The following is a 144,179-nucleotide window of genomic DNA, read 5'->3' as shown; positions in this document are numbered from 1 at the left end:
GGCATTGGAGGGGGCAGCTTAATCCAATATACCACCACACCCACTCCACAATAGCTTTTTTAATTTTCTGAGCTCAGTAACTTACCAGGAAGAAGTACTTCTATAATTTAGCTTATTCGATAGGAAGTCAGGTATAAAAGCAACAGGGCTCCTGTCATTTTCTCACCTTTATCTCTCTTCTCATCTTTTAAAATGACCACTTTCTTTTCCCTCTCCTCCCTCTATATCTCTTATTTTTTTTATTTAATGAGCATAAATTTCCAAAGTACAGTTTATGGATTACAATAGCTTCCTCCCCCTGTAACTTCCCTCCCACCCACAACGCTCCCCTCTCCCACTCCCTCTCCCCTTCCCCTTCACATCACGATTAATTTTCAATTATCTTTATATACAGAAGATCGATTAAGCGTATGTTAAGTAAAAGATTTCCACATTTTGCTCCCACACACTAAGAGTAATTGTGTATTAATTACAGAGTTCAACCAATAGTTTTAAGTAGAATATAAAATGCATCTTTTGTATTGTTGTGGCTTCCCCTCCAACCTCCCTTCCTCCCGTGGCCCTCCCCTCACCCACTCCCTCTCCCATCCTGCCCTTCATCACGTTTAATTTTCAATTACCTTCATATACTGAAGATCAACTTAGTATATACTAAGCAGGGATTTCAACAGGTTGCACTCACACAACCGAACCAGGTATAGGGTATTGTTCGACTAGTAGTGTTGTTTTTGAGTTTCATAGTTAAACATATTAAGGACAGAGATCCTGCGTGGGGAGCATGAACCCAGTGACTCCCGTTGTTGATTTAACAATTGGCACTCTTATTTATGACATCAGCAATCACCGGAGACACTTGCTATGAGCTGTCTAGGCTATGGGAGCCCCTTGAGGTCACCGAATCTGAACTTGTTTAGTCAAGGCCGTATCACAGTGGAGGTTCCTTCCTCCCTTCAGAGAAAGGCGCCTCTCTCCTTGATGGCCTGATCCTTCTGCTGGGGTGAACAACTATATTTCAGTTCATGAGACTTACATTTTAATCCAGCACAAATGTCCAGCCTCTGTCAGTTATATTGTCCCCCCAAAATTATCAATTTACTTACTACTTACTATGCCCTGAGTGCCACATTGTGTGCCTTTTATCCACATTTCTAAAGCTCGGTCCTCTGAAGTCTAGGCTTTCCCAAACCACAAAGTCAATTTCTGAAATCCATGCACTGGAAATGACTAGATCCTAGAGAAAGGCTTTCTTCCTCAGCCTGCAAGGAGCATCAAGGTCTCCAAGAGAAGGACGTAAAATCGAGTGTTGCAGGATGAGAAGAGTTTTACAGGTAACCAAAATGAAGAAGAGAGTGACAGGCAGAGTGTGCAGACCCAACGCAGCTTATCTTGGAAAGATAAGCCATTTACTGAGGGGGAAGACCAGATGTGCGGTAAACACTGTTGCAGAATAGGCTAGAGGACTGAAAAGGAGAACATCAATGGTGTCGGTGTAGCTGCAGCTAAGACTGAAGCAGCTGGCAGAGTGGCTGAGGCTGGGGCCACTAAGTGTCCAGTGACTCCCAGTCTGTGGTAATGCTCTGTCCCGCAGAGCTCCCTGGCAACCCAGGTCTGGGAACACTGTGGGGACATGGTATAACTGCCAGATGTTTGCAGAAGAGGGGCTGAAGAAGAACAGAGGAAGGGGGAGAGTATTCCTTAGCATGCTGTGAAAAAAAGAGATCAAATCGTGTAGTTGAAGAAAGAAGCAACAGAGAGACAACAGAAACTCTGAGTTTGAATACCATTATTACAAAATAAAAAAAGGAGATGGAGAGATGGTTGGATGTGATAGTTGCAGATACTGACTTTCCTTAGTTCAAAAATGGAGAATTTCCAGGTGTTACCGAAGCCCAGTAGTGACTGCAGAGTGCCAGAAATTGAAGGTTATTGAGACAGAAGAGCTCAGAGGGCAGCCCAGGTTGGGACAGAAGAATCCGCTGGAGTGAAAATCCCTAGGTTCCTGCATATTGCTGGATGTCAGAGGAACACTGACCATGCTGAGGTTAAGTAATTACTTATTAAATGAAGGAACCGTGGAGAAAGTGTTATTTGGATGATGCATTGAAGTATTAAGGAGCAGGGAAGACAAGAAATGGATTTTTAAAGGTGGGGGAGCTTAATGAGGTATTCTGCAAAAAATGTGCATTTGACAACAAAATGGAAAACAGTGACACAGAAGAAAGAACCAACAAATATTGTCTCAAAATTTTCATGGCAGCCTGAAAGAATTGTGGAACCACTGCAAGAAATTAGGAGAAAAGGCAATCTGGAATTAAGAGAACACTTCTAACTCAATCCATACCAGTTGTGTTTGTGGTTACACACAAATGGAGAGCACAGACCTAACTTGAGTTAGACAAGCTAAGCAAGAGCAGCACGCATGTGCTTTTCATCTTTTGCTTTGTAGTGTTTTTTGTAGAAGATAACTAGTAGGCAGTCTTTATCTTTCCCTCTAAGTATAAACACAAGGGAAAACTGGAAAGCACAGTTTGCCAGCTGGTGGTCCAGGCAGGCACTGGGTTAAAAGCACCAGTGTACTGAGGCATTTGGTTTTGCCAGTATGGCTACACAGTGGGGTTGTTCACCTACCATTCACAGTGAAGTCTATGGCGTTGTGGTGCTCAGGTTCATAGCTGTACGTAGCACAGCTAGGAACGCAATGCAAATATGCTTGCCTTAAAATGCCACGAGTTTACATCTGTGGCACACAGAAGCACACATAATCCCAGAAACCCATATTGTGAATGCTTCACATTGATTTAGCAAACAACTCTTTGTGGGATTTTCAGAGCGCAAGTTGGTTAATAAGTGCTGGAAGGCAGAAGCTAAGAACATGGTTTTAAAATTCAAAGATCTGGGTTTAAACCTAAACCCTGACATTTCCTTGCTTTGTAACCCTGGGCAAATCACCAGACTTCTTCTAGACTTGGTTTATTTGTTTCTCAATTAAAAATAATATAAGTTCTACCTTTGTATGACAGTGTGACAACTGAGATAATGCCTGCTAATTTTTTTTAGCACAGAGCTTAATCAATATTAGGTGTTAGTATCTACTAATATACTAAGCATATCCTTTTTATCTCTACAGTCCATAATTTACATATGCTTAAATGAAGACTTTCTACATGATTATATCAGACTAAGCTCTTCTATGATCCCATTGTTATTATGACAGCTTGATGTGTCCAAATTGGGCACCAAATATTGTGAACTCATCCATTGTGATTTCATATTGCAATGTGAACATCACAATACTTTTGGGGTGTACCTGGAATTAAATATACATCTGTTAGGATGCAAAATAATCTGTAGACAAAGTAAAATATGATCAAAGGATTTTAAAATTTCTTCTAGATTACTCCTAATGATCAATAGAATTACTTGGTCACTGAGAAGAGAAGAAACACTGGATTCCCAAGCATCAAAATTAAAAATTACAAAATTTTGTGGTGAAACTATGCTAATCCACTAATTGGCAATAATCATGTCAACTCAAAGCTGTTAACAAAAATCAACACCACACGAGGCTCAAATAAACAACATAAATGTTTGCACACATAAGAAAATAATAACATTTAACCAGAAAAAAATCTTAAAATAAAGCATCTAAATTCTCTGATTTGCAATGCTAGAGGACAGATGTAATTAGTGGAATCTAAGTTGGATATTGAGGGAAGGGAGCTGCTGGTGATGGTGATAGTACCCATTCCTGAAAATCAAGTAGGATTACTGTCCTTCTATTTTGCCCAGAAACCTTAGCTTAAAGTAAGATGAAGAGCACTGTGGCCAAACATGGCAGTTCTTCACAAGAACTCAGTAATTCAGCTGGAACAGATGGAACACAAAGGCACTGATATAAATGGATCATATTATTATTATTCAATGTACAGGACCTGGTTTTCCTGTATATTGTCTCTGCTCCTCCTTATTATTATCTTCAACAGTGTCTCTCCTTCTGTTCAACTGTACTTAGAGAGTTTCCTAATGATGTGAGAGAAGCAGTCAGGAGTGGATTTCCTAGCAATAAAGAGTGCCCCAGGTGCTACATTTTACCTCTCTGACTCCATCACTTCAGGCTGTTACAACAAAATTAGCATAAGCTGAATGAGTTAATCAACTGAAGTTTATTTCCAATAGTTCTGGAGGTCTGAAAAATCCAAGGTCTAAGTGTCAGCAGGTAGGGTTTTTGGTGAGGGCTAACCTCTTCCTTGCACACGATGCCTTCATCTTGCATCATCACATGGTGGAGAGAGAGAGAACATCTCCCTCTCTCTCCTCTCTTCTTACAAGGGTACAAATCCCATTCAAAAGAGCTCCACTACCATGGGCGCTGCGGCTAATCCTCCGCCTTATAGCGCCAGCACACCAGATTCTAGTCCCGGTCGGGGCGCCGGATTCTGTCCCAGTTGCCCCTCTTCCAGTCCAGCTCTCTGCTGTGGCCAGGGAGTGCAGTGGAGGATGGCCCAAGTGCTTGGGCCCTGCACCCCATGGGAGACCAGGAGAAGCACCTGGCTCCTGCCATCGGATCAGGGCGGTGTGCGGCGGCCATTGGAGGGTGAACCAACGGCAAAAGGAAGACCTTTCTCTCTGTCTCTCTCTCTCACTGTCCACTCTGCCTGTCTACTTTTTTTATCACCCAAAGTTCATTGTTTATATCAGGTGCCCTCTTAATGTTGTGTGTTCTGTAGGTTTGTACAATAGTATGTATAAACATATGTGTTTGCCATTATAATATCATACAGAGAAGCTTCACTACCTTAAAAATTCATCATGCTCTCCCTAAAATCCTTGGCAAACACTGGTCTTTTTTTTTCTTTTTAGATTTTATTTAAGGTACACAAATTTCATGTACTTCATATACACAGATTTAGGAACATAGTGATTCTTCCCACCCTACCCTCCGTCTCACTCACATTCTCACCCTTTTTCTTCCTCCCTCTCCTATTCCCACTTATAATTTTCACAAAGATCTATTTTCAGCTTATTTTATACTCACAAGATTAATCCCACACTAAGTAGAGTTCAATAAATAATATGAAAAAAAAACTGTTCCTCAATAGTCAAGTTAAGGGCTGTAAATGATCATCGAATCTCAAAATCAATTTCATTCCTATACATTACATTTTAGTAACGTGTTAGTTCAACCTGTGCATTCGAAGTAGAAAAAACAAAAGGATTTCTCAGCTGCTGCGCCAACATTGTGCTATATATTTGAGAGTGTATGGTGACGGTGGCGGTACTCACTCACCATCTGTTTTCCTCACTCAGACCTTTTGTGTTGTCTTCCATTGTCAACTTGGCCTCATGAGCATTTTGAACACCCACCTACAAATGTAACCACACAGCATGGGTTCTTATCAAACCTAGTATTTTACATGAAAAGCAAATAATATTAAACTTATTATCATATTTAAATGCAGATGCATGGATTGTATTAATTGTTTTCATTGATAATTCCAGTTTCTACAAGAACCGTTCTCACCTTCGATGGTCCCCTACTTTCGGGAATGACAACTTTGTATCTCATGCTTTCTCCTGAGAACTGCTTATCACAAGCTAATCCACATTTAGATATCTAAATTCATTGGAAGTTTTATCTCTTCCCTGATTTGTTTGCTAAATCATGTGTTTGTTAAATCATTTTCTGTTTCTCATTTGTGGCACTAATTGCATCTACTTTGAATTCTGGATGAAATCATCTTCACAGACGGTAATTTCCTGCCTCATATTCACGAGTGCTTCCTATTACCTTTCCTTTTCTGTCACATATTTTTAAAATGTGGAAATAAGTTAGGAAAATGTGTTCATTTCTATCAAGAACAATATTTATCAGACTACATCATTAAAATTTGTTATTCAAAACATTAAGGTATTTAATTAATGTGGGTTTTTTAAGATTGATTTATTTGAAAGAGTTACACAGAGGAGAGGCAGAGAAACAGAGAGGTCTTCCATCCACTGGTTCTCTTCCCAGATGACCACAATGGATGGAGCTACGCCAATCCAAAGCCAGGAGCCAGGAGCTTCCTCCGGGTGTTCCCATATGAGTACGGGACCCAAGGACTTGGGCCATCTTTGACTGCTTTCCCAGGCCATAGCAGAGAACTGGATTGGAAGTGGAGCAGCCAGGACTTGAACCAGTGCCCATATGGAATGCCGGTACTGAAGACATAGGCTTCACCCACTACGCCACAACACCGCCCCTAATTAATGTTTTTGACAGTGATAATTCCTCTTATATTATCAAAGAGGACTTACATATTTTTACAACCTACATAGTGCTTGCTATGAGTCTAGCACTTTTTCTATGAATTCTACATAAACCTAAGAACATCTCTACATTGCAGGTATACAAAAATGTGCTATTTTAGATGCTACAGGTCAAAGCATCACACCTTAGGAACCACAGAAATTTCTATACTGACATTCTCATGAGAGTAATCAATGACCATATCATACAGCTCATACAGCTGAATAATATTCACCACAGTCACCCTGAGAACACTGAAATTTTGTTTCGGAAGAGATGAACCCATATGTTATACCTAACACTAATATTTGGCCTTAAATACCATATATAAACCATCATTTGGTACAGATTTAAAATCATGTGACTTTATGTTTTGATTTTCCCTTTGGAAGTTAGCTAGTTGGATATTTACCATGTTGTATAACTCCTCTAAACTCCAATTGGCATCATTGTAAAATGAACCTAATAATTGTATTTGCCATTGCCATACTGAATTTTTGATTGGATTCATTGAGATGATGCAGGCATGATCTTGTGTCACAAAATCAATGATTCAGTCAATGCTGGAGGTATATAGACAGTGGTCCTTGAGCCTATGTCCCTTCGTAGGCCGTGTAGGCCCCCAATGTAGGCCGTGTAGGCGTACTATGATATTGGCACAACATGACCAAATGGCCTCACCAAGCATGTCTCAGCCACATCCCTTGGTTAAGTGACTCACAACCATCTAGCATCTAGCATAGGAACTCAGGAGTGGTCAGTTAGAAATTATTTTCCTTCCCTTTTCAGGCTATTTTACCTAGATAAAGAATCCAAAATTATTGAAATGAAGCAGTAGGACAGGGCAGGAAGAGAAGCAAACAACATAAAGCACAGGGATCAAGTCTTTGGTGGTTACATATTGATAAGCTGCTTCTCTTTCAATGGAAAATTCAATTAATTTTGTAACAAAAGTAAAAAAATTTCCTGACAACCTTTTTACTAATAGCTTGAGTGGAGTGATTAAAGGCCATTATACTCTCCCGAAATAGTCACTTTCCAGTAAGAACTCATTAAGCACTTTAAACTGTGGGACATGATTATGGAGAATAGAATATTAATTGTTAAAAATAAATGCCATTCCTGAACTAACTGAATTAATCTCGTTCAATATGTTGTTACATAAAGCTCTCTAACCACATGTATTTTTAATTATCAAGATTCCTCTCCCCCGATCTTTAAAACTTGTTTGCTGTCTCTATATTCCATTTTCTTTGTTGGTTGTTAGTGGAACATGATGTAATTTAAGCTTTTATCTGCTAGATCTAATATTAAACCAAAATAGTGCAGAGAAATTGTAAAGTTAACAATCCAGCTGCCATCAAAGCAGAGTCCTCACACAACTGGACTCCCTTCGTCAGTTTCCTGGATACTTTCCACAAAGGTGGGAGACGTCTCTTGTTTAAACTGGCTTGAAATATTTAATCCAATTCCACATTGATACCTTTTGATGATCGATAAGTGGGAGAATGCAAATTCTACTTGCAAGTTTTTCTAAAATGGAATCCAAAAAGTGTCTCAAGAGCACATGGAGAATTAATCAATAGTTGCTGAAATATAGGGCAGTGATCACTTCCGGGATGGGGTGTGAGGCGGTCCTTTGGGATCAGGCACTGCTGGAGTAATGTGTTATTTTTTATCTATATGCAGGTAGCAGGGCTATGCCTACTTAAAATCCATTGATCTACAAGCTAATGGTTTGTGTACATTTTTGTACATATCTTATCCTTCAGTACATTTTTACTTAACAGTACATATGTGAAAACTTAGGCTATTCCTCTGTGCACCAACATTCACTATATATAGGATCAGCAAGGAACGGAACTAATTCACAAAAACTACCAATTTGACCCTAAACATTTTTTATTTTTTATCTGCTGTTCAGAACAGCATTAAAAATATAACTTTCTCTTGGACAGAATATTTTTACTTCATGGTCTGTGTAAACACACATATCAAAGGATAGGAAACGAATTCGTGTTTTATGGGGGCTCTTGGCTTCCATCTCTACAGTAGTCAAAAATCACCTCTGGGTAAAAATCAGTGACCTAAATTCAGAGGCATGATCCAGGACAAACCCATCTAGTTCTGGAGAGATAAAAATCACCGTCTTCTAGATTTATTTATCTTGTTACTGTGTTCCAACAGCATCATTTCAGTTTCTCAAGACTTTTGAATAATTTGTTTTCTCTAAACCAATTTGTATCATGTCAAAGCGAAATTGCAGTTTTACAACCACCTGGGGGAACCAGCAATCCCCTTCCATAAATATAAAAGTAATCTGCATAAATATGTACTAAGATATCCCTATAGACTTTAAAAATTTTTATATAATAGGAAGAAGGATGAGTTCAAACAATTAAAAATTATCTTAAACAAGTGACAGCCTTCACTTCATTTGCCATATTCTAATTGTCTAATAAACTGATATAAATGCTAAGGACAGATTTGTACAGATATTCCTTTGTTATTGTAGTGACTGATTCAGATAAACATATCTCACCTCAATGAGCTGTATGCTTCAAAATAGAAACTTAGAAAAGTGACCTTCAGCCAAAAGGAATAACATGAGATTTGGAAAAAATCAATCTATTAAACTGAATATTCTGAGCTCTCTTACACTATTTTGTTCATCAAAGAGTATCATTAGTCTAATCAGCTGTAAATCCATTCCCTTCTTCTCTGTACTACATTCATATTGATAAATACACAATAAATAATATAAGTAATTATATATATATATAATTATGAATAAATACACAAGAGATACAGAAGAATGAACGCCTTCCCGTTGACAAGCTGTCAGGAGCGCGTGGAAAGTATCCCAGATGTGGGAGAACAGCACCGCCTCCATTCTCCCCTTCCCCAAAATGTGTGGTGTTTTTAAAATTCACACTAGTGCTGGAAGTCTGAATTCCACTACGTTCTGTATAATGTCGTGCTGTAAATTTGTTTCCTTTACCTCTCTGTGTTGTCAGCAAGAACGTGATAAATAAATGAAATCAGGGCCTTGAATATGGGTGTCATTATGCAATCACATTGAACAACTGTAGCCTTAATTTGTAGTAGTGAGCACAGCAACCTCTTGCCAGAGTAGTAAGTACTTCACTAACTGGCCTCTGTATAGCAGCTGAAGCATTGCTGTGGGTCCCACACAATCCATGAGTCCTTGTATCTACCTTATCACCCTTTTGTTTCTTGTCCTGGGTGTCACTTCTATGTTTGCTACTAAGGCATTTTCCCTTCTTCCAAACACTGGCCATCTTCTTTCCTCTGGGAAATAGTCAGTTTGTCTTCACTGTAATAAACACAAGTGGGAAACCTTTCTTAGCATGACTTCCATGAGTACATCTGAAAGTGCTCACTATTCTAGGAAATGCACAAGAAGGTTGATGCCTTGTTTACAACTCTTTAAAAGGAGATTTCTTGATTTTTGAGCAATTTTCCTTCATTAACAGTTGAGTCCTTCATTAAGTTCTTGGAAAAGTAGAAAGAAAAGACATTTGTTTTGGTGCAAAAATATTTGAAACCCATACACTTTTTCCATAAAATATATTTTCTGCAAACTTATAGAATTGCCTTCATACTAGTCATTCATTCACTTAACTTAATGAGCTGCAATAATATCACAAGTTCAGGTTGTGCAAAGAAAATAGAATATGTTTCTTGCCTTCCAATTCATTACAGACCAAAGCAGAAACTGCACTAGTGAATGAGTCATTGTAATAAAATAATTTACAACAATAAGACTCAATGGGCAATCAATTGGATTAATCTTAATCCAATTAATTAATCAATTAATTCTTCAGAGAAAGTGGGAATTCACCAAAGAAGAAATGTTTGAACTAGCTATTAGGTGACTAATCAGAGTTCACAAGAAAAAGAGGTTAGAATAGATTGTTCTAAGCAGAATAAAGAAAGCAAAGAATTTGGGGGGCACATTTGATTTATAGAACTACAGCAGCCCCAAATCACATGGTGAAAACTGACAGACAAGGAACCAGAAGGTGATGATCTTGCATGCCCCTGAGATTCTTGGACTTCATTCAGTAAGTAAAGGGCCAGAAGAAGTTATGGGAAGGAATAAAGGGTGGGAGAGAAATTTCAGCAGAAGAAGAGGAAACACTGCTGTCACTCTTCTCTTGCTTTCACCCTTGTAGGCTTGGCTACCCTGAGGTGAGCAGCCTCAGTGCCAGTGGAGGCCAACTCATGCCTCCTTGAGGGAGTACATGAGTCATGTCAAGGGGTTCATATTAGTTTGCTCTTCCACCAAGGTTCTGGTCCTGGGGTTTTGCTTTAATGCTCCTTGTGATTAAACGTTATCATTAATTAGGTTAAGATAAATAAATTCATTTTGATATGTCATGATTACATTTTTTTGTTTTGAATCATAAATTTTTGCTTAAACCAATTGTTCTTCTTTCTTGAAAATCTTCTCAGAGATTGGAGTATAATAAATATAGTATTATCTCCATTAATCCAAGCTTCTACTATTCTAGACTCTGTGAGAATAGACTAGGGAACAAAATAAGGAGACATCCATATTCTCCATATTCTCAGGGCTTCTCTGTTCTACTAGGGAAATAGCCAATGAATGAAATGATTGGCAAAACATGCATGTCAGATTGAGATAACTGGGCCATGGAGAAAAAATAATCAGGATGTGTCTGTGTGGGATTGATTTAGTTTGGATACTAGTTCTAGTGACCCTTAGGAGGCCATGTGCTAAAGGCTTGGTTCCCAGGGTGGTGCCATGGGAGTTGGTGGAACCAGGAGATAGCACCTCATGAGAGGTCCTTGGGTCTTGATTCCCAGAAAGGATACTTCGGAAGGTGGAATGCAGGCTCTCTCACTCTCCCAGCTCCCTGGCTCACCATGTCCCTCCTTCCACACATGCCATGCTGTCTACCACAGAGCTTTTGCCACAACTTGCATCAGGTCATTTGAACTTTCAACCTCCAAAAGTGTGAACTAAATAAACCTCTCCTTTATAAGTAGCTTAACTCACCTCTTTTGTTGTGGTAACAAGAAGCGATGTACTTTATAGTGGGGTGACCAGCCAGTTCTACTGAAAAAGCGACATTGAATAAAGACTTGAAGAAGATGAGAAAGAATTGATAAGGGCATTGGGGGTACCTGCATTTCTGGTGGAGGAAATGGCACAATGCCAAGGCCCTGGGGTGAAGGACAGTGAGAGGGCTATGGACAAGATGCAGGCGAGAATGGTGGGAAAGGCAGCTGCAGAGAAGTTGGGTCCAAAGGCAAGTCCATCTTTCTCATTCCTCAGTCTTTATGGCATAAATCCCCTCGATTCTCCCCCTCTCACATGCCACAAGCACTTCTCAACAACTGCCATTGTCTCTCTCCTCAATATAAACCATGTTTAACCCTTCCGGTTAATTTACTGGCTATGGTGCGATGCCGTGGCTCACTTGGTTAATCCTCCGCCTGCAGCTCTGGCATTCCATATGGGCACCAGGTTCTAGTCCCTATTGCTCCTCTTCCAGTCCAGCTCTCTGCTGTGGCCTGGGAGGGCAGTTGAGGATGGTCCAGGTGCTTGGGCCCTGCACCCACATGGGACACCAGGAAGAAGTACGTGGCTCCTGGCTTCGGATGGGGGCAGCGCCAGCCGTAGTGGCCATTTGGGGAGTGAGCCAGCAGAAGGAAGACCTTTCTCTCTGTCTCTCCTTCTTTCACTGTCTGTAACTCTACCTGCAAATACATAAATAAAAATCTTTAAAAAAATCATAAAATAAATTTACTGACTACTACCATGCCCCTGAACAGTTCCATCCTTTGTCTGTTCTACCAAACCTACCAGTCAAGGTTTGCGCCGCTTCTGCTGCTACCAGCTTCAATATATTTTTACAGCAGCACTGGATTCACAGAACTACAAGTGACTTTGCACTTCTCTCAGACTAAACCTCACAAACCCTGTGATGGCCCACAAGGCCTCAGTGCCCCCAATTTCACCTAGAAGCAGCACTCAGGGCACACTGCCTGTTTCCTTTGGTCAAGCCAAGTGTAATCTCCTTTCTGAGAAATTGTAGTTTTAGTGTCTTCTTCCCAGAAAATAGGAAAAATATGTGAGAAGCACTAAAATTTTCAGGTGCACAATGTTTTTTAGGGGCTGACACTGGCGTAGCTGGTTAAGCCACGGTCGGCAGCACTGGAATCCCATATGGGCCTCAGTTTGTCTCTGCTACTCCGCTTCCAATCCAGCTCCCTGCTGATGGCCTGGTAAAAGCAGCAGAGGATGACCCAAGTGCTCGGGCCCCTGACACACGTGGGAGGCCTGGATGAAGCTCCTGGCTCTTGGCTTTGGCTTGGCCTGACCCTGGCCATTGTGGCCACTTGGAGAGTGAACCAGCAGAAAGAAGATCTCTCTCTCTCTCTCTCTCTCTCTCTCTCTCTCTCTCTCTCCCTCCCCCTCTCTGTAATTGTGAATTTTAAATAAATATATAAATCTTTTTTAAAGTTTTTTAACTATTGATTCTAAAGAAATAGAGTGAGGAATAAAGGTAAATAAAATCCACAGTTGTAGGAAGTCTTCTTATACACCTTTTATTCAATAATATCTATGCTTTTATTTCTTATAAGCCTTTTTAAATGTATTTATTTATTTGTATGTAACTGTATTTTTATTTGTTTGAAAGGCAGAACAAGGGCGGGGGGAGAGGAGAGGGAGGGGGGAAAGAGAAAGAAATCTTCCATCCACTGGTCTACTCCCTAAATACCCTCAACAGGTGGCACTGGACCAGGCTGAAGTCAGAAGCCAGGAATTCTACACAGGTTTCTTCCATGACTAGCAGGGACCCAAGTACCGCTGCCTCCCAGGGTGTGCATTAGCAAGAAGCTTGACCAGAAGCAGAGGGGAGACTTGAAGCAGCTACTTCAGTACAGTATGTGGGGTTAATAAGCTTGACACACACCTGCCCCTCTGTTGGACTTTCAATGCACCTGAGAAATGCTTTCCAGCCAATATCAACTTAAGTTGACTTAGGATTGATGGGAAAGCGGAAGGAAGAGGATACAAAGGTTTGGAAATGGGGAAAACACAGTCTTTGCAGGTAGCAAACAAGCTTAGCTTTCTTCACAATGGCTTTCTTAGTGTTATTCAACCTCATGATAATTTTCATGTCAGAACTACGAATAAAATTCTATTCATCAACACTGTGCTTCACTGGCTCATCAAATGGCTCAGAAAGGCTTTGGAATTGCCGATTTTTTTTGAGTTTCTCTGACCTTTTCTAAACCCTTGGGTCTTGAATTCTTTACTTAAGATTACAGATTTACAAAACTGTTTTTACTAAATGACTTAATAGTTAAGACAGCTCCTGAGTACTAGGAAGCTTGTATTCATTGTAGGGTACAGCAAACTCAAGACTTTTTGATATTGACCTGATTATATTACATTTGTCAACTCACAGTCTATTGCCACAAATTTGGTTGTTTTTTTCTTCATTATATCACTTACATTTAAGCAGTGACAATTGGAATTCATTGTCACTATTATGATGGCTTGGTAAAATAAAGTATGGATACTTCTAATATAGAGAAAAAAATCTAGGAGCCAATAAATTAAGTGCCACTTGCGTTGCCAGCACCTCATATCAGAGTGCTGGTTCCACTTCTGATCCAGCTTCCTACTGATGTGCCTGGGAAGGCAGCAGATGATACCCCAAGTTCTTGGGCCCCTGCCATCTATGTCGGAGACTTTATGCAGTTCCAGGCTCCTGTCTTCTGCCTCGCTTTTGTTGCCATTTTGGGAACAAACCAGTAGATACAAGATTTCTCTCTCTCTCTCTCACGCATGCTATCTCTCTCCCCCTCTCTCCCTCCCCTTTTCTTTCTCTCCCTCCCTCTCAATTTGTCATTCAGCATTTTAAATAAATACATAAATAATATCAACAAAAATAAAATGGTCTACTGAAAGTTTAAGTCAATATCAAATTATAACATGCACAGCTCAGGTTTATGGAGAAAATTTAAGAAAATGCTAGAAACCTTGTATTGGACCTTGGCTAGCCAATAATCTTTTTAAAAAACAAGACTAAATCAATTATTAGAAAGAAATCTCAATTTTTAAAAAACATTTAGTCTTCTTTAACAAATTATATTTTCTAAAATTTACCTAAACTTTTCCCAAAGGTCTCCTAAAATTATTTCCTTGTATAATGAAAAGGAAAAAAGACATGAATTCAGGTTCAACAAAAAGTTCAATTTGTCATTAATTTTCCTTACATTTGTACTCAACACACCCACCGTGAGATAAAAGATAACAGTGTATGCCTAATTTAAGCACTAGCTCTGCTACAGCCATTGGCTCTGGTCACCACAGAAAGCACCTTTGTCACTTTGTTCTAGCGTGATTGTGTATATGTGACTGAAATATATAATGCATTCTTTTCCAAGCAATTAATTCTTTTTTTCTGTTAGTATAGGCATAGTCTATTAGGCAATTAACTGTGGCTAGCTCAATTATAGAAAACATAATTCATCTGGTTCAGAAACTTTACTGACAAGGCAGGTGAACTTTGGCTAACCTCAGTGGGATGGAAATGAGGAAGAACAGGCTAGAAGTACCCCATCCTACTAGAAGAGGAATCCGTGCAGTAACAACTGTAGGAGTGCACAAATGTATGTAAAATGTTTATGATTCTATAATTTCCACAACTAAATACATATTGATAGAAATGACTGAACGTGAACTAAAATCTCTAACCATTGGTTGTTTTGCATGTATGACTTCTATACTAACACATGTATTGTGAAATGTTTGTAATAACAACTTGCTCTTCAATTTTTATTTAGCGAATTCACTCTCTCACAACATGGAAGGCAAAAGCAAAATTTTATACCCTAAAATATATGATTAATTTTGTGACTTAAAACTAATACATCAATGATCCTTTCTCTTTTTTTTTTTCCCCAAAGAAACCTTTTATTTAAGAAATACAAATTTCATGCATTTCATAAATACAACTTCAGGAACATAGTGATTCTTCCCACCTACCCACCTTTACACCTACACTTTCACCACTCTTCCTCGTCCCTCTCCTATTCCCAGTCTTATTTTTTACTCAGATCTACTTTCAAATAAATTTACATACAGAAAATTGACTCTATACTAAGTAAAGAAAGAGTTCAATAAATTTCAGTGATTCTTTCTTAAAGAAAGATCTCTGTCCTTAATGTGTTGTCATATGAGAATTAACAGTAAAAATAGTCTTCAAACAGTACTTCATACTTTGTGTGTCTGTGTAGGTGCAAACTGTTGAAATCTTAGTATATTCTAAGTTGATCTTCTATATATAAAGATAATTAAAAATGAATCTTAGTGAAGAATGGGATGGGAGAGGAAGTAGGAGTTGTGATGGTTTGTGGGTGGGAGGGTGGTTATGGGGGGGAAAACACTATAATCCAAAAGTTGTACTTTCAAAATTTATATTTATTAAATAAAAGTTTTCTAAAAAATCCAAATCTAAATTGAAGTATGGTAAATTTTTTCTTATTGTATTCATTCAGTTCAAAATAAAAAAGTTGCCATCCTACTTGTGACATTTGCAGTAAATTCACAGACTCAGAGGAAAGACTGCCACAAAAATAACAAATATCGAGGTAGACTTCAGCAATTTATAGTGCAATTTTCACCAGTTGTGTCATATAATTTTACAGTACTCAATGTCTCAAAGAAGTTCAATAAGTAATACAAACTGATACTGAATTGAGAAAATTGTATAGTGTTGGCATTTCAAACAATGCTTTCTTAAATTCTAGAGCATCCTTACTACTCAAATTATATATGGCAAATATGTGAAAAAATTGTATAGTACCCAAAAACTTGCACAAAAATGGAGGTTGGTGTGGATGAGAAAGAGGGCAGTGGATGTCTGAGAGGAAGGATAATGGGAGAATTAGATGTTGCTATGATTCCAATAATTTCAAGACAAGGATTGAAATCTTTTCATCTCCATCTCCAATCTTCATCACAGAGCATAACACATAACAAACAGAGTGGGAGACAAAAATAGGTGGCTTGTTGAATTTAAAAATAGTATTACTATATCTTTTTAATATTGGAAAAATATTTAGCTCACGTTTTTAAAAGGTTTATTTTATTCAGGTTTTGGCAGTCATTAGAATTCCATAAAAATGCCTTATTTCCTTTTGTTTCTGCTTTACATCTTCACTATTAACTAGCTGTCTTATGTTTGCTCCATATTATATTTACCATTCACACTTTTTGCAACAAGAGGTTTGATACATAGCTGCTCAGCCTGCTTATTCTGTAGCCAGCGAGTTTTCACGGTAAAGATTTTCTGTGTATGGTAGAGTTCCAATTGATTCAGGGTTAGCTTCTTATCTTTTGCAACTATTACATGCCTCAGAAAAATTACTTTTTAAAGAATTATTTATTTATTTGAAAGTCAGGGTTAGATAGAGAGAGAAGGAAAGGCAGAGGGAGAGAGAGAAGTCTTCCATCTCTGGTTCACTCCCCAACTGGCCGCAATGTCCAGAGCTGCGCCAATCCAGAGCCAGGAGCCAGGAGCTTCCTTCAGGTCTCACACACAGGGCCAGGGGCCCAAGCACTTGGGCCAATCTCTATTGCTTTCCCAGGCCATAGCAGAGAGCTGGATCGGAAGTGGAGCTGCCAGGACTAGAACCAGCATCAGTGTGGGATGCCAGAATTGAATGCAGCAGCTTTACCCATTACAACACAGCGCCAGCCCCATCTCTGAAAAATTATAAGGCAAACGCAAAATAAGTTGACACTGGTCTTCAAAAGGCATACTCAGGCTAATCAAATTACTCAGCTCAGCAGTTCATGGATTCAGGACTCACACATTCAAGCTGCCAACTGATCAACACGGAAATCAAAGACAAGTTAATAGGGAGGGCTCAATAACACATTAGGAAAAGGACTGAGAATAGATTGTAGACTTTGAAACAGAAAGTCAAACTAGGCAGATCCCATACTGCAGAAAGAGGAATGGAGGCAGGAAATCTGGATTCCACTGCGGACTACCTTTGAGGCTTTGGTTTAGTCATTATCCTGTGTTTAATTGCCCAAATGACAGGAGGAACAATGAATTAGGATATAGGAAATGCCAATTCCTCCCAGATATAAAGTTGTATAATACAGTATGTTCACATTTTATAGTACACCCAGAGGGTCTGACTATGACATTTTTTTTTTTTTGATTGGCAGAGTGGACAGTGAAAGAGAGAGAGAGACAGAGAGAAAGGTCTTCCTTTTCCATTGGTTCACCCCCCAATGGTCACTGTGGCCGGCGCACCGCGCTGATCCGAAGCCAGGAGCCAGCTGCTTCTCCTGGTCTCCCATGCCAGTGCAGGGCCCAAGCACTTGGGCCATCCTCCACTGCACTCCCTGGCCACAGCAGAGAGCTGGCCTGGAAGAGGGGCAACCGGGACAGAATCCGGCGCCCTGACCGGGACTAGAACCCAGTGTGCTGGTACAGCAGGCAGAAGATTAGACTATTGAGCCATGGAACTGGCCTTGATTATATATACATACATATATATACATATATATGTAATATATATAAAGATTTTCTGTGTATGATATATATATACACATATGGCACATGTGTGTATGGTGTATATATATCTATATTGCACATGTGTTTGTATTTTCTCTTATGAAACAGTCAATATAAAAAAATGTCTAAAGACATTATATCCCTCAAAGACAACAAATGCTAGTTCTTCTCCCCCAAAATTGAGACATTCCAGTGAAAAAGTTCCTCATTGTTAAAAGCTTAAAGTTTGGGCCGGCGCCGCAGCTCAATAGGCTAATCCTCTGCCTGCGGCGCCAGCACACCAGGTTCTAGTCGTGGTTGGGGCACCGGATTCTGTCCCGGTTGCTCCTCTTCCAGGCCAGCTCTCTGCTGTGGCCTGGGAAGGCAGTGGAGGATGGCCCAAGTGCTTGGGCCCTGCACCCCATGGGAGACCAGGAGAAGCACCTGGCTCCTGGCTTCGGATCAGCGCGGTGTGCCGGCCACAGCAGCCATTGGGTGGTGAACCCACGGAAAAGGAAGACCTTTCTCTCTGTCTCTCTCTTTCTCACTCTCCACTCCGCCTGTCAAAAAATAATAATAAAAAAAAACAGCTTCAAGTTTGGAGATATAAAACATAATTAGTGTCATGTGGAAGAAGTAGCAATATTCGTAATAGTGTCTTAACATTTACATCCAAATATTTTTACACCTTCAAATATACTCTGTGATATTTAACTTGCTTTGGTTATATGTAAATTAGTTAAGAAGAAAAAAATAGTTATTTATGTTTTAGGATATGTTATGAGTAAGACGTAAATTAAAATTTGTCAAATGTCTCCTATGTACATAGATTGTATCAATAGTAACAAAGTTATTTCAGCTAGATATCATAAAAATCAGTAGAATGAAACAGCAATTGTACTTTTAAATAATCCCTGCAACTGTGACAGGAACCCGTAGTAGGTAGTGTGTGTGCATATCTTGTTAATCACTTCTCTAAATTTTCAGTGTGAGAAGGAATAGTCGTTTTCAAGCTATGTATTGCTTAATAGCTAATCAACACCAAAGCATAATTTAAAAAAATAATGGTTTTAGCATCTCTCAGGGTTCATAGTAAGTAGTTAAAATCAGTCTGTATTTGAATATATGAATGAATAAGTGAATTAGTGAAGTAATTCATGCCTAAATATAAGTGATTTTACAAAGTAATGCTTTAATTCTCTATCACTGTTTTAATAAACCATAACAAACTTAGCAGATTTAAATAAATCATGTTTTTTCAATCTATGTCTCCATGAGACATGAGTATAGGTACACATGAGCTGGATCTTTGCACATGTCCCATGGACCAAAACAACTGTGTTGACAGGGGCTGAAATAACGATTGTTCCACTAGGTTGTTGGCCCAACTCATAGACTGCAGCTTCGTATTGCCTGTATCTGACGGCCAGTGGAAGACAGAGGCTCTGCTGCTTCCAACCTCTCATTCAAAAAGACGCTGATGCTTTAAAGGGTTCACACGAGTCAGCCAGGTCCACCCAGGAGTATCTCCTTTCGTCCAACTTAAAGTCACCTGATTAGAAAGTGTAATGACTCCAGCAAAATGTGTTTACCGTTGCTACACAATGTATCCTGTTATCTCTGCCATACCCCAGTATCTGGAAGAAATCTATAGGTCACACTCACAATTAAGAGGGAGAAATTGACAAGGCTATTATTAAAATGTCATTGGTGTACTTCAGGTTTCTTCTGACTGCAAGTAACAACACTTGAAATTAAAGTTTAAAATATCACCAGGACTACACAACAACAGGATAAGCATGACTGCCTGATATTTTCTAGCATTGCTTCCCTTATTTCAGTACATTTTTATCAACCAAATATCTGTCTATAGAATCGGTGGTGCCTAACTGAAGTTTTTCTAATATGTTATATAAACTCCCTAACTTATGCAGTTGCATTTTTTTTCTGAATACACTAGCAAATAACTTTAAGAATTAAAAATAGATACGTGGGATTGCTTTCTCCTTTTTACAGGACAGAGAAGAAAAATCTAACATAGTATTAAAGGAAATAGAGCTCTCTGTGAAAGGAGAACCTTAAGAGTAAACAGCTCGTGTATCAGACATTATGTCAGAACAAACATCTAAGACCATTCTGACTGGTTTCCTTGTCACCCCTCTGTGCACCCTCAGCGCAGCCACATGCAGGCTCTTCTCCACTGCTCCTACTGGCTGTGCCTCCAAACAACCAGGAACACAAATCAGAGAAAGGATATGACTCAGCGTGCATTTAAAGTTCCCTATTTTTGCAGGACCCTGTGCTCCACCATTCTGTTGACTATTTCTATGACAACTGCACTACAGGGCAGCCATCTGTGAGGTGCACGTTAACCTCTCTGTCATTGATAGGAAGCAATTTGGAGGTAGCCTATGATTAGAGAATGCTCCAATTTATTCTTGAGTATCAATGAAGACAACTAGCAAAATCTGCATCTGTATTTAAATATTTTAATAATTTGATAGTAGCCTCTGTATGGATCTACTTTAGTTTTCATTTGATGCTGTAAACATTTTAAAGTTGTGAGAGAGAGGGGCCAGTGCCATGGCGCAGCAGGTTGAAGCCCTGGCCTGAAGCGCCAGCATCCTATATGGCTGTTCCACTTCTGATCCAGCTCTCTGCTGTGGCCTGGAAAATCAGTAGAGCATGGCCCAACTCCTCGGAACCTGCACCTGTGTGGGAGACCCAGAAGAAGCTCCTGGCTCCTGGCTTCAGATCGGCGCAGCACCAGCCGTTACAGCCAGTTGGAGAGTGAGTCAACGGATAGAAGACCTCTCTCTCTCTCGCTCTCTCTCTGTATGTGTAACTCTTACTTTCAAATAAATAAATAAAAATTTAAAAAGAAAGTTGTGAGAGAGATATATTATGGATAAAATAAAAACTTGTTCCAATTAATTACTATATGAAATTATTTCCCTATTTGGGTAATTACTCAAATATTTTATTTGTGGAAAAAATATATGCTTTCATATACTTCAAGCAATGTCAGTTTCTGAATTAGGACCTGAAGTAGTGCTTTCTAAGTGTCTTTCCCTTATGTAAGATAATGAAATCATTGGTCCTAAGGCTGTGTTTATCGTGCAGTAGATGGATTCTGTAGGATATCTGGGAGATTTTATGCCAGACAACTTGCTAATTCCAAACTGAAACCGACTTGATATTTGTGAAATCCCCTCCCATCAATGCAAAGTACAGAACAGAGGCTTCATTACTCTGGACTGTCCATTCTTTTTAAAAATAAACTGGAGTTTTCATATTTTTCTTACAAAAACAGAATTGCCTTTTAAAATAATTTATACACCTTTTATAATAATAATCAGACATTATTTTTTTAAAAAATATTTATTTATCTATTTAAAATTCAGAATTAAAGATAGAGAGGGAGGGACAGAGAGAGAAACTTCCCATTCAGTGTTTCACTCCCCAGATGGCTGCAACAGCCATAGCTGGGCCAGGACGAAGGTAGGAGCTAGGAGCTTCATCTAGGTCTCCCGTGTTGGGAACAGAGGCCCAAACACTTTGGCCATCCTCCATTGCTTAACAGGAAGGTGAATCGGAAGTAGAGTAGCCAGGGCATGAATCTGCCAGCATCACAGATGGGAAGCTTTACCCAGTATGCCACAATGCTGGCCTTATTTATTGTCATGTTTAACTCCTAGCTACATTGTAGGACCATGTCTTAGACAATTCAAGCTACTCTAAGAAAATACAGAATGTTGTTCTGAAGGCTAGGAGGCCAGGGGGCCAAAGATGAAGTCACCAGTAAATTCAGTCCAGTGAGTTCAGTCCAGCGGTCTGTAGAAGGCTGTTTTCCCCTTTGTTTTCACATGTGGAAGGGGAGAGGGGCTGCTCTGGGCCTCTTTAAAGTGCACTAATCTCATTCAGAAGGCTCCACCCTAACCACCTTGCAAAGATTCCACTTACTAATCCCATCAGCTAGGGGATTAGGGTGTCACTTTAAGCATTGTGTGGGGACACAAATATTCAGAACATAGCATTTTACCTTTAGTTCTCAAAATCCGTAGTCTTTCTTAATAGGCAAAACACATCCATTCCATACCAATGCCTCCAAAAACTTCCTACATATTCTAGCATCATCAACTCAAAATTCTAATATCCACACTGTCACCTAAATACTTCAATCAAATATGGGTGAGACTCAAGGTACCATTCATCAAGGGGCACTGCTCCCCAGCTGGGCAACTGTGAAACCCAGAAAGCTACGTGCTTCACAATACAGGGGTGGGACAGGAATAGGTCATTTATTCCCATTCCAACAGAGAGAAAGAGGAAGTAGGGGAGGGCAATAAGTCCTAAGTAAATCCATAACCCATCCGGGAAGAAATTAAATCTTAAGGCTAAAGAATAATTCTTGGCTGACACTGCGGCGCACTAGGTTAATCCTCTGCCTGCGGCACCCATACTCAGGGACCTAGTTCCATTTGGGGCACCGGTTCTGTCCCGGTTGCTCCTCTTCCAGTCCAGATCTCTGCTGTGGCCCAGGAAGGCAGTGGAGGACGACCCAAGTGCTTGGGCCCTGCACCCGCATGGGAGACCAGGAGGAAGCACCTGGCTCCTGGCTTCGGATCGGCACAATTCCAGCTCTAGCTGTGGTGGCCATTTGGGGGTGAACCAATGGAAGGAAGACCTTTCTCTCTGTCTCTCTCTCTCTCATGTCTAACTCTGCCTGTCCCAAACAACAACAACAAAAAAGAATAATTCTCTTTGGCTTGATGCAGCTTTGTCTTTGCCACACAAGGGTTGGTTCCCAAAGCTGCAGGCAGTCCTGCCCCCATGCCTTGCTGAGTGCAACTTACAGTGTAGCTTCCAAGGGTTCCCATTAATGGCTCTGGTCCTTTCTGCTTGGAATTGCATCCCAAGAACTGCATAAGCTTGGAGTCTAAGGTGCAGCCCCTCCACCAGGCTCTGCTGGGCATTGTCCTGGTGTAGATTCTGTGTGGTACCTCCACCCCAGTGGTGGCTCTCTACAGGAACCACTAGAACCACCAGAATTGGGGTAGCCAAGGAGCACAGTGATGGAGCCCAGAGACTGGCCCCACAATGTAAGGCAGAAGTAGACACACCTTTAAATACGAAAACATTCTGTCCCTCCAGGTTCTTGTACTCTGGGCCTCTGATAGAAATGACAACCCTGGTCATTTCTGAATTGTCTTCTGTTATCTTGACTAGGTCCAGGTCACTGTTTAGATGACTCAATAATATCCTTATCAGATGGTTGCTAGAGCAAATCTTGATCTTTACCATAAAAGAGGCTACTCCTTTTAATTTACAATTTAATGTAAATGTTTTCATATTTTACAATATGAATAGGTTGAGAATTTTCCAAATTTTAAGCTATGCTTTCCTTGTTATTAAGAATTAACATTCCAGGCCGGTGCCGCAGTTCACTAGGCTAATCCTCCGCCTGCGGCGCTGGTACACCGGGTTCTAGTCCCAGTCAGGGCACCGGATTCTGTCCCGGTTGCCTCTCTTCCAGTCCAGCTCTCTGCTATGGCCCGGGAGTGCAGTGGAGGATGAGCCAAGTGCCTGGCCCTGCACTGGCATGGGAGACCAGGAGAAGCACCTGGCTCCTGGCTTCAGATCAGCGTGGTGCGCTGGCCGGGCCGCAGTGACCATTGGGAGAGGGAGGGGACCAACAGAAAAGGAAGTCTTTTCTCTTTGTCTCTCTCTCTCTCACTGTCCACTCTGCCTGTAAATAAAAAAAAAATTTTTTTTAATTTAAAAAAAGAAAAAAACCATAAATAACTAGGCTTATGAACAGCTAAAAATTCACCTCTCTCAATTCCAGAGACTGGGAGGCCTGAGATGGAGGAGCTGGCAAGTGCAGCGTTTGGTGAGATTCCATCTCTCCGCTCGGCAACAACACTGGTTCATGGTCTCCTCACATCTCTCTGACTTCTCTTTTAAGGGCTTTGATCTCATTATGAGGGTTGCACGCTTACCATCTAATCATTTCAAAGGCTCTATTTCCTAACAAATAACCTTGCTTGTTAGGATTTCAACACTTGGGTATTTTGGGAATACAAAAACCTTCAGACCATAGCAAACTTCAATCAAAAACAAATTGTAATTTAAAAAAATTGTAATTAAAAAAAATTTAAAGCACATAGTTATACAATTCACTTGCACATGCCTTAATATACTATGTTGGACATGGAAATAAAATGTCATAATCAGTATTGCTTGACAAGGAAGTGGATAAATGGAAGACATGTGATAGTGGAGTAATAGAACAGGCTATGAAAATGAGCTAAGGAATCTCTTATAGACATCCAGGCCCAACCACTGCCACCCCAGCCCAGCTGTGTCAGAATGTGCAGAAACTCACACCCAACCTGCTTTTTTAACAACAACCATGATATTACAGTGCATGTGTGTTTAAGACAGCAACCATCATTCCAAACATAAGATATAGCATGAGTGAAGTTAAAATGCGATACATCTATCCCAGAAAGAGAATGTGGGAAAAGAATAAGTAGGATTAGGGGTTTATATTGGCTAAATTTTGAGCAAATTGAATTGGAAACACCAGTCTGATGACAGCTAGGCAAAATGTCACCACAATGAGTTTTACTGAAGATTCTGTCGGGACAGAATAGATGTCTGCCTGGACACAGACCCATTGTAATTTACATTATGCAAATAATTTGTTAAAATATTAGAGCAAGTCTCCGAAGGACAGCAAAGGCTAGAAGGCCATGATGAAATTTTGGGAAAATATAACATTTATGAAATGCTTAGAGAATGAATACACTGATTTTCTTAAGTTTGAAAGAAATAGTCAGAAGCTCAAATAGAACAGGGGTTTTAAAAGAGCAAGCAGAGGTGGACAGTTTAAGATGAGTGATTGAAAGAATTGACCAATAAAATAATCAACACAATGTGTCAATAGATATAATGATAGGAAAGCACTAATAACATTTTCTAGTGCATTTTAATAGAGCTATTGGAACATAAGTGATTTATTTGGGGGACAAGAATGAAATAAGTGATAAAGAAATACAAAAGCAAGTCTAGAGAATTCATTTGTCGATCCGACTAAAGAGAAAAAGTATAGGGCAGCAGGTACAGGGAGACAGAAGGCCCAGGCAGTGTCATACTGGCTTACTGGAGCTGGTACTTCTGTAGCAAATACACTGGGAGGAAAGAAACAAGAGCTGCAAGGAGCTGAATACCGTGGAGGAGGTGCTGAGGCTCGATGCAGGCAGGCTCTGGAGGCAGTGGAAATTTACAGCCATCTCTCACTGCTCACAGCCAGGCTTCTTCCTCTGGTTATTGTTGTTTCTGGCGTTAAATGGTGTAAGAACTCCTTAAATTGCTGCAGTCATCTTTCGACTAGCCTGGCAATGCTGTCGACCAAGCTGAAACAATTCCCCCTATTGACAGGTTTAGGTACGCTTGGTGTTGCTCCCTCCAGACTCAGTTGATTCAGTCCCCCACCTTCACTGTTTTTCCCCAGGAGTAGGAGAGAGGATACAGAGGATGGAAAACCTTACTGCTGTGGCTGGGGCAGAGGCACAGCAGGGAATGATTGGGTGACAGGAGAAAAGTCTCTCTCTCTCTCTCTCTCCCTCTCTCTCTCTCTCTCTCTCTTTTGCAGGAAAACTCTAGATCAAGTAATGAAAGAAAATTTTTCCAGTTTGGAAATTCATGGCCATATTTTCCTTTCCATGATTCACTGGTACAACTTACTTGAAGTTTGCATTTCTGGTTTCTATCAAAAGTCTTCTGAAAGGTTTGAATTGCCAGGGAAGGCATGTCACGGAATGGTAAATTTACCATTCAGGAAGCCCACGTCCCATACCAGAATGTCTCATGTGAGCCCCTGCTGCTCCTCTTCTGATCCAACTTCCTGTTATAGCACACACTGGGAGGCAGCAGATAATGGCTCAGATACTTGGGTCGCTGCCACCCACAGGAGACACATGAATGGAGTTCTGGCTCCTGGCTTCAGCCTAGCCCAGTCCTGGATGTTGAAACTTCTGGGGAGTGAATCAGCAGATGAAACAGTTCTTTTCCATTTCTCTCTGTCTCTCTGCCTTCAAAATGAATAAATTAAAAAAAAAAAAGAATTTAAAGATTTGGATTGACTTTGTTTTTATTTTAATTCAAGAGATATTTTCTTTGATTCTAACTGTAGAATGGATCCCACTCTGTAAAATACACAGATCAGTAAACAGAAAAGTCTCTTGTATTGCTGCAGGGGAACTGAGTCACACCTAGCATGCCATCCACACCAGACAAGACAACAGCTTGACGGACCCCAGTCCTTTGTCAAACATTTCATAAATCTAACCTGGAATGGGGCCAGGTCCTACAGTTCCCACTTAAGCCAGAGACCACCAGGCAGTGAGTGCAGTGAGAGGAGCCGCACGTTTGCCTGGGAACACTGCGCCGGCAGGATGCTCAGGAAAAGTGGCAGAAGCTTCATTACCATAAACTGACAATGCCAAATTAATTCTAATTATCCTGATCATTGAACATTTAAATGAAAATGAAGACATTAAAGGTAACTAATTGCTAGGAAGGCCATTTCTGAGGATGAATTATGAAAGATTTTAAACAAAGGGGTTGTAAAACAATGGGTCTCCACTGCCCAAATCTTGTCAGTTTGTTTATTTGTACTGATCACACTGAATTTACACACCAGAAAATTGGGAATGATTTGGTTGTTAAAAGAACGTGGAAATGCTCTGCAGAGAAGACCATGCGCATTTGTGTTTCCTGAAATAAAAATCAAAGTTAATGATTTCTAAACTAGGAACTTCGTCAATTTTCAGACCCAATTATACATTAAAAACAAAGGCCATGAAAAATGCAAGCTACACAGAAACCTTTTCCAAAATTATTGTCGGTTTCGTGGATGTCTTTCATGAATGATAAAGTGGCAGCAGTTCTGGAATTATCCTCATTGAGGAGATGGCAAGGAAAGAGGAAGGAGGGGTACCCTTGCCAGATGACGCTTTACAGTCAGTAAAGGAGATGCGAAGCACATTTTCACTTACCCAAACCTGGATTTATTCGTGTCTTCTCTTCCTTTCAGGCTAGATGGGCAAGTTTTCATCCACATGCCCCCAGCATGATCCTATGACGTAATCCAAGGTTATCCTCACCTTCTAGAAAATATTAAGGCCTGACTCAGCAAAGCTGTCATATTTTAAAAACTGGGTAGTAATGTAAAAGTGTACTTTGGAAAACTTAGTTTGCTTAAGTTCAACTCTATTTCTAAACTAAGACCAAAAATCTTTTCCATTATAAAAATTTTGGCACATACAGAAACAAACAAGCAGAGAAAAAAGTACTCTGCTTTATTTTTGAGACATCTCAGCTTTACATTGCAAAATTTAAATTAAACGAAAAGGAAGTTACTAGCACTACTTAGAGATGCTATGTTCATCTCAAATTACTTTTGTGCTGTTGCTTAAGGATCTCAGAGTCAACTTTAATAAATTACTTGCTTGCTTACAACCGACAAAAAGGTTGCTGCATTTTCTCTAAGTTCCCTGTAAACTTCTTGAGTTTAGCAATATACTTACAAATGCTTTTTGCAGTTAGACTTCATTCATAGTTTTGACACAACCCCCTGCTGTGATTCTTGCCTTGGTTCCTGGGTCCTGTGAAACTGAGCCACATCTACATTCTATTATTAGAAATCCAGAAGCCACTGAGGAACATCAAATATCATTCATGATTCCTTAAATGCGATTTTCCCTACTGAGTCACTATATTTTGCACTAGCTTATTTAGATATCAGCATCTCTTACTATTAGTTGAGAGATATTTACATGATATTTATGTAGGCTAAAAGTTCTGGAATTTCAACAATATAATATGGATAAGAACATGAAGGAAGGCGTTATTTCTAATTTGTTCTCATGTTTTGAAGATCTACAAGCAATCTAATATCACATGCATAACATTCAAAATGCAAACAAAACACTTGCTTAATGAATGGAGTCTCAATTAATTGTCCTGGTACTGTTTCTTTCTTGTGTGACTTGTATTTATTTATCCAAGTCTTTACTTAGTCTTTCAATCAGTCAACAAACATACTCAATCAGTCAGCATTCTGTTGAGTGAGGTGTATCGACCAGAAAAGACATTTATATATTGAAAGAGTGTGTATTGCCAAGGATTGTTAGCGTAAATGGATCACTTTAGCCCAGAGGGAAGTCTTATATTTTGAACTGGTTGTGCAGAGTGTACAGAAGAAGCTAAGTTGGGACTCTTTCACCATCCTAGTGATATCATAACTATCTACAATTGAGGTAAATAAAAATTTGAGACAGAGCTACCAAAGATTTCATTAACTCCACCATCAGAAGGGTCAGAAAAGCAGGTTAAAAGTTGGTGCTACTGGGCCGGCGCCGCGGCTCACTAGGCTAATCCTCCATCTTGTGGGCCGGCACACTGGGTTCTAGTCCTGGTCGGGTGCCGGATTCTGTCCCGGTTGCTCCTCTTCCAGGCCAGCTCTCTACTGTGGCCAGGGAGTGCAGTGGAGGATGGCACATGTGCTTGGGCCCTGCACCCCATGGGAGACCAGGAGAAGTACCTGGCTCCTGCCATCGGATCAGCCGCGGCGGCCATTGGAGGGTGAACCAACGACAAAGGAAGACCTTTCTCTCTGTCTCTCACTGTCCACTCTGCCTGTCAAAAAATAAATAAATAAATAAAAAAGTTGGTGCTACAGACAAATGGATGAACACGCGCCTGGGCTTGCACATGCTGCAGTTTTGCTAGGTCTACCTGAATCTAAGCCATTATTGGCAGTTTCTTAAAGCATTTATTCATTTTAGATGTGAGAGACAAACAGACATTGGTTCATTTCCCCAATGCCAACAACAGCCAGGGGTAGGCCAGGCCAAAGCCAGGAACCAGAACGCAATCCAGATCTTCCCTGTGGGTCGCAGGAACCCAATTACTGGAGCCGTCACTTCTGATTCCAGGGTCTGCATTACTAGAAATCTAGAGTTAGGAGCCACAGGTTGGCACCATATCCAGGAATTTCAGAATGGAACACAGGCATCCTAAGCAGTGTCCTAATTGGGGGCTAAATGCCTACCCCAATTATTGATCATTTTTAATCTTCTGGTTGCAATTCTTGTCACAGTTCCTGTTCTACTCATTATCATTACTGAGAAAGGTAGGAAAAAAATAGAATCTCACTCTCCCACTGCCTTGAAGAGGCCTGAATTCAGAGAAACTGGAACTTCTGAGCTCTCTCCTTGACCCTTCTACTCCACTCGCAAGAGCAGGCCTGACCCAGGCGTGAGGGACACAGGAGGCAGCATAAGCTTCTCCTGAATATCATGCAGTACATCAAGCACTGAAGGCCAATGTTGGAGATCCTCTCATCAGAAAATCCAGACTAGGCTAGAAATAGAATAGAATAGAATACAATAGAATAGAATAGAATAATTAAATGAATAGAATAGAAATAGAGTAAGTAGAAAAGGAGGTTGGTTGACTTCAGTTCCCTAGAGTAATGAACCTGTCCATTTACCTTGCAAAAAGAGACAGAAATTAGAGGGCTACTGTTGGAGTTTGTTCGGAAGATTTCTGTTGTGTTATAGGAATAGTAGCTTTTAGGCTAGAGGCATTAGCTATACAATCAGATATCCACAATTTAAGTAGATGATTCAAAGAATGACATTTACTAAGATGTACATATATCAACCTATCATTTCAAACAAGTCTCTCTTTTGTCTTTTTAAGAACATTTGTAGGCTCTGAAGTCAGACAAGCTTACATTTAAGCTGCTCTTTCCCCCTCACTAGCAATATGACTTTGTGCATGTTACTTAAAACCTTTTTTTTTTTGTATTTCTTATTCCTTAACTAGGAAAAGAAATAATAATTATAATTACCTCATAACAGTGCTATGAGAAATAAAATAGAAAATCACCCTAAGTGATTTTTTTTTTTTTTTTTTTTTTTTTTTTTTTTTTTTTGACAGGCAGAGTGGACAGTGAGAGAGAGAGACAGAGAGAAAGGTCTTCCTTTGCCGCTGGTTCACCCTCCAATGGCCGCCGCTGCAGCCGGCGCACCGCGCTGATCCTGGCAGGAGCCAGGAGCCAGGTGCTTTTCCTGGTCTCCCATGGGGTGCAGGGCCCAAGCACCTGGGCCATCCTCCACTGCACTCCCTGGCCATAGCAGAGAGCTGGCCTGGAAGAGGGGCAACCGGGACAGAATCCGGCGCCCCAACCGGGACTAGAACCCGGTGTGCCGGCGCCGCAAGGTGGAGGATTAGCCTATTGAGCCACGGCGCCGGCTACCCTAAGTGATTTAACATAAGATCCAGTTTATGGTAAGTGCTCAAAAATGTGCTATTGTATTAATTTTTATGAAGTGGCAATGGCCACAAGCTGGGACCCAAAAGAGCTAAAAGTGCCAATAGGTTTAATTGATAATTATCTATAATAAATGTCTATGCTTTATTAACCACAACAGTAACCGCCCTGTAGTAACAGAAAACCCGCATACCACTTGGGAGTTCTGCCACCTTCCCTGCTTAGGTTGGACTCACTCTGTCTCTGGCCCCAGGAGATGGACACAGGTGGTGAACTTAGGGGCTCCACAGGGAGAACTTGGAGACATGACGCAATTTGAGGAGCTGAATTTTCCACATCTCTGGTAGTCACGATTGGTTCGGAGGTGAGCACTTCCACAGATCAAGCTCACTGGGGCCTTCTAAGGCGTATTTCTGAGGCTCCAGGTCGGTCTACCTTGAAAGTTTCACTCCCTTTCCACAGGTAGGTGTTGAAGTCTAAAAATGGATCTTACAGAGGGGATACTTGATGTAATAGGAGATACCGCATATCCGGTTATGATCTTCGAGCGCTTAAGGAGGCCATGCTTAAGGATCTCCCTAGGAAAGACTACCCATTCCAGTCCAAAAAAGTGTAAGTTTTTTTTATCTTTTTTTTTTTTTTCTTAAAGAAGGTCAAGTTGAGTTTTCTCTCACTTGTAAAAGAAAGCATCCTGACTGACTCATGGTCTGACACACTCCATAATTGCTATTGATCAGTGTTTTCTGCTTAAAATGTTGGGAGATCAGATCTCTTGGCCTCATCTAATTCATCATGAGAATGCAGTCCCCTGGTGGACTGAGCGCATTTGCTATTGCCCACTTGCTGATTTCTCCTGATTTATTTTCTCTTTCAGGTAGAATAATACTGGATTAAGTAATGGAATAATAGATGTAGAAGGATTATGGTGAGATTTTAAATGGAACTACCATTGCAATTATCTTTTCTAAAAGAATTCTAGGCTTTGGGTTATATCCCTTTTCTATTTTAGAAACCAAAGTGGCCATTTATACATATGTATTTTTTTCTTGTTACCTGAAAATGTGTCCAAAGGCTAGAAAGCAAGGGGAGCTACATTAACTTTAGTAAGTAAATATCTGCTTCTTGTCAGTGAGGACCTCAGGGCTTTGGTGATAGGTACTATGTAAATGTAAATGTGGCCCGAAATGAAAATAGCTTAGAGCACTCTCAAAGAGCAAAGCTATTAACCCTAGGGCTCTGGTCAAATTCTAGCTCCTGTGAGTTGCCATGCAGATTCCAATCAGGGCCATTTCTAGGGAAAGCAGCAGGACTCCCACAGAGAAGATCCTCTCCAGCAGTGTCCCTGTGCCTTGCTGCTGCTGGCTGACATTTGGGGAACCCCAACCTTCCAAAGGCAGAGGAATCACGCGTATTCCTCAACACAGTGCACAACACGGAGATACGGGCCCTGCTCAGGAGGCTTGTTAAATGGGTGCCTCTGAACTTGAATGCCACAGGCAAGAAAATTGATGCCTGAAGTCCACAGGCCATCAATCTTGGAGTAAGGGTTTCCAATGCTGTGGTTTTGGAGAGAATCCATTTGTCTCATGTCCTTCAACATCAAATAAAATATATAGGAAATGAGTTGAATTTAATAACAAGTATACTATGTAGTGGTAGATTAAATTACTGGCTGATAGTTTGACATTAAAACCAATTCACTCTTCATCTTCTCCATGTGTTTAAAAAACAGGTCTCAAGCTATTGATACTAAAAGAAACACTGATGAAAGTCGTGGGGGCCAGAATAAAAGAAAGAATGGATAGCAAAGAACATAGGTAGGAATGCAGGAAAACCCAAGATACCTTCAGAGAAGAAAAAACCAGATCCTTTAGAGATGGCATGAATTACAACAGGAGAAATGAGCCTTGAGTCAAAGGCCTGAAGCTGTGGAAGAAGGGCGAGGCACAGGCTGGATCTCAATGGTCCCTTACAGATTGAGAGATCATGAACTATGAAAATAGTGAATACACTTCTGTGATTTCAGGAATCTCCTGGGAAGTTTGGAAATGCAAGGGTAACAGAAATGGCCTCATAAGTGTGAACAGCCATCAGTCTGAAGTAGCAGTAGACCATGCGCAGACAGGCAGGATCCAGTCTCAAAACTAGGGTCGTAGGTGGCCTGAAAGACACCTTAATCCTAAGGGCAACATGGAGAATCCTCTGTTACTCAGCAGTCCTCCATCTTCCTAATCGTTTCCAAGGCAGCAGCTGAGAGGTCCTTCATCACTGTCAATATGGTGCAAGTATTGATAGCACTGGTGCCAGGCCATTCTCTTATCTACTTAATAACAAGACTGTTGATCCGGTTTTAAATGATTACGTAACAACTGTCTATTTACAGTGAGCAGTTTTATTGAAACATTTTATTAGGTTTGGAATATGCAGAATTTTGTTTCCTGAATAAACATCTTGGGGAGACAATTATTTAATTATAACCATAATGAGAGTTCAGTGAACTTGGAAAAAAGTTCTTGTTAGTAATTTGGATTATACATTTGGAATTTTATAATATACTCAACAAAGAGTAACAGTATTTACAATAATATCAGTAGTATTCCTTAAAGTGAGAAACAGAACATTTCCTTCATTTTCTAAGGCAAGATTTCTACAATAAAGAAAATATGTTATTTTGTGCCTATTTTAAAAATTTATTCATTGATTTATGTGTTTATTTATTTGATAGGCAGAAAGACAACGAAGCAGAGAGCAAGACACAAGGAGAGAGAGAGAAGGGGAGACAGAAGAAGAGCATTCCCATTTGCGGCTTTACTTCCCAAGTGCGCACAGTGGTCCCCAGCTGGGGCCAAAGCCTGGGGCCAGGAACTCAATGCACATCTGGTACAGAGCGATATATATAACCCAATCAGCTGAGACAGCATGGCTGCCTCCCAAGGCATGCATTAGCAGGAAGTTAGAGCCAGGGGCTGGAGCAGGGTCTGAAAACCAAGTACTCTGATATGGGGTACAGGTGTTTAAATTGCTAGGCCAAGCACTAGCCATGTGTCTATTTCTAAAATAGGTGTTCTAAAATAATCCTACAGCAAGAATTTCTTTTTTCCAAATACTGTCACTTTGAAGAGGGTGTATTGTAAACTTTTCTAGGTGAGTTTTCTATATTTCACTGAGGAATTTCATGTGAGTGTGCAACATGAAAGAGTGCATGTATAACACAAGATGGATTTCTTCATCATGGGTTAGGTCAATCAGCTTCACTCTGCTCTGTTCTCACTACCCATAGCTCTCATCTCTGCTGCTCATCCTCAACACCTGTGTCTTTGATCCCAAGGAGAGCTGTGTTGGCTGGGTGGAGGTGAGGGTGGAAGTGGGCATCCAGGCCATGCTGATCATCAGCGATGCCATCTCAGCCCTACTGGAGCTGCGCCCTAAATCACCCTAAGACTCAATCATATCACAAAATATAACTCTACAAATAAGATACAAACTATTTCCCCCACTGTTGTGTTGGATTAACAGTATTGGCAGGAAAATGATCTATTAACTCATCCACTCATTCTTTCTCTCAAAAATCAACTTATTAAACCATAACATTGTCCCTAGAGAAGAACGCCAGGTTTTGCATATTGTGTTTTTCCATACCCTGAGAGCTCTTATAGGTCATGAGGAACCTTTTTTTTTTTTTTCCAAATTTATTGGAAATCCCTTTGTTCATGTTATATAGATTCAAAAGCTTGAGATTTAAAATTAATGAGCAGGTCTACAATCTTTCAGGGAGATCTTAAAGGTCCTCTTATACACAGTCACAAAGAGACCAGAGAAGGCCAGACTGCCAGTTCATTACTCTTCCTGAACCATGCTTGATGATTTATACTCACTACAAAATAAATTCTTGTTAAAGAACACATAAAAGCCTTGTGCTCACTTTTGTTGCACATTTGAATATGACTCTTCTATGCTTATCTTGAATAAAATCTGTCATGAGACCTTAAACAGATGGATTTTGAGTTTTTGTTGTGCGAAAGCATTTGTGTGGTGCTAGCTCAGGCCAGGCGGGCATGCAGGAGCCAAAGGTTCCAGCCCTTGGGAGCCGTCAGACATGGCTGTCCCATGTCTCCCTCACAGGGAAAGAGGAGGACTTGTCCCTAACTGGCACAATCCCTTGCAGAAACCATGACCTCTGTCTCTGTCCTGGAGCACAGATACTCCTTGATACTTGCTTGATCCACACCCACATCACATTTCAGAAAGGAAGGCTTGGAGCTCCTCCAAACAGCACTTTAGAGACATTTGTCACAGTGTGGACCTGGTGGTGTAACCAGACATTCCCACTTATACCCCTGGAAGCTGAGGCAGGAGCATGGCCATGCTCCGACAGGATCTGCGAGACAGGAAGCATCAGCTGGGGCTCAGGGTGCACTTGCTGGCCAAAGACCATTTTGAGTTTTTTCCAAAGGAGATGCAGATTAGGCAAAAAAACAATGTTGTTTTTCTAGGCTCTGGAGTGGTTTTTGGCGAACGTCATCTGTTTTTACCTTCCTTATTAAAAAACTTAATTTAAAAAAACCCCTTAATAAAAAAAAAAGAACACATGAAAAAGGGAACCAGAGCCAAAAGCATTCAATTAATCATTAAAAATCTGTGGCTATTAAATATTACCATCTTAATTTTGAGAAAAATAATCAAAGTTTTTGTAATAGTTTCAATGCTTCAGTTCTAAGATCAGATAAGAGATAGAGATGAAGCAAGAATGTGAGTTAGGAAAGTGAAATTCCGCAGTCAGTGACCTGCATAAGCCAGGAGTAAGCGCCTAGAGCAAGCAGTGTCACTCATGGGAGGAAAATGCCCGGAGAGCTAAACATTTTGATAATTATTTGTAACCCTATGACTAATAAAGTAACAGTTACCGATCACAACGTACATATTCTATGATCATAATTTTTATTTCTTTCCTTTTCAAAAGTGATGCTTTATTTTTACCTTTTACTTCTTTTATATTCTTGAAATTAGCTCATCTACCTTCTTTAAAGAGTATGCGTATTTTCATTCTTTCATGAGAATGTGTAATTAGTAATGCAAATTGTGAGCTTGCAACCTGAGAGATGTGTTGCCTTTTTCAAGCATTTATCCTTTGAAATGTTCAAAATAACATATTGACAAAGGTGTGTGCTTTGGAGAAGCTTCCACAAAACATCTGGGATGTCACTGTTGCTATGGCAACTGGGTTATTAAACATTAAAATTAATAACTCCAAAAAGCATTTAGCTGGCATGAAAGAAAGAACTTTATAAATGTAATTGAGGTATAATAGGAACATAACAATCTCAGAGCAGAGGGACCTCCTTGTGTTGCCTTCTGAAGGCTGAAAGCTATAGAAAAATGTCGCAGCTGAGGTTCCAGGGGAGGGAGCAGCAGAAAGTAAGCATGGAGGACACCAGGGGCATGTTTACACACTTGTGTAGGTGTGCATTTCCTTCCCAACATTTCAAGGATTACCCCTATAGCCCCTAACTTTTCTAGGTGTGAAGAACTTTTGCCGTCTTTGGCTATCATACCAATATTGGTATTAAATATTATTTCAAAAAAAAATACTTAAACATTTTACATTTATCTATTGTAGGCAAAATTTATTGGGTTTTGTTTTATTCTGACTTGGAAATAAAGTGAAAACTTTTTCTTTGGCCCTGAAATTTCATCCTTTTTGTTTGGATTTTGAAATAAAATGAAGTGCTTCTAAGTATGGTGTGCCCAGCTCACAGGGGTGAATCGAGCACCCCTCTCCTCACATGTGTTCTCTGCTCCAGCAGTGCCATCGGAATGCGTGGTTTCTGTATCAGCCACACGTAGATGGTGTGCAGAGGTCTGTGTGTCTCCTGATCTCCCTGCCCTCCGAGGGTCTTAATGGTAGCCTAGACCCAACACACCCAAAACCAAAGTCTTGCATTGTCCCAACATTCATTCAAGGTCCTCACCTCAGTCAACAGACCAGAGTCCTGATTTTCCATGAAGGATAAAATTACAATAACCCTAAATAACTTCTGCTGCTGGGAGCAGGACAGAATTTCATTCTCATGCATGTTTTATCTATGTATCTATGTTTTCCAAATTGTCTAGACTGATTATTATCAGATAATTATAAAAATAACTTATTAAAAATCACATTACTGAGAAATTAACTAAAAATATTAGTTACTTTCCAGAAAAATTATCACAGGATATCAAACTCCATCTTACACAAACAGGTTACCAGTTCAAAAGGAAAGATGTGGAAAGCTGTGCATTGGGGCCAGCACTGTGGCGTAACTGGTAAAGCACCTGTCTGCAGTGCCGACATCCCATATGGGCCCTGGGTCAAGTCTTGCTGCTCCACTTCTGATCCAGCTCTCTGCTATGACCTTGGAAAGCAGGAGAAGATGGCCCAAGCCCTTGGGCTCTTACACCCACGTGGGAGACCTGAAAGAAGCTCCTGGCTCTTGGCTTCAGATCAGCACAGCTCTGGCCTTTGCAGCTATCTGGGGAGTGAACCAGTGGATGGAAGACCTCTCTCTCTTTCTCTCTGCCTCTGCTCTCTGTAACTCTGCCTTTCAAATAAATAAATACAAATCTTAAAAAAAAAAAAAAAGAAAGAAAGCCATGCATTGGTCATCTTTTATTCTGGTTTCCATTGAAATGAGGAAGATAAGCATCCCTCCACAAGCATGAAAACCAAATGAAGAAAAGGCGGAGCTATCAGTACATGTTGTGCTTGCAGAGACATCACCATTTGGACTGAAGTGTGCCTCCAGACATCCCCATGCTGAACCTCTGGTCCTCAGCGTGATTGTGTTGGGAAATAGGGCCTTTAAGGAGATAATTAAGGTTAAATGAGGTCGCAAGGGTGGGACCCTAGTGTGATAAGGGGATGCCCTTCCAAAAAGAGGAAAAGAAACCAGGAAGATCGGAGAAAGAACACGTGAGGTTGTCCTTCCTCTGCAAGCCAAGAGAAACCCAAACCAGACAGGAGCCCCAAGGGCACCTTGGCCCTGGACTTGAGATCTCCAGATCTGTGGGAGAAAAAGTTTCCTTTTATGCCACGCAGTCTGTTATCAGAGTACTGCAGTCAGGAGCAAAGTATTTTTTCTCTTATCTAAGGTTGACTAATCATGGCAATATGCCTGTGGTCTTCACAGGGTGCTCCCCTGTCAACAGTCCAGATTCATTTCAGTTTCTGATCTTCTCAAGAAAAGAAAAATGACTAATACTTACTGAATCTTTCTTCTGTATTTTAACTGAATCCTTATCATCCTAGGAGGTACACACCATTATTAACCCATTTTACAGGTGACAAAACTGTCACACACAAGTTACTAACTTGCACGAAGCTGTCAAAGAACTAAAGTAAAATTACAGTAACTAATTCCAGAGGATTGCATGAATTTTTAGTTTTGGGAGGGCCTTTCTGGCAGTTCTGAATCACTCTCTCAATTTGTTCCTGAAACTTTGGGTCCCTCAAGATAGAGAATGGCAGGCCCAGGACCACCCACTTGCAAACAGTGCTGACTTCCAGAAATGAATTGTTCTTCAGCGTTTCTCAAGCTTTCTTCTGAACTCATCTCTGAGCCCTACCGAGTGGAGAACTGGATCTAATCACAGGAAGAGAGGAATGGCAGCTTGTTCTGGGGAGTGGGGCAAAGACCTTGCTCTCCAGAGGGCGTTATGGAGGAGACAGAATTGCCATCCCGGCCCCTGCCTCGGTTGAGCTCCCACTCTTGGGTGCATGGATGTGTCCTCGGGTGCTTTGTGACTACACCACACCTACCTTAGGCATCATATGTCAAATCCTGGTAAGATCAAACATAACACTTTTGAACAATGAACATGACAGTTGGAAATTATGCTCACACCTAAGATCATTCATTATAGAATACTGTAGACCCTTCAGTATAAGATTTCTTTAGGTTAGAAAAATCTGGTAAGATTGTTCCTTAAAATCTCATTACTGTGCAGTGATTTTTAATAAGAAGAGCATCTCCTCTGAGTGTCAAAACAAAGCAGCATCTTCCATATGTGTCAAAATAAAAGAAATGGGATGGGAGCGATAAATTCATATTATCACACTGGATATTTTCGAACATAAACGTGTTTATTCCATTATCAATGCAGATCACTAAGCTATGATAACAGACCTCAGTTTCTATAATGCTATTTTTACTCACAGCCCTGAAGGAGTCCTCCTGCACATTTTAATGAAGTATTTAAGGAGTTGTGGGCATCTAAGAAGAAATCCCACATTCTGCTCCCTACCACGCATTGTTTACTTTTAATAAAACTCCCTGTGTGACAACAGGCAAGGTTAACTGGGAAGTTTCCTATTTATAGGACGAGCCACCCCAGGGTGCATGCACAGACGGTTCCCTTTCATCCTTAGATGCAACAAGTCAGCAAAAATCTTCCACCCAGCCCTGTTAGGTGTCCCCAGATCAAAAGTGCTAGGAAAACAAATCTCAGATATTTGCACAGAGCATGCAATTTGCCACTTCACTGAGACTGGCAGTCATTCGCATTTCACGCTTCTGCTTTAAAATCCTGCCGCTCATTTTCTCTTAAAAAAATCTGGGATCCTGTAGTTCCTTTTCCTACATGTGGCTGAATTGTCTAATGGTTATATGGGAAGACTTTCAAAGCCCTCACCATAACGAAGAACACGTGGCTAATTATCCTTCCTTTTAATGTATGGCTATGAGTCTCTGTCTACAAAATAACCAAAAGCTAATTTGAAAATGAAAAAGGAGGATTGTTGATGTGGGTACTATTAAAGACAACCAACTATTAACATGTCTTGATTAAATGTTCTGTTTCTTTTTTCGTTGTTTCTATTTTGTTTACTTTGTGTCCAACTAGAAGACTCAAACCCACACCGAGGTGGTAAAACTGGTCAGACACATGTTTCCACACCCAGGTTCCCAGAAGCGCCTGCTCAGCAGCTCTTGGCTGGAGCACTTTGACAGGTCTCCTTTGCAAGCTGTCTGGCCCACCCAGCTGGGGTCGTTCTAGAACTAGGGCCTGCCAGACTTCTCTGATGGATGTAGCTTCCTGCAGAATCAATTGCTGAAAACAAAAATGCCCCACACCAGTCAGCGGCCCAAGGACATCAAGGTCCAGGTGGACAACCAAGAAACAACCAACCACCCAACCAAGCATTCTGAGGGTATGGCTGGGATCATGTCCCAGATTCAGCACTGAGCCACTGAGGTGGCCAGGAATGGACACCATGATGAGGAATCAAAAAGAGAGAAGTGGAAAGAGAGAACACACAGGGTGCACTCTGCAGCTCAATTTTATTCACAGACAAATCTACTTTTATGATAGAAATATAGCACATACAGGGGCAAGTGTTGCAGCGAGTGGATGAAGGCAGCACTTGTGGTACCAGTCCAAGCCCTGGCTACTCCACTTCTGCCCCAGCTCCCTGCTAATGCATCCTTGAAAGCAGCCAATGATTGCTCAACTGCTTGGACCCCTGCCATGCATGTGGGAAACTGGAATGGAATTCTGGGTGCCCGGCTTTGTCTGGCCCAGCCCTAGTTCTTGGCCAGCATTTGGGGAGTAAAACACAACAGATGAAAGATTTCTCTTACTCTCTCTGTCTCTTCTATCTCTCTCTCTCTCACTCTCGCTCTCTGTCATTCTGCCTCTCAAATAAATAAAAATGAATAAAGGACATTAAAAATAAACTCAGTAAAGCTAAATTTTACAAGCAGTAATTGAATACAATCGGCCTGCCTAAAATAACTTCTTCACAGTTTAATCAGCTTTCTAAGTTTGATCTGGATCCCTGAAATTTTTTTCAATCATCTATTTATTTTTATTATTGAATACCTACTCTACAAAGAGGATTCAGAGATGAGGAAACACATCCCTTTTGTCATGGATTTTCTATTTCACTGGGGAAGAGTACACTAAAAAATAAATCCATCTTACATCAGGTGGAGGTAAGTGCTTTGAAGAAAAAAATAAAGATAAAAGGGTAGAATGCTCTCCAGGCCATCATGGGCCAGTACTAAAGCACTACTTAGAATAGGGTAGAAAGGGCTTTTTGATAATACATTTTTATTGTTGTTGGAAACATGAATGAGAGAGAGAGAGAGAGAGAGAGAGAGAGAGAGAGAAACTGTAAAATGTGAAAGATGAAAGTTTCTCTCGGAGGAAATTGTTGATTCAAAGACCATCAGCAACCCCCTATATAGTAGAAACACCATATTTTTAAAATGAGCTTGAAAGAGATGTCAGATTTGTGGAAAAATATAGTGAGAACCATAGGATAGAGCCCCCCCCCAAGTATAAATATACAATGCTAAGTGAAGAAAGAATCAGTGTTTTATTGAATTTGAAATATAACACAAGTATTCATAGAGAGTCAAGTGTTGCAAACATGAGAATTAAGAATTAAGAATAAGGGGCTGGAGCATGGTGCAATAGGTTAATCCTCCTCCTGCAGCACCAGCATCCCATAAGGGAGCCGGTTCTAGTCCCGGCTGCTCCTCTTCCAATCCAGCTCTCTGCTGTGACCTGGGAAAGCAGTGGAAGAAGGCCCAAGTGCTTGGGTCTTTGCACCCATGTGGAAGACCTGGAAGAAGCTCCTAGCTCCTGGTTTCAGATCAGCGCAGCTCTGGCCTTTGCAGCCATTTGGGCAGTGAATCAATGGAAGGAAGACCTTTCTTTCTGTCTCTTCCTCTTACTGTCTGTAAATCTACTCTCAAATAAATAAAAATTAAAAAAAAATAAGAATATGAAACAATTAAAAATGAGATCAGAAATAAACTAATTTCAATAGGAATATATCAATAAGGAATGTACATAACAGTAAAAGAAGCGATTTCATCAAGTTTATTAAATTTGAGACAACTCTGTGAGGTTGGCCTTTATGATTCTATTCTCATTTAAGAAAACATGAAAATAAGACTGAGAGTGGGGATACCAGTCCAAAATTAACAGAACTTTGTTAGGTTAGATGTGGTGCAGAATCTTTGCTAGCCATTGAGAAGTGAAGTGACCTGCCTTAGTGATGTTCCTACCCAGTGGAACCCACAGAGGGAACTTCCTGGGACTCCTGGGTCTGGTCTTGCAGAGGCTGTCTGGGATTCCCCTCCACCACCGACACTAGGGGCCCTGAGTCAGCAGATAAGGAATGCCCTTCAACCGAGCTTGCCGTACAGGAAGTGTCACACTCCACTGTCATGTTCCCAACCCCTCGGAGCCCAGATTTCAGCTTTGCGCTAAGGCACCAGACACAGGAGGGATTGTCTCCTGGCATCTCCACATGAACCTTTCCACCACACATCTCTGAGTGACCTCCCTGAACACACATGCATTTGAAGTGTCACCGGTTGTCTTATCAATTCCTGATCCCAACTGAGAAACCTGATCAAAGGGTTACTGCTTAAAACCACGATGTGTCAACTGTAGCTTGTCAAATAGCAGTGGAGAAGCGGTCTAACCATTGACAAGGAGATTCACACTCTGCTTTTCAAACTGAACATTGGGTCCTTTTCCTGCTTCCAACACAGAAACAGTAAGTTCAAATAAAAGAGTAAACACGTGACAACATGGTTAATGGGGCTCTATGAATCACTGTAGTTGAGTTGAATGCAGGTCAAGAAAATAATCCTAGAAGAAAGAAATCCTGGAAGTGGAATGTCTGAATGGCACTACAGTATATCTGTACCACGGGGAAATGTGCTGGGACAGCGAATGGAGACCTGGAGAGAAAGGAAAAACATCAGTGCTTCCTAGGCACTAACTGTGGGCAACAGAGGTGCAGATCCTACCGAGCGCAGCTAAGGACAATTTCTCAGGTGAGTCAGAAACTGAAATTTATGTAACTTCCTGTAAAATCTTTACGGGGGATGATTTCTCCAGCAGTTATGAATGGCTTTGGTTGGTTTTTAAAGGCAACTGCTATAAAGTTAAATTTTACTACAGAGCCCATCAGAATGCCTCACATACAATTTTTTGTGGATCAGCCTGGTTGGACTAAAGCAAAGTGGGAGATAGGGGGAAAGAAGTGAATAAGTATCTTCAAGTTCACAAAAGCAAAGGACAGAACTCCAGAGAAACACAGCGTTGATCACACAGCCTTATAACCACCCTGCCCTACAGAGACAAATTATTGGGCAAATAATCTATTAAGCAGAAAATAAATCATGTTTAATTTAAACAATTTATATTCACTAAAGGTCAAAGAAGAGATCTGGTGTTTTGGCGTTTGGAAAGTCTGGTCAATGATTTGGTTTGTGTTAGGCCGTCACAAAACACACCAAACACCAGAGTAAGGGAAACGGTTTATTGGGAAAACCCAGCAGACTGGAGGGAAGGGGCGAAGAAGCAGAAAGAGGGAGAAGGGGAGTGTAAGAGAGAGAGAGAGAGAGAGAGAAGAGAGGAGTTAGCGAGGAGAGAAGAGAGAGACGAGAGGGGGAGAGGAGAGGAGAGCAGAGAGCGCAAAGAGAGCGAGAGAGCCACGTGTTCAGGAACAGGTCCCTTTAAATCTTTGCCGGAGGGCGGGCAGGGAAGCAGGAGCAGTGAATCCTGTTAGGATGAGGGTGGAGCTTGACGCCGGTGGTTGGGCCTTGTGGCATCCAGCAATGGCAGCCAGCAATGGCAGCCGGGGCTACAGCCTAGGGTGGTGTCAGGGTGTAGATAGCACCACAAATAAAACTGTGCCATTTTCCCAACAGTTTTTTCTTGTGTTTTTGAACTGGGCCAGGATCACTGACAAAATGGCTGTGGGAAGCAACTCAGAGCTACACAGAGACAGGAAGAACGGGGGAAACTCCGGGAGAAACACGCAGGTTTAACACACTTAAGAACCGTAAAGGAAGAGCTCTCCTGTAGGAGATGTAGCTCCCACTTCTGATAAACAAGAAAAGCACGAGAAGTCCAGCGAGGCTGAGAGAAAAAGTGATCCGTGATGCGGCAAAGCTGCACTTTCTGCTCTACCAGGTGGAAGCCCAGAACTTGAGTCCCTGAGGCCCTGGGGAGGGTCAGCCTCAGCCTCTGGCTCTAATTCCCTTGGATGAATGGCTCCTTCACATTCCAGTGTCCAAATGCCTCTGGAGATTTTAGGAAGTGAACTGAAGATCCCGCCCTGTTTTGGATGACGCCCTGGAGGAGGCAAGACAAGGCAAGGCTGACTTACCAGCACCATGCAGGCTCGGGCGTGATGCCTTGCAGAAAGATAATTGGGTGGAGTGCATTTCCCAGGAAGACAGCAGCTCCCTGCCACTCTCAGTTCAAGAGTTGTTTTTATGATAAAACTGCAGAGTTACAGCAATGCACTTGTCACTTCCCTCCTTGTCTTCTGTGACCTCCCTTGGGGCAGAGGGCAGCCCCAGCTCTGCAGCCAATGTTTTTCTAGTGCCATTCCAGTGGTCGTTCTCTGGACCATGGCTCGGAGTGCCTCCCCCTCACAGCTCCCTGTCTCCCAAAAGCCTGGGAACAGCCTTCGCTGCACTTGCATGGCCCTGCCCCTCTGGTCTCCGGACACTTTCTCTGTCCACTCAGGGGTTTCTGTTTCCAGCCTTTCTGGGGTCCTGTCTTCATCTCTGCCCAATGCTTTGTCCCTTCAGGAAAGAAAAGTCCTTGCAGTGCTGCCGAAAAATGAACAAAAAATAACTCATGCACATGTACTGGAGTCTATAGGAATATCTGTGGGATAAATCATGCAAAGTAAGCCAAACAATCTCTTGGATAGTTTCATAAATGTAGTGGGGCCTATTCTGTTTTGTTTTTATTACTTAAACCAGTTTCTGTAGGGAGAAGCCAAAGTAAAAGCTTTCAGCTTTTATCTTTGGTCTTTAAATATCTTAGTTTCTACAAATGCAATTGTTTAATTGAACTTTCATATGAGCAATTTTCAGGTGGATTTAATTTTTTTAAGATTTATTTATTTATTTGAAAGTCAGAGTTATACAGAGGAGAGACAGAGAGAGGTCTTCCATCCTCTAGTTCATTCCCCAGATCTGCAGCCAGGAGCCAGGAGCTTCTTCCGGGTCTTCCATGAGGATGCAGGGGCCCAAGGACTTGGAGCATACTCTATCGCTTTCCCAGGCCATAGCAGAAAATTGGATCAGAAGTGGAGCAGCCAGGACTCAAACCTGCACCCATATGGGATACCTGCACTGCATATGGCAAAGAGAGAGAGAGAGATCTTCCATCCACTGGGTCACTCTCCAGATTGCCACAATGGCCAGGGTTGAGCTAGGCCAAAGCCAGGATCCAGGAGCTTCTTCCATGTCTCTCACGTGGGTATACATCCACTGTATAGCGGCTTTACCCACTACACAATATGGAATTAATTGGATCCATTCTATCCAAATGGTCTTCCAAATTGTCCTTGCCAAGATGACACCCACTACCTTTTACTTGTATAGCATCCCAGAGATCCAGTTGGCCCACATATCCTGCGCTCTCTCTCCCTCTCTCTCTCTCTCTCTCTCTTCCTCCTTTCCCTTCTGCTTAATCTCAGGTCATTTTCCACAATGACCAGAAGTGCTGTCTTTTGACCTCTCCTAACTGTGCTCTGCTCTTTCACCATCAGGAGACAGCTTTCTAAGCCAAAGTGGGATCACTCATTTCAACTAACATTGGTTGACCCTGCCTGCCCTCTGGATTAGAAAGTAAAACTTGAGCTCCAGCTGTAGGCAGCTGCCTAGGTTGCCTTGTACCTAGGTAAGTGCTACACTGCTGGGAGAAAAAAAGCCAAAAGCTGGCTGGATTCTGGGCCTGGTTCATGCCAACTTTGTGTTAACTATACTATCAGTGTGCCACCATAATCGAAAAAAAAAAAAAAAAAAAAGAAAGTAAAGCTTGACAAACCTTCAGCTTGTGTTTCTAACCACTTCATGGGGTCCATTCATAGAACACACCGAATTTCTACCCCTCCTTCAGTGTCAAGATCAATCAAACCCAAAGAAACTTCTATGCCTCTTCTCAAGCCATCTCTTTGTGAAGAAAGAATTTCCAGACCCAGATTCAAAAATCCTATCTTCCCTGAAGCTTTTTCTAGCCTTCCTTGGTGGGTATCTCTGGAGTTCCTCCAGCCTTTTGTCCACACACCCCAAAGCATACGTCACATGGTGCTGGAAGCACTTCATTCTATGTCTCTTGCCATCACATGACCAATCATCTTAACAATGACCAGGCTTCTTCACAGTGTGCCAACCAGAAGCGTCATATTGTCTGGGTTCTGTGAATAGACAATGGTGTTTTTTAAAATTAATTAATTACTTTGAAAGTAATAGTTACAGAATATGGGAAAGAGAGAGAGATCTTCTATCCACTGGGTCACTCTCCAGATTGCCACAATGGCCAAGGCTGAGCTAGGCCAAAGCCAGGATCCAGGAGCTTCTTCCATGTCTCCCACGTGGGTGTCAGGGGCCCAAACACTTGGGCCATCTTCTGTTGCTTTTCCCAGGTCATTAGCAGGGAGCTGAATCAGAAGTGTATCTGCCGGGACACCAACTGGCCCCCATAAGGGATGCCTGCCTTGAAGGAGCTGACTTTACCTGCCAGGCCACAATGCAGCCCTGATGCTGATATTTTGAGTTGGATGTATATATGGGCCTTATTTGCTTCAAGCACCATAAAAAGCATCTTGGAATAGGCTCTCGATGCTATCTGTATTAATCCAGTCTGATCCTTGCCATCCTAAATTTAATTCCTTATGCACAAAGAAATTATTATATTTTGGGAGTCACTTTTTTCTAACAAAGTGAGCAATTTTTCATTTTTCTTAAAATTAAAAATGACTAAACTATATGAAAAACTGGTAGGTCTATTAAGTATATGTTTCCAAAATAGCATTCAGAACATATTTATCCTCCTAAAAAATTCTAGGTAAGTTAATTAATGTTTTTACGAATAAGAGTATTAAAACTAGCATTATATTTTTCTCTACTCAGAGTACATGTTAATGAAAATTATTTTCAAGTGGTTTTTTAAAAAATGTCCATGCTAGAATCTTTCTTATTTTTAAAAATTTAATGTAGGATCAAGCATTGTTGCATCATGGATGCCCACATCCCATATTCGAGAGTCTGGGTTCCAGTCTCACCTCCACCTCTCCACCACCTCCCTGCTAACACGCACTCTGAAAGGCAGCAAATGATGGCTCAAGTACTTGGCTCTCTGCTGTCCACAAGGGAGACCAGACTCAACGGCTTGCTGCTGGCTGCACCCATCCCATCCCCAACTACAGTGGGTGTTTGGGGAGTGAACCATAAGTTGGATGTTTCTCTCTCTCTTTCTGTCTTCCACACTTCCTTTTATATAGATAAAAAATAAAGAAATCCTTTTGAAGTAAAGCAGTCTAATTATACCAGGTAAAACTATCATAGCTTTAGTTACATACTGTGAAACCATGAAGGTAAAACCAATTGTGTGTTTAAAATGCATTTTTAAACAGCACATGGACATATAAAATATTCCTAAAGGTTAACATTTTTAAGCTAACATAATAATTAGGAAAAAAATTAAGACTGCAGAAAATACCAAAGCCATATAACAGCTGAGTTTCACCAGACAATTTTAATTTTGGCAACAGCACAAATTGTTAACTTTGCAGTCTCCATGTCCATTTGAGAATGAGTGATGGATTATTTAGATTTATGCGTTACAGAGAATTCCATCAAAGATTCATTTTTAAATATGCTTGATGATAGCATCATCTGTTTGCCAATTTGAAACCTGGGTATGCAGTGGCTTGTTAATATTTTATTTAAGAAAATACTCCTTTTATAAAGGAGCCTATTTCAGAAAATTCTTTCAATTCCTCTGGCCTTTACCCTGGCCCACCTACAGACAGTACAACAAAGTCAGTTTGGCAAGCAAACTCCATTAGGAAGAAAAAAATATTCTTCCTGACATTTATGGGTTTATTTTTTGAGGAGAAATTAGAAAACTTTCCAATGTGTAGAAATCCATTAAAAAGAAATGGCGTGCCAGTGGCGGCCTTTGCTTTTACAGAACTACCCTGCCGTTGCTTCGTTGCTCTCACCACGTCAACCTTATTTCCAATTAGACTGAGCCCGGCAAGAATCAGAGAACACACAAGCATCCTGGACACATGCTGAATATGCCACTTCACATTCGCCACCAGGCTATTGCAATCCATCTATCAACTGCTCCGAGGAAGCAAGCCACACCACACTGCAGAGACTGAATAATGCTTCCCTCAAATATCAAGTGCTTGAAAACCGCTGCACACCCCTAATGTGGTGGCTATTCACTTTATCTCTTCACTTTTGATGGCAGATAATTCGCAGCCTTTGATCTCATATAATTTAAGGTGCATCGAGATGGATTCTGGCAGAACAAACTGGTGAAAAGAAAGGTTTCACACTTGGGTTCCTGGAGATACATATCCCAGACAGGGGCTTTGGCAAGAGGGAGGACTGTACCACCAGTGTGACTACAGGAAATAAGAGGTGCTATTTAAGGGAGAGAACCAGGGTTAGAATGGAATTGCTGCTGTAAAAGATGTTCGACTCACATTGCCATATGGGCTTCTTGGAGCGATTCCCATGTATATTAGCTATATTCTTGGCACTAGGAGCTGCATTTGGATCTGTGACATGCTATTCTGCTTTGAAGGCTTCTGAAAGTAATATCATGTTGCCACATCTTCATGGCACAAATCAGAGATGATTTCCTTAATAAGAGCTGGATGAAAAGCTCAACTATCTCGTCTTGTATTTACAAATACAGGTTTGAAAACAGCTAAACATTCCTCTATAGTTTGAGATGGATGTATTTCACTCATTTATATGGATGATGAGTGAACGCCAATTTCTTTTTAATTTGGGGACTTATATGTTCAAATAACTGCAACATGTAGTATATTTTGGTAAGTCTGAAAAAATATTGCTAGATCAGAGATTGCTTCAAGGCCCCTACAGAAAACTAATTCTAAAGAGAATGCAATCAGTTGTATACAGGACCTTCCAAGGTGGTATAAATCCATCTTTTCCTTTACACACATAGTCAAAAATTGTGTATCAAGCCTGTACCAGGTACTAGATACCGTTCTTGGTTTGAGGATTGTCTTAGTTCTTTTGGGCTGCTATGAGAATGTATCATGTGGGGCTGTGACTGTGGCGTAGCGGGTAAAGCTGTGGCTGGCAGCACCAGCATCCTATACGGGCACCAGCTCATGTCCCGGATGCTCCACTTCTGACCCAGCTCCCAGCTCATGGCCTTGGAAAGCAGTGGAAGACGGCCCCAGTGCATGGCAGATGGGCTGAAGTACCTGGCTCCTGGCTTTGGCCTACCCGGCCCTAGTTGTTACAGCCATTTGGGGAGTGAACCAGCAGATGGAAGATCTTTCTCTGTCTGTCTGTCTCTCTCACCCTCTCTCTCTCTGTAACTCTTTCAAACAAATAAATAAGCCTTTAAAAAAAAGAAAGAAAGAAAATATACCAGCCTAATATTAAGCAACACATATTTCTTTCTCCCCATCCTGTAGCCCAGGAAGTCCAAGGTGAAGGCACTAGCAGATGTGACATCTGGTGGAGTCTCACCTTCTCACTGTAACCTCAGCTGCTGCAGAAGGAACTCTGGTTTTCTCAATTCCTTGAGAGGCCACTAATCCTATTCATGAGAGCTGAGAGCGCCATCCTCATGATCTTACTACCTCCCAGAGGCCCCACCGCTTAGTAACCATCATAATTGGAATTAGGGTTCAATCTATGAATTTCAGGAGGACACAGATTTCAAGATACTTGCAAGTATTCATGTCAAAGAACACTTTTTTTATTTGAAAGACAGAATTACACAGAGGAGAGAGAGAGAGGAGACAGAGAGAGAGAGAGAAAAAGAGAGAGAGATCTTCCATCTGGTTCAATTATCAAATGGCTGCAACAGCTAGGTTTAGGCCAGGCTGAAGCCAGGAACTCCATCTGGGTTTCCTATGTGGGTGGCCGAGGCCCAAGCATTTGGGCTGTCATTTGCCACCTCACAGGTACATTACCAGGGAGCTGCATTGAAAGCTGAGCTAGGCACTCCAATAAGGGATGCCATGTGAGAACTGGCAGCTTCACCCCTTGCACCACAATGTCAGCATCCATGTCAAATTTCAATAAAGCATGTAACTCTAACTCTCCCTTGTTGAATTTTTGTTATTGCCACATCTTAGTACACATGCAGTGCTATAACAGATTACCATAGGCTACGAGGCTTAATAATAGAAAAAAAAATCTTTTTTCTCAATATTCTGGAGACTAGGAGGTTCAAGATCAAGGTACAATCTGATTTGGTGTGAGACAAGGGCCCACTAGTCCTGGTTGGTTCATAGCCTATCTTCTTGCTGAATCTTTACTTGGGGGAAAGGGATGGAAAGTGTCCATTGATGAAGATATCCCGCCCTCATTGTCTAATCAGTTACCATGGGCCTCATCTCCTTGTACGATCACCTTGGGGCATATGTCTCAGCACAGGAATTTGGGCAGCACTGATAACCAGGCTAGAACAACACAGTTCTTGTGGCACCAAATATGTAGAATTACAAATATTATATGGAGATATTAAAAAATATAGCTAAAAGGGTGAATTGTGCAGTGAGATCCATGTTTAAAATCTCTCTCTCCTCATATTTGAATGGCCTGGGGAAAGTGATTAAGCTCTCAGAACTTTAACATATTCACCTCTCAAAAGGGGGTATATCCCAAGCAGACTCGCCAATGTGTGTGGTTCATAATGATGGGGATATTTTTATTTTAACTATGTTTTCAAGTAAAATATAAAAGCACACCAGCTACAAGAATACATTTATTGTGTGAATAATAACACAGAGAAGGCAAGATTTAAAAAGTACCAGGGGTAGACAAAGGGTCAGTTCTCCCTCCCTTGGTTGCAGTTCCCAGGCACCTGGTTTCCCTTCCTATGAACAATGATTTTCTTTAACATCTCTCTAGAGATAACTGCAAAATTTATATACACAGAACTATGTGTGTGTACACACATGTTTTCCCCACATGAATGGCAGTGAGCTCAGGAAAATTAGATCTGAAATAAAACTCCCTATAGGATCACAAGAGCTGCCTTGTTCCTTTTCAAGGATGACTTTCGCTGGAAAGATGTCTCACTATGAGTGCCCAGTCACCTGTTCATTGGCACAGGCTCCATGTCTACTCTTTCACAATGCAACATGGACTGTGGCAAGCTGTTCTTCCTGCTTGTGATTCCCCGTGTATGGACATACATATGAAAGGTCTTCAACAAGTTCGTGGTGTTATGAAAAAAGCTAATATGGATTTCAAATTTCTCTTGGATCATATGGCAAACACAAAACCTAGCAGTTAGAAACTGATTAAGATACCTGGGACACAAATCATGGCACCTGAGTTCCATTCCTGTTTGCACTCCCTGACTCCAGCTTCCTAGCCATGTGGACCCTGGGAAGCAGGAGGTACAGCTCCAGCCATCGCATTCCTGCCACACGTGTAGGAGACCTTGATGAGTTTCCAGCTCCTAGACTTGTCTTGGCCTGACCCTGATTGTCCAGGCATCTGGGGAGTGAACCAGTGGATGAGAGTCTCTCTCTCTCTCTCTCTCTCTCTCTCTCTCTCTCTCTCTTTTCTTCTTCCTCTCCCTCTCCCTGTCTCTTTCTCTCATCACTATGTCTCTTAAATAAATAAATGATATTTTTGCATCAAAATAAATTTAGCTGTTATTTCACATTTCCAAAAACTTTTTGAAATACCATCATATGGGGATTATACACTAAGTAGTAGAATTGGTAGGCAAATCATATGTATTTTAAATTTAATAGATATTCTCCAATATCCACTGTCCAAAAAGTGAAAACAAATTGTGTGGGAGCCTGTTTTCCCACAATGTCAGAACACAATGTGAGACTAAAGGCTTCACTTTTTACTAATCTAAAAGGCAAACTACTTTCGTTCTCTTGTATTGTGTGACAGCTTGAGCATGCCTGCATGCACTTGAAAGAATTTTCTGGAAATTTTGCCACATTCTTCATTCGTGGATGGTTATTCTCTTACTAGAATTTTGGAACCTCTTTAGTATCTTAAAGTATGACTAAATGATATATAATAAATACCTTTATGTGTTGAAGTATGTGTCTGATTTCTACATAAGAATCTCTTCAGTTTTCTTCAAATGTCTACTTCAACATCAGTGTTTTACTTCTGAAAGCTTTAAAAATTTCAGTATTCTCTAATAATGCTTCATATTCTATTTTCCATAATGATTTTGGACTTACTTTTCTAATTTTCTTTCTCTTCTTTGTGAAAACCTTTGGTTTATTCTTCATAAAGTAGGTGTAAATCTAGTTGCATTTCCTACCAACAAAATATGTACTTTGTAAACAAGGACAGTTTCACTTTTTTTTTTTTTTTTTTTTTTTTTACAGGCAGAGTGGACAGTAAGAGAGAGAGACAGAGAGACAGGTCTTCCTTTGCCGTTGGTTCACTCTCCAATGGCCGCCGTGGCCGGTGCACCGCGCTGATCCGAAGCCAGGAGCCAGGTGCTTCTCCTGGTCTCCCATGGGGTGCAGGGCCCAAGCACTTGGGCCATCCTCCACTGCACTCCCTGGCCACAGCAGAGAGCTGGCCTGGAAGAGGGGCAACCGGGACAGAATCCGGTGCCCCGACCGGGACTAGAACCCGGTGTGCTGGAGCCGCAAGGCAGAGGATTAGCCTATTGAGCCGCGGCGCCGGCCAGTTTTCACTTTTTCATATATATATATATATATATATATAATGTGTGTGTGTGTGTGTATATATAGATATATATACACAGAGAGAAAGAGAGAGTAGAAATTCTCATGTTTCTTGTTTGTTACAGGCCTTTCTTTAAAAAAGGTAAATAGATAGCAATTTTTCTATTTTTCTGCCTCTACTAAAATGTGCATAATTTTCATCATTATTATATTATATGTGGTGAAGGACATTGCTTAAATATACTATGTATTCTTGGGATAACCCAATATTGTTAAGAGGTATAATCCTTTTCATAATATGTGGCTGGTTTAATTTACTAATTTTTGCTTTATAATTTTTGTATATTTGATGTGACTAGCATTGGCCATAATTTTCCTTTATTCTCTTGTCACATTATGAGTTGGAACATAGTTTTGCCAGGTCTCAAAAGTGACACAAACTCTGCATTTCTTAGTGTATGTATGAAACTGGAATTTCATATATATATATACATACACATACATATGTGTGTGTGTGTGTGTGTGCAATATATGCATGTTGCTTGATACAAGTCTTCATAGAAGCTACATGTGGATGCTGTTTTTTTCCCCCACAGAAGACTTTTGACTACTCCTTCAATTTTTGAATTGGCCATGTACAGTACAGGTTTCCAATCTGTCTTGAGTAATATGTATTTGGAAATCTATCAGTTCAATGTAAGTTTTTAATTTCTTGGCATAGGTGTTTATAAATTCTCTATTTTCTTTTTACAACTTTATGATATCATTTTCACTTTCAAATCTCTCTCTCTCTTTCTCTCTCTCTCTCTCGTATTCTTTGTTCTAACTCACCCTTCTTTTGCCAGTGAGTAGTCTTTTCAAAGAAGAAATCTTTTGGTTTTATTGACTCTTTCTAATTTGCTTTCAATCTCATAAAATTTTACTCATTTCTTTTTTTCTTCTTTCTATGGTCTCTAGCTTATTTTGCTCTTAGTGTATAATTTCTTGAAATGGATGTTATTATGCATTTTTTATGTGTTCACAATGATTCCGCTGAACGACAATCCCCAGGATGGCCTTTCCCACACATTTCCCGAACCAGGTTCCTTCTGGGTATTCAGTCCAACTCTAGCCTCAACTGTAAAGGAATTTGGAGATAGGCTCGGTCCTGAATCCAATGACTATGAATTGTCCAATGGACTATTACTCTTCCTGGGCCTGACTTAGTTATGTGCTCCATAAAACAAGAGACTGAGTCCTCCCTGAAGGTGAGAGACTGAGAGGCACCTGGAGCTGCAATGATGCGTCCTTCCCTTGGCTCTTCCTTTCTGGTTTCCACTGTGGACTGCAAACTTCACCTTTGCTCTCTGCTTTTTCTGCCTGCCCATGAGTTGCCCTACTTCTACCACTCCTGTCTCAAGAATTTTTTTGTCTCAAGAATATTTTCCTGATTTTATGTGGGCATTACATTCCATATTTCTGTATTTTACTTAGAAATATTATCTAAGTCTGAAATAAATGTTTTACATTCCTCTTGAACAATGCAATCTCATTAAAATCCTTTTCCTTATTTTCAGTCTTCACTTGAATTACATGGGCAAGTGGGGGAGGTATTTTAGCTCTGCATTTTGCTCATTTTTATTCTCCCCATGAAGAATTACCTCTGATTTTACAAAGGTTATTTAGACATACCAGCATATTTGCTCCAATATCTCTTCGCATTCTTGGTTCTCCAACTCAGACCTTTCATTATTGTTAACTTTCTTCTGCTTAAAATTACTTATAATTTGGACAAACTACTAGCAAATTCTCTCAATGTTTTCCTGTTGAATAGTATCTAGTTTGTTTTAATGCCTAAGAGAAAAGTTCACTTTTTGCAGAATTCTGGGGTCTCAGTTACTATATTTTAGCTAATGAATGTATCATCCTATTCTTCTTTAGCTTACATTTCTTTTGTTAAGAAATCAACTACAAGGGAGGCCCGTGCTGTAGGGCAGCAGGTTAATCCTCCACCTGTGGTGCTGGCATCCCATATGGACACCAGTTTGAGTCCCAGCTGCCCCACTTCCAATCCAGCTTTCTGCTATGGCCTGGGAAAGCAGTGGAAGATGGCCCAAATGTTTGGGCCTCTGCACCCACTTGGGAGACCCATAAGAAGTTCCTGGCTCCTGGTTTCAGATTAGCTCAGCTCTGGCTGTTGTGGCCACCTGGGGAGTGAACCAGCAAATGGAAGACCTCTCTCTCTCTCTGGCTCTATCTCTATCTGTAACTCTGTCTTTCCAATAAATAAAATAAATCTTAAAAAAAAAAAAAAGAAATCAACTACAAGGAACAGGAATTTGGTGTAGCAGTTAAGATGTTCCTTTTACCACCCACATCCCATATAGGATTACTTGGATCCAAGTCTTGGCTCCACTCTCACACTTGGAGGCAACAGGTGATGGCTCAAATGGTTGGGTCACTGCCACCATATGGAAGACCTGAGTTGAGTTCCAGGCTCTTGGCTTTGGCTTGGCTTACTCTTGCTGTGATAGGTATTTGTGGAGTTAACCATCAGATGGGAGATCTCTCTTTCTGTTTATTTCTTTCTCTGTTTTACCAATAAAATAAATAATTTTAAATAAAAAATCATTACCAATTTAACTGTTTCTACTTTTAGGTTAATTTCTCATAATCTTTTTTTTCCTGATTATGTCAAAGATGTTTGGTTGATTTTCCTGTTTTCAGTCTCACTGTAACCAAAATATATTTGCATATATATAACACCTGGAATTCATTGCAATTCTTGAATCTGATTATTTGCATCTTCATCAGTTCTGCAAAATTCCTAAGATTATTTCTTCAAATTGTATCCCAATCTGTTATCTCTTCTTCAAGGACTCTCAATACGCATTGTAACTTCTCGCTCTCTTCCATGTCTCTTAATGTCTCTGCTGTGTTTTACATGATCCCTTCTGATCTTTTGTAACTCACTAACTTTATCTCCAACTACTTCTACTTTATGGTGATTTTATCCATTGGCCTTTTTGTTTCAGGTATTTAGATTCCATTTCTAGGCATTCCCTTCGATCTGCGTCAAATATTTTAGATCACCTTTAAGTGGTTCCTTGTTTTCTTCATATAGTTCTTTTTCCCCTAAAAATATGGTAAATACATGATTTCCTAGACTGTGTCTGCTAATGCCAATATCTTTAGATCTTGTAAGTTATTTTTATTGATTCTCATTCACAAAGAAATCCTCTCCTCCTACACCCATGCTTGGTTAATCTGTACTGGACTTTGCATATCATGTTTAAAAACTGAGTTGGATAATCCAAAGTTTATGATGAAGTTGCCTTATTCCAGAGGTTAACTGTCTTTGTCTCTGTTACATTCTGGTAGGGAATATCATGTGACTCAGACCACTCTGAAGAAGATTCATGGTTTGAGGGGCCTTAAACTTTCCAAGGCAACACACATCTGGGATGCAAATCCCTGGTTTATTTCTCAAAGTGATGTGAAAGGAGGTCCTAAGTTTTCTGTTGAATTTGAGTAAGGTCTTCTATTCCATTTCCATTTCACCTTCCCTGGGCTAGTAAGTTGCTCACAAAAATTCAAATTTCTCTGTGTCAGAGAATCACTTCCTAGCAACACCACCAGTTCCCATGTTCCTTTTCCTTTCAGCTTTGGCCTAGCTATTTCTTATCTTTCTACACTGATTTATTCCATTATTCCTCTACCATAACACAAAATCTGAACTCACAAATAAATACAAATTTACAGATGGCATGTAAACCAAGCCAGTTGAATATGCCAAGCTGTATCTTTGAAAGAAGTAAAGAAGGAAGGAAGAGGGAAGGAGGGAAGGAGGGAGGGAGGGAGGGAGGGAGGGAGGGAGGGAGGGAGGGAGGAAGGAAGGAAGAGGGAAGGAAGAAGGAAGGGAGGGAAGGAGGGAGGGAGGGAGGAAGGAAGGGAGGGAGGGAGGGAGGGAGGAAGGGAGGAAGGAAGGAAGGAAGGAAGGAAGGAAGGAAGGAAGGAAGGAAGGAAGGAAGGAAGGAAGGGAGGGAGGGAGGGAGGGAGGAGGAAGAAAAGAAAAGTGATTTAGCTGGGTAATGGAAATTTTACATATATATATATATATATAGAGAGAGAGAGAGAGAGAGAGAGACTCTAGCCTGGAAATTTTCTTGGTGTGTGTTATAAAATTACATAGCTTTAGTTCACACTTGGATATCTTTCTTTTTTATTGTAATTTTTTACTGTATGTTTCCAGCACACACATAATTCCTTCACCATCCCTTACATGGGTTAAATTCACACATAAGCCAAGTGTCCTCATTGCCTCCATGTTTCCTGAGCCCCATGAGGGAATCGTGTTTACTTTCTTCAGGTCTCTAGCCTCCATGCCTGTCTGACACACAATAGAAACTCACAAAAGTCATTTTTTTTGTAAACTCAAGAGAAACAGCAGGCAACAGAGCATTTAATATCTGTATTATAGGCAAAAACTGGATGACCACAGTAGGGTAAGAAAGTATTCTATGGATATTATTTTCAGCTCTTATTACAACAACCTGTATTATATCCACCCAATCACCCCATGTGTGTCCTTAAACAGAACTCTAAGAGAATCTTGTTTTTAAAAACCTTGGAAATCTACTGACCAAAATAAAAATAATGGTGGCAAGCACCGTGGCTGTGATTTTGGATTATGTAAATTACTTAAGCAGGCCTTGTGCATAATAGCTTTTTTTAAATTTTTTTTTTTATTTTTTTGACAGGCAGAGTGGACAGTGAGAGAAAGAGAGACAGAGAGAAAGGTCTTCCTTTGCCGTTGGTTCACCCTCCAGTGGCCGCCGCGGCCGGCGCTGATCCGATGGCAGGAGCCAGGTACTTCTCCTGGTCTCCCATGGGAGTGCAGGGCCCAAGCACTTGGGCCATCCTCCACTGCCCTCCCTGGCCACAGCAGAGAGCTGGCCTGGAAGAGGGGCAACCGGGACAGAATCCGGCGCCCCGACCGGGACTAGAACCCGGTGTGCTGGAGCCGCAAGGCAGAGGATTAGCCTAGTGAGCCGCGGCGCCAGCCCACACAATAGCTTTTATTTGCCTATTTACTCTTCCTTGGAGTATCACAATATACTGTGTATCATTTCCGTTTTGTAGAACAGGACATGGAGGACAAGAACACTTGTTATGGAGGCCAGCTTTGTGTTGTAGTGGGTAAAGTCTATATGGCCACTGGTACGAGTCCCATCTGCTCCACTTCCCATGCAACTCCTTGCTAATACGCCTGGGAAAACAGCAGAGGATGACCCAGGTGCTTGACCCCTTGCTGTTCATGTGGGAGACTCCAATGAAGATCCTGATTCCTGGTTTTGGCCTGAGCCAGCCCCCACCATTGTGGCCAGCAGATGGAAACTCTCCTCCTGTCTCTCTCTCTCTCTCTCTTTCAAATAAAATAAGTAAATATTAGGGAGAAAAAAAATAAAAAAAGAAGCCTAGAATACTAGCTATGTAACTACAAGCCAGGATTTGACTTCAGAAATTGAACTGAAACTTAGAATTTGAAAGTGAAAAGCAGACATCATAACAGGAACCTTTATTTAAGAAAACGTCACGTTGTCCAGTGTATGATACTTTGGCTTTCAGGATTTGTTGGTGTGGTCTGGGCAGGCTGCCACAAGGAGCAAAATCGGAGGATGTTTTTTGCTTGCTGAGTAATTTATCAGTTGTTTATATGTTAAAGTTCTTTGTTATTAATTTATACATTCGTTAGTGGGGAAGAAGTACAAAAGCTGCCCTGGCCCTGGAATTGGCTATCATCAAGCATCCCTGGTGAGCTTAGCTGCCTCAGAAATGCCTTAAGGCAGCAGCATGCACCACTTATCTCTGACCATCTTGATGAGAACATTTGCATTGTTGTCTACATTTTCTCAGGAATATTTTAAGTCTGGGCAGTCAGGAATGCGTCTCAGAATTACGCTTCTTTCCCACGAAAGGCAAGCTCAGCTCTCATTCAGAAAAGGCTCCCAGAGCTCCTCCGTGACTCGAGACTGTCGTGGGTCTGCACACCTAGTGGGCACTGGCCAGTGTGCTGGTTAGCACAGCTGTCAGGACGTTAACTTCCCGCCTGTTTTTCTTCTGTATGTATACATTGGCAACTATAGTGTTGCTTTCCTGGACTTTTGCATCTAATTGCCTACAGTTTTATATTAAGCAAAAAGTAATTTCTTTGGAAATATGCATTCAAAAATATAGGGAGAATGATATCATGGAGAAAGAATTTGCAAAGGGCAAAAAGCAACTTCAACGGTTAATGTTTAGCCTCTTTGAATTTTATTTTCCACTAAAATGACTTTCCCCTTATGACTAATTATGATTCCTCTTAAAAAAATGTATTACTAAGAAACTTCTGCATAGTTCGAGCTGGTCCTTTTAAAGAATCAAATGACTGTTCTTACTAAAAACATTTTAGGAAAATATTTAAATCAACAGGTAACAAAATTAGAAAACAAAAACTGTATGTTATTAGAAGCATTTAAACTAGAGTTTGCTATTACTTCATCCAAAAATAATAATTATGTTTTAAGTGCTTTCTCATAATTCTCAATTATAAATTAGTTTCACGGAAAGTTGCGTGAGTTCTTTCATTTACTAGGATATCACTTAATTCTCTAAGTAGTCCTCAGGTGGCTGAAAGAGCTAATGCTGCTACCAAAGTGACTTACCCCAAATTAGAGAGCAATCAAGACAGAAGGTGCATCAGCCTCACTAATCAAAATTGATTCTAAATAGGTATGTTATTGCTTAAATATATTTACATCAGGATTACACGAGAGTTCCTCTATTAACATCAACATGCTTACACACTACACATGAAGTACACTGGGAAATCTGTAAAAGCCAATTAGTGCTGGTATTAGGTTTTTCCCAACAATGTTTATTTAGTGCTGGTATTAGGTTTTCCCCAACAATGTTTATTTCTTAAATATTGCTAAAGGATGTTTGTTTGTTTTTAGTCTATGTGATAAAACTTATAAAACATCATGAAAATTGTTCTAAGTCATTTCAGTTTTATATGAAATCACCAAAATTTGGCATCCTGCTTTTTTACAGCTGTGTAACCCAGATGACAGTTCCCAAGTGTTTATTTCACAAAATCCTGTACTACAGATTTGAGTTTAATTTGCCAACTGAAATAATCAGGGTTAGTGTATTAATCATCAACAAAATATTTACAAAGATTATTTAAATACTGATGTCAAGTAAGTAAACTCGGTGTCTGCCACTTTCCATTCTTTCCACTAGACAAGTTTGGTATATTTTTAAGGCAATCATAGATTTCAGAGGCCTCCAGCGTCATCTTGATTAGGTACCCACTCACTGTAGGAATCTGTTCAGTGGTATCAGCAATCATGACCGTTGGTTTACTGCATATTCCCAGTGGCAAGAAATTGAGCTTTAAAAAAATCAGAATCACTTGATTCCTTTTCAGACAACTCTATACTTCTCTGAATCCCCTTGTAATATTTTGTCAAAATGAGAATTACGTCACTCTTTTGAAGCTATATTATGCCCGTACATTTTTCAACAAGTGCTCTCTAGCTCCATTATTTGTATGGATATGAAAGAACTTTCAAATAGTCCTTTTCCAAATACATACAGAATAAGAAAATAGAACAAAATGCATTATTCCCTATGGGTAAATAAAGTGTGCCTTTCAGAATTTAAAATACACATTCTCACTTCTACCAGACTTAGAAGGAAATGTCAACAATTGTGAGGGAAGTCTCATCAATTTTGTTCTTAAATTTGACTTGATTATCCATGAAGTGCAGGAAATGAATTGAGTGGGAAGGAATTTGTTCTTGAACATTACACAGTCCTCCTCCCCAGCACGTAAACGTAGATACAGAAAAAGCAAGTTCCCTCCCTCCCACTGCACGGAGTACATGCAAAAGATGTGACCTCAGGTATTCAGAGGCTCTAGCAGGCTCATTTCCAGGTAGAATTTGACTCCCTTCCAGACAAATGACTAAGGGAATTGTCCACAGAAGCCCTTCCAAAGACTCGAAGGAACCGATAGAAAGACCACCTTCAAGGACATCGTCAGGCAGCGGAGGAGACCACAGCAGAGACATCACTGTTCTCTGTGCTTCTGCTCACACTGCCCACGTCCAGGTGCTCCTGGGCAAGGGTGTCAGCCCAGGCTCCTGGAAGCCAGCACTGACCGTGTGGGCCAGTGCGGGTAGCGCTGGCACCCAATGTCCTTGTCCCACACTTTACAGAAAGAAGATCCATTTTTTGTTAGACTTCCAAGTACAAATGTGATGTGAAAGCATTGTGTTGTCCCTTAAACATTAAAAACAGCTTCTAAATTTTGCTCTGAACACTTTTCTTCTGTCCAGATAAAAGGTCTTTTGTTACCACCGAAAACCAAGGCAGCTGCGTCAGAACCTGCACACAATTTCTGTTTCCTTTTGGTGTGATTGTGTAAGTCAAGAAGACTTTAAAAAGTTCATGGAAATGATCCATTAAAAGAGGAATTTACTTTTTGTGAAAACAACTTTGAAATCCATGCAGTTTTTAGACTATGCAGTTTCCGTGAATGTTTTGAAGGCAACTTGTATGTTCTCATCAACAAAGGTGCTGGTATTTTCACAATTAGTACACTAATAACTTTGTCTTCATTATGGTTTTAACTGAATGCTACAAAGATTCTCCTTTCAAGCAAACATATTTTGTAGAATCTTCTTTCTTCTTAACCAAACCATGAATGGTTAAAAAAAAAAAAAAACAGAAAACTGAGAATTGCTTTTATAAACAAAACACCCAGGGGTTTAGAATTTAAAATTAGGAAAGAATAAAAGCAAATAAACAAAACCTAAACAAAACCTGGAGAAGTAACAGGTACAAAAACTTCACTATTAGCGGACAAGGCTGAAGGCCATAAAAAATAAAATTATATTAGAATATTTGGCTTCAGATTAAACGTGGGATGAATATTCAGGGTGCTGGAAAATTCTGTTTTATCTGAACTCATTCTTTTATCCTTAGCCATTACTTTCTATTGTTCAAACACAATGCTGTATAGGACAGATTGACTGTGGAGACACAGTGCAGACACGGCCTGAGAATTTATTTGCTGCAACCCTGCATTCCTGTAATGTTTCTGGGGGTGCCTAAAGTGGAAACAAAAGCAGCAAAGTGACTTATTTCATGATAAATGAATGTGCCCAAGAACATGAGCCTGTAATACCAGCCGGAATGGCTGATTCAGGCTTGTCATGAATAACATGAAAGAAAATAGAAAAGGGTTTCTTACAATGCCCACTTAATCAAAAGCTTCAAACATGATAATAATAACATTTGACAGGAAAAAATAAAGATATTGAGCTGTTTCCCTGTACTAGCATGAGATAAAGTTTGGAGAAAAGATGAATTCTGTAATTCAAGGGCATAGTTATTTAGTGAAATGTGTACACCATGTCAGGTTCTTAAGATACGTTATAATGTTGGTTCTTACACAGATTTTCTTCAATAAATGGAATTGTTGTTTTCAGAAGTGTATCAATTGAGGTCAACTCGAATTCAGAGTTTGGCTAAAGGAGATAGGAGACTTTTCAAGACATTTAGATGTATGCATTGCTGGATGCAAAGGAAAAATTACATTGCACGTTGTTTTTGGTTGGAAGAGTGAAGAGGAACAGTTGAACACAAGAAAGCAGTTAAATGTAACTGGGATATACAACTATTACAGAGGTAGCTGGCAAAGCTATTGCCATCCTAGCTTTGAGAGACTTTAGTCTGAGCACCAATTAAGAGCAAGCGTAAATGAGAAGTTGAAGTCACTATTTTCATGACAGACTTTCCCGAATCTCTGACAGTTAAAAAGTACTACTTTAGGGCACTGTATAGCACAGAGGTGTTTTTCCTCTTTGGTATGGGATCAGATATGACTTGCACTTTTGTGTGTTGACTCTGGAAACCTTGGAGTCAGCACCCATGGCTGGTATTGCTGTGCATATAGAAACATCAAAGAAACTTGCGTGTGAGAGAAGTGACAGGTGCCACTAGGAGCCATATTCCAGCAGCTATCAAGAGGAAGGGGCGAGCCTACAAGGAAACAGAGGTCTTCCAGACCTACCTCGGGTCGAGTAAGTAGTGTGCCACAGATGTAGGTACCTTTCAAGGCAGATACACTTTGATGAGTAATTTCATGCCTAAGCAAGGCTGGAACTGCACCAGAAATGAGTCAAGCATCAGTCTGAGTGTTTCTGTAGAGGTAGTATTTAGATGAGATTAGCATTTAAACCATTAACTGAGTAAACCAGGTTGCCTTTCATAACGTAGGTGGGCCTTATCCAATTAGTTCAAGGCGATAAAGAGAGTCTGATGTTCCCTGGGAAAGAGGGAATTCCATCTCCAGACAGCCATCAGATTCAAGGAGAAAAGCCAGGACAACTCTGGTCTCCAGATTCAGGCCTGCCCTGTAGAGCGCAGCCTTGTCAACCGCACAATCCTGTGACTCATATCCTTAAATTAAGTCTCAGTTTCAGGTATATATATATATATATATATATATACACACACACACACACACACATATATATATATATACACACACACACATATATACACGTATATATACACAAATATGCACACACATACATGATGCATATATACACAAATATATACACACATATATAATACATATTTATATGCAAACACATCCCATTAACTTTTTTTCTGAAAAATCATGAGTAATACAGCTGTTATGTGTTAGACTCTTGAAACACATCTAGCTTTTAACAGTCTCACAAAATATCTTTATGCCATTACCATCTCCTCTTTATGGACCAAAAACATTGTGATTTGACAAATGAAGCAATGGGACCAAGTCATAGATTTAATAAATGGTGGAGCAGAAATTAAGTCTTAAATGTCTCCAGAATTCGTGCTTTCTCTGTCAGCTACATTTGATACATGTTTCACTAAACCAGTATTCCTGTCTCTAAAAGTCCCCAAAGTATGTGTTTTTATCACATAAACTATAGATATCCTTTATTAGATTAGGCTATGTAAATTATTTTTATTCATCCCCTAAATTCACCAAGAAATGCCAACATATGAAGTTAAAAAAAAACTCAGAAAATATAATCCAGTAATGGTGTTTCAGGAAAATTCTGTTAGGAGTTTAATGGAAAGACAATAGACAGAAGAATGGGTACATTTACTTTTACATTTGTTATTTAAAATTATAATTTGAGAGACTGCAAGATGGTGGATTAGGGAGCAACATGCCAGGCTAAGCTAGGGAAAAACAATAAGGGAAGAATCATAGGATGTGCACTCTCATGGGGGAACTGGAGAGAAAACTGCATTGGAGGTCCTACAAGAGGACCTACGTGGAGGATGCAGACATTTGACAAGACACGAACACAGCTGCAGCAGCCAAGAGCCTGGGCATGTGACAGTGTGGAGATGGGAGTGACACTGGACTGCAGCAACCCCTGGTGAAATGGCCAGAGGGAGAGCGTGGTGTAAGTCTGGGCTGGTGGTTACTGGTGGCTGCTTGTGGACCCAGTGGAAGTAGAAGGGGTCTGTTTATCTCACCCCAAATTCTCCACAACAGCAACCAGTGCCCAGCTGCGAGAGGGCAGGCGCCATTTTGGCTTTGAGTGGCAGCTGCAGAAGCCTCTGTGCTTGCACATAGCAACTGCCTGAGACGGCATGTCTTCTCACGAGCACCAGTGGCAATGGTGGCAGGAAACAGCATTTGGCTGGCGGCTCTTGTGTATGCATGTGATCCAGACTCTAGTGGAGGGAACAATATGCAGTTCTCACTAACACTGAGCCTGGCTGGGAGGTGACCGGGCACCTATTTGTGACAGTGAGGTACTTACAGCATCCCAAGATCAAGACACGTAGGTGGAGCTGTTTCTGGAAGCATCTGCCTCTCTATTGACTGTATGGGCTAGTAGGGCAGAGAAACCTTTAGACCCAGCGACTCTGTGAACCTGTGTCCTGAGACCACGGGCGTCAGTGGCTATAGGAGAAGGTGCAGGGTGTAGCTGGGTATTGAGATCTAGCATGCCCAACTGAGTGTTACTCTGGATACTCATCCCACCCTGGAGCACTGACGTCTCACACCTCTTGGTATTCACTGAAGGTGCAGATATTCCACTAAGCCATAGAGGCATAGCTCAATGATAAAAGCCATCAGAGGAAACAAAACAAAACAAAAATCAACTCCACAAATGCCTAAAAACAAAAGCAGAAATTCAAGAAACAAGGATAAGACATCATGACACCACCACCGCCCCCCCCCCCCCCACCAAGGAACACAGCAACATTTCACTATTAGAATGAGAAGATGGAGAGATTGAGGAAATGCCAGAAATGGAATTCAAAAATTAACCACAGGATTACTCAAAAGTAATCAGAAGCAAATCCACAAACTGAAGAAAACCATACATGACATGAATGAAATTTTTCACATGTAATTGAAGTTTTAAGGAAAATCAAAATGAAATAGTACAAATGAAGAATTCAATAGATCAAATAAAAAATGTGGTGGAAAGCCTTAACAGCAGACTTGATGAGGAAGAAGAAAGAATAACCAAACTAGAAGACAAATCTTTGGAAATCTTGCAGTCAGACCAAAAAACAAACAAAAATAAAAACCAAGAAGCAAATGGAAAACTTAAGAATAGTTTTGAAGATTTATGGAGTACTATCACATGACCCAACATATGGGTCTTAGGTATTCCTGAAAATGAAGAAAAAGAGAATGGACTAGAAGACCTATTTAGTGAAATGATTACAGAAAACTTCACCAATTTGGGAAATAAAGGGACAACCAAGAATAGAAAATGCATAGAACTCCTAATAGACGTGACCAGAAAAGGTCTTCAATACAACACTTTGTAGACACATTGTAGTCAAACTTTCCCAGTAAAATATAAAGAAAAAGTTCTAAAATTTTCATGAGAGAAACACCAGATTACTTTCAGAGGATTTCCAATTAGAGTCATAGCTGACTTTTCCTCAGAAGCTTCAACCAAATGGACCAAACGGATATTGACAGATTTTCACCCCACAGTGGCAGAATGTACATTCTTCTCATCAGTGCATGGAACCTTCTCTAGGATAGATCATATGCTAGCACATAAAGCAAATTTCAGTATCGAAATTTCAGTATTTCAAATCGAAATCATACCATGCATTTTCTCTGACCACAATGGAATAAAACTGGAATTCAACAACTCAGGAATCTCTAGATCATATGCAAACACATGAAGAATGAACAACATGGTCCTAAATGAATAGTGGCTGTTAGAAGAAACCATAGGAGTAATCAAAAAATTTCTGGGGAACAAATGAAGATGACAATCCATCATATCGAAACTTATGGGATATAGCAAAAGCAGTGGTAAGAGGGAAGTTTATAGCCTACATGAAGAAATTCAAAAGTTGCCAAATAAATGAGTTATCAATGCATTTCTAAAACCTAGAAAAACAACAAGAAACCAAACCCAAACTCAGTAGTAGGAAAATGATAATTAAAATTAGAGAAGAAATAAGCAGAACTGAAACCAAAAATACAAATAAATCAGTGAAGAGGAGCTGTATTTTTGAAAAAATAAACAAAATTGATGAAATATTGGTGCAGCTAACCAAAAAAAGAAGCAGAAGACCCAAATCAATAAGATCAGAGATGAAAAAGGAACTGTAACAGTAGATGCCACAGAAATATAAAAAAAATCATCAGTAATCACTATAAAAGCTATATGCCAGGCTAACAAATTGGAAAACCTAGAAGAAATGGATATATTCCTAGATACACCCAATCTACCAAAATAGAGTCATGAATGCATAGAAATCCTAAACAGAACAATAACCAAGAGGAAATTTAATCAGTAATAAAGCCCTCCCCACAAAGAAAAGCCCAGGACAGGATGGCTTCACTACTGAATGCTACCAGACATTTAAAGAAGAACTAACTCCAATTCTTTTCAAGTTATTCACAACAATTGAAAGGGAGGGAATTCTCCCAAACTCCTTCTATGAAGCCTACATCATCTTAATTCTTTAGCCAGAAAAAGATGCAACAGAGAAAGACAACTACAAAGCAATACCCTGGTGAACATAGATGCAAAAATACTCAACAAACTATTAGCTAATCCAATCTTACAACACATCAGAAAGATTATTCACTGGGACCAAGTGTGATTTATCCCTGGTATGCAGGGATTGATCAGCATTCACAAATTAATAAATGTGATACACTACATTAACAAATTGAAAAACAAAAGCCATATGGTTATTTTCATAGATGCAAAGAAAGCATTTAATAAAATACAACATCCTCTCATGATGAAAACCTTAAGAAAATTGAGTATAGAAGGAACATTCTTCAACACAATCAAGGCATTTTATGAAAACCCCAAGGCCAACATCCTATTGTATGGGGAGAATCTAGAAATATTCTTCATAAGATCTGGAACTGGACAAGGATGCCCACTCTCACCATTGCTATTTAATATATTCCTGGAAGCTTTAGCCAGAGCAATCAGACAAGAAAAATAAATCAAAGGGATACAAATTGGGAAGGAGGAAAACAAATTATCCCTATTTGCTGATGGCATGTTTATATATAGGGGATCCAAAAGACTCCATTGAAAGACAATTGGAACTCATCAAAGAGTTTACTAAAGTGGCAGGATATAAAATCTACATGAAAAAATAGACTTTGTATACACTGACAATGTTATGGCAGAGAATGAACTTTTAAGATCAATCTCATTCACAATAGCTCCAAAAATAATTAAATACCTTGGAAAAAAATTTAACAATTGATGTTAAAGAGTTCTACAATTAAAATGACAAAACACTAAAAAAATAGGGGAAGACATTAAAAATGGAAAAATCTTCCATGTTCTTGGTTTAGAAGAATCACCATCATCAAAATGTCCATACTACCAAAAACAATTTACAGATTCAATGTGATCCCAATCAAAATACCAGTGACAACATTTGCAGATCTAGAACAAATGATGCTAAAATTCATATGGAAATATAAGGGATCCCAAATAGCTAAAGCAATCTTAAAGAACAATAACAAAGCTGGAGCCAGCACATACTACATATTACAGGGCAGTTATAATCAAAACAGGCTGGTACTGGTACAAAAACAATTGGGTAGACCAATAGAACAGAATACAAACTCCAGAAATCAGTCCATGCCTCCACAACCAACTTACCTTCGATGAAGGAAATAAAATCAATCCCTGGAGCAAGGAAACTCTTTAACAAATGGTGCCTGTTGGGGCCAGCGCCATGGATCACTTGGTTAATCCTCCGCCTGTGACGCTGGCATCCCCTATGGGTGCCAGGTTCTAGTCCCAGTTGTTCCTCTTCCAGTCCTGCTCTCTGCTTTGGCCCGGGAGGGCAATGGGGGATGGCCCTAGTGCTTGGGCCCTGCACCCACACGGGAGACCAAAAGGAAGCACCTGGCTCCTGGCTTCGGATTGGTGTAGTGCCGGCCATAGCGGCCATTTGGGGGGTGAACCAACAGAAGGAAGACCTTTCTCTCTGTCTCTCTGTCTCTGTCTATAAATCTACCTGTCAAATAACAAAAACTGGTTCCTGTTAAACTGGATCTGCACGTGCAAAAGCACGAAATCCCTAACCTTCGTTACACAAAAATCCACTCAAATTGATCAAAGACCTAAATCTATGACCTAATACCATCAAATTATTAGAGAGCATTGGAGAAACTCTGCAAGACATTGGCACATCAAAGACTTCTTGGAAAAGAGCCCAGAAGCACAGGCAATCAAGCCCAAAATTGACAAATGGGATTATATCAAGCTGAGAAGTCCCTGCACTAAAAAAGAAACACTCAGCAAAGTGAAGAAGCAACTGACAAAATGGGAGAAATTATTTGCAAACTATGCAATCAATAAAGGGTTAACATCCAGAATCTAAAAGAGTTAGAGATATTCAACCACAACAAAACAAACAATCCAATTAAGAAATGGGCAAGGGACTTAAACAGGCATATTTCAAAAAAGGAAATCCAAATGGCCAACAGACACATGGAAAAATGTTGTCAAGGAGATTCAAATCAAAACCACAATGATGTTTCACCTTACTTCAGTTAGAATGGCTCTCATGCAGAAATAAACAAACAGCAAATGCTGGCGAGGATGTAGTGAAAAAGGTACCCTAATCCACTGTTGGTGGGAAAGTAAACTGGTGCAGTCACTGTGGAAGGCACTATGAAGATACCTCAGAAATCTCAATGCAGACTTACCACATGACCCAGCCATCCCACTCCTGGAAATTTAGCCAAACCAAAAGAAATCAGTATATGTAAGAGTTATCTGTACTCCTCTGTTCATTGTAGCTCAATTTGCCATAGCTAAGATATGGAATCAACCCAGATGTCCATCAACTGTTGACTAGATAAAGAATTATGGTTTATATACCCTATGGAGTACCACTCAGCTGTTAAAAAAAAAGGATCTTGTCTTTTGCAAGCAGACAGACACAATTGGAAACCATTATACTTAGTGAAATAAGGTAGTCTCAAAAAGACATATATCATATATTTTCCTTGATCTGAGGTAACTAATAGAGTACCTGTGAAATTTGATTATTTATAGAACTTGTCTCTTCCAGTGAGGAACACTAATTTGTTATGATTTTTCTTTTTTTTCCTCTTCATGCCATTTGTTGAGCTATTTTACTTACAGTAGGGTTAAACCTGAATCATTACATGTACTGAAAATAGATCTTGTAAAAATTAATAGTGGGAATCTGAGAGGGAGAAGGGTTGGAGCATGGGCAGGAAAGAGGGTGAGGCAGAAGTGTCACTATGTTCCTGAATCTGTATGTATGAAATATATTAAATTTGTATAACTCAATAAAAACAAAATTATACTTTGAACCTTTATATAGTGAAAATTTTTCCATGGAAATGAAAAATCCTCAAAAAATGCCGTATATATATATGTATATATATATATATAAATGGGTTATCTTAAATCATCTGGGTCTCCATGGGAGTTTCTGCTGCTGAAACTACATTTAAATTCCATGCATAAAATGTATTATAATGAAGGCAAGTGACATGGTCACCTTCCACCAGGAGAACTGTGTTTTTATTGGCCTTTAGCCTATACTACTTTTGGACAAATTGTATGAAACACAAGGCACTGTGTGATTTACTCTTTTCTACTTTGAACAAAATTTGCTTTGAAAGGAAACAAAGAAAAACATACATTCTTCTAAATTGAAAAGAGTTTCATGATTTTAGGTGATACACTTTTCATTTTTATCAAAACATGATGGCCATATAAAAAATAATAGAACTATAGGACATATCTTACTTTAGCACAACTCTAAATTTTTTAAGATGCCTAAAATATTTAAAATACTATAAATATATAATTTTGAAAGATAAAAATGTATATTTTAAATGGGAAGGTAATTTTTACAGAAGAAATCTGGGTCATAAATGTGAAATGCGTGCCAGGCATTTGGTTTATTACTTAAGCTGTTGATTGAATACCCACGTTCCATCTCAGAGAGCCTGGGTTTGAGTCCGAGCTCCATTCCTGATTCCAGCTTGCTGGTAATACATATCCTGAGGTGTAACAGGTGATGACTCAAGTGCATAGTGCTCTGCCATCCATGTGGGAGATCTCCGTTGAGTCTCTGGCTCCAGCCTGGCCCTGCCACAGCTATTGGGATAATTTGAGGAGTGAAGCAATGGGTGGGAGCTCTCTCTCTCTCTCTTTCTATATGTGCATGTGTGTGTATTCCTCTCTTTCTAAAATAAATTCCAGGCAATGACAAAATCATAAATATCTTTATTTTGTAATCCATAGTAATAACTGATTTTGATAAAAACCAATCAGTAGATTATTTAAAAAGCACTGAGTGAAAGTTTTTTTTTTTAGGAAAAATGACATTCATATTACTACTAGACAATGATTTTCCACTTATTATCCCTTTCCCAACAGATTTAGATATAGATACAGATCTCTCTCTGTATCTATATCTGTATCTGAGAGAAAGAGAGAGAGAGAGAGATAACATTATAATGGTATTACCAGGCAATTACCCCAATAACTAAGACACTAAAATTAACATCACAATTAGTAAAACAACATAAAATTATGTCTCATATTATTTTGTCTATATACACAATATCACCTATGTGGTATTCTTGCCAAAAATGTTTTGTTTATCTTAAGTATAAAGACTAAATGAGACAAACTCAGAATTCTGGGGGTTCTAATGACAACTGCTCTGGATTCTTCAAAAATTCAGTGTTATGCAAGTTAAATCAAACCAAGCCCCCCACACACAAAGGAAAGAAATTACTGACAAAAACTAAAGAAACGAAAGATGGAAACAAAATGGAAGAAAAACAAATGAATTATTTAAGCTTTGCTACATCCTGGGTCAAAAGAAAAAATTCAGCAGGAAATTATAATGTGAGTAAAGCTGTATTAGATAATATTATTAAATTATTTTCTTATATGAGATTAAAATATGATTTCTACAATGGAAATTGAAGAAACAGAAAAACTAATACAACTCTAAGTGCATCTGTGTGATATACAGATAGATACAGATATGTATGTATTGATCTATATCTGTATACAGATAGATACAGTTATGTATGTATTGATCTATATCTGTATACAGATAGATACAGATATGTATGTATTGATCTATATCTGTATACAGATAGATACAGATATGTATGTATTGATCTATATCTGTATACAGATAGATACAGATATGTATGTATTGATCTATATCTGTATACAGATAGATACAGTTATGTATGTATTGATCTATATCTGTATACAGATAGATACAGTTATGTATGTATTGATCTATATCTGTATACAGATAGATACAGATATGTATGTATTGATCTATATCTGTATACAGATAGATACAGATATGTATGTATTGATCTATATCTGTATACAGATAGATACAGTTATGTATGTATTGATCTATATCTGTATACAGATAGATACAGTTATGTATGTATTGATCTATATCTGTATCTATCTGTATATCACACAGATGCACTTAGAGCTGTATTAGTTTTTCTGTTTCTTCAATTTCCATTGTAGAAATCATATTTTAATCTCAAATAAGAAAATAATTTAATAATATTATCTAATACAGCTTTACTCACATTATAATTTCCTGCTGAATTTTCTCTTTTGATACACAGAGAGGTTAATAGCGAAACGTAATGTGGGAAAGTTCACAAGTGGTGTTTGTAAGTGAAAGGTGTTTACTGGTATTCATAGTTCTTTTGTTTCAACTTTTCCAGACATTTGAATTTTTCAAAAGAAAAATTTGGGGGTGTGGTAAGTAGCTATCCTGTGCATTTTACAAATAAGGATCTGAGAGCAATAAAAACAAAGAGACAATATGTCAGAATGGAAAGAAAGAAGGAAATCTGACATTTTACCAAGAGCCTTCCTTAAGCTTAACGTCTTCACATATTGTCTTGGGAAAGAAGCCATGGAGGGCCCCAAGATTATCATGAGAAGTGCTCGTCTGCCTTTGTGGGTCATAAAGCCAGCCCAGGCTACTCAGCAGGCAGAGTGGAGCCCTTTCCATCCCACATCTGACTGGAGAGAACCTGACAGACAGGCAGGGGTTATGATGGGCATCGGATCAGAGGCTGTTGGGGAGAATGAAGTTACTCACTAGATTCAATTTGTCCCAAGGGGAAATCCTCAGCCCCGACTGTCATCACATATGTGTTGGCTGCCTGACTTTGAATGTTGGTAAAGGGCATGAGAGCCAAGTGTAGGGATGAGCATTATAACCATTACTCTGTCTGGAAATGATACACCTACTGAGAAAGTTCCTTATTGTAGAGAAGGTAAATCTTCTGAATAAAGCAAGCATTCTAACAACTACAGAAATCAAAAAATCCCTTTAGACATTCCTGAAAATCAAAAATATACTCATACCCATAAAAGCTAGCATCGAAGTTACAAAACCCACTTGGATGGTATATTATGACTCAGATTTAAGTTGGCATTTCCAGCTGTATAAAAGAAAGCTTACCTTGTTATCAATTTAATAGGAAAATTTACAACTTTAATGGTCATTTTGGGTCAGATCCAAACACTCAGACCTCTTTTTTTTTTTTTTCTACTTGTGTTGTGATTTATACAAGTTGACTTGCAAAAGTTATTTAATACTAGTATAAGTTGTCTACTACTACTGAAAACTCATTATAATTAAGGAATGTTCTTGTCTTTGGGATAACAAAATAGGTACATAATACAAACAGCACATTTAGAGAAAATCAGAGAAAAAAATTTTAAGGTTTCTCAGAAACATGTTACATTCTCCTAAATGATCCTTGTTTCTATGTATTCTTCAGACTCTTGTATGAGAATGGCATGGACCTGTGGTGAGAGAAAATACCATAGCACACAGACCAGCATCCTTTCTGCATTGCCGGCTCAAACACCAGCCTCAGAGACCACTTCCTGATTTAACATAAAACACAAAGAATGCATTTAGAATACCTAATATTTCAGGCTTTCAGAGGTGAAAAAGATGCAGATCACACCATCTGGTACCAGACCCAGCTCCTTAGTGACCTCAGACTCAGACGCCACTGGCATTCCCAGAAGTACCAAGTAATGGAGGTCATTTTTCATTCTTCATTGTATTCAGTTGTTTCGTGTCACTGGGAATCATTAATAATTACTGCTATTGGCAGTTTTTCTCCCTTGTATTTTAGATACTACCCCTCTCTGAGATGGTGGTCCACTGATGTGTTTCTACAGAAGAATTCTCTCTGGGAAGATAACCATCATTATTATCCAAATGTTTCCCTCCAATATCTCAGGCAGGTATCAGTAAAGTCATAAATGACAACACTTGATCTTTAGAATAGAAATAATACATATTACTATAGTGGCCTGATTTACTTACCAGAGTCTTTAATGTCATTCTGAATACATAAAAATCAAGTAACAGATATGCATGAAATAAGATAAATAGTAGATGCATTGAATTAATAAGCCTGTGTGGTTGCCAAATTCACATGAAAGAGTTAAACAAATAGATGAGAAAACAAGGCAGAAATGTAAAAGGTGGCTGGTATAATACTCCTAATGGTCATACCTCTTTTATTTTATTTTAATGACTTAGTTTTAAAAATCAGAGAGAAAGAGAAAGAAAATGAGAAGGTAGAGAGAGCAATAGAGAGATCTCCATTAGCTAATTCACTTCCCACACATCCTCAATGGCTAGGCCTGGGCTGGGCTAAAGCCAGGAGCCAAGAACTCAATCTGGGTCCCCACCTTGGTGCCTGGGACCTAAGTAGTTGAACCACCATTGCTGCCACCCACCGTCTACAATAGTGGGAAGCTGGTGTCAGGGGCTGGAGCCACGAGTCAAACCTGGGTTCTGAGATGCAGAATGTGGTCATCTTTACCACCAGGACAAATACTTGTTCATTTTAGCAAACTTTAATAAATTTATTTTTTCTATCTGATATAATGACATTTTCCTCCAGTTCCCTTAGACAACGCATAAAACCCCATGAAAACAATATCTGAGAATTCCAGGTCAATGCAGTTGCTGGCAAATGTCATTCTCCAGAGAGTGAAGCATGTATGGAAGGTATAATTTCTTCCTAGAGCAGCGACTTCTGGGGCAGAAAGTTACTATTGTTGTAGAGGCTCAGGGATGGAAGCCCCTTGGCCTTTCTGGTTCAGTCTCCACCAGGAACAGTTGAAAATTCTTTAAAATCGCATTAAAACAAACACATTATGCAGTTTTCCTTGAAGAAAGATATCATAGAGTATTGCTGGTCAGTAGGGTTTTCCAGAGATATTTTCACTGGAGGTCAGAAAAGGCTTCTACCTAGCACCCTAGCATTAACTTGGACCTTTGTTATACTCCTGACAAGTTTTCCTGAGGGTCCTGGCCACGCTCTCAGGACATGCTGCCAGTGCCTCCTCACGTGCCTCTCCGTCACTCTATCCAATCCCCGTTCCAAACTTTGGGATAGAGTCTCAATCCTCTTCCCTAGAGATCTCTTGGATATAACCCCAGATGCCCAGGACAAACAAAAAGGACCTTGTGATCTCCTTGGTCCTTTAAGAGACATGAGGGAGATTGTTCATATGATTCCTTTTCTTTCCCCCATTAATAACGAAAATGTGTCTCAAGGTGACTTGCTATGTGAGCCTTTTAAGGGGCTGGCAAAGTTTTTTTTAATTCTATTTCCCCAGATGTCCAATTATTTCAAAGTAGAAAAACAATAAATCAGTGGTAAGGTTAACACCAAACATTATTACCAATGATACTATGCAGCTGCTAGATACTTGCTAAAAACGGAAGTCTTTGTTTCCTAAAAGACACAGCAATGATACAAATGTAATAAATCACGTTTTGTAATGTCTGTAAAAAGAAATGAAAATGTTTGGGCAAAGAAAAGTTTCTTTTTTATATTGACAATATGCTTCTATGCAGAAGAAAATGCATGTGATAGCACATATGGCATTCTTAGGTATAAGAAATTTTTATTTGACATAATCTTAAATGATATATGCAGAAGTTAACATTTTGCAGAGTAAACAACTTTCAATTTTCCAAACATGTCAACAGACTTTTCAAGAAATATGGAAAATTAGATATTGTACCTAATTTGCAAAATAAAAATTAGCGTGACATAGTTATATGAAGTCCGAAAGGAGGCAATGAGATTCCTAGGTCAGAGACGAAGGGCTGCCTATTGCTCCCAGTAATAGCCATAGCTAGAGTACCCACAATTTCATGCAAATTTCCCAAGCTCTGATTCCCACAGGGCAACCCAAAGATTAGATGAAACCAGAATTTCCAGGGATTGCGTTAGAGGTGAGGAAGATGAGCTTAGGGAACCTGACTGTGTTCTGGTAGGGAGCAAACATGTCTGTGTATTACTCTACCAGGATATATGATGGCTTTTTTCTGAGGGTCTTTGCTATGTATGCATCCCTAGAAAGGTGGTCCAGAATCAATAAAACTCAGTGCTTGACTGTCAAGATGCACGAAATAAGTTTCATGGTAGCAGGAATAGAAAAGAAAAAAAACATGCTAAAGGGAAACTTCACTCTGGATAACAGAAATTAAAAAAAACTAGGGGTGCTGGCGATGTAGTGTAACAAGTAAGGCTGCTGGCTGCAGTGCCAGCATCCCATATGGCTGCCAGTTCAAGTCCTGGCTACTCCACTTCAGATTCAGCTCTCTGCAATGGTCTAGGAAAGTAGTGGAAGATGGCCCAAGTCTGTGGGCCCCTGCACTTGCATGGGAGACTCAGAAGAAGCTCCTGGCTTCTGGCTTCAGATCTGCACAGCTCTGGCCATTGTGGCCATTTGGGGAGTGAACCAGTGGATGGAAGACCTATCTTTCTCTACCTCTGCTTCTGCCTCTCTGCAACTTTGCCTTTCAAATAAATAAATCTTTCAAAAAAAAAAAAAAAAGAACACTAGGAAGGATGCCTTGAAAAGTGTCGGTTTTGGCTTACTGCATATACGTAGAATTAGCTTAGAAAATTATGCTGCACATCAGTCTATCCACTGCAAGGCTATTATTAAAAGATTAGTGTCTCTGCTAATTTGTGGTAGATATTTTTCGGGGGATTGCCCAATGTAATATTACAAGGTAGTACCTGTTCTGACAATTAAATTAAAGTAGATAAGTGATTCTCAACTAAGCATGATTTGGCAATGTCTGAAGATATTTTGGGTTGTCACAACTGGGAGTACTATTGACACCTAATAGGTAGAAAGCAAGATTCCCAACTCCTACAATGCACAGGGCAGCCTCCTCAACTGTACTTATTCAGCTCTAAGCCAATGCTGCCAAAATAAAGAAACTCCAACCTATACCTGCTTAATTTCCGAATTTTAACTTATCTGGGATAGTATTATTTGAACCACATGATCACTTGACTTAAAAGGTTTGTGTTTGTTTCAAGTTAACAAATAAAAATGAACAATTTACGAAAATATCATTTAGAAATCACTTTCAGGATTATTTTGTATGTGTTCTGAATGCACTAACTTAAATAAAGATCAATCTTCAATTCACATTGTTGCCACAGAATGGGAAAATATAGATTTTATCTACTTTTAGTCTTTTGAAGATGAATCCCAGAACTAACACTCATCAACTTTATGACCTAGGGGAAAATGACATAAATTCATTCATCTTGAAGGTTTTAGTTTCTAAATAGAATAAATGTAAACGCAATATTAATATTTGGCACATAATGACATGTTAAGAGTTAGTTGAAATTATGAAACAGTAACATATTCTGTAAACCCTAAAGCTGTCGCTGTCAGCTGTGGTGCTAAGGGCAAAACTTTTCTGTTTGTTGAGTTTTTTCCCCTTGACATCAAAGAGACAGTCATGATAAATGGCCTATTCTCCTTCTGTAAGATCATTGATTTTTGAAATCCTTAAGGATTGTAATAGTCTTTCTATTCTTCTTCAGTGAGTTTTAGTTTACCTTACTTTGAAGGTCAGGTATGTGCAATTGTATAAAGTAACCTGTCAAAAATTAGAATAGTGTTTGATGTAGTTTCACAGCAATGGGTCCCATAAAATGTCAGGGAATGACTTGGTGAGCCTTTAAAAATGGGGGAATTCAAGTTTAAACGTGTACTGAAGCCTCTTCAGAGAGCAGAGTTACATATGTCATTTTCATCTGCTTGAGAATCTCTTTTCCTTTTCGTTCCAACAGAAGCACTGTCTTGACTGCCTCATGGATTTGATTAATACGGTGTGTCTTGCTCAAATGCAGTGTTACAGGATGCAATGGCAAATCCTTTTAAAGGAGGATTTTAGGGCTGTTGCTGAAACGACTTAAGTGGGCTGAGACAGGGAAAGTTGACAGAAGCTACTCAAGACTCTCACAGATGAGAAGTCAATTGTTCAGATATGATTTTATTGGCAGAAGTACAAGAACATTATATGAGGGCTCTTACAAAAAGTTCATGGAAATGCATATTAAGAAAAAACTATATATAGATTTCAAAGTATTTTGTAACAAAGCCAACTTATCTTTTAGTTCCTTTTCCCATGCACTTTGTGAATGTCCTACACATACTGCTTGCATAAGATTATGCTGACTGACCGCAAGTTTTCTGTGTTTCTTATGTTAACAACTATATAAGAAGTGTCCATTTTGATAATCACATTTAGGATAATCCAATCATTAAATATCTTCCGAGGGTGTGTCCAGCCTCAGGAAATGATTAACTTGAGGATCATAGTAAATCCAGTTAACATTGAAAAAAAAGGTGGTAAAGACTGGCTTAAGTATCATGGTGATAAATTTGATTGACATTTAGTGTGGGGAGGTTCCTAACATCATTCCACACCAGCTTTCTAAACCACATACACTCACAACGCTTAACATTCACCTTCCAACATTCACACTGTAGGAGTCATTTATGCTCATTAACATGATGGGACAAGATAACAAAGAGGTGAGGATGGAAACTGCCTCACATACTAAGCAAATTGATTTAAAAGCAAGATGAAAATTTGAAGTCCTTAAGTTGCAGAACTGTTTTAAGGAGCACATCCATGGCTTTTTTCATGCATAACAAAATGAGAACACCAACAAAATAGCCCAAACCGTTGACTCTCAAAGGATAGACTCCAGAGGTTACTGAATTCACCCAATTATACTCATAAGCTTACCATTCCATTGGAATACTTCTGAAAGTACAGAAGGATGTATTTCTAGGAGGAAGTGAGAGATGACTTCCTAGTATTTTCCAAACTGTGTAGTCCTGAACTAACAGTGCTTGGATTAAACTGAATTGTGATCAGTTAACTCTTAATTACCCAGTGTAGTTTATCCAACCAAAACCTGACCTAAATAACTCAAAAGAATAAAAAATATTGATTAATGAAAATACCTAGGGCAAAATTCCGTAGTATTATTATAAAAATGTATTATCAGATATTTGGACATTTTCAAATACATTTGAAGTTTTATGTTTTTGCAGTGTAACAAGTTTTTCTTTCTTGTAGAGATTGATGTTAACAGTTAAGGACAATAATTGCAGTGTATGAAAGTATGAAAATAGATTATATAATTATGTGAAGAATGAGTTTCCTTAACAAATGTCCTGCTGCAAACCACTTCCTAAGGTATTATTTCTTCATCGATACATATATACTTAACATTTTGTATCTTGAACAGATTAGAATAAAGTTGCAATCATCTTCCCTTTTCTATTTTTGTATATCTGCAATGTATGCCTACAGCAGAAATGCAAGAAAAAGGTCGACTTCTTCCTGTGTTGTCAGAAAGAGACACGTGGTAGGCTCTACAAGAAGACAGGTGCAGCCCCTTGCCCCCACACCGGTTGGTGAGCACAGTGATGCCGTCCTGTAGCACCTGCCTTGCTGGAGAGGTGCAGAATCCCCAGCACCAGGTAAAGCACCGGAAGCCTCTTTCCCAATGTCGGGATGCCGTTGGGAAGTGGCAGTCAGAGGTAGCAAAGCTCCATCAGTGACACAGAGGAGGCAATGCCCCCACACGGTGTTGGGTCGAGGTAGCAAGCTCCATCAGTGACACAGAGGAGGCAATGCTCCCACACGGTGTTGGGTCGAGGTAGCAAGCTCCATCAGTGACACAGAGGAGGCAATGCCCCCACATGGTGTTGGGTCGGTCCCGCACACCTAACGCTGTAAGCACACTGTAAGTAACAACTGTTAAGGAGTAAGGGGAGCGACGGGGCTGACCCAGAAAACAGATCAACTCGGGGAAACTTGCCAAGGCCAGGGTGAAGAACTTAGGTACATTTTGTGGCTTTCGCGGAAATACAACCTCTACTGAGAAAAGTGCACCTACTTTATATAGAAATTGAAACTTCTACATATTTACAACACAAGTCAGCAATGAATAGTCCATCATCAGGGATTTTTTGACAAATTCCAGAAGCCTACCATTTATTTAGTTTTATTGACTCTTAGACCAGATTAATTATAGGATATACACACATGTATCCTGGGATCAGAGACGCATGTAGTTGAATTCAGTATATTATAAAGAATTCCTCTTTGAGAGTCAATTAATTTATCAGAGAAAAACAAGGGTTCTAAGTATTCTTGCCTTGGAATGGGGTTAGGAGATTTAAATGGGATCACAAATGAAAGCACCATGTGCTGTTTTCTTTCATTTCAAATGCAAGAAATGTTCCAGGGCAGGCATTGTGGTGCCGTGTGTTGAGCTATTGCTTGGGATGCCTGCATACCATATTGGAGTTCCAGTGGAGTCCTGCCTGCTCTGTTTCCAATCCAGCTTTGTGCTAGTGTGCTTGGGAGGCAGCGGATAACGGCTCAGGTGCTTGGCTCTCTGCCGTCTGTATGGGAGACTTGGGAATTTCTGGCTCCTGGTTTCAGCCTGGCACAGCGCTGGCTGTTGTAAGCATTTGGGAAGTTTACCAGCAGATGAGAGATCTTTCTTTCTCTCAGTTACTCTGTTTTTAAATGAATGAATGCTTAAAAATATTTAAGGTATTCAGTAATATTTATTCATAATGCAGTTTACCATTTGGCCATTCCCTAAACAATTTAAACACCTTATTTGTTAGCAATGAAAATGTTAAGCCTTGGATAATTATAGTGGATATAATGGACATGTCTATTAGAAAAGAAAATAAAAAGAGCTATATACCAATAGTGTTGTACTTCAAGAAAATGGAATTTAAAAATAATGTATGCTTTCCACATTATTTTTGAAAACAATTCCTATGTTTTGTTTCCCCACACTGTGGAGATTATGTAATTAAACACTGGATAGCCCAATCAACACTGAGTAGCAAGTATAACCACAACAACTCCTGGAGCTTGTGAAGCCAAGTGCCTAGAGCCCGTCGAATGCATGGCACGTTCTGGGTAGAGCCCCTGCGGGGAACTATAGATGGTGGGCCAGCTCATGGACTTTCACCGCTGTTACCACGTTCTCAGTTAAATGGAGCATCTCGCAACAGTGAGAGATGAAGGGTGGCTGAGAAACCCACAAGGGTGAGACAAAACCTGTTTTGTGGACAGGTCCCTGTGTTCTCCTCCCTGGCAGAATGCTTCAGTGAGTCCAGGCAAATCTGCAGGAGCCCCCTGGTTACAGCTGCCCTGCTTTAGTCACCAGCCTATTCCGCTGGCATACTTGAGTTCACAGTTCCCCCCACATCAAACGTTGTTAAACAGGGAAGACTTCCTTCCAAGTGAATTGCCTTCTTGAAACCTAGGAGAAATCATATGACTGCCCAGTTTCAGCCGTGGCTTGTCTGTTTCTGATCCAACTTCCTCCTAAGGCCCCTTGGAGGCAGTGGATACTTCCAAAGTATTTGGGTCCTTGCGACCCATGTGGAAGACCTGGATAGAGTTCCTGGCTCCTTGGCCCTAGCTTTGGCCTGGACTATGCCTGGTTGTTGTGCACATTTGGGGAGTGAACCAGCAGATAGAAAATCCCCCCTTTATCATCCTGCACCCCTTGGGAAAGAATTGCCTCCACCACCCCTGTAACAAATCTTAAAAGAAACAAGTGACATGCAGAGATTTGGAATTCCTCAACCATAAGGGGAAGCTGAGGGGCCTGAGACAATCTGGACTAGGGTGGGGGGTTTGAAATCTCCAAGTGCAGGCTCTCTGATTATCCAGGTGCGTGAAGGAGGAGCCAGAAGCCTGGGGGATGAGAACTTGAACTTCTTCCCCTACTTGGTAATAACGGTAATTAATTAGGTACTATGTGTGCTATAAGGGCTAAGCCTTTACATTTACACAGATTTGCTGATCTAATATATTGCATCTTTATTGCCCTCCTTCTTTGATTATTAGACTTGAATTTGACAGTGGTTAGTTATGTCGTACTAGTTAAACAGAAGATCAAGTGGATATATTCTTTATTTATAAGGCCATTTCCTTAAATCTAAAATGAAAACCCCCACGAGTTCCTGGAATGTTGTTAAATGACTTATTTTGGATGGGTGCACTGTGGGTCTGAGCTGGCCATGAGCTGGCCTCCCCCGAGGCCTTGCAGAGGGGCTCTTGCTCTCTTTGCACCTTGCCACTCTCTTCAGCCTTCTCTCCTGTGCATCCAAGGCTGTCTCTAGGGTGTAGACACACGAACGTATTTTGCACATGTGGGTGTTTAGAAAATGCTATTTGATGATAATGATGATGATTTCCTAAAAGTAAGGGCTTCTCATCAGAGGAATGTGTGACTGTGGGAGGCTTTTGATTAGTTTTCACTTGATCTCTTAAAAATAGGATGAATTTGCTCATCTGTTTGGATGGATAAGGAGAGTCTTGTCTAAAGGAAGAGGATGGATGGAATGACTTCAAGGTCCCTTCGAACTTTGCAATTCTTATGAAGTAGGATCATTTTTTTTTTCCCGAAGAAAAGGATTGAGGGGTTTGTGTGCAGAAGATGGTGACCAGCTGCTCTCCTCCTTGATTACAGAGGAGGAAATGTGTTTAAATTTGAGCATGAGCTATTGAGGCTTTGAGGGAAGAATTTCCTGACAGCAAGGCTGTGTCAAAACCAAGGACAATAGAAACCAGAAAATGAAGGCAGTTCACTTCCCCAAGTAGCCCTTGACAACATCTTGAAGGGAATCCTGCCATAGGCAGAGGACAGTGCACCTGTGTTTTGTTTCTCTTTCTGTCTCTCTCAACATTAATTTATTTTTTTCTTGAGATAGCTTATAGCCTGCTGAATTCCTCCAAAGAATCTGGGGAGACCACAGTAGTTTATCTGGGCCCTTAAAAGCCTGGATTAAGGCTCGCTCTTAACCAAGAGTTTATGGGGCACATCTAGGATCAATTGGAAGATGATTTGAATGTGCGCTTGTATTTCTGTGACTCACTTAGTGCAGGACTAACCATGTGTTATGAATTGTACTAATTTTATTAACTTCAGATGTACAAGCTTAGACATTAAAATACTACATTATAGTCACTCCTCTCCAATCTTCCACATTAGGTAAGATTACATCATTTAGTATTTTTAAAGTGTTCTTTGCTTGAGGAGTTTGGAAATTTTACCTTAGAAATATTTAAAAGAAAAAAACACCTCAATTATTCTACTAATTCAGATATTCTACTAATTCTACTAATTCAGATATTCTGCTAATATATTGGTTGAGAAATCTTTCACAGAATTCTCTGGATTCTTTACTGGAAGAAAGATGATTATTGCTTAAAAATTATTAACAAGGGCCAGCATTGTGGCTCGGTGGGTTAAGCCACGATCACATTGCTGCATCCTGTATTGGAGTGCTGGTCTGCTTCTGATCCAGGTTCCTGCTAATGTGCTAGGGAAAGCAGCAGAGGATGATCCACGTGTTTGAGCCATTGACACTCATGGGGGAGGCCTGGAGAACTCATTCTCTGTCATTCTACCTTTCCAAAAATACATTAATTTTTAAAAATTATTGATAATTGCTTATTACGTGGTATGAAACATAACAACCCTAAATAATCAAGAATAACTATAAAATTTATAAAGGGTTTATTTTTTATAATATTATTTTCCTTCATGTTTAAGAATTCAAAAACATTGATAATGAAATATAAATATCAAACTATGCAGTTTAACATTTATACCCCCCAGATTAAGTAGTACATTTCTGTTATAGAAACATGTTTATGTTTTATATATATATATATGTAAAATCATTAAATCCTAAAAAAGTCAATTAGTCAGGAAGTAAGAGGCCACTAAAATTTAAATAAAATATTTCCCGAATTAATTTCATAACATAACACACACACACTTACACAACACACATACTATATTGCTTGAGATACTATATTTTTGATCACTGGAAAACAAGAACCTAAGTTTATTTTGAGTGGACATAGATTTTGGAATATTGAAAAATGGCTCTTTGGGTTGGCTACAATTCTCTCAACTTCAAATAATGGACAAAGCTGAACAAAAAGAAAAATTGGTTCTCTCTCGTTACCTCAATGTGATGGCTAAAAGGCCATCTGACCTTACTCAGCACCCCCAGGGATGGCTCTGCTCTTGCGGTCAGTCCCCTCCAGAACTCCCAGCCATTATCCATACACACGCTTCTGTCACATGGAAGGAGGGGGACTGTGCCTGTTTTCGTAGTTACCAAAACTAAACTTTCCAGAGAAGTCCTCCAGCAGAAGTTCCTATACTGCCCTTGGTCAGAAGTAAGTTTTGCTCCTTTTCTGGTCCACTGGGGTTATTATGAAAGCTTAGTGTAGTTGGAATTTAGCCCCTTGGGAGGGGATAACATAATGTCCCGTAAACACTTGGCTATACTAAGGAGATTGCCAAGAACAAAGGAGCTATAGAGGAGGCAATGAACAGTGCGTCCAGAATCACACAAACCCAGAGTCACATACTTTTCTATAATATGATAGAATAATATAATATGATAGAAATGTCATCAGTATGCAAAGTCACACAGATATACCAAAAGAAGTGAAAGCAGTAATAAAGACAAACCAAAGGAATCATGCTGATCATAACCATTCACATCAATATACAGATCAACTCTCATAATTCCATTTGCTTACTCTACCAGCAAAATGGAAACTTACTTAAACTATGCCAGACTTTTCAAGCTATCATAGCAGGAGGCAGTTATCATTTCTGACTGCTTTCCAACTCCTTGGAGTTTAATTTTAATAAACCAAATTCTCAATAGTTATGTTTCAGTGAAATGGAAAATAATTCTTCAATAACAAGAACATGGGTATCTTTGGATATTTTGTCCTAACTTTAATATTTCATCTATATAATTATGTGTTACTACTATATGATTGCAATTTGATCTTGATTGGAGAACATTTTGTTCTTAATGCAATATGCTATTTGGTAATTTTTCTATTAGCCAAAGAAAACAGATTGTTTAAAACCCACATAAATTTGAAATGTGCTCATGTCTTAGATGTGATAGGACTGGCATTAGTATTTTGTCTAAATTCCATGAGTGTTCATGATACTCCTATTCCTGCATTAAAATGTATGTGGGGCAGTATGGAAGGCAAATAGAGAGAAACATTGATTATTTTCCTAGGGGATTGATTCTACACTTTCCTAAATTGGTGGTGATAAAACAAAAATGACAACAAATGTTTTAAAGATTTTCTTTATTTATTTGTAAGTCATAATTACAGGGAGAGAGACAGAGAGAGGAGATCTTTCGCCCACTGGTTCACTTCCCATATGGTTGCAATGGCCAGGGCTGAGCCAGACAGAAGCCAGGAACCAGGAACCTGGAGATTCACCTGGTCTCCTTCATGGATGACAGGCACCCAAACACTTGGACCATCTTCTGCCGCTTTTCCCAGGCCATCAGCAGGGAGCTGGACCAACAGATGAACAGCCGGGACACACATGAATCAGCACCCATATGGATGCCTGCTTCACAGGCAGCGGCTTTATCCACTACATCAAACATTGGCCCCAAGACAAAAGACTTAGGAGAATAGAGTAGTCAAGATTATCACCAAAGATAGAAAACTAATAACTGTAAACATCCATTTTACCTTTATACCTTTAATAAGTGACACATGCATTTTTGATTAAGTACTAGTAAAAGTATTTCATATTGATTTGCTTCTCCACAGCAAAGTTCCAGAGAACATTATCCATGTGAGATGAACATTGGGCAGTGATGACTGTTTATGGTCTATCTCATACCAGTTCTCTCCTGTTCAGGATATGGGTTACAAGTGTCCTAAGCAAGCATGAGTTCAATGGTCTTTTACATCTTTCTTAGGCCTAGGCTTGGACACATGACCCTGTTTCTGCCAACAATGAATGGTACAATGTGGGCCAGAAGATACAGGACAGCTCAAATTATTGAAAGAGACCTAGGGGCTGGCACTGTGACATAGTGGGTAAAGCCGCTGCCTTCAGTGCCAGCATCCAATATGGCTGCCGGTTCGAGTCCTGGCTGCTCCACTTCTGATCCAGTTCCCTGCTGATGTGACTGGGAAAACAATGGAAGATGGCCCAGGTCCTTGGGCCCTTGCACTTGCATGGGAGAGCTGGAAGATGCTCCTGGCTTCTGGCTTTGGATTGGCACAGCCCCCACCATTGTGGCTACCTGGGGAGTGAACCAGCGCATGGAGGACTATTTCTCTCTCTCTCTTTCTCTCTCTCTCTCTCTCTCTCTACCTTTGCCTCTCTGTAACTCTGCATTTCAAATGAGCAAATATTAAAAAAAAAAAGAAAGAGAACTAAAGAAATCAAAACTGTCAAAATGAAATTATACATCATAAGAGAACACCTTAACAACCTTGTTCACAACTTCATCTACATATGTTTTTAGATATTCACCAGAACATCTGAGAAAATTCATCCAGAGTGGACCCAAACTGTAGGAAATATAAGATAACTTTTTTAGGTTCAAGAAAAAAATACTAGTTGGGAGGGAAGAAAAAGTTGCTGAAAGGATAAATATGGATATTTTTAGAACAATATCTAGGTATTTTTAATATCAACAAAATATTTAATTAAATATTTGGGTAAGTATAATAGTTAAGCTACAAAATACATGAATCAAAAATTTAAAGAAATAGAAAACATGAAAGGAAATACTCAAAGTCAGAAAATAAACATATCTCTTTCAGGAAAGGATACAAAACAAATAGATGAAAAAATAGTAAATGTCTAGAAGATTTGAATATCAATATAAACCATATTAACCTAGTTGACACAAGGGAAAATTGTATCTAATCACTTTTGAATATAAACTGTTCTATGCGTAAGAAACATTCATTCTGGTAGAAAACAATCTCGGTCACAAAAGAAACTGAAAAATTCAGGCAGATTAGAATCATACAGACTATTTGCTGACTACAATGATGTTGCATTAGAAACCCTTAACTATACTACATCTAAAATAACTCAATATTTCACAAGTAATCAACAAAATTTTAAATAATCTCGTTGTACAAGTGAAAATCACAAAGGGAATTAGAAAACATTCCAAATTGAATGATAATGAAGCTAAAAAAAAAGAAAATTTGAGGGATGAAATTTGAAGTGTGCAGCTAACACAGTTGTTAAAGGGAAATATGTGTCCTTAAATACCTATACTGGTAAATAAGTAAAATCTGAAATCATTTTTTCTATGCTTCTGCCCTAAGCAGGGGAAAAAGCACAAAGGAAGTCAAAACAAGGAAAAGAAATAATAGTGATACAAAATCCATAAATAATAAAAGACAGAAAGATAATATTATGAGCAAATTTGAGCTAGTACTTTGAGAAGCTATGGTACATTATTGAAAAATTGCCACCTATGCAACACTTGTATTTCATTAGAGTGTATAGAACTTCCACTCCCCAAAGAAGTGTAGCTCTTAACAACTTCCTGTGATAATAATTTTCTTCCCCTGATGAAAAGAGAAATAGAATTTTCATCATTATGTTCCATTTGGGTTTCACAGTTTTTGAGCCATCTTCACCATGGGACGTTCATATTCTTTATGTTCAATGTCACAAGCTAGCAAGGCCAGATTACACAGTTATTAGGAAAAAAAGTCTCCCAATTTTGCAGTATGTTTAGTTCATTAAAAATCAGGAATCTCCAAGTATGATCACAGTCACGAGTTGCATTGTCCAATAACAATAATAAAACTGATGTGTTGGGGGCCGGCGCCGTGGCTCACTTGGTTAATCCTCCGCCCGCAGCGGCAGCATCCCATATGGGTGCCGGGTTCTAGTCTGGTTGCTCCTCTTCCAGGCCAGCTCTCTGCTGTGGCCCAGGAGGGCAGTGGAGGATGACCCAAGTACTTGGGCCCCTGCACCTGCATGGGAGACCAGGAGGAAGTTCCTGGCTCCTGGCTTCGGATTGGCACAGTGCCAACAAACAATAAATGCTGGCGAAGATGTGGGGAAAAAGGTATCTTGTTCATTGTTGATATTCAACAATCTGAATATAGATCTACCATATGACCCATATGACCCAGCCATCCCATTCCTGGAAATTTACCCAAAGGAAATGAAGTCAGCACATGCAAGAGTTATCTGTACCCTCATAGTTATTGCAGCTCAATTCACAATAGCTAAGTTATGCAATCAATCTAGATATCCATCAACTGATAACTAGATACAAAAAGGGGGGGGGGTATGAAATACTATTCAGCTGTAAAAAGAATGAAATCCTGTCTTTCGAACAAAATGAGTACAACTAGAAGCCATTATACTTAGTGAAATAAGCCAGTCCCCAAAAGACAAATACTGTGTTTTCCCTGTTCTGTGGTAACATACAGTACAATAAAAATGCAATGTGTTTGACCAAATTTGACATATTGAGATTCATTGTTTACAGCCTTTGTCTCTATGTTGAGGAACAGTGTTTTTTTGTTTCATACTATTTGTTGAACTCTTTACTGAGTGTAGAGTTAATCTTACGAGTATAAAGTAAAATGTAGATCATTGTAAAGATTAAAAGAGGGAATAAGAGAGGAAGGAGCAGAAAGGGTGGGAGTGTAGGCAGGAGGGAGGGAAGGGGGAGAAATATCACTACGTTCTGAAATCTGTATATATAAATTACATGAAATTTGTTTACCTTAAAAATTAAAAAATAAAAAATTTAGCCCTCCATGCTGAGCTCGTGGCCAGCATTTCCGTAAAGCTCTCTACCTCTCTCCTCCATGCTCTATTTTAACCAGATAGGTCACTTTTCACATAAATTGCAGAGGAAGGTCAAAGGAATAAAAAAAATAGAAATTTTCCTCAGGTGAGGCTAAGGGCTTTGCAAGAACCCTCCCCAGTTCTTAAATAGTGACAAATAGCCAAACATGAGCAGCAGCCAAGGGGAAGGATTTAATTGATTATGCTGTTCTTGGTACAATACACCAAAGTGAGCATGAAGATGCCACATCTGCCTATCTACTTCTCCTTAGCTATTATACAGTGTGAAGGTCGATATTACCTTTAAAATCAACTGTCCTGTGCATACAAGTGAGAGACTTGAGACTAAACAGGACTTTGAAAGTGTAGGGATTTATACGGTGACTCAGGGTGCAAAGTGGTCCTTGCAAGATGAATTACCCCACGCCACTGTACCCTTTGCAGTCAACAGAACACTCTTTGGTGCCTGCTGGCATGCTGGTCAACATTCTGGAGCCCAAAGAGCTAATGCAGATCAAACAGGACCGCATTTGAGTCCTATTATTGAGACAGACATCAAAGATCACAATTTCAGGCCAGGCATTAATGGTTCTGAGACAAACTGAGGTGTGCCAAATCTCAGAGTATCCTGTGGACACCTGCCCAGTGAACCTGGGGGTGGCTGACATCAAATCAATAACAAAACCGAAAATGTTTCTCTCTAAGAGGATGAGCTGGGTTCTGTGAATTTACTAATATTCTGTTGTACTTAATTTTACACTAATTTCCTCCCTAATGGGATTTATAAAGTGAAAATAAGATGTGTCCAGACAATTCCAAACTTATTATTTAGGCATTAGTAAAATATAACTCAAAAGACTACAATTAAATTTTGAGAATTATGTGTAGGTGCTTAGCCACCTGTTTCTTGTTTGACAGAAGCACAGCAATGAATTGCATAGCAAAGATCTGGGTAAAACTGACAAAAACAAGGAAATTCAGAATTGAGTTTGTCACATTGTATTTAGAATCCCTCTGATACAAAAATGAAATAAAACCACTAATGTTTGATGTCATATTCGCAAATAATATTGAAATGCAAATCACTCTGTAATGTATATGCTACCAGTCCTTGCCCAAATTTTATTTTTCACATCTTATTTAAAATTTAGAATCCTCTCACCCAAATAAAGAAAGAAAGAAGAAGAAATTATAAGGCACAGTTAGAGAAATGTTTGAAGTCAATGCATTGTCTACAGCAGAATGGGGCTGAATCATGAGACACATGGAAATCATTTCCATCAAATGATAGGACAAGAAAGGTGTCCTTGGATAGCTCAGCAGGATGAATTTAAACTGAACATCAGGAAATTGATCTCTAATGCAGGTGTCTTTCATTTAATTTTTTTCCCCCAAGGTTAGGTCATTTAAGATCTATTGTGAAATTCTGTTAGGGAATTAGGTTATTATCAAGTGTTTCTTCTTCACAAAAAAAATCCTATTAGAATATACTACTTGTATGTATAAATAGAACAAAGGTTAAGTTATAATTATAGTACAGGTGTGATGGAATGAAGTGAAACTAATTATTCTCTCAAACACGTGTGAATGTTGTTAACACTTGAGGGCACAATTGTCAACAGTAAGAATCTTTCTATTCTGTTTTAATGTGCAAGAAAAAAACTAAGAGAACTCAATAACTAAAATATATTAATAGCAGATTTTTTAAAGTGTCCTCTATGAGTTAGAGAAAAAATGATAAGAAATATGCACTAGGAGAGCAGTCACCCAGTAGATCCAGGTGCATTATATCCTGCACTTGTTAGACATATGTATATACGCATGCACACATACAAGTGACCACCAGAAAGTTTGTGAACAAATGAAACTATAAGATACTGTGCATTTTACACGAATGATTTTAAAATGATTTAGTTTCATTGAAATACAATTACAGAGAGAGATGTAGAGGCAGAGAGAGAAATCTTCCATCTGTTGATTCACTCCCCAGATGGCCATTGATGGCCCAGGGCTGGGCCAGGAGGATGTCAGGAGCCAAGACTTCTTCCAGGACTTCCATGTGGGTGCAGGGGCCCAAGTGCATGGCCATCTTCCATTGCTTTCCCAGGTGCATTAACAGGGAGCTGGATTAGAAATGGAGCAGCCAGGACTCGAATCAGCGCCCATATGGCATGCCAGTGTGGCAGGAGGTGGCTTAAACTGCTGTAGCACAACGTTGGCCCCTCCATGAACATTTTTTAAGTACCTCATACATAAACGTGTGTGTGTGTAAATGTTTGTTTTCCCATTCTCCAAGCACTTGAGTGGAAGGGATTGTTTTTGACTAGTAAGAGGTGAAAAATGTGTGCTACTAATAATTTTCCATCAAGATACGTCATTGACTGAATATTTGTGTCACTCCTAATTTACATTTTAAAAGTCTAACTCCTAACGAGATAGCATGAGGAAATGGAGCTGGAGAGATGATTAAGTCATGGGGGAAGGGCCCTCACAAAGAGCCCAATAATGCTCTGCATTCTGTCCTGAGAGGACACAACAGGGAGTCAGCAGTCTGCAGTCCAGAACATGGCCCTCGAGAGAACCTGGCCATGCTGATCCCTCAGCTGGCACTCCCAGCATGCAGCACCGTGAGAACTACACCTGTGCTATCGGGGCCCCTGCATCCATGGAATTCTGAAATAGCAGCCTGAACTTAGAAGGTTGATGCTTCTGCTCTTAGTGAAAATTTTCATAGCTTAAGTATTTTTATCGAGATAAATATCCCTTTTTGTCCTAAATATTAGCAATTATTTCAGCCTGGTAGACATTACGAGAGCTCACCAACATTTCTGAATCTCCTGTATTGCCTAGAAAAAGGAGTGAATTCTACTCCCTTGCCTCCCTGCAGTTAAGCTAAGGTGTGGCCATGTCATGCGCTTTGGTCTATAGAGGGTGAGGAGAAGTGACACACACCCTTCCCAAGAGGAAGTATTTCCAGAGTGAGTCTTCATTACCCAGACACCGTGTCCCTGAGTCTTAGAGCTTTGTTTCAGAGTAGAGCTGCCATGAAATTGAAGAGTTACGTCCTCTGAGCTGATACATAATGATGGAAGGTACTGAGTTCCTCCGTATGTCTCTAGAAGCCAGCGTGAACCAGAATCACTTTGCTGTGTTCAGGTGCTGAGATCTTGGTGTTTGTTACTGAAGCACAGTCGATCCTTTTCTTGTACTGACTGTATGAATGTCCCACTTATTATTATTATTTTTTTTTTGACAGGCGGAGTTAGACAGTGAGAGAGAGAGAGACAGAGAGAAAGGTCTTCCTTTTCCGTTGGTTCACCCCCCAAATGGCCGCTACGGCTGGTGCATTGTGGCCAGTGTGTCGCACTGATCCAAAGCCAGGAGCCAGGTGCTTATCCTGGTCTCCCATGCGGGTGCAGGCACCCAAGGACCTGGGCCATCCTCCACTGCCTTCCCGGGACACAGCAGAGAGCTGGGAATGTCCCACTTATTTTAAGTAAATATTTTAAAGCATTTCCTTCTAACTTTGTGTGAGTTTATAAGAAATGTAAAATAAATTTAAAATATTCCTTTCTACATAAATGTTATTATCTATATTTTACTAGTGGAAGTCTTAGAAATGTGTGATTTGAATTCATTTGGAAAGAAGACAATAATAAAATAATAATCCTTATTTTAGTCTCAAAGTACTTAAATCTATATAGAAACTTCAAAAACTCAACTTCAAAAACTTCCTTAAAACACTAGACACTGATGTATGAATACGGGAGGAAATGGTGGCAGATGGATGTCTATGGTGGTCATCTTTGCATTATGAGAATGAAATCCTTAAGATAAGTTAGTTGTTTCATAGTTTTGCAAGTTCATAGTCCAAGATCAGGCAGCCCCTCTCGTTTTGCATCTGATGATGTCATTGTTGCTGGCAGAGCCTCAGGCAGCACAGAACATCACAGGTTTCTGTATCTCTCCTTATAAAGTACTAGGAATCTGTGAAGGAGGCCCCTTCTTAGCAACCTAATCCAACCTACTCACTTCTCAAAGAACCCACCTTGAGCACCATAATTAATTATATTCCTTCTCTCTTTGTGCCATTAACATAAGAATTGAGAAACATGGACATTTGAAGACACTGAAATTAATAAGCAAACTATTGTAATGCATTACTCATTGTTTTATTACGTTCAATAAATAAGTAAAACTGAATCTTAAACTTCTTAGCTTGAAGTGGATGCCATTCTTCCCTTTTAATTCTAAAAGCGTTTTGCTTTATTATGCACTTAATAATTAGCATGTTTTAAATCAAATGCATTATTTTAAACAACATTGGTGATGGAATATGTTGATTTGTCTACCTATACTAGAATTTTAAAAGTCAATACTTGCATTACTCTCATGCTAGGCTTCCCTATGAGCAGCTACACTACAACTTGGGAAGAAAGAAGTCAACAAACACTGAACTGAGATTCTGTGACTGGTGCCGGCGCTGTGGTGTGGTGGACAAAGCCACCACCTGCAGTGCCAGCGCCCCATATGGTTCGTATCTCAGCTGCTCCACTTCCAATCTAGCTCTCTGCTATGGCCTGGGAAAGCAGTAGAAGATGGCCCAAGTCCTTGGGCCCCTGCACCCACATGGGAGACCTGGAAGAAGCTCCTGACTCCTGGCTTCAGATCGGCGCAGCTCTGGCCTTCGCAGCCAATTGGGGAGTGAACCAGCGGATGGAAGACCTCTCTCTCTCTTTCTGCCTCTCCTTTCTCTGTGTAACTCTGACTTTCAAATAAATAAATAAATCTTTTTAAAAATAAATAAATAAATCTTTAAAAAATAAAAAATAAATAAATTCTGTGATATTACCAAATTATTTAATTTAAGCCCCAACTTCATCAAAAAGGAGAAATTATCTGCTCTAAATATTTGTTTAAATGTAACATACATATGAAAATATAGTACTTCAACATATTAGGAAATCATCAAATATTAGTGTTTTATCTTAGAGTATCTTTCATACAAAATAAGGAATTTAAAAAGAAAGGGATTAACAAATGAATTAATAAATCACAAATCATGTTACTTAATACAGCATTATTTGTAAATTATTATATGATTTGAGACAAATGTTTTAAGCGGAACAGATGGTTGACTGTTTAACCAAGTCTATGAACTATAAATTTAATTTTTCTAGAGATTTCCCTAAGCCTTTAGTGATTCTAAGTAATTTTCAAGATTGAAATGAAAAATAATTTTATAGAAACATTACAAATTTTTTGCATAAAAATACCTGCATTTTAGAGAAAGGATCCACAGCAATTATGCCCAAGAACATCACAATATAAGAATTTCAATGCCAAAGTTACTTGGTAACTTCTTGGAAAGAGTACAATATTTTCTGCTGAAGGAAGTGACATGAGTACAGAAATTATTCAGCCTTGCATTTGGAAGATCAAGGTGTTCTTCCTGAGAAGCACAGTTTAAGACAGAAAGCTTACTAGAAAAAAATTGTCAAATTGGTGGTCAAGCTGTTATTCATCTGACCAAAATTCTCTGTTTTGCTTATTTCAGTTGACTTAAGAACACCTGACATTATTATATACAATAGCTTGAACTAGGCCATTGATTTGATAAGAAGGAAGGGCTGGGAAAATTCAAGAGGAAAGAGTTGGTAAAAGGGTGCATGGAGTCACAGATGTGCAAGCTGGAGCCTTGGGTCTTGGCTGCGGCTCCTAGCTCAGTGGTAGGGTAAGACAGTTCTTGCCTTCCTCTATTTCTAGACTATGTTGGATTTTTCAGCTCCAGAGTTTTTTTCCCTTGGACGCTCCCTATCTTTACTTTGTAATCTTCCATAGGCTATGAAGGACCATAAGGATTTAAGCTATAAGAACTGGATCAACTGACAACTAATCTGAAAAAGCTACTTTTTTAAAAACTTAATTTTCAAAATCATTTTTAAAACAATGCACAATCATTGGGATCATTGGGTAGGAAAGGAGACTTTCAGGCTAGGTTTATCTTGATTTGCTCCTTAGGAATAGAAAGCAATGAAAAATTACCCTGTGTCCAAAAAAAAAAAAAAAAAAAAATCAAACAAACAAACAAAAAAACCCTCCATAAACACAAGGACCACATAATTACCCTTCAGCAGCTTCCTCTGCAGGATAAAGTGCAGTAATTTGTTCAATCACGACTCTTCATCTCAAGCATGCAAACCATGAAGCATTTCCATTCTTTTAAACGCCTTTTTTGGTAAGTTTTATACAAACTAAACTCAGACTTTTTTTTTTAATACATTTTACTTGACTTACCTATAGGCAACCAAAAAGCAACTACTTTTGATACTGAATTTCAGAATTAATTCCCCAGGAACTTAATGTGCTGGAGCTAGCTCAGGCCAGCTAGAGACAGTAAGTTGTTCTCAGCCATGGATGGAATATTACATCAGGGAAACTGGCAAATGCTACAGATGAGTTTTCCCCAACTAACAATCACAGCCAATTGTTAAAGATTTACAGCAAAATATTGCACAGCCACTAGTGCACAGATCCTTATTGCCATTCTTCCCATGGCAGTCAGTTGATGGCAGACACCTATGGTTGAGTTCAGACTTCATTAGACTTCACCTTGCAATTCTACAAGAAGATCTTTCCAAACTCTACACTTTAAATTGCCACCCAACAGGTGATTTGAGTTGGTTCCTGAGTGAAAATCTCTTTAATATTTTAATACATCTACAATATTTACAGGAATCACCAACGTGAGGTCATGAATACATATGAAGTCAATAGAACCAGCAAGGTCCTGATCCAGAAGAAACTTCTGAGTGCTGTCTTCCCAACAATATCCAAAGGAGTTTAGTTCAGCGACTAACTGTGCGTTCTCCCATGGGAGTTCCAGCTTAAAGCAGTCTACTTGTTTGCTATTACTTTCTAGCCTATCTGATTTTCTCTTAACAACAGCTTGGAGATAAACTCATTCCAGTAGAGTGGAAGTATCTGAGGCTATCACCTTGATTAGTGAATGTCCCTCTATTTCTTTATTTCATGTAAATTCAAGCTCACTGGTCAACAAAACTCTCAAGACACATTCTCTCAACGTCAGATGTCCAGGGCAAGGGCCTTTCTAATGAGGCCTGCTCTCTCGTCTTCATTTCAATCAATATCTTAACTGCTGTTGCATCCCAAAATGCCTTTGGAGAAATACGTATGTTCAGACATAGAAAGAATCTACTTCTACTGGAGGAAACAGTAAACGGTTCACCACTGCCAAAATAAAGTGATTCAGATGGACACACTGAGCTGTATTTTACTTTGTCCTCTTTTCTGGTCAATGCTTTTTATCTGAGAATAGAATTCTACATGTACAGGGGCCGTTTGTAGTTATTTTGTTTGTGTTTTAACCAAAGCATTTTGATTGTATTCTCTATTGTCTCTTTTCAAGAATTTGAGTTGCTGATAGGTAATTCTAATTATTACTTTTTGTGGGAAATGTCTTTTCTTTCAATTATGTTCTGACAGTATGGGTTTTTAAATTTTTAAAATTTATTAACATTTAAAATTGTCTTCAGTTAACAAACATTGCATGAATTTATCATGTATAATATTCAAAAATACATATACTTTGTAGAATGGCTAAATTGAGCTAACACATACTTTACTTAACATACATTTTTGTGGAGAGAACACTAAAAATCTACTCGTAGCAATTTTCAAGAATACAATCCATTGTTATTAACTGTAGTCACTATGTTGTATAATAGATCACTTGAACTTATTTCTCCTGTCTCACTGAAAAGGCATATGGATTTTTGACACACTGCAATTTTATTACTTTGGGCCTTTGTGCTTATTTATTTTCAGTTATTCTTCTCAGTGCTAGACATGCACGTTCAATCTGAAGTATAATGCTTTCTTCAGTTGTGGAAAAATTCCCCACTCTCTTCAGATATCATTACTCCTTTATTCTCTTTCTCCTTTTTATCTTGAGATCATTGTATATTTGTTGGTGTCTCCAAACCTACCCTCCAAATCTCCAATTTGGTGTTTCCTATAAGGTATGTGTGCATATGTATGTGTACACACATGTGTGATTCCTCAGTACATGTGTATGCTTTGGTATATTCTCTATGCTACATTCTGAGAGAATTCTTTGCTGCCTGCATTGAACTTGTAGCCAATCTATTGACTATTTTCATGATCATAGTCTATCTTTCATTTCTAATATGTCTATTTGATATTTTCCTGTAGCCACTATCTTATTTCTGAATGCCTTTATTGTATAATCATTTTGGTTTCTTGTGGTAGACAAATCAATATCCTTCCTTGCCCTAAATGTGCAAACTCTAATCCCTTGGTCATCTAAATATGTTACTGTACATGACAAAGATACTTTCGTGAGTAAGTGAAAGGTCTTAAGATGGGAATGCTGTCCTGTGTTATCCACATGGGCCCAGTATAATCATGAGAGTCCTCATCAGGAGGCAGGCCTGTGAGCGGCAGAGCAAAGATGCAGTAACACAAACAGGGTGCAGAGACGCTCTTTGGAGGATGGAGGAGGTGCTATGAGCCAAGCACTGCGGTGGCCCCTGGAAGCCAGAGGACAGGAACTGCTTCTCCTCCCGAGCACCCAAAAAGAAAGGAGTACTGCTGGCATCACAGTTTTAGTCCAGTTATACCAAGTTACACCACTGTAAAACAATAAATTTGTGCTGTTTCATCATAGCAATAAACATTATTACAAGTGATGCCCTTGCATTGCATTTTCTGCATACTTAATGCATTTAGGGTCTTCTTATATTGTCCTGTTTGTTCTATTGTATTCATTTTATCTGGAGTGTCTTTGTCTTCCCTCTCCAGTCTTAGCTGTTTTCATTGCAGACAGAGGCCTTTTCCTTCTGCCACTGACTCTGTCCTCCCCGCCCTGTGCTCCCTGGTGCTGAACCACATCTGAGAATAGTGCCAGCACGTCATTGAATGTTGGGGTAGCTCAGGCCACATTACAGAGAAAAATCCACGGGCAACCCAGCCCCAAATTCTGGTGGAGAGTTGCGTGCTTTTCTGTCTTCTCTAGGTAAACCTCTCCACTGAAACCTTAGTCTCTGAACGTGGCGAGTAGCTTCTTGGTCCAGCACCATTGCTCAAACAGAGCAGCTGAATATCACTTCTGACCTGTTGCAGTGAAACTGCTGCTGGTCACCTGTCCTGTGTGGTCCTTGGAGTCCTCACTCCTATGAGAAGCCAAGTGTGTACTGCTCCCACCTTCTTCCCCCCAGGCCTGCGGCGGCTCAGCATTTTGTGTTCTTCATTTCCAGCTCATAGACGTGTTCATGTTGGTTTCAATTATTTACATTTGGCTTTATACCTTTTGTGCTTCCACTGTAGCTGAGAAGAGCTCTTAAAAGATGAACTTAAGAAATATCATCGGAGCTAATGCTGTGGCGTAGTAGGCTAAGCCACCACCTATGGCGCCAGCATCCCATATCAAGACCCAGATGCTCCATTTCTGATCCAACTATCTGCTAACGGCCTGGGAAAGCAGTGGAAAACAACCCAAGTGCATGGACCTCTGCACCCACGTTGACCCAGATGAAACTCCTGGGTCCTGGCTTTGAATCAGACCAGCTCCAGCTGTTGTCATTTGGGGAGTGAACCAACAGGTGGAAGACCTCTGTCTGTCTCTCCCTCTCTCTGAAACTCTACCTTTCAAATAAATTAATATATTTTTATAAAAAAAGAAATATCACAGATAAACACCTTCACTTCTGTTGGTTGACAATAATTTCATTCTCAAAATGATCTCATGGTAAGAGGAAAATAGAAATTGGTCTATGTGACACTCATGCTGAACAGTCTCCGGTCTCCATGCCAACAGTCAATTTGTAGCAGCTTCCTGGAGCACTACTTGTAGGCAGAGCCCAATGTGATGTCTGTTGTTGTTGGACAAGTGTCTTCCTGTCTTAGCAATGCCCACCCTGGTGCAGAGGGAGGATGTGCCCCATCTCACATTCTGTTTGTCAAGATGCGCACAGCCCCCTGCTGCATTAGGCAGGTGACTCAGCACAATCAGCCTGGCTAAATTAACGGCTAGGAAGAACTAACGACAAAGATACTAGGAATTAATTGGACCATGAAGAACTGGAAAAGAACTCTTCAGATAAAACAGGGCTAGTTATTTCCCAAAGACATCTGTAAGTGGCTTGGTAAGGAGTGACATTCACTCTGTGTAGGTACACCCTTATGAAGATGGATTTGGTAAAGTAGTTATTGCATTGACTTCTAAAAGACAGCAAAATTGCAGTGCAATCATGAATGTAATGGCAAGAAAACCATCACACATTAACACCTTGAACATTCACAGAAGTCAGAGATCAGTATTTTCATACCTTTTACAGTGGTCAAGTGGGTCCTAAAAAAGATTGTCTAAATACTTCAAATTTCCTTTTAGTTTTCTGAAGCAATTATCAACAACAAGATGTGGGAATTTCCCACACCTAGAGGTGTAAATAGATCTATGAACACAGAACATCATTTGTGACCCAGCAATTTAATATGATATATTTATTTGAGCCAAGTATTTCTATAGGTCACTGGAGATGGATTCATTTTGTCAAATATTCCTGTATCTATAGGTAGGTCTATCTATCTAGTTCAAGTTACAATAGATAGTCATCATGAGGCTAAAAGAATTTAGAGGATATTGAAATTATTCACTATAATTTTTATTTCATGAACAGAGCTCTTTTATCTATAAAAATTTTCACATAGACATTGATTCAAAGAAGGAAAAAAATAAAGTTACTCCTTAATGGAAACAAAGATTGATTTAAAAACTTAGCCTACATAGAAAATTCACTTAACAAAAACTTTGGTTTGTTTTTATTCTCACTGTGAAAAGCAATTTAATGATTATTAAAATACATAGCAAAATATGTCAATATTAGTTTAATAATTCATATATGGTCATGTCAAAACTGTAATTGTAGTTATGCATGAAGACTTTGAGAAAGCCACTCAGTTTATTGGCAAGATCTCTCTCCTTGCAAAAATTCTAAAAACTGAAAAATACTTGCTTATGCTTTCGATTTGACTAATATTTAAGTGATGACACATGAAAAACCTGTTCACAAATGTTGCAGTTTGTTAAGAAATACTATTTCTCCTACTAGGTTTCTCATACATAATCTCTTTCATTATTCACCAGTTTATATGAGCCATTTGTTTAATATCTGTTCATTTGGGTCCATGTTACAAATCTAATCTCAAGTTTGTCACTTACTCTTAACATTACAAATAAATGCTAGTCACAAAGGAAATAAATGCATCCCTCTCTTTTACACAGAGCCACAGAATTTCTTTACTTTTGTTCCTCAAAGTCATTAGCCTTGAAAACCATCTAATTAAAATACAAGGTTTGAGTTGTTCTTTTCAAGGATCATTGAAGCTAAAAAAGTGAAAGCATTCTGGATTTTAAAAAATACTTGGAGGGCCAGGGCTGTGGCATATCTGATAAAGCTGCCGTCTGCAGCGCTGTTCAAGGTTCATGTCCTGGCTGCTCTGCTTCTGATCCAACTCCCTGTTAGTGTGCCTGTGAAAGCAACAGCAAACAGCAGAAGAGGCCCAGATGTGTGGGAAACCCAGAAGTTCCTGATTCCTGGCTTCAGCCTCACTCAACACTGGCTGTTGCAGCCGTCTGGAGAATGAACTAACACTCTCTCTCTCTCTCTCTCTCTGCCTCTGCCTCTGCCTCTCCTTCTCTGTAACTTTGATTTTCAAATAAATAAATAAATCTCAAAAAATAAAAAAACTTGGATCCTAACAAAGACTTGCTCTGAGCTTCACACTGCTAACTTTGCTTTTCTCTGTCACCAAGCACCTTGGACAGAAAAGAGCTATGGTGAAAACCAATTAATGTGAGCATCATGCAAACTAGCTTAATGCACACATGTCAAAGTGAACAAAATTTCAAACAAAACATCTAAGCAATGACAGCTGCAAAAAAGGAGCTATGTCATCTGATGACAATAGAAATAAACACCCTCTGTTCACCTGTGTGTCTGCATGTCCTACAGAAGTTTAGTCCCAACCCTTGGTATATGTATCTTCAGGTGCTCAATGTAAAGATTACAGATACTGGACAAGTCCATTATAAGAATAGCTTCTTCCTGATGTGAAGTCATCAGAGAACTTCTCTATAATGAAGGAGTATCTCTCTCTCTCTCTCCCCCTCACTTTCACTTTCTTCCTTCTTCCCCTCCCTTAATCCATCCTTCGTTCCTCTCTCTCCCTTACTTTCTCACTCCCGTCTCAGTGAGAATTCATACCTACTCCCACCCCCACCCCAATACCATCTCTGTGTGCTCACCAGTTCACAACGATTCCTATTTAAGAAGGATCGAACTAGAGCAGAGCTCTGTGATGATCTTGGGGTCTTTGCTTCTTCCCTTATTATGAGTATCTCCTTTATCCTAATAAATGTTGAACCTCATTCACTCCAAAAAATCTAGTGCTGATACAGAAAATAATTGCTTTCACATCATTAGTTTACATTAGCTACATTTTTCAAATTTTCAGTTTCAGTAAATAGATACCACTTGCTTCCATTGGATTTTTTTTTTTTTTAAGATTTATTTTATTTAATTGAAAGGCAGTTACAGAGAGAGGTAGAGAGAGAGGACTTTCATTTGCTGGTTCACTCCTCAGATGGTTGCAATGGCCAGAGCTGCGCTGATCTGAAGCCAGGAGCTTCTTCCGGGTCTCCCATGTGGGTGCAGGGGTCAAAGCACTTGGGTCATCTTCTACTGCTTTCCCAGGCCATAGCAGAGAGCTGGATCGGAAGAGGAGCAGCCAGGACTAGAACCGGCGCCCATATGGGATGCTGGCGCTTCAGGCCAGGGCTTTAACCCGCTGAGCCACAGCACCACCCCTTCCATTGTATTTTATAACTCTGTTTCTATGAAGGCAATGTGTTTCAAGTGAGACAAATGAAAGGAAAATAAAATAAGAGCCAGGCTTCCCAAAGATATAGTTGTGCATGAACAATCACTGGAATAAAATAGAGAAAAATGCATTTAATTATGTAGAAAACATATCAGAACTATCTGAAGACATAACCAAGAGTTATTTAAGATTTTCATTACTGTGGTTTGTTTCCTAGAAATCTAGCTTTAATGTGGCACCATCACTCAGCCATTCAACAGGGCATTCTCTTCTCTTATGATAAGGACTAGAGAGATATTTTATATTGTTGAAGCTTTGATATGTTTGAACTACTTGAGCATTTTTTTTTCTTTGAGTTCATATCCATTATACAAACTCCATTTCATTTTACATAGCCCTAAAACCAAAGGCTAATTTTCTATAAAAGAAATATTTGACACTGTGCTCATTCATTTTCATAGTCGTGAGTGCATGAAAATAATCTCTTCTATCAGAACTGAAGTTGCTAAATATCACTTCCTGCTCATTAATAGCTTTTGGGAAACAGCAGGTATGACAGTTAAGGGGCAATTAGGATGCAGAGGATAAATGACCAGCCCAAGAGGACATAGAGAGTACAGAAAATTTTGCATTAGCTCCCAGAAAGCTTGTGTCTCTCCCAAGATCTCATTACAAAAACATACCATCATTGGGGATAACATGAGCCTTAAAACGCATCCTGACAAATTATTTTTAGGGTAACTTTTATGTTGTTAAACCCATTTTGTTAAAATTATACAGAACAGTCAAAAGCCAAATTTAAACAAAACAGGCAGAACAAAATGGGAAGTAAGTAAGACATCCACTTCATTGACATCATATTGATAAAGCACATGTTCTGGATGGCAGCCAGAGTTTTAATGTTCATGCAGGTGCTGTCTGTTGTTAGACTCATATTTTTCTTTTCCTTTCATGTTACTGCAAGTATGTCTTTTTATATTTTGCCGAGTGCAATCTCATTTCTATTATCTGTCAAACACAACATAAGGAGCTCATCAACACAAGAGAAAGAAAATGCGATTTGAGATTTCATTGTCCAAAATTTTTAAAAAATCTATTAATAAAATTTATGAAGCAAGAATGGTGATTTGAATTATTCCAGTGCATGGTAGTGAGAAACTAAAGTCCCAGATATAAGGCAGTGAAGAATGTGGTGATGCTCAAACTCGCTCTCCTTCCTCAGAAGACAATTGTAGGTGACATAATTTAAGGCACTGACTCAGGACCACTTTAATAGTCATGATCCCAAAGCGCTCTGCTCAGTGACCATGCAATAGAAACTACGAGGGCCACAAGGGAGTTTTGTTGTCCATCAAAACAGAAATAGAGAAGATGTTCCAATCAAACTGAAAGTAAGAAAGTCTGAAGTCCACCCAGTTCACATATTAGACAAAAATCTATCAACATCGAGTTGCTACTAGTTAAGGGAGAAAATCAAATACGAATGCTTAGATAATTTCAAGGCAGATAGCCACAACATTGATTTAATATCAAATTTATTTGAGGTGTATTGTTTAAGATCTTAACTCAAACAGAACACACATATTTCATAAGGCTGTAATTGTGCTGATCTGTGACTTGCTATATTGTTTGGATTGTTCAATCTGCAGAATGAGTCTCATGACGTGGGAAAATAACTGTTTCCTGAGCTGTGGCAGCTGGATATTTGTGGCTGTTCCTTTTCCAAGCTGTTGTCAGTATGCAAGTTTTCCAGGAGTGAATATTTCCCGCATAATAGCTATCAAAACATCCCTTGAGGTGTATCATTTGGGGTGAGATGTTTAATGCTATTATACGAGAACTACTCTAGCATATGAATTTTTTTCTAAATGGGAAGCCCATGTACCATTCAATTCATCCAGAGTGGTTACCCTTCCCCACAAAGCATTTAAAATGTCATTTTTCACACAGACACATGCAGCCATCCCACTTCACAGCTGCCCTATAGAGCTGCACTGTACTGAAAGACGCAAAGTTGGCCACAGCATTGTAAAGACTTGATTATGAAGTTTTACTTGAGCTTTTGCCAATGGAAAAACCAAAACTCCGAAAATAACCACATGGATTCTACCCCAAGGAAAAGAACAATCCTGTTCAAGATTGGACAGCCGGCCGGCGCCGCGGCTCACTAGGCTAATCCTCCGCCTGCGGCACCGGCACACCGGGTTCTAGTCCCAGTCGGGGAGCCAGATTCTGTCCCGGTTGCTCCTCTTCCAGGCCAGCTCTCTGCTGTGGCCCGGGAAGGCAGTGGAGGATGGCCCAGGTGCTTGGGCCCTGCACCCCATGGGAGACCAGGAGAAGCACCTGGCTCCTGGCTTCGGATCAGTGCAGTGCAAGGGCTGCAGCGCACCGACCACGGCGGCCATTGGAGGGTGAACTAACGGCAAAAGGAAGACCTTTCTCTCTTTCTCTCTCTCTCTCTCACTGTCCACTCTGCCTGTCAAAAAATTTTTTTAAAAAAAGAGATTGGACAGCTAAGAACAGAGGCCCAATAAGATTTACATGGTCTATGAAGACGCCGTGCTCTGGCTGAGAATCCACCAGTTCAATGAAGAGGAATTAGAAGTAAACATCAGAATGTCACTCTGTGTTACATAAACTGAGTACATAAAAATAATAAATGAATTATTAAAATGATGGTAACTTGGGGCCGGTGCTTCAAGCCCTGGCCTGAAGTGCAGGCATCCCATACGCATGCTGGTTCTAGTCCTGGCTGCTCCTCTTCCGATCCAGCGCTCAACTATGGCCTGGGAAAGCAGTAGAAGATGGCCCAAGTCCTTGGGCCTCTGCACCTGTGTGGGAGACCCAGAAGAAGCTCCTGGCTCCTGGCTCCTGGCTTCAGATTGGCTCAGCTCCAGCTGTTGCAGCCAAATGGGGAGTGAACCAGCGGATGGAAAACCTCTCTCTCTCTCTGTCTCTACCTTTCTCTGTAACTCTGTCTTTCAAGTAAATAAAATTAAAAAAAAAAAAGATGGTAACTTATGTGAATTCTTACATACAAAGTTTTTTTAATGATCCATTTAAAATCCTTATCAAAAGAAGTGCTTTTGGCTTGTTACATACGGATACCTAGACTTCATATTTTATGCAAAACTTTTACAAAACATTAGTGACACCCCTTAAAGAAACTTCTCAAAGCATGCATCCTTTTGTCTGTGTTCCTCAATAAATGTTCATATAATGGCAGCTCACATTTATTGTTAGACATGAATTAGAGGTACAGGTAGCACCTCTGTTAACACTCCATTTTTTTTTTTTTTTGGAAGAAAAATTATATGGAGATCACAATTACAGTCAAATGTTTCCAAGGTGATTTCATTTCACCTTAAGAATAGAGCAGACTAATCTTAGCTTAAAAACTTAAACTAGGCTAAGGGTCAGTTGCAGAAATCATTAAAATATAGATTAGTAAGCTACAGTTCTAGAGATAATGATATAAATGCTTGGGAACAGAGGCTTCTGGGAGGGTGGTGGAGCAGATAGGACTTGAAGTCTGTCTGCCCACACAGACAAGAATCTCAGTCTGAATGTGTGTGCTGTAACTATTTTGGAATTCCAGAGTCCGGTGATAGCAAATTTCAGGGAAAAACTTGGACTTGTGGCTTCTAGGAGAAGGCTTAGACTTTAAAATGGGGCTAATTTTGTTCAATTTCCACTCTTCTCACAGTGGCACCTCTCAGCTCTCAGCTCCAAACTTGCAACTGTACCTTTGTTCCTGAAACAGCTACCACAGATTTCAGCGATCTGCATAAGCACAACCCAACCTCATCCCCTAAGTGTCCCAAATATCAGCGCCCCATGCTCACATCAGTGATTGCTGCTTCTGACCCCAGAGGCCCAGGCAGGTGCAGTGGCCTTGTTACTGCCCCTTCACCCTTGTTGCAGACCCCTCTCACTGGCTGAAGTTACTCTCAGACATTTGCAGATCTGACACCTTGTTGTGTGCTCCCTTCATTCTTTTGTTTTCTTTTGGAAGCCAGACACTGAATATGAGCACTTTCAAGTGTGTGGCAAATTAGAACATCAACATGCTTAGGCAGCAAAAAAGACACCTGCCCAAAAAAGACTTGAAAAAGGCCTAAGTATATACTTCAGCCTCCTACATGGCATGGAGACAGTCTACAACAATTAAAACACAAAAACAAAAATCATACACTGAAACCAGTATTTTCACTTCGGTTGGTAACTACTCATTTTGCTTTCTTCACAGTTTAAGAGATGAATGTATAAAAAAAAATCAATTGTTTGAGACCAGCCATGTAACCTGGCAGTTAAGGTGCCCACATTTCCTATTGAAGCACATGGATTTGAACTGCAGCTCTGGCTCCTTTCTGCTTGGTCCCTGGGAGGCAGTGGTGATGGCTCACCTAGAAAGCTTCTACCCACCCAGATGGAAACACAGATCATATTCCTTTTTTTTTTTTTTTTTTTTGACAGGCAGAGTTAGACAGTGAGAGAGAGAGACAGAAAGAAAGGTCTTCTTTTTCTGTTAGTTCACCCCCGAAATGGCCGCCACGGCCAGCGCGCTACAGCCGGCGTGCTATGGCCGGCTGCGAGGATCCGAAGCCAGGAGCCAGGTGCTTCCTCCTGGTCTCCCATGGGGTGCAGGGCCCAAGCACTTGGGCCATCCTCCACTGCCTTCCCGGGCCACAGTAGAGAGCTGGACTGGAAGAGGAGCAACCAGGACAGAATCTGGTGCCTCAACCGGAAATAGAACCCAGGGTGCCAGCACCGCAGGTGGAAGATTAGCCAAGTGAGCCGTGGCACAGCCAAGATCACATTCCTTGCTCCTAGCTTTTGTCTTGGCTCCCCCCTGACCATGGTGGGTATTTGGGTAGTGAACCAGAGAATAGGAGTACTCTGTCTGTCTCTTTGTCTATGTCTATCTACCTCTCAAGTAAATTGAAAAATTTAAATCATTGTTTAATATTTTTGGACTTCCAATGCATAAAGATGTAATTCTTGTAACATGAACAGCTGAAAGAGGTGGGTATAAAACTGTTAAAGGAAAATGTTTTTGTATTCTTTAGAAGTTTAGCTGGCATAAATTCAAATTAGATTGTTATAAGTTTAATATGTTAAATGTAATCACCATAGTAACCACAAAGATAGCAGAAAAAATAATTCATAAAACAGAAAATTAAAACGGAATTTAAACATTTCACTAAAAAATATACCACAAACTAAGCAAAAAAATATAGTAATGAAGGAAATGAGGCACCCAAATTGATGACATAAAGAAGAGCAAAATGGTGGAAGTGAATCCTTACTTGTCAGAAATCACATTAACTTTAAATGAATTAAAATTTCCAATCAAAGGGCAGAGGTCAGTAAAATTTTCTTAAATTCTCCAACTATATTCTGTCTACAACAGAATTACTTGTGATCCAATGACACACAGGATGAAAGTAAAATGATGGACAAAGAGCACTATGAATTGTGACCAAAAGAGAATCAGGGTGGCTGTACAGATACCAAACAAAATAGACACAAAAAAGAGACAATACAGGACATACATACTCACAAAGTTCTAATACAGTAGGGAGACATCAAAATTATAAACATTTACACATCCAATATGCAAAGCAAAAATGAGTAGAATTGGGGGAGAAATAGGTAGTCCTGCAGTGACAACTGGAGACATCATTGCCTCACTCTCACTAATGGATAAAGCAAGTAGACAGGAGATCGAAAAGGTAACAGAGGCCTTAATCAGCATAGAAAACTACAGATGTCCACAGATACATGCCTGACAGTCTGCCCACAACAGTACCATGCACATGCTTTTAGGGGCACATGGGACATTTACCAGGATAGACTGTATTTTAGTCCACAAATTGAGTTTCAGTAGGTTTTTTAAAAAAGATAGAAATAAGATAAAATATCTTCTTTGACCAAACTGGGGTGAAGTTAGAAGTTAATAATAGCAGGAAAGTTTAAAACTTGCTAATTTGTGAAAAGTAAATAGCAAGTTATCAATCAAGAGATCTAAGAACAAATCACACGGGAAATTATAAAATCTGTAGACAAAAAGAAAGTTAAATTATAGGATGCATGAAAGCAGGGATGATGAGAAATATTCAAATTAATTTAACAAAAATGAGAAGTATTTCAAATCAAGAACCTTACTTTGAAACTTAGGGGGCTAAGAGGGCTGGCACTGTGGCTCAGTAGGTTAAGCCACTGCTTGCAATGCTGGCTTCCCAGATCAGACCACTGGCTCAAGTCTCATTTGCTCTGCTTCCTATCCAGCCCCTTGCTAATGCATCTGGGAAAGCAGTGAAAAATGGTATGAATGCCTGGGTCCTTGCCACCCACATGGAACTCCCCATGGACTTCCAGCCGCCTGGCCACAGCTTGGCCTAGTGCAGGCCATTGCAGCCATTTTGAAAGTGAACTAGAAGATGGACGATTAATCTCAGTATTCGCCTTTCAAATAAAAAAAAAAAAAAACACATCTCAAAAAAAAAAAAAAAAAAAAAAAAAAGCAACCTTAGGGAACTGAAAAGAACATGCTAAATTGCAACCTGCCAGAAAAAATAAAATAATACAAACTAGAGTAGAGTTAAAGGAAATGGACAATAGAAAATCAATGAAAGCAAAGAAATTCATTCTTCAAAAATATACAATTGACACAACTTGACACAATTGACAAAACTTCAACTAGATGAACTAAAGAAAAGACTCAAATTCCTAAAATAAAAGCAAAAGTAGGGACAACACTACCAATTTTATAAAAGTAGAAATATTATCAGATTAGTAATTGTACAACAACAAATTTGATCACTTAGATGAAATGCATAAGTTCCTACAAACATAAAATCTACCAAGACTAAACCAGAAAAAAAAAAAAAAGAATAACATTTTATAGACTCACAGCTAGTAAAGAGATGAGATCAATCATCAAAAATATCCTGGCTCAGAAAAGCCCTGTGATGGTGTCACAGCTGAATTCCACCAAGGATTTTAAAAATATCTAACACCAATTTTTAAAATCTTTTCCAAACTAGTAAAGATGAGACAAGTTTAAGCTGATACCAAAGAAAAGGAAATTAGAGATGAATATTACTTGTGAGCATTGCTGAAAATCCTCAAAAATATTAAGAAAAAATTTAGTAAGTAACATATTAAAAAGGATTGTATACCACAAGTATGTATGATTGTCTCCTGAATGTAAACAGAATTCAAGTTATAGAAGGTCAATCAATGTAATACACCAATTACTAGAATTAATATAATAAAAGAAAAACACAGCCCACACGCATTAAACTAAGAATAGAAGGTAACTACTTCAAAAAAATGGAAACGATATGGAAAACTCAGTATCATACTTGTTAGTGAAAGACGAATTTTTTCCTGTAAGAACATTGTAAGAAAGTACACTTTTGCCATATTTACTCAACATCATAGTGGGAACCCTAGCCAAAGTAATAAGAAATGGGAGAAAAAATAAATAAGAAATAAGAAAAAAAAGTAAGAGAAATAGGAATCAGAAAAGAAGTAAACCTATCACATTTACAGAAAATCCTCAAGATTATACAAAGAATCTATGAGAATTAATAAGTTAGTTCAGAAGGATAGCAAAATTCAAAATTAACACAAAATCAGCTACATTTCTGTATACTCATAAATAATTAAAGAAAGTAAATTAAGAAAACAATTTCATTTATGGTGACATCAAAAAGAATAAAATATTCAGAATTTAACTTAACCAGGAACATTAAGATCTTCTATAAATTGAAGAAGAAAAACGAAAGCACACTTCATGCTTGTAATCTGCAAGATGCAAATTGGTTACAATGTCAACAGCACCCAAAGTGACTGAAAGATTACTGTAGTTCCTGTCAAAGTCTCAATGAGATTTTTTACAGGAAATTAAAAATTTCATGTGGATTTTCAATAGACACTGTCAACAAATTAAAGATTTAACACAAAGAATGACAGAAAATATTTGTAAATGTTATACCTAATAAAGAATTAATATCCGAAATATATGAGGGTGCTTCAAAAGATTTATAGAAAAATGGCATTAAAATAGTCACTTCATGTAGAAAACATTTTTAGATTAATTTATAATTTTTTCATAATATACATTTTCCATGAACTTCTTGAAGATTTCTAAAATAAAATATCACAAAAAAATTAGTCTTTGCAGAAACTGATGAAGAGAGGGGAGATGAGGAGGGGTGTTGGGGGGAGCATGGGAGTGAAGGAAGTGTGGTTGTCTTTTTGGAACTGTACCTATGGAATGCATAAAATCTGTTCTCTCTGTGCTAATATTTTTTTAAATCTGATTTAAAAATAAGTGAAGGATTTGAAAATATATTTCTGCAAAGAAAAATATAGTGTCCAACAAGCACATGAAGGCTACTCAAGAGCACTGATGATTATGAATATGCAAACCAAAACTAAAGAATCACCTCACACCCATTAGGATAGCTACTGTCAAAAAAAAGAGAAAGAAAATGGAAGAAGAAAGGAAAGAGAGAGAGAGAGAGGAGAAAGGAGGGAGGAAGGAAGGATGTGAAGAATACAGGACCCTTGGGCATTGTTGACAGAACTGTAACACTGAATAGCCATTGTGGAAAAGAGTATGGAGGTTCCATGAAAAATTACAAGCAGAATTGCCATAATGTCCAATAATTCTATTACTGAGTATACGAATATACCCAAAAGGATGTAAAATAGGGGTTTGAAGATCTATCTACCTATTTGTCTGTATCTGTCTATCTATCTATCTATCTATCTATCTATCTATCTATTCCCATGAACACTTCAGCATTGTTCACCATAGCTAAACTGTTGCAGGATCCCTAATGTCTGTTGACATGGATAAGCTTATATACAGAACGGACTACTGTTCAAGGATAAAATGAAGCAAATTCTGACATTTGCTATAACACAAATGAAACTTTAAGACATTATCTTAAGTGAAATAAGCCACTCTTCAAATGATAAATGCTGTATTCTTGTACTTACATGAGGTTTTTAGGGTAGTCAAAAATACAGAGATAGAACTGTTTGCAGGAGGCTGAAAGCAGAGGGGAATAGGGATTTTTTCCATGGGTTCAGAGTGTCAGTTTTGCCTGATGAAGAGTACTGGCTGGGGCCAGCACTGTGGCATAGAGGGTAGAGCTACCACCTGCAATGCCGATGTCCCATGTGGGTGCCCATTCGGGTCCCAGCTGCTTCACTTCTGGTCCAGCTTTCTGCTATGGCCTGGGAGAGCAGTGGAGGATGGCCCAAGTCTTTGGGCCCCTGCACCCACATGGGAAACCTGGAGGAGGCTCCAGGCTCCTGGCTTCAGATTGGCCCAGTTTCAGCCATTGAGGACAGTTGGGGAGTGAACTGGCGAATGGAAGACCTCTCTCTGTATCTGCCTCTCCTTCTCTTGGTGTGTAACTCTGACTTTCAAATAAATAAATATTAAAAAGAAAATAGCACTGGAGATGGAGAGTGGTGATGTTTGCAAAATATTATGACCATATGAGCACACTTAAAAATTATTATCGTAACAAAGAAAGAAAGAAAAAAATTGGGGATCAGTTCTTAAAAAATCTGTATTTTGGCAAGCATCTTCATTGATGCTGGGAAGGTCATTCTATGAAAACCCTCAGAGACACTACAGAGGGAAGCAGGGGTTGCTGTAGATACCCATTGTCCCTGCGTCCTTACTATTCACTCTCTTGGGCCAATGACTTGAATATTTGAATATTTCTTAAATATGATCATTCCTATACTAGACATCAACACTGATGTTAGCTTGACATAATTTGAAAGAAAATATTTATTATTTCTCCAGTACCATTCTGTATATATTTTGCTACTATTCTTTGGGCCTTTACCAAACATCTCATAAGTGCTGCTGGAGCCAATATTTATTCTCTCTCCGATTCTTCTCTCTCCAGCTTTCTCTCTCATTCTCTCCTCACTCACACACAAACACAAACACACATTATTTATCTTTGGTTGACACAACCATTTACATCTACAATCTACAAGGAGAAGTAGAGTTTAAAATGTTCTAATTTCACCTTGGATTTATTATTATCACCTGGAATCTTGACCAGAGGCCTTGGAAGGGGAAGTAATTGGGGAAGAAATAGCCGAGCACTCTGGTTTTCTGTTTTCTGGTTTCTGGGTTTATTACTGAGCTGTCATAAAAACTGGGAGGGAGGTGTTGGAGGAGGGAAAGGAAGGAGTTGAAGGGAAGAATCAAGTGCAATGAATAGTTGCAATTACAAATTAGGTAATTGGGCATGGAAACATTTGCTTTAATTTGAACATTCTGCTACGCATTCTGAATTCACTACTGTCTATTTGTGTCAATGCATCCCTATTTCTTGTTCCTTAGATGCTTTAAAATAATTATCTTCAGCTGGAGAAAAGATATTCTCCGTGACACATTACACAGAGGGAATCATATTGTACACAACTGTATAATGATAACCCTTTGTATTTTGACTACCAGACATTTTAGAAAGTCAAAAATCTGTAAAAAATATATTCTTACATCCTGACAAAAACTGATGACTCTGAAAATTATGAAATGCACCTGTAATGTAATAGGTCTGAACTAGAGCCTTTAAATACATTTCAAATTAAGTAATGGTTTCATTACTGTATTTTGATGATTCCGAGAAAAAAAAATGAAAAAAAAAATTAGGCAAAATAAAATGAAACTACTGGAGGAAAAAATATGTAAAGAGCTATAATTACTAAAAAATTAGTAACTCTCCTATCCATAACTCTAGTTCAAAAATGTCTTGAGTTTGCAACAGTAAGATGATTCTCATCTAAATTCTCAGAGTAGTAAAGAAAGAGTGTTTGTGGACAGAATGTATGACCTCTAACCATGGAATCTTTCATGAAGACCAATATGACCGAACGTTGAGGCCATTGCAGGCAATGCAGTCAGCTGGATAGATGTTCTGCTTTCCCTGTCACAGGCGTCATAAGCAGGTGCTTAGTAAGCTACTGTCTGAGAAATGGCGATGGCTAGAATTAGGCCAGTGGTTGGCCTTATCCACGTACTGCATCATAAACTCTAAGGAACACTTCCAAGTCATAACACTACCTCTAATGTGGCTGCTGTGTGTTTGTAAAGCGTGAGGAGGCTCTTGTTCCTCCTAAAGAATGTGATCATTATAAATAATATGGCAAAAATTAGCAGTCCATTAAAAGCTGAGATCTTTGATTTTTGTAGTTTGGATAACTGAGTTTGGATACAATTTAGCTGGGATTATTTTTCAGTTTGCTCCAGATTCTGGGAAGATATTGGAAGGAAACAAGTAGAGAGCAAATGGAGACTAAGTAATTGAAATAAACGATGCATCGTCTTACAATATATTGGCAGTTTGTGTTACTGTCCAAACAATAAACCACTGCCATCAGGCTTGGCACCTCACTGAGCCAATGAACCGAAAGCAGAGGTAATTTGTTTCTCTCAAGCAGGACTTTGAGACAGTGCAGAGTCTACCATGCTGCTTTTCACCTTTGTTATTGGCAAGCTTCTACAGAGAAGATGAGCAGTCAGCCTGAGCCTGGGAGTGCAGGTGACGCGGGTGGAGCTGAAGCCAGCTGGCAATGGGTGTGCAACAGAAGTGAGACTCCAACCTTATTATAAGACATGGAGGTTATGAGGTCATTTGTTGTTACAGTATAATTCAGTACATTCAGATTAATAAAGACAGGATCATCAATGAGACCCATAGTCTACGAAAACCAGATTATGAGGTGATAAACATGCTAATGCAGTCTGCTCATTCAGATGCACACATACACCCACACACAAACACACACCTCAAAAACCTAGCGTTTGGTGAGGAAATAATAACAAAAATATAAAGTAAACAAAATTATAAAGTTAATAACATGGTAGTTTCACCAAATGTGTGTTGGCAAAAAGTAAATATTCCCTCAGTCCCAGAGACTTTAAATGTATCAGTTGTGCATTTGCAAGTGGCTGGTTCATCTCTGAAACTTCCTCATCTCTCAGTTCTGTTAATTCCTTAGGTATTGCACTTTTTTCCTTAATTCAAAAAAGTCAATTTTTTATATTAAACACATGGATATAATAGAAAGAAGCAGAGATGGAGCTCTCATCTACTGGTTCATTCCTTGAATTCCTGCAACACCCAGGACCAGGCAGGTCAAAGCCAGGAGTTGCGATGCAGATTCTTGAGCCATCATCTGCTGCCTCCCAAGGTGCACACTAACAGGAAGCTGGATCAAAAGCAGAGCTAGAACTCAAACCCAGGCACTTGGATTTGGGATTTGGTTGTCCTCAGCAACAGTTTAACCACTGAGACAAATGCCTACTTGGTTATCACACTTTTAATAAAAATTACCTTTGGTGTCTCGGTACAATTATTGATAATTGTTTTTTTTCAATTATTTTTTAAACATTTTTATTAATATAAAAAGAATAGATTTCCTGTATTTCCTAGATACAATTCTAAAATAAAAATATTTTCTTTCTTCCTTCTTCTCTCCCTTTACCTTTCTCCTTCCTTCTTTTTTCCTTTAATTTTTGCAATAACATTCAATGATTTTTCTTAAAATAGATCTTCCAGAAAGATAAATGATAAATCCAATACAGAACTGTCCTAGTTATCATAGTCAATGAGTTACCAAAATTTGAATGTCATGGTTCATTTCCCCAAACACACCTTCCCTCCAGTGCCCACGTTTGTCTCACAGAGTCACCAATACAAACCAGCCATATGCTACTGTTGTTTGCCTGTGCTTTCTCTCTGAAGTTTCAAGAATTGGAAGCTCAGTTGTCAGAGTGGAGATGTTGAGGCGGTGGGATGGGTATGAGGAAGTCAGGAGATCGGCCTCTCCTCTTTGCCCAGGGCTGTTGTCCCAGTAGGTGATCTCTCCTCCTGCTCCTGTCAACATGATGCCATCATCCAAGAGGTGACACAGCCAAGAGGGCGCTGATGAAGAACTGAACCAAGGCAGTGCTGTTCCGACTCAGTCTCAAAGCTGTGAGCTAAATAAACCTCTTTTCCTTTTAAGTATCAGCCTCATATATTTCATTATAGTCACAAAGAATGGACTAATCCAAACGTCAAGAGCTGGAATAATATCAGAAGCAAAATAGTTAAAAGTTTTGAGTTTTGTCCTACCCTCAAGCTCCCTAAAGTGGAGTGAGAATCAATGATTACCTGGAGGGTTCTCACACATACATCTCAAAACTGCTGCTGACATTAGCCAAAAAGCAAGATGAAAATCTCAGGAGCAGGGAAGCAGAAGGCTTTCTGGGTATTAGTGGTTACCCAAGGGTATGTGCGGAACTCTTCAAGGCTCAGCCATTTCTCACTATGTGAATAATGGGCTAAGGTGCCATGGGTCCCCTTAGCCTTTGCCAAGTATCATGTGGTATGCTCAGACACATGAGGTTCCCAGACACTCCTTTATTTTTTTTTGGACAACACTGTGAATGAATTCTTTTCTTTTTTTGTTTTTTCCCCCAGACACTTCTATCAAAGTTCTGGCTGTTACCATAAAATTTTGAAAACCTCAAGAAGTTCTCCAATGAACTAATACTTTTACTCCTCCCAAGACTGTCAGAACTACAGTCTGTCTTAAGGTTTCCACAGCACTCTGAAAGGATTTTAATGAAAAATCTTACTTATTCGAACATTTCAGAAGTTCTGATCTACACTGAATGCTCAGAAAAATCTAAACTCCAAACATTATCCTGCTGTGGACAAGATACAAGGAAGGGCTGATTTTGGAGGGAAAATGCATGAGGGTGATGACCTTCAGCACTCACTAAATGACTAAGAACAAATTACTAGTGGAAGAGACATAAGAGGATCAATCCACTTATGGAGTGACTCTGAAAGTTCTTTGAAGCACTATAAGCATAAGTCATTTTAAGATAAATGTAGGATGTTTTAATTGTAGACTACAGGTACATATTAGTCTTCTCACAAAGAAAATTTCACAAAACAGGAAGATGGTTTCAGGGAGGGAAAAATGCATGATGTTATTATTAGAAACAAGGAAAAAAAGCTAGTTAGGAAAAATGTTTTTTCAGAAAATACAATTTCCATAGATTACTCATCATTTAAAGGTAGAATTTTCTATAGCAGCTATGGGAAGTATTTCCAATTGTTTTGAAAAAAAAAAAAAGTTTCACAAAAGAAGCAGCTATGTTTGAAGCCTCATCCCTCTCTGTCTGTCACCAGCACACCTAGGTGCCTGTCCAAGGGCAAACCTTGACATAAACCATGCTAAGCAAGATGAAGACATCCATCCTTCTTCTTGCACAGCCACGGGCCCTTTCAAGATCAGTGTGAAAAAAACAACTCAATGTTAGCAAAGGTCAGAGGAGGGAAGAAGAGACGTTCTGATTAAAAGCTTTGCCTGAAGGCAATGAGACCTTTCCCGTTTCTCTAATTCAACAGACAGGCATTTAGCTCATGCTAGTTTTCTGGTTAATTTTTCAAGGATGTGGGTTGGTAGAGATCAGAATTCTGCACAAGCCTCCAAACATTTGAAAAGCTCTGGCTGAGTCCAAACAGCTTGAATGGGGTCTTGCTGTTCACATAGCTCTGGTTCTTCCTTTAATTTCTGCTTTTTTTTTCTTTCTTCAATTTCTTTCTGACATCCTTCACAGCTTTAAAAGACTCATTTTTAAACTAGATTTTTTAAGACAAAGCATTCCTACAAAATCTTGAAGGGGAACTGCATTCTTTACTTCCTAAGAAGTTAGTGATAATTTTTTTTTCCAGAAATCAGTGGCAGTAATATACAAACCTCAAAAATGTGAAAGCTTTAATTTTTATCAAAGCTACATTAGTGCAGACATCTTCTGAAGATGATATTTTCTTGTTATATTTCTATTACTTCTTGGTTTCAGCCAGATCTGAAACACCACAAACCAGCTTGACTTGGAATTTCTTTTTTTTATATGATTCAAAAGTTTCTAAGTTTGAGCAATAATGGAAACCAAGATTTCTCATTTATGCGATATGGGAAGGAAAGGAGACAAAGACATGAGAACTACAGTTGTAAGACTGGACAAGAGCTTGTGTTGTGCAACGGTAGGTTAGCTGCCACTGGGTTATATCAGAGTTTAGGTTGAAGTCTTGGCCGCTCGAATTTCAGTCCAGCTCCCTGCTAATGCATCTGGAAAGGAAGCAGAAGATGACTCAAGTATGTGGGCCCCTACCACTCGTGTGGGAGACCTGAATGGAGTTCCTGGCTCCTGGCTTTGCTTGGCCCAGACCTGATTATTGCGGCCATTTGGAGAGTGAACCAGTAGATGGAAGAGCTCTCTGTCTCTTCCTCTCTCTTGGTCTCTGTGGCTCTGCCTTTCAAATAAATAAATAAGTCTTTTAAAAGAATGGTCATTCTATATCTATAGATGTTGCAGGTTACCAACAGGCTCTACCCTTGGTCATTGTAGGGCTGGGGAGATGAAGCTCTACACACCACTCAGTCCAAACAGTATAAATTATAACCAAAAAACAGCAACCAGAAAGTTTCTCATAACCTTAAATAGATCCATGTGATCTAGCAATTCCACACTAAGTATATGCCCAAAGGAATGAAAGCAAGGATTCAAACATACTTGTATACCTACATACAAGGCATTATTCACAGTAGCTAAAAAAAAGAAGCAAACCTTGGTGAGTGAATATGCAAAATATGGTGCTTACATAAAAAATATATGAGAATGAAGGAAAAAGAATGACATTCTGATACATGCTATTACATGTATGCAGACTGCTGCTGTGGCATAGCATGTAAAGCTGCCTCCTGCAATGCTAGCAACCTAAATAGGTGCCAGTTCAAATTCCTGCTGCTCTGCTTCCTATCCAGCTCCCTGTTAATGTGCCTGGGAAAGCAGTGGAAGAAGGCCCAAGTGCTTGTGCCCCTGCACCCACGTGGAAGATCCAACAGAAGCTCCTGGCTCCTAGCTTCTGTCTGACCCAACCTTAACCAATGAGGTCATATGGGGAGTTAACTAGCAGATGGAAGATCTCTCTCTGTCTCTCCCTCTCTCTCTCTCTAACTCTGCCTTTCAAATAAGAGAAATAAAATAAATCTTAAAAAAATGTGCACACCTTTAAAACATTAGGCAACATGGAAGAAGTCAGAAACCAAAGGAAACCTATTCCATGAGCCCACTTACATGAAGTATCTAGAACAGTCAAATCCATAAAGACATAGCATAGAATTAGAGTTACCAAGAACCACAGGTGGGAAAAAGAGGGAATTCCTATTCAACGAGTACAGAATTTTTGTCAGGAATGATGAAAAAGATCTGGAATAGACAATAGTGATGGTTATTAACAATGCAAATGTTCTTAATGCTACTGAATGAAGCATTTAAAATTATTAGAAGGTAAATTTAATGTATGCCATATACATACATAACATATATTTTATGTATATTTTACCACATAAAATATGTTCTTTTTTTAAATATTTATTTATTAATTTGAAAGGCAGAGTTACAGAGAGGCAAAGGCAAAGGGAGAGAGACAGAGAAGTCTTCCATCTGCTGGTTCACTCCCTTAATCGCTGCAATGGGTGGAGATGGGCTGACCTGAAGCTGAGAGCCAGGAGCTTCTTCCGGGTCTCCCATGCAGGTGCAGGAGCTGAAGGTCTTGGGCTGTCTTTTACTACTTTCCCAGGCCATAGCAGAGAGCTAAATTAAAAGTGGAGCAGCAGAGACTCGAACTGTACCCATATGGGATGCCAGCACTGAAAGCGGTCCCTAAAATGCATTCTAAAATGGGGAAGAAATGTGTTAAATAGATAACTTAAATCTTATTCTCTTATTTTAATGTGCATACTTTTTAGCTAAGATGTATTTTTTTTATTTATTTGAAAGGCAAAATGACAGAGAGAGAGAGGGAGAGATAGAGGAAGAGATGTCTTCCATGTACTGGTTTATTCTTCTAAAAGGTTGCAATTGCAGGGTTGGCAGGAGGAGGGAACTCCATCTGGATCTCCCACATGAATGCCAGGGTCCCAAATACTTGGGCCGTCTTGTATAATCCCAGAAATCTGGGTGGAAAGCAGAGCAACAAGGACTCCAACCATCATTCTTACTGGAATACCGGCATTGCAAGTGGCAGCTTTATCTCCTGTGCCAAAAATCTGGCCCCATAAGTTAACTTTTGTTGTAATTTTCATTTGTTCTTGGTAGGTTTCTTTGCCACCCTTCTGGAATATGATAGTGCAGGCAGGCAGCCTCCTACTCTGTGCTTCCCAGCTCCATATACATGCACACATGCACACACATGAAGTCACCTCTCTTTTCTGCTCTTCCTGCCTTGGCCCCTGCCATACCCTGTGGAGCCAGTGGTGGTGTACTCCAAGCATCATCCTTACCCCTCAGTGCAAAGTGACACATACTGATGAACATGTGGTTTGTCCTCAAGATGATGCATCAGAGATACCTGCTCTTGCAAAGGAGGTGGAGATCATACAAGGAAGAAATCACAGGAGCATCATGCAACAAGGGGTGCAGGCTAATTGTGTGCACGTCCCCTCAGCTTGGGGAGTCCTAGACTCTAGGATCTATGGCAGGCAGAGGGAAGACAGCACATGGCAGGATCACAGTGGGGCCTTCTGCAGTCTAAGGTCCAGGATATGTTTCTCCTGACCTCAGGTCAAAGGACATGAGTGGATTTGTGATAGGTGCATGGATGGTTCATTCAGCAACACCAGTTGCACTCATGAGAGAGCACTTCACCAGTTCAAGGAAAAAATAAATTTCTGGTTTAGAGTATGTACAACAAAGATCTTTGGGCTCACATACTTGTCCCAGTTATTTTCCATTTTAGGAAATAGCAATGGTGTTAATCTGTGTAGAATTAACGCCACCGGCCCCCTGCTGCACATAACCCTTTGACATCCAGGTTAGCTTCTTGAAATCCTCTTTGTTTATGCTGCCCATTTTTTTTCTCTCAAATGTTTGCAAATATCTGCATAAACAGCCAATCCAGAAAATGTTCTGATGGCCCCAAAAGTGGATCTTTGACTTTATTTAATGTATTCTTAATTTGCATACTCCTTTCCTCTACTTAAATTCATTTTCCAAGAAGTGATGGACATTCTAGTTATTTGACTTTTTAGAAGTGTGAAGATAATTTAAAATGAATAAAGAAGCATAGCAACTCTTCATTCTCTTCACAAAAACAAAGTCCACCACATGTTGATGGCCAGCCTATGAAGAATGCCCACGTATCCTCCCCTGTCTCTCCTAGTTTGAGAAGCACATCTCTATATCAATTCTGACATTTCCTAGGTTAATCTACTGTCCCTACATCAAGACTCTAGCTCCAATGCTTTTTGTCTTCTTGGAATTTTGCAAGTGTGCTTGTCCCTTTACGTCTACAGGGGATGGGTTTTAGGACACTGGAGAATAAAAAAAATCCATGGATGTCAAGATTTATTATTTTAAATGTCTCACATTATAACCAATAATTAAAACGTTCAGTTTTTCCCTGGTTACTCTGAAGAAACCAAATTGTTCCCACAATTTTTCTATTATTATTTGACAACTAGATATTCACCTGCTAGTATTAAACTATAAATTTCATTTTTGTGATTTCTCACTGGCTCATTTATATGTATCTATAAAGTCAAAATAAATAACACTACAGAAAAAGTTGTTGCAGGCAAAAACCATTATTGGTGCTAAAATTAGTGGACAAATTTATGATTAAAACCGGGATATTTCCATCATCTCAAAATATCTTCAGTGAAGAGACTTACAAATTGCAAAGTAAAAAATAGCCACTGTAGAGTGAAGACACCTGGCAGGCAAGATGAAAACCAAGGATTTGGGCTGACACCTCCTGGAGCTTTGCCACCACGTGAGGCGCGAAGCACAGGATCACCACTGCAGCATTTTTTTCAAAATTATATCGCATCAATATAATCATGAGAAAACATCTAACAAATCCACATTGAGGACCCTTGTACAAAACGACAAGCCGGTGGTCTTCAAAATTTCAAGGTCAGAAATGATGAAAAGACAGGCACTGGCACAGATTGAAGACAGCAGAGGCAACATGACAGATAAATGCACTGTGGAGCCTGGAGCCAAAGAAAGGACATCAGCGATGGAAAGAAAAATGGCAACAAGTCTGTAAATTCATATAATTAACTAAAAACAGAAATCATATTACTATTAATGCCTTATATACTGGATTGGGTTTTAAATTATATCGTGTTATATTTTATCGTATTATATTATTTTAAATAATGGTGCTATTACTTAAATATAAGATTTCTTACTTATAGAAATTTGTTACAGTGTTATTAACAGCAATCAGTTTATCATTAATGTGAATTTTCTCATTTTAATACATATAATATGGTTATGAAGGATGTTAACATTAAGTAACTGTAAAAGTGAGTAAGAGAAGTCTCTGTTATTTTTTACATTTTTCTATAACTCCCAATTTATTTTAAAAGAAAAATTGTTAAAAAAGTAAACCAGAATGCATTCAGCACACACTTTTGTCCTTTGCCCTTGCTCCATCTGCCTGGATTGCAGGCTCCATGCTGCAGGTGGAGCAGGCAGACGGCACCAAGGACAAGGACAAGGATGATGGGGCAGAAAGAGAGAGGCCCGAGTGCCTGACAGCTCACAGAACCACAGCTGCTGCACAAGCCTCATGCTGCCTTTCTGTCTTCAGCTTCTTGTCTGTGGGGAAGAGAGAAAAACCAACAGAATCTATACATGTAACCAAGTCCCTAACAATAATAAGGTAAATGATTCTGATTCTTTTAACTCCCCATCATTCTTTGGAAACTAGAATTTTTATTCAGAGAGTAATTGTGTTCCATAGCTAAGGAAGAATCTTTGATCGTCATTTAACTTAATCAATGATTTCCATGTTTCTTTCTCTAAAGGAATTTACATGGTGCCAGTGACTGCTTGGCTTAGAGGTCACTAAAGAAGATGTCCTCAACATGAGCGTGCACAGGGAATCATGTCCCTGAGAAGACTTCACGTCATCTGATGAGCTCTACCTTTTAGCAGCAGCTTGTGCTTTATAAAATATATCACATGCATTGAGCAGTCCCAAGAATTCTTGACACATATTTTATTTTCATTTGTGGAGGAAGTCGAAGCTCAGTAAGGCTTAGCTACTGAAGGTCAAACAGTTCCTATGAAGGTGTCATGGTGTGAAAAATACCCTCCAATCCTCCATCACCCCACAGTTCAGATGGTAGAAGCCCATTCTCCTGGCCTGCTGTGTGGGTTCACTCCAGTGACTCACTTCCAGTGAATAGAGGGTGTAGAAATGATGATGGGTGACCCCTAAGAGTAAGTCATAAAAGACATTGTGGCTTCTTTCTTGCCCTCTGTTTTTTGGATCATCCAGTAGACAGGAAGCCAGCCGCTAGGATATGAGTACAGTCAAGGCACCGGTGAGTAATGGGTGTCTTCTGCTTGATGTGCCAGTGAGATGTTCAGGTTGCAGCCCTGGCTGACATCTTGAATAGAACCTCATAAATGACCTTGAACCTGCGCCATCCAGCTGAACCATTCCCAAATTCTTGACTTGGAATCTACAAGGGATAACAAACACTGATTGCTGTTTTAAGTCTGTACATTGTGGGATACTTTATGCAGGCATAGATAACTAGCACAGCTCCAGATAGGAGAACAGTTCTTTGACTCCAAGTTGACACGTCGTTTTAGCACACCACAGGTGCTTTCTTCTCCACAAAGGATAAGCCAGGCCATAATTCTGCAGCAAACATGAATAACCTGGATAGAAAAGTGACTTTGTGATCATCACTCTCAGGAATGGGACACATTTGCCATTTTGCAGGTGCTCTTGCTCTCTGCTTCAGCAGCATGACACAGCACTTAATGTTTAATAAGGACGAGAGGTAGAAAAATTATCTTGGGCGATGGAGTCTATGAAATATTCATGGAATGAATCATGGAAGTGTCTTAAGATATACTTTATAGAGTGTAAAGAAGAAAGACTTTATCCCTCACAGGATTTATAAGTGCAATAGTCTGATCACTCTATAAGAAGTAACTGAATTAGAGTAGCTCTAGTTGGATACCCTGTTGCCATATAATTATTACATTTTGTATTATTCATGTTTGGATATATTTTTCTTTCAACTTCTAAAACAAAATGGTTACAATTGACCAGAGTAGATATCAATACAAATTCATGCACACATGAACGTTAGGAGGGGTATAGTCTTTTCTCATGATAGCCATCACATTTTTAATTTTATTACTTTGACAAAAGCAACACACTCATTGATGCTCCACATGCAGATGGTTTGCTGCTCCTTCTACCCAAGTTCAAAAATGAAACAAAGGCAGCCAGATGCCTGGAACAGTTTTAGTGAAACTTCAAGGAGAGGATATGCATGATTCCTAAGTTTCAATGTTCTACCCCATGTGTTCCATCTTGGAATAAGTCATTCCTACTGTCTCACAGCGTGTGTGATAAAGGGCAGATCTATGTGGAAATAATATGTTAGCAATGCCTTGGAAAAAAAACTGCCCACTCTTTTCAATAGAATTGTATGTTTCAAAACAAATGGAAGAGAAACATAAATGCCAGGGCCGGTAGCTGCCTGCCTCCATCCCGTTGCCCATTGCCACTCCATTTTTCTTCTTATTTGTACCGTTCCGTGGTGCTAATCACTTCAGTATGTATCTGTGCATGCTGGAGTAAATGTGGACACCAACTGAATCCCTTTTCCCCCAAATTCATCCTCCTTAAGTCCCATACTGTGCCGTTTATCCTAAGAAATCAAGAATAGCTCAGAATTTGCCAGGAAGCTTTTTTCTGGGTCTTCAAAGAACTTCATACTGGGTTTCATTGAACTTCCATTTTGATTAGGCCCTGTCTAAATAATGTCTGAGTTTGCGGACTCATCAGGCTTCCATAGCCTTTGCAGCTCATGACAACAGTGTCAGGCGATCATGATATCATAAACAAGAGTGTCAATTGTTAAATCAACAACAGGAGTCACTGCATTTACTCCCCATGTCGGACCTCTGTCCTTAATGTGTTATACTATGAGAAGTAATGGTAAAACTAGTCTTCAAACAGTACTTGATACTTTGTGTGTCTGTTTGGGTACAAACTGTTGAAATCTTTACTTAGTATAGAGTTGATTTTCTGTATATAAAAATAATTAAAAATGAATCTTAATGAAGAATGGGATAGGAGAGAGAGTAGGAGGTGGGACAGGAGTGGGGGATGGGAGGGTGGGTATGTGGGGAAGAACCGCTATAATCCAAAAGCTGTACCTATGAAATTTATATTTATTAAATAAAAGCTTTTTAATAAAATATATATTAAATGTTAAGAAGGAAGAAAAAATGGGAGGGAGAAATGTGCCAAATTATTCAAAAGAAAATAGCCTCCAACTCATTGACAGGCATTTTTTGTTGTTGCATATATATACAATTGTCTTTAGAATTGTAATAACATTTGCATTTGAAATGATGTTCATCATTCAAACTTCAAGAAGAAATATTCATAAAACATATGTGACCAAGAACACAAAAGAATAAGAAAGTCTAGAAATCTGGCTGTGAGAGCAGGTTCATATCTAACACACGAAGGCTTGAACTTCCTCACTCCTGTCTTTCTAAAAGAAAAAGCTCCACAAGCGGACAATCAGTGAGCATATTGGCTGTCTCAGAGTACAGAGGCTGTGGGATAAGACATCACTTTATCTTGCAGACACAGCTGAGATCTGTTTACCTGGAGTAATAAGTGAACACAGCAAGGGTGCAGGATGCAAGGTCAGTATTATGAAGTCCAGGGCTTTCCTGTAAATGAGAGACAAGTATTTGGAGCTTAGAATTAAATAACCCTTACTGTTCATAATAGCATCCAATTAATAAAATAATGAGATATAATTCTATCAAAATATGTACAGGATTTGTATATGGAAAACTATAAACATTAATGAAAGAAATCAAGGAGCTAACAAATGGAGAGATAGTCCATGTTCATGAATTAGAAGACTTGATATTTTCATAGGATTATTTTCCCAAGCTGATATACATTCAAACTAATTCCAATAAAATTCATGGCAAAGTATGTTGTAGATGTAGGAAAAATGATTCTAAACTTCGTAAGAATGGGGTAAGATACAATATTGATGGAGGAGAAAGAGGATGGAGAGAAGATAGGAGAGGAGGAAGGGGAAGAAGCAGAAGAAAATCAGAGGACTCATATAACCTGATTTCAAAAACTGTTTCAATCATCAGAACAGCATGGTGTCAGAAAAGAATAAACATTTAGGCCAATGGAATCAATGAAGACTGCAGTTAGCAATGGACACAAATGCAGTCAACTAATCATTGGCAAAGGACAAGAAAAAACTGGATAATAAAGGATAGTATTTTTAAAAATGCTAGTGGATAACTGGATTTTCATATGTAAAAAATAAAAATTTAGCAAGAATTTTGTCTATTGGTAGAGACAACCAGATTCCAGATTCAGTGCCTGGTTCTGGCTTCTGATTATAGATTCCTCCTAATGTAGACCCTGGGAGAAGACAGTATTGACGGTTCAAGTAGTTGGTCCCTTGACACCCACATGGGAGATCCGGATTGAGTTTCCATCTATCTCCTAGTGTGTGGAAGAGAAAAACAAGGGATGCTGGAGCTTCTGTGGGGCGGATGAGTTTCAACAGGTGAAGGTCAAGGTCTCTAGCTATGCAATGCTATCTGGTACTTCAGTAGTGGATATGCATCCATCCAAACACTGGCGCGATGGCCACGTCCGTGGCTGAACTAGGAATGCATATCACCGGAGCATCTTGAAGTGTCAGACGTAAAAGCGTGTTTAAAATCTCACAATAATGTGTAAAGAAAACAACAGGCAGCTCCAAGTGTGAAACTGCCGATGCTGGAATACTTTGAGCAAAAATAATATAGGTTTAGATGATAAGCCAAGGCACAAAACAAATACTAATGATTCTTTAGTCATATAAATAAGCTAATGAATAAATGAATAAATTCAGGAAAATAGACAACTCTCCCATGCAGATGAATTCCACATAATTTATCTGTTACTGTGCTCTCAAGGATGCAGAGTGTGACATTCCACTCCTTATCAATAAAACTTGAAAGACAGTGAGGGCCTACAAAAACACAATGACTGAAAACTAGCTGAACTGAGCTTACTTTAAAAGAAATATTATTTCTTTGTAGAGGCATTTGGGTTCAAGAATAAGGTCAATGTATTCTTATTTTAGCTTATTACCTTTTTATTTTAACAAATGAGAAAAGGCTTTATTCTTGACAGCCTTCAGAAAGGAAAATATTTTTCTATCTCCTTTCAAATTGTTTGGGGATTCAAAGTCAGTGAAGAATTGCATACGCTATTCAAACATGAGAAGTATTTCTTTCTCATGAAAATTGCCACTTCACATCAACTCTGAACTGGTATTTGTCCTCAAGTGTGTTTCTCAATCATTCTGAAGGCCCAACCCTGTATGGAAAAGAAATAATGCAGATGGCCCAAGTATTGGGCCACTGTACCCACGTCGGAGAACTGGAAGAAGCTCCTAGCTCTGGGCTTCAACCTGGCCCAGCCTCAGCCATTGAGGCCATTTAGGGAATGAACCAGAGGATGTAAGACCTCTCTCTCTCTCTCTTTATCTCCCTGTAACTCAATTTTTAAATCAATTTAAAAAAATCTGTTTTAAAAAAGAAATGAAATAATGGTCATTTCCAAAACTTTCCAAGATGGTGATTTAGAATTATGTTAGCATCCATGGAGGCAAGGTTAGCGTCCTGCAAGTCACACAGGTGAGGAGCTGCTTATGCACCTACTCAATGGCTGGCACAGCCATTACCCACAACACCTGAATCTCAGATACGTGAAGGACCCAGCTTCTCTTCTTCTCCCCTGCTGCTTTATTTGCCTCTACTATCAGTACTGTGTAGGCTAAGGTTTCTATTTTCCCTCTTCCTGATGCTCTGAAAGGCTGCTAGCAGAGAGGTGTTCACAGAGCTGGAAGCAATGGACTTCAATTTGTTACCCTTTCTGATTCAGATTCCAAAATGTTACAATTTTTCTGCCTGTATGATGTGAGATATTGTCTGTCATTGCTTAGTGAATTTCTACTGGAGCCAGAGAACATTGTAACAAATATACATCACATTTTGAAGTAAAAAAAAACAGCTACTATAGAAGATATAGTCAAACTTACAAATATATAACATTAATTCATTCATTGACTCAGTAAACATATACTGACCACTTAATAATATGCCAACTATATTCTATGCACTAAAAATACAATGACTAGAATTAGACATGGTGTTACCCTGAAATTTACTGTGCAATGACAGAGAAAAACTCAATTACAAAATCAATGTAAGATTACAATGGTTTTTAAGTGCTATGGGTGAGAAGGGCCTTGCTTTAGTTGTTAAGGAAAAGAGCCCTGACAAAGTAAGAAATGAAATTAATTTGGATGATTATAGATGTGACTCAAGCAGCAAATTGGAAGCGTTACAGGAAAATCATTGCAAGTAAAGAAAATAGAACTTCCAAGATACTATAGGGGGAAGAAGCTGAGACAAAATAGTGCAGCTTGAACTAGAAGCTTGGAGAGAGGGGATCTTAGTCCTTGATGATATTAAAGAGAAGAGAAGGATCAACAGTGAGAAAACAAAGGAGCCTTGTAGGCAGACACAGGGTTTGAAGCAATGGGGAATCATAAGGTTTGTGATTCTGTACTAAGAACAATGAGCATTCTAGAATTTGGGTCTCTATTCTGAGAAAAATTGAGTATCCTAGCATTTGGCTTCTATTCTAAGAACAATGGGGCTTCCTAGGGCTTGTTTCTGTATTTCAAGAACAATGGGCTATGCTGGGGTTTGGGCCTTGATACTAGGACATTGAGATGGCCTTCAATTTGTCTATCTTGAGAGCAACAGAGAATCATAGGGTTTAGACCTCTATCCTAATTCAATATGTGAATTTCAAGGGATGTAACTAAGATCATAATAATTATATTATTAATATTTTGGAAATTATTCAATTTAGAGTATGTTCCTGGAAGACCATCCTGCCAGGGCTCTGATTGTCCAATACATATTTCTAGCGTGGAGGATATGGCACTAAACTCTTATGAGATAATCATGCATTATACTACCAAAATGACCATATTCTGCCCACACTAACTGTGGCGCATTGGTTCCAGGACCCCTCAAGGATGCTAATACGTTATTAAAGTGGGGAAGTTTTTGCATGTAGCCTATGTACATCCACTATATGCTTTAAATGATTTCTATCTAAATGCAATGTAAGTGTCATGTGAATAGTTGTCACATTATTTACATAGTAATGACCAGAAAAAATATATATGTGCTTGATACAGATATCATTTTTTTTTCACATTTCCCATCTGCAGTTGGACGTGTTTAAAGATAAGGGCCAACTGAATATTTGGCAATAGGGCCTTTAAGGGGGCAATTAAGGTCTTCTTAACAGAGTTCATAAAGATGAGGTCTCATCCAGTAGAAACTATGTCCTTGGAACAAGAGGATGAGACACTGGAAGGCCCACAATAACACACTGCTTGTGTATTTCTTTATACAAACGAAAAGACCCTATGAAGACACAGTGAGAAGAAGGCAGCTGTCTACAAGTCAAGAAAAGGGACCTCAACAGAAATTGACCCTGATCTTGATGTTGGCCTTGGTCTTCTTGGTCCTCCTCCTTTTAAAGATGTGAGAAAATAAGAGCGGTTGTTGAAACCTCCCAGACTGTGCTACTGGGTTGTGACAGAGATAATGACAATAATATTTTCTCAGTCAAGTTTATCTGGAAATCTATGAGCATCTCTTCAGATTCAACAACTCTTGTCACATTGTCAAGGTAAGTTGAAAAATATTGAGCCCATCAAAACATCTAATTATTTCTAGGATCTCTCTTTAGAAGATGAAAGAATAAATCTTTTTCAAATCTCTAAAAAGTAGTATTAGGTGTTAAAGATATGAAAGCACTTTATTTGTTTTACTTAATTTAGGATAGAATTTAAAAAGCCAAAATATAAAGAATTATCACAGGGTATTTCAGTGTTTGTTTAAGATAAGATCACAAATTCCTGAAAAACAATGATTGGTTAACTAATTAATCAAAATGACGTTAAAATATTTTAAGGTAAACTTAGGTTAACATAACTGTAAATAATCTTAGCTCTTTCAACAACTACAGAATATTTCATTATTTTTAATAATAAAAGCTATATTAAAGTCAACATAGAAAATTCTCAGAGAATTTCTGTCTTCTCTATTTTGTATATTTTTATGGTGAGTTGCCCACTATGTCTTCAGTAAAGGAGGGCAATCTCAGAGCCTCATGGAAATGTCTGCACATGCGAGGTGAACTATTGGAGATTCCAGAATTGTCTCTTGAGATCTAGCTTGTATGCTGATGTTACTTCACCCATCCTCAGTGAAGAGAAGTACACCAAATCAGTGCATGGAGTCCTGGGCCTGGGTGATTCAGAATTAGATCTCACTGATGAAGACAGGATTGCTGAGAAGAGAATTAATTACATGTGTGAAAACTGATGCAAATGCAAGGTTTTTGGAAGATTGTTAATACTGTTTCCATGTTCTAACAGTTAGGTAGACAGATAAATAGATGATAGGCAATGGATAGAAGCCCTTTCTCTTTATTTCTTTTTTTAAAAGGCTTATTGTATTTATTTGAAAGGCACAGGGGGAGAGAGAGAGAGAGAGAGAAAGAGAGAGTGAGGTTGAGAGCGAGAGAGCGAGAGCGAGAGAGAGAGCGAGAGAGAGAATCTTCCATTTACCGGTTCACTTCCCTAAATGACCACAAAAGCTAGGATTGGACCAGGAGTCAGAAGATTCTTCTTGGTCTCCCACATGGATACAGTGTCCCAAGGACTTGGGACATTTTCCAATGCTTTCACAGGAGCTAATGTGGGGATATGGATCAGATGTGGAGCAGCCAGATCTTGAACTGGCGCCCATATGAGATGCTGGTCTCACAGACAGCCGTTCTACCTGTTATACAATGTTGGTGCCTGTTTATTTTTCTTTTGAAGTAAATATCCCCCTCTAGTTCATAAACTCCACCTTTTGAAGATTAAATTATGTATCTGTAGAAGTTATTTGATTCTCATTGACTACCCATAAGTCAACAGCTTTACTCCTGGCGATGTGTAGAAATGTTATGTGATACATGTGTAAGATCAGTAAGAATCAATCTTACTAAAATATAATCAAGCACTCAAGACTTTACCTGAAGAGATATTTGAAAATGTTTCTCATTTTACCTGGTCTTAAAATTCCACCATTAAGTTTGACTTTGTTTGTGAAGCGAAAGCTCCAAGGCATACAGATACTCACCTCACACGGGCTCACACTCACAGGTAGTGACAAAGTTCTCTCTGAAACATCTTATACCTTACCCAGTTAGAGGAAATTCACCAAAATACAGGAGAGAGAGTTGAAATCTTATAGAGAGAAATCTCTTAAGCTCCTGGAGATGGAGTGGCAAATAATAGAGATTTTTAAAAATTCAAACTGGGATTCCTTGTGAAGACTCTAGTTATAATTTTATTTTCTAATCATAATAGAAGCTAAATAATTCATGGACTTAGAACCACAAAGTAAACTCAAGGAATCCCATTGGTTAATTTAAATTTTGCAGCACCTGTATAAGTAATCAGATTAAATTTCATGAAGCTGGACATTTTGTGATGAAGAAGAATCTTCAGGATTGGCATTATGGTGCAGTATGTTAAGCTGCCACTTGGGATCCAACTTCCCATCTAGGAGTGCCAATTTGTATCCCAGTTACTCTGCTTCCAAACCACTTGGAACTAATGCTCTTTGGAAGGTAGGAGATGATGGTTTGAGTACTTGAGTCCCTGCCACCCACATGTGAGATCTGGACAGAGTTCCTGGCTCCCTGATTTTGTCTAAATAAATCTGGGCTGCTGCAGGTATCTGAGGAATAATCCACTGGATGGAAGACCATCCCTCTCTCTCTGTGTCTTTCTTGTGAGCGCTCTCTGTCACTCTGCCTTTAAAATAAAAGAATTCTATTCAAGATAAATTTCAACATGAATAGAGAAACAACAAAGAAATTAGTAAAATAAATTATCAGTTGCCTTTACAGTGCAAAGTTGGACCCAGCTGGCTCTGGCAGAACCCCTGGGTGATTATCTGATTCTATAGGAGCCTGAATTTTTGGTTGTTTTTGACTAGCTTATTTTTAACTGTGTACAGATAGAACTTAAAATTATAAATAATTGATAATAATGCAAATATATATTCCCAAGACATACAAATAGTTACTATTCCTGTGAATAAAAATGCATGTTGCACTACAGAATAGATATCACTTCAAGTAAAATTCTCATCTGAACTACTTGAGACTCCTACTTCTTCCCCCAGTCTGTCTCCAAAGAGATAGAGCAGGAATACTCAGAACCGTCTAAGGGAAACAAGAAGATTGTGGTATTTTGGATTCCAAAGAGAGAAAGTGCTTCCAGAAAAATGGCAAGTTATCAGCTCCTAACATTCTAGAGAGGTTAAATGTAAGGAGGAAAAAAATAACCATAGGACTGTCCTATTGAAGTGAAAGGATACAAGGTAACTAGTGTCAGAGGGGAGTGAATAAATGAAAAGTTTGGCAACAAATATTGGCAACCATGATAATACAAAAAAATATACTTAGGCTTGTATCCAGGCCTAGGCAAGAACTACTAAAACCCAGGTGTTTCAGTGTTGTGGAATGCTTTTTATTAATAACAAAACCCTTTTTTTTTTTTTTTTGTACTTAACAAGATGACTTTGGGTGGGGCTGCTCACCCAAGAGACCCAAATCCTCTTGCAGTTTGAGAAGTTTCAGGTTCCAGGGGAAGAAGCAGAGCTGAGAGATTCAGACACACATTGGAGAACTCTTAAGCACAGTATTCTCTAGAACTGGAATCCCTTTATTTGTAGCTAGCTTGGCGCAAGTGTTTATACCCTTGGCACCTCTTATACCCCACACTTATGTCTATTGTGTGGGGTAAGCTCTTAGAATTGAGCTCTTACCTGTGGGGTTTTGTCTAATTCTTGGTAATTGAACTGAATTGAACAGTTGGACACTCCTCTAGTGGTCAAGTATTGACTGGTGTTGGAAAGCACACAACAGCTTTTTGAGAATTTTGGTTTTCATGAAGAGACAATAATATACCAGTAGTGCAATAAAGATCATGTATGAGTACAGGGCCATGACTTTAGAGGACTTTTATAGGTATTCTTCACTTGATCCTCACAAAAGTGCTGGGTAGTAAAGGGAAATGATGGTTCTCCTTTGGCTTTAAAGTGTGAGATCTGAATGAGATCAACTTAAATGAATGAACTCAAAATCAATTTAAAATGTGGAATAGGGGAAATCTGCCTCAGCAGCTAGGAATATTCTTTGAAAGACCAATCATAAAATCTCACTTTTATCGTACTGAGTCCAGGTTTGACAAGGCGTTAGTTCCAGTACAGACTGAGATGGACAGAACTCAGGGGGAAAAACCTATGTTCAGGGCCCCTGGAATGAGACCCAGTGGACAGTCACATGTCTTAGAGACTGTCACATGGGAAAAATTACACAGCAATCGAAGGTTCAGGAAATTATTATAACTTTTTAAATGTTATTTATTTATTTGAAAGTCAGAATTAAAGAAAGAAGCAGAAAGAGGTCTTCCAAATGCTAGTTCACTCCTCAAGTGACTGCAACGGCGAGAGCTGAACCATGCTGAAGCCAAAAGCCAGGAGTTTCATCCAGGTCACCCCCATGGGTGCAGGGACCCAAGCACTAGGGCCATCTCCCACTGCATTCCCAGCCATTATCAGGGAGCTGGATCAGAAGTGGAACAGGGGCCATGGCACAGTAGGTTAATCCTCTTCCTGCGGTGCAGGCATCTCATATGGGTGCCGGTTCTGGTCCCAGTTGCTCCTCTTCCAATCCAGCTCTCTGTTGTTGCCTGAGAAAGCAGTGGAAGATGGTCCAAGTCCTTGGGACCCTGCACCCACATGGGAGACCAGCAAGAGGCACCTGGATCCCAGATTCGGATCTGCTCAGCTCCAGCCATTGCAGCCACCTGGGGAGGGAACCAATGGACTTTTCTCTCTGTCTCTCCCTCTCACTGTCTGTAACTCTCTGTCAAATAAATAAATAAAATATTTAAAAAAGAAGAAGAAGAAGTGGAGCATCCAGGACATGAACCGCACCCATATAGGACACGGGTATCACAAGTGGCAGCTTAACCCACAGAGCCACCATGCCAGCCCCAATAATGTTTTTTGGGTTTTTTTAAAATTGTTTTTAAACGAAAAGAACTTTACCTAGAAAAGGAAAATATGGTTTTTTGTTGTTCTAACAAGAAAATATGAGTCAATTGATTCAAATCAATATAGAAATTTTTTCTAACAGCCACAAATGTACATTACTGAAATGGACTGCCAGAGGTCTCCAGCCTGGGAGATATGCAAGGTGACTTTGGTTGATACAGTGCAAGAAACAACAAAGCAATTTCTTATAAGTGTCTTGGAAGTTTATACTAAAACCTCTTCCAGTATTGATTCCATGCATAGTTATTTGCAGTTTTATTTTAAAAAATAAATTTGGCGAATTAGTCAACTTGACTTCTAGAAATCAAATCAAGAACAATACCTAGGGAAAGTAATCACTATTTTTTCCCATTTCCTGAAAAATGATGAAGAGATTTGTTGAAATGGTTTGATGAAATGTGTGACACAATCAGCGGAACAGGTTCTATGACTTATATGTCAATCTGCTTCATAAACATGTTTTGGGGCAGTTGTGTGTTTCCGTATCTAGCAGTGATTGTGGATCTGAGTTAGAATCAGCAGGGAAGGCAGGAGAGACAGAAGCGGCAGCCCAAGACCTGTTTCACATATAAACCTATTAAAATATACTAAAGCAATAATCCTTTCCCGAAAGTTGCAAAATATGCTTTGTTCCATCATTCTCTGTTTTAAAATAAACTATGACATATTTTCAATTTTGTAAATAAATATTAAACCTGTGGAAGAGAAGCTAATGATCCACTAAAAATACAAGTGAAATTCAACTCAAAGAGGAAATCTCAAGCACATAGGTCTAGGAGTATTGTCCTCCATCAGGGACGGTAGCTGTGAGATCCCAGGGAGCCAGCAGGCCACACAAGGGATTGGGAGTCACGCACAGTAACCCATCTGTAGAGTCATTGACAGAATGCTTGGCAGCAATGTTCTATGGCTTTACTCATTTTATTAGATTAGAAAAAAATTCCATTGGAGATTTTTTTTAGTTCATAAAACTTTGCATCCTACATCTTTCCCATCTATTGATGAAGCTCCTACTATGTTTATTTTATAACAGTGTTCAATTTTTATACTTTTGAGACATACTAGTTTAAAATACTAAGTTTCTGCAACAAATATACTCTCAGGCATGTTCTGGTTTTCACTTTTTTTTTTTCATGTTTACAGAAAGCTAAGTGTGAGAAATATTGCTCTTTTCCCGTCATTGTAAGAAAAACAATAGCACAGATCAATAATAATTGGAATTGCCATACGGTCGTTTGAAAATCCAAGAGGAAAAATGACTGGTCTCCAACACATGGGCTCTCCAAAGTAACTGTCTGTTGCTGTGACATAACTGCAATAATAATAATAATAATAATAAAAGAGGATAGCAATTCAAATTTTCTTATAAAATCTGCTGCTCTCTCACTAGAAGAATTTAGTTCAAGTAAAAAAGTAATAATTACACTATATGGATCAGACAATGTTGACAAAATTTCCAAATCTCGTCATTTCTTTGAAATTTGTCTATAGATTTTACAATATCAGCTGATCATGTCTTTTATTAAATTTCAAGCATAGGGAGCAAGTGCTATTAAAATTAATTGTGTCACATTCACCATTAAACATCTGAATAGTAAAAATAGTAGATTTATATGACTCAAAGTAAATTTTCTATTTTTAAACATTATTATTCAGTTGGTAAAGTTTGTCATTTTAAGTGATACCTTAATAAGTGTTTGAATTCCTTAATTTGAATGAATTCTAACTACATATCGAACTTATCATTAGTACTCATTTTTTTTCTTTGAAAAATATATATGTAAGACTCTTTCACAAAGTTAAGACTAAGTAAAGTTTACATTAACTCAGAAATTTAAAGTACATTTTAAAATAGGGTTCTTTTTGGCTGAATATGTAGTGGAGAGTTTAAAAGAACAATTTTGTTCTATGCTATGGATTAACATATAGAATCAGAATATTTTGAACTAAAAGAAACTTCAGAGAGAATGCTTTGTACCATCTTTTCAAAAAGTTGAGTAAAATTAAAATCACAAAATTGAGCAACTTTCCACAAGGAATAGTAAAAATAAAATAGTTTTACACTGAATTCTGATCATATTGACCCACTTCTTAGATCTAGTGGTATAGTTTCCATAGCATCATCATTGAGATACATCTTTACCCTTTGGAAACACAAGGCGCTTTGGGGTATCTCTTCTCTGTCCTGGAAGTAGCATTGATACATAATGGGGGGGGGAGTTATATGTGAACATTTTAATTTTTTTATGTTTATTTTCATTGTATTTGATAGTCAGGGAGATAGAGACAGAGAGAAGTCTTCTGCCCCCTGGTTCACTCCACAAGTGCCTGAAACAGACGGGACTGAGCCGGGTGGAATACAGGAACTGAGAATTCAATTCAGTTTTCCCAGATCAATGACAGACCCAGATATTAGAGCCTACACCTGCCGGTTTCCAGCATGTGCACTAACAGGAAGCTGAGTCCAAAGCAGAGTGCCCAGGACTCCAGCTAGATGCTCTGATATGGGCCTGGGCATCCCAAGCAATGCTCAAACCCTGCTATATTTGACCATCCCTCACTTTTTAAATTTTAAAAGTACATTGAGGAAATCTAAAAATGCTTTAGTCTCTACTCTTCTCTCAAAAATGTTTTATTCTCCACCCTTCTCTGGACCAAAACCACAAGTTCTAACGTTATGAATTTAGGGCAGCAAAATAAAGCCAAGAAGCATTCCAGAGCCTACTCCTTGAATTGTCCAATCAGCATCATCCAACCATACTCCATAGTTTACTAATCTAGAAGTGTCATCCTTCTATTTAAAACACTCCCTTCAGTTGTAACTGTACTCATTTATTAGATTATATTTTACAATATTGCACTTGATACTTCACTTATTTGTCGAATTTCACATAATCAAATTTTAAAAGCTTAAGGAAGAAAGAGGTTTTGTGTACAACAAGAATAATTTATTACTTATGCAAATATCTTAAAAAATATTGCCATTCTATGAATAAAATTCAGTCTACAGTGAAGTTTATTTCCTGCTTGGGGATTTTTAAATGCTCACTTAAAATATGCAATCTGATTTGATCAACATAATAGGAATTAGCTGTTAATATTACAGAAACAAATAAAAGTCAGACAGGCCAATATAAGATTATTAAATCCTTGTCTGACTTATTGATGGGTCTTTGAAACTTCTTAATCAAGCATCAAACAGCAGTAAAAATAATGCATGTTCCTGCATCCTTTATTCATTTCGTTGAATATGGATTGTGGGAATGGCATTAGATAAATTCTTGCATTGTGATGTTCTTATAATCTCAAGCATAAATATAAATGCATTTCATCTAAGATGCACTGTGCATCATTTGATTAACACAAGACAACCATTCCTCAAGGAAACACCCCTCAATTTCCTAGGAAAGTCTGCCTTTGTGTGCTGACACCTGCAAAGCAAAGCTTGTCTCACTGAAACTCTGTGTCCACCAGCCACACTCTCAGGCCCAGACCTTCTTTCTCTGAAGGATGCCCTGCAGCACTTATGGCCCACTAATCAATGTGACTTCAGTTTTTATGTTTCTTTACTGCCATTGGTTCATAAAATAGAACTCTGGAAGCTTCACCCTGGATCACTGAATGTCATATTTTAAGGTTAAATTTTTTAATATATGTGTGTAATGTGGCTTCACCATTAGGTACTCTTATCTAAAAAACATTGATTCTTATAAAAGGGTGATTAAAAAAATCTCTGTATGCATTAAAGGCATAAAATTGTATTCCTTAAACAAAATAAAAATAAATACATAAATAAATTCATTAATTAAAGTCTGTTATAAAGCTATTACAAACTGCTAAACAAAGCTTAAAAGGTACAAAAAAGAGTAATAATGAAAACAAGCAAAATGCTGAGAGATAAGTACTTTTAAAATGAAATATTTGGGGACAGGCATTTGACCTAGGGGTTAAGATGCCTTTCTCCCAGTTCAGGGTACTTGAGTTCTATTCCAGCTCTGGTTCTTGACTCCAGGTTCCTGATAATGTAAACCCCAGGGTGCAGTGGTGATGGCTTAAGTAATCGGTTTCTTCCCACCCATATGAGCAAGTTGGATTGAATTCCTGACTCCTAGCACCAGCTCTGGTCTAGCCTGCGTCCTGGTGGGAATTTTAAGAATAAACAAATGGATGAGAACTCTGTCTCTGTCTTCCCTCTATCTCTCTACATCACAAATAAATTAGAAAATTATTTTAAAAGGTAATAACATGAAACTCATAGAGATATCAAATAAATGCATGGCTAATATTTTATTTATCTCTTTAACTGAAGAGGGAACTAATAAAATGTTACAATCATTTCAAAGTAGAAATCAAAATATAAAATTCATATGCAAGTAAACCAAAAAGCCTGAACTTGCAAATAGATGCAAAATTTGCTTTTCCCATGAGAGTGTGGCGGAAGGATTGTCCTTTCCTAGGAGAAAGTTCATTGGTGCTTCCTTGAGCAGGTATCAGTTTAATCGCTCTCACATAAGCATGACTTAAGAAAGTTGTAACAACTTCAGAATACACAGAAACAGATCATTTCAAGCATTATCCTGCACTAGAAGGGGAACTCAGGTTTTTGAAAGTGTTTTTAGTCTTCTATTTCCCCATTTCAAAATTGTTTGCTGACAATGACTTGGATGGTTACTCAACTGATGAGCCCTCCCATGACATGCAGACCTCAAGCTCACCCTTGCTTGATCCCTGGTCAAACTGAATTACCGTCCATGTTATATGACTGCACACATGCTCAAGGCTCCTGGTTAAGAGTTGGGTCTGGTTCAAGATTGCATGTACCAATGCCATTGCACTAGTCCAAGTGATCAATTTCAGTTCACAATTGATCACACTGATAGGTCTAAGAGTCAAAGGGATCACACAAACAAGACTAGTGTCTGCGAATGCTAACTGACAGAATCTAAAAGGGAGAGAACGATCCAACATGGCAAGTGGGATACACAGCAGACTCATAGAATGGCAGATTCCTAAACAGCACTCTGGCCTCAGAATCAGCCCTTAAGGCATTCAGATCTGGCTGAAGAGCCCATCAGAGTATTTTAGGCATGGAAAGCCAAGACACCCTGGCAAAAAAAAAAAAAAAAACACACCTAGATGAAAGATCTCTGGAAGTGAGATCCCAGTAGAAAGAACAGGCCGTCAAAGGAGGAGGTACCTTTCTCTGAAGGGAGGAGAGAACTTCCACTTGGACTATGACCTTGTCTAAATAAGATCAAAGTCAGCGAACTCAAAAGGCTTCCATAGCTTTGGCAACTCATGACTAGAGCCTAGGGAGATTTCTGATGCCATAAACAAGAGTGTCAAATTGTTAAGTCAACAACAGGAGTCACTGTGTACTTACTCCTCATGTAGGATCTCTGTCCTTAATGTGTTGTCCAATATGAATTAATGTTATAACTAGTACTGAAACAGTATTTCACATTTCATGTTCTGTGTAGGTTCAAACTAATGAAATCTTTGCTTAATATATACTAAATCTATCTTCTGTATATAAAGATAACTGAAAATGAATCTTTATGTGAATGGAATGGGAGAGGGAGCGGGAGATGGGAGGGTTGCAGGTGGGAGGGAAGTTATGGGGGGGTGAAGCCATTGTAATCAATAAACTGTACTTTGGAAAATTATATTTACTAAATAAAAGTGTTTATAATAAAAAAAAAGAGTTAGGGCTGGTGTTGTGGCACAGCAGGTTAAGCCTCTGCCTGCAATGCCAGCATCCCATGTGATCACCGGTTCAAGACCCAGCTGCTTCACTTCCAATCCAGCTCCCTGCTAATGCATCTGGGAAAGCAGCAGAAAACGACACAAGTGCTTGGGTCCCTGCACTCCCCACATGGGAGACCTAGAAGCTCCAGGCTTCCAGCTTTGGTCTGGCCATTGTGGCCATTTGATGAGTGACCCAGTGGATGGAAGATTTCACTTTTTCTCTCTCTCTTCTCTTCTCTCTGTAATTCTGCCTTTCAAATAAATATAATAATAATAATAAATCTTTTAAAAAAAGAGTAAATTATAATGAGGAACCAAGGTTCACACACACACAAAAACATACAAGCTCTGGAATGGGGTCCCTGAGTTCTTTCTCAAGAGTCTATCTGTTTTCTACCATGTCTTCCTATGGGGACAGCTTAGTCAGTGATGGTATATGTTCATAATCCATCATACAAAAAAAAGCCAACAAACTTTCCCATAGTTCAACATCTTCTTTTAACATCTTTCTTAAATAGTATCTGTAACCCGAATAGAAAAACTATGCTTTCTTCACCCCCTTCATCCTCCTCTCTCTCCCTACCTTCTTTCCTTCCTTTCTTCCTCCTTCCCGCCCTTCCTCTTTGCCTTGTCTCTTTGTCTCTTTTCCTTTCTTTCTTTCTTGATTTTTAATTCTCTAAAGAAAAAACGGAAGGAACCAGGGAGAGACTTAGCCATGTGTCAGTTGATTTCATCAATGTAGACAGAGTTCAATTAGCAGGCTGAATTATTGAGATTGACTGTTTGAATTGATGTGATTAAGTCAGGTAAATTGCCAGCTCACCACTTCACAAATGCAGCCTTAGGTGTAACTGAGGTTGTGAGTGACTGGAAAGTAATCCTAGAGAAAACAAGAAGCGGAGAAACAACACAGAGCTCCAAAACACAAAACAAAACCACATGTATCCAGTCTTTACAGTGTTTATGCCCTTTCGCCTCTTTGCTTGGATTTATTTATGCCTTTAAAATCAGCAAATTCCAAAAGCACTCAAAAGTTAGTTTTAAACGTTAGAAAGATGAGGCATGTGAACATGGATTTTAAAAAGCTAAGAAGCCAGGAACTTCCAAAAAAGTGGCTGCGAGGTCTTTTTCCTTCCTATCAAGAAGTGTCGAGCTCAACTCTGAACACTTTGCTATGGGAGTAGGGGTGTCTGCAGAACACAGCACAGGAAGAAAAGCACAGTCCCTGAGTGAAAAGCCAGCCAGCTGACAGAGCACTGAAGAGTTTTCTTACAGTAATTTCCAAATCTACCCCCCTTCATGAGAACATTGAGTGACAAAATAAGTAGCGTCTTTGAAAATGTCCTCTTACAAATGTTTCTTACAACAGGCTTCCAGAAAAAGCAGTGATGTCATTCCGAAGTGCAACTCAGCAGAATACTTTTGGAAGGAAGGGAGAGGCTGGAATCGGGTGATGTACAGAGAAGTGTGTCTCTGACAGTCTCACTCCACCCAGGAATCAGGGCGGAGCAGCTCACATAGGCTGGAATTTACAGCTTTCACACTATGCTTCATCAATGTCATTTCACTTAATCACAGTTTCCACGGTGATTGGAGGAAATCAAGAAGGAGAACTTCCTGAGAACTGCAGGGAAGGTGAGTCATCCAGCACTGCCAGTGAGCTGAGAAGACAGATGCTAAGAGTCAGCAGCGTTAGGTCTTTTAGTCTCAGATAATTTTATTACCCACCATTCTTTTGATGAGTAATAGGTTTATTTCTTTTTGTTTTTTTTTTTTTTTTTAAAGATGTGTTTATTTACTTGAAAGGCAGAGTTATAGAGAGAGAGAGAGAGAGAAGAGAGAGAGAAGAGAGAGAGAGAGAGAAAGTGTTATCTTCTGTCCACTGATTCACTCCCCAAGTGGCCACAATGGCCTGGGCTGGACTGGGCTGAAGACAGGAGCCAGGAGCTTAGGAGCTTCATCGAGATCTCTTGCATTGGGTGGAGACTCAAGCACTTGGACCAATTCTGCTGCTTTCCCAGGTGCATCATCAGGCAGCCCAATCAGAAGTGGAGCAGCCAGGACTTACATATGAGATGCCAGTGTCACAGATGGTGGTTTTACACACTGAGACACAATGCCAGCACCCCTTCTTATTTATTTTAATTCTTTGTGTATTATGTTTAGATATGTAACTAGCAAAGTATTTTTTAATGATCTCAAACATGTGGAAGATCAATGAAACCTGGAGGAGATGAGAAAGCAGCACATCAGAGAAGTAAAAAGGATTTACATCTTTGTTTGCAGCATTATTTATTTCATATCACTTAGGAGTAACATTTAACTGGTTCATCTTTTAGTATAAACAATTTTGTTTCTTTTATGTATATTTTCAAATATGAATTTGTTATTATGAGACCTATTGCTCTACTGATCTTCAGAAAGCACACATAAACTGACACTTTAATCAACCAACCATGAATGAATTTATTGATTGCTTGGCCAATAGTGGCTATTGCCATTTAAAAAATTATCATTACCAAGCTATGGAGTGAAACATATATCATTGCTTGTATCAGTCTTCTGTTTACCAGGAATACCTATCATCCTATGTCATGATTACTTGTGTACCTTTTGTGTTTTATTTCTTTATATCTTTGCTCATTTCAAAAACCAAGACTTAGCCAAAATGTGGAATCAACCAAGGTGTCCATCATCAGTTGAATGAATAATGAAAATGTGATATATTTGTATATGATGGAATATTATATAATTATAAAAAAGAATGAAAGTCTGCCATTGCAATTGGAGGACATCATGTTGAGTGAAAGAAACTGAACACAGAAAGACAAATCCTGCATATTCTCCATTTTATGTGGATATAAAATTTAAAAATGCACAAATGGAAAAAATGTCTGTGTGTATAGTATTACACAAATATAGTTTTGTCAAAATTTGTTTTATATCTTTGTCACACCAATGATTAAGAATGATATAATATTGTGCTTTCAATAATCTGTGATTATTTAAAAATTTATTGTAAGTGAGTGAAATAGTCATCTCTTCATTTGATTATTTTCTATAGCTCTCGCCTGTATTCCCACTGTATTGGGAGACTATGGACTTTTATATTTTTTACTTGTTGAAACTTTTATTTATGGAGCATTAAGCCTTTTACTATAATGTAAATTAAAAATATGTTATCTCAAAATCTAAAAAAGAAAGAAAGGAAGGAAGAAAAAAGAGAAAGGAGGGAGGGAGGGAACAATCATTATATTCTTAGAATTGTATCTATGAACTACACTGAATCTGTTCTCTATGTTAATATCACCTTATCAAGAGACTTGATGAGAATTCTGTTGTGGTAATTATCATGCATCTGCTATGATTCTGAGAATCTAATGTATCAATAAATTCTTTAAGATAATCATTGATAGTGAATGTTAGATGATTTTACGTTGCATTTCTCAACGCAGTTTATAAAATTTCATCATTGCCCTTAAGTTTTAAATCTCCCAAATGCCCATTCCTCCTCTTCATGCCCTGAATTTTCTTTAGCAATTCACTGATGATTTTTATATCCTTTTTTAAACTTTTATTTAATAAGTATAGATTTCGAAAGTACAACTTTTGGCTTAGAGTGGTTTTTTCCCCCCATACCCACCCTCCCACTTGCAAACCATCCCATTTCCTACACCCTCTCCTATCCCATTCTTCATTAAGATTCATTTTCATGACAAGAGCCTTGGGTGATTATTGACGCCATAAACAAGAGTATCAATTGTTAAATCAACAACAGGAGTCACTGTGCACTTACTCCCCATGTAGGATCTCTGTCCTTAATGTGTTGTACTATGTGAATTAACAGTATAACTAGTACTCAAACAGTACTTTACACTTTGTGTTTCTGTGAGGGTGCAAACTGCTGAAATCTTTACTTAGTATATACTAAATTAATCTTCTATATATAAAGATAATTGAACATGAATCTTGATGTGAATGGGATGGGAGAGGGAGTGGGAGATGGGATGATTGTGGATGAGAGGGTGGTTATGGGGGGGAAACTGCTATAATCCAAAAGCTGTACTTTGGAAATTTATATTTATTAAAAAGAAGTTTAAAAAAAGATTCATTTTTAATTATCTTTATATACAGAAGATCAACTTAGTATATACTAAGTAAAGATTTCAACAGATTGCACCCACACAGACACACAAAGTATAAAGTACTGTTTGAACACTAGTTTTACCATTAATTTGCATAGTACAACACATTAAGGACAGAGATCCTGCACGGGGAGTAAGTGCACAGTGAATCCCATTGTTAATTTAACAATTGACACTCTTATTTATGATGTCAGTAATCACCCGAATTTCTTGTCATAAGCTGCCAAGGCTATGGAAGCCTCTTGAGTTCACAAACTCCGGCCTTATTTAGACAAGACCATAGTCAAAGTGGAAGTTCTCTCCTCCCTTCAGAGAAAGGTACCTCCTTCTTTGATGGCCTGTTCTTTCCACTGGGATCTCACTCACAGAGATCTTTCATTTAGGTTTTTTTTTTTTTTTTTTTTTTTTTTTTTTTTTTGCCAGAGTGTCTTGGCTTTCCATGCCTGAGAAACTCTCATGGGCTGTTTAGCCAGATCCAAATGCTTTAAGGGCTTATTCTGAGGCCAGAGTGCTGTTTAGGGTATTTGTCATTCTATGAGCCTGCTGTGTATCCTGCTTCCCATGTTGGATCATTTTCTCCTTTTTAATTCTATCAATTATTATTAGTGGACACTGGTCTTATTTATGTGATCTCTTTGACACTTAACCCTATCTTTATGATCAATTATGAACTTAAACTGATCACTTTAACTAGTAAGATGGCATTGATACATGCCAACTTAATGGGATTTGGAGTCCCATGGCACGTTTCTAGCTCTACCATTAGGGTAAGTCTGAGTGAGCATGTGCCGAACTATACATCTCCTCCTTCTCTTATTTCCTCTCTTATTTTTAACAGGGACCAATTTTCAGTTAAATTTAAACACCTAAGAATGATTGTGTGTTAATTAAAGAGTTCAACCAATGGTATTAAGTCGAACAAGAAAATACTTAAAAGAATAAGATAGTAAGCTCTTCCTCGACAGTCAGGACAAGGGCAGATCAAGTGTGTCCATTCCACTTCTACAGGTTTCCTTTTAGGTGCTCTCACTGATGATTTTGAGATAAGCTGGAAATAAATGTGTTGCTATAGAAAATGAAAATCAAGACTTAACCCTTTGTGTTTTTCCATAAGTGGTTAATAAAAAACCTATTCCATAGAGAACACATTATGTAGATTGCTCTCACGGCTACAAAGTATCTTGATGATATCATTCTTTGCTAGCCCCGACCACTGGAGATAGACAGAGCTGGTTTCCATTACAGAAGTTTGACAATATCCATTGATTGATTCTATCTCTTCTTTTTCATAAATTCCAGCTTGCTTTTTCTCCTATCATCACACTCATCAAATCACAGCTCTTCACTTAGTTGTCTGCACTTGTGTCCTGGCCTTGTCATCTGGTTCTGGCTGTCAGCACACCACTGAAACTCCTCTCAGCAAGAAGTCTTTCCCAGCTTTCTAATAAAGCGGACCTTTTCTGTCCTTAGGTTGGAACTCTGATTCCATTGCCACAACGTTCCCTGGTCTCGTCATTACTCTTAGCTCTTTCTTTAAAGGTCGCCACTTCCCTGGGTTCCATCTTCAGCCCACAACTCTCTTTCTGCCACTGTATAAAACATGGGCTTGTCATGAAAGAGGAAACATTGCCACTGCCTTTAAATCAATGATAAGAGCTTGAGAAAGGTGCACTCTACAAAAGCAGGGTTTGGGGAAACAGACGGTGGACAGCTCAGAACTTCAGGGCCAGCCACAGCAGGGAGACTTCCTCATCTCAAGGCCTGAAGTAGCTGAGAAGGAGCTATAAGAGGACCTCTGTCTACTGCTTTGTAGTCTTTGATGGGAGAAGACACTCAGCCTCAGCAATCCAGCCACTTAGCAGCCTACAGAATAAAGACTTGATTTCACTTTCCTCTGTCACCCAGTTTTCTCTCAGCATCTCCTATAACTGGTACCCATGAAGAACAGGGGACGGGAGAGCCCGTGGATACCATCAACTCAGGCTAGTGTACTGGGGTGCAGAATATGTGAAAGGGTGGGCACGGAGGCAAACAGAAGAAACAAAGTGGCAGATCCTGGTTGTTCTCTTCCATTCCAGTGACTTCTGGTGATAGCCAGGAGCCAGAAACTCAACCTAGTTCTCTTAACATGTAAGGAAGGAACCCAACCTTTAGTCATCAACTGTAGCCCCTCAGGAGGCTAGAAATCAGGAACTAGAATCAGGAACTAGAGCTGAAAATGAAACCTAAGGGTTCCAGTGTAGGGCACAGTTATCTTAATTGGCATCTAACCATCAGGCTAAAGTCTCCCCCATAACATGCATTCTTTTCTAAACTTTCCTATGCCAGCTAAGTACCTCATTTAATGCTAC

This window comes from Oryctolagus cuniculus, chromosome 9 (assembly GCF_051225735.1).
Source record: "Oryctolagus cuniculus isolate XC-2025 breed Fujian yellow rabbit chromosome 9, ASM5122573v1, whole genome shotgun sequence".
Lineage (NCBI taxonomy): Eukaryota > Metazoa > Chordata > Mammalia > Lagomorpha > Leporidae > Oryctolagus > Oryctolagus cuniculus.
This window is presented reverse-complemented; position numbering follows the sequence as displayed.